General features: G+C 39.1%; 7 protein-coding genes across 11 annotated transcripts in view; 2 read left to right on the forward strand and 5 right to left on the reverse strand.

The window, feature by feature from the left end:
• LOC311080546 (tripartite motif-containing protein 16-like) overlaps positions 1-3,154 on the reverse strand; it is a 9,458-nt gene extending 6,304 nt beyond the window's left edge. The window contains exons 1-2 of the mRNA XM_084110537.1: positions 2,495-3,154; positions 1-68 (exon numbers count right to left, since the gene is read on the reverse strand). The exon at positions 1-68 is cut by the window's left edge and continues 28 nt beyond it. Of these exons, the coding sequence (XP_083966663.1) occupies positions 1-68; positions 2,495-3,073 (647 nt within the window). The 5' untranslated portion in view covers positions 3,074-3,154. The remainder of the gene's footprint in view (positions 69-2,494) is intronic.
• A 4,009-nt stretch (positions 3,155-7,163) lies between these two features.
• LOC311081102 (piggyBac transposable element-derived protein 3-like) lies at positions 7,164-33,837 on the forward strand. Of its 2 annotated transcripts, none has more exons than XM_084111511.1 (3): positions 7,164-7,232; positions 10,329-10,474; positions 19,745-21,735. In XM_084111511.1, exons 2-3 carry the CDS (start codon positions 10,390-10,392, stop codon positions 21,340-21,342), a joined length of 1,683 nt encoding a protein of 560 aa, XP_083967637.1. In that variant the 5' UTR covers positions 7,164-7,232; positions 10,329-10,389; the 3' UTR covers positions 21,343-21,735. The 2 variants fall into 2 exon arrangements, with proteins under 2 accessions (XP_083967637.1, XP_083967636.1); XM_084111510.1 differs by lacking the exon at positions 19,745-21,735 and adding an exon at positions 31,201-33,837 and having other exon boundaries at positions 7,169-7,232.
• On the forward strand, positions 11,261-16,233 carry LOC311081103 (zinc finger BED domain-containing protein 4-like). Its single transcript, XM_084111512.1, has 2 exons — positions 11,261-15,286; positions 15,384-16,233. Exons 1-2 carry the CDS (start codon positions 14,892-14,894, stop codon positions 15,889-15,891), a joined length of 903 nt encoding a protein of 300 aa, XP_083967638.1. The 5' UTR covers positions 11,261-14,891; the 3' UTR covers positions 15,892-16,233.
• Positions 33,838-37,609: 3,772 nt separating the features above from the next.
• Positions 37,610-47,730, reverse strand: LOC311081835 (uncharacterized protein). The gene is made up of 3 exons (XM_084112540.1): positions 47,674-47,730; positions 43,910-44,055; positions 37,610-38,762 (listed from the first exon to the last, which is right to left on the reverse strand). Exons 2-3 carry the CDS (start codon positions 43,992-43,994, stop codon positions 37,855-37,857), a joined length of 993 nt encoding a protein of 330 aa, XP_083968666.1. The 5' UTR covers positions 43,995-44,055; positions 47,674-47,730; the 3' UTR covers positions 37,610-37,854.
• A 26,760-nt stretch (positions 47,731-74,490) lies between these two features.
• Positions 74,491-78,050, reverse strand: LOC311082030 (putative nuclease HARBI1). Its single transcript, XM_084112776.1, has 5 exons — positions 77,581-78,050; positions 77,148-77,319; positions 75,724-75,783; positions 75,262-75,649; positions 74,491-75,142 (listed from the first exon to the last, which is right to left on the reverse strand). Exons 1-4 carry the CDS (start codon positions 77,599-77,601, stop codon positions 75,279-75,281), a joined length of 624 nt encoding a protein of 207 aa, XP_083968902.1. The 5' UTR covers positions 77,602-78,050; the 3' UTR covers positions 74,491-75,142; positions 75,262-75,278.
• Positions 78,051-90,282: 12,232 nt separating this feature from the next.
• Positions 90,283-117,549, reverse strand: LOC311080548 (uncharacterized protein). 3 transcript variants are annotated; one of them, XM_084110538.1, is made up of 3 exons: positions 117,493-117,549; positions 116,672-116,817; positions 90,283-91,813 (listed from the first exon to the last, which is right to left on the reverse strand). In XM_084110538.1, the coding sequence occupies exons 2-3, from the start codon at positions 116,754-116,756 to the stop codon at positions 90,492-90,494; spliced, it is 1,407 nt and encodes a 468-aa protein (XP_083966664.1). In that variant the 5' UTR covers positions 116,757-116,817; positions 117,493-117,549; the 3' UTR covers positions 90,283-90,491. The 3 variants fall into 3 exon arrangements, 2 of the variants coding, with proteins under 2 accessions (XP_083966664.1, XP_083966665.1); XM_084110539.1 differs by lacking the exon at positions 117,493-117,549 and adding an exon at positions 107,606-108,260 and having other exon boundaries at positions 116,672-116,769; XR_014605636.1 differs by lacking the exons at positions 90,283-91,813; positions 117,493-117,549 and adding an exon at positions 113,526-113,802 and having other exon boundaries at positions 116,672-116,790.
• Positions 117,550-135,858: 18,309 nt separating this feature from the next.
• On the reverse strand, positions 135,859-140,468 carry LOC311081458 (uncharacterized protein). Of its 2 annotated transcripts, XM_084111996.1 has the most exons (4): positions 140,428-140,468; positions 139,622-139,767; positions 136,517-137,434; positions 135,859-136,175 (listed from the first exon to the last, which is right to left on the reverse strand). In XM_084111996.1, exons 2-3 carry the CDS (start codon positions 139,704-139,706, stop codon positions 136,542-136,544), a joined length of 978 nt encoding a protein of 325 aa, XP_083968122.1. In that variant the 5' UTR covers positions 139,707-139,767; positions 140,428-140,468; the 3' UTR covers positions 135,859-136,175; positions 136,517-136,541. The 2 variants fall into 2 exon arrangements, with proteins under 2 accessions (XP_083968122.1, XP_083968121.1); XM_084111995.1 differs by lacking the exon at positions 135,859-136,175 and having other exon boundaries at positions 136,415-137,434; positions 140,428-140,466.
• Positions 140,469-144,179: the final 3,711 nt, after the last annotated feature.

Genomic DNA, 144,179 nt, shown 5'->3' on the forward strand with positions numbered 1-144,179 from the left:
TGCTGAAGATCTTTCTCTCTCTGCTGGATCCTCTGCTGGAACGACCTCTGCGTCTCCTTCAGCTGGTGCTAAAGGACAAACCAATGACAGGAGAAACATCACATTAATCATCAACTAAACAAATATGAATCCAGTATCAGTGAAGAGGTGAGAATTAAGGCGGGCATACACTGTGCGATGTCTGTGCGATTTCAGCAAGGAACCTACTCACACTGAACGAGTATAATCGCATGCGATGTAAAGCCAAAGCTCAGGATTTATGTGCTCACACTGTACGGTCCGAACGTCGAGCTGCGACTTGACTGCTCACACTATACGTGTGAAATATGCGCGAATCAGCGCGATAAATTCTCGTGCCGGGTTGCGCCTATGGACGATATCAGCCTATCCAGAGATATTGTCAAAACAAGCATCAGCTATCAATATCAAGAAGATTTAGCATTTCCAATTTATATATTAAATTATTAGTAGACTAGTATTATTGTATTATTATTATTATTATTATTATTATTATTATTAGGGAAGGCCTAGGCTACTTTTATTATTAAAGTGATAGGCTATTATAATTAAATTGCCACGCAACAATTTCATAGCGCATCACCGCATAACCAACGCGCTGTGAGGATAATAAAATATTACATAGAAGCTTACTTCTCCTCATTGAAAATTGTCTAAAACATTTAGGTCGATTACAATGAATTATATACATATAATTAATTATTAACAGTCTATGTCCGACCACTGCAATAATTCATCAATGAAAATTAAAAACAGCTTTATTTCAAAAACATTTTTTAACAATAAAAGAGGCAAAGTGTAGCCTACATCGCAGGTGGCTTGGAAGAAGTGGGTAATGGTTAATCCATTTTGCAACACGAACTGGAGGTAAGCAACAGTTATTTGTAGCTTTGAACTACAGAACTTAAATAGGCCTATCTCCCTTTTCTTTCTTTTTTTTTTTTGTTGCTGCAAATGAAACTGTTTTCGCGCAGGCGCAGTGAGGGAAAAAACACTGCGTTTAGGGCAATCGGTTCGTAGCTCTGCTTCAACTGTGCGATATAGTCACGAGGAGCGACCAAAATTTCTAACATGCCAGAAATTCATCCGACCATCCGATTGCCGGTCGTGAGAGGTTAATCGCCTCTCGTTTCCCCCTGTACACTGCACGAACACTGCACGACAAACGACGCACGACAAAGCTGAAAATCGGCCCGACCCGAAAAAGAGTCGCACGAGTCATAATTCGGCTCAAAATCGGACGAAAATCGCACAGTGTATGCCCGCCTTTAGGGGTTTAAAGGTTTTGCACGATAAGATTATAGGTTCAATAATAAGTGCCAACATTATTTCATCAAGTTTTATTGCCTAGCTTTATATAGATTCACCCAGAAATGTAAGTTCTTCATTGTTTACTCATCATCAGGTCTTTCCAAACATGTATGATGTCTCTTGCTGGACACAAAAGAAGATATTATGGAGAATGTCTTTGTTTTTAAAGCCCAAATCAAATATGGTGACATGTCAACAACCTCAAACCTAACTGGCTCATGCATGTCACATGACTTAACATGCCACCATATTTAATATATTTTTTAGAAGACTTCGGGTGCTTCTCAATATCCCTCCTCATTTCCTCGCTCCTCCGTCCTCCATCCTATGACCCGGAAACCTATCGAGCTCAGCCATCTTGAAGGACATCTCAATTCTCTAATTACACCACGAGGATCGAGGGGTGAGGAGGCTTCCTGAGGACTCATGAGCGAGGATACATGAGTGCATCTTTTGCGGAAGTGTTTTATCGACTAAACGTGACGCACTTATCAATTCTCCTCCCCCTTCACATCGGTCACAATCATTTTAATTTATACCCACATCAAGATGTTGGGTCTGGGAACTCACCATTGGCAGAGCTCAATCCAAGGGGCGGGATAAACGGTTGTCTTTCAAATTCCCTCTGCAAGCAATAGGATAGCTCTACAACCAACCAGAGCGTGAGCGTTTTCTCAAAGAAAAGCTTAACTCCAAGTCCTCCAGAGTCGCGGCCAAAGCCGATTCGAAAGACCGCTATTCACCAGCAGCAGCCACTCTTTGGAACCGTCGCAACTCTGCCGTCATTATGTTAAGCCCACCCGCTGACTCTATACACGATGTGATTGGCCTGACTAGAGTTTGTTTGTTTTTTTGGTATCTTGCTTTATTATTATTCATTATGAATTTCTTGAATAACCAAACTTCAAACATTTGAAACAGTCTCCATGTAAACAACAAAAACGCGAATCTCTGAAGATGATGACATCATGCACATGCGTATTACGTTCTCAAAGGAAAAAATCAAAGGAAAAACTTCTGTTTTCAGCATATCTTAGTCGTGTAAACGTACCCTAAAACTAATTTAGGGTAAAACCATTAAATGATATAAATGTAGTCTAGTAGACCCCATAAACAATATTATGAGCCTGTAAATGATCATAATGGGACCTCTGTAAGTTCATACCTGTTTCACTGTCCTCTGTGCTGCTGCTGATACAGTGTCGTGGTTTTTATGTTCATCCATCACACACAGCACACATATACACTTCTGATCAGTGCGGCAGAAAACCTCGAGGAGCTTGTCGTGTTTCTGGCAGATCATCTCCTGCAGTCGTCCAGTGGCATCAGTCAGATTGTGTCTCTTTCCTTTAAACCAACTCTCATGTTGTTCAAGGTGATTCTGACAGTAAGAGTTCAGACACACCAGACAGGACTTGACGGCTTTGTGTTTTCTTCCAGTACAGACGTCACACTGCACATCTCCAGCTCCAGCGTAACAGTCAGCAGCAAGTTTAGTCTTCTTCAGTTTCTCCACCATTTCAGCCAGAATGGTGTTTTTAGCTAAAGCAGGTCTTGGCCTGAAGGTCTGTCTGCACTGCGGACAGCTGTAGACTCTCTTCTCATCCTCCTGATCCCAGCAGTCTGTAATACAGATCTTACAGTAACTGTGTCCACAGGGAATGGCCACTGGATCCTTCAGGAGATCCAGACACACTGGACACATGAACTCATCCTGATCCACTGAAATTCTGGATTCTGCCATTTTACAGCATGAAGACAGAGACACAAACACACAACAGCTCAACTACACTTCAGTTTCACTTTCCCTGAACTCATGTGATTCCTGTTTCCTGGTTCTGTGTTTGAGTGCCGTGTGCAAAACAGGCGTATCTGTAAAGCAGCTTCCACATTCCTGATCCTGAAGAGCCTCATTCCTGCTAAGTTTTTAGTTTCCATGTGTTCACAAACACACATTTTGTTTAATAAGTCTCAGACACGCACTCAAAAATATAAGTTAGAGAGAAGCAAGACAACAACCTTAAAAGTTCAGTAATTCTGTATCCTAAATACTACACTGTTACTGGAGGACTGAAAACTGTCCAGAAGAGTCACCATGAAGTCAAAATGGCCAAATCTTTAATTTAATATTGCAGTATTTATTATACATTATTTACCTGTGCACATAGGACTGGGCAATACAACAATAATTATCAAAATATAATTTCTTAATAAAATTATAACAAAAGTTCGTAAAATATTCCATATAAGAGGAACATAAACAGCGTTAACGGCAACACGGTCCATTTATCAGCTCAGCTTAAATGACACTGCAGTGCTCTAGATGCGTTCACTTGCTGATTGGTTTTGAGGGATAAGGATTGTTCCCTTTCGAAAGGGAACTCGCACTGCTAGTAGTGACGTCATAGGCTGTCGCCGGTCAATATCGATTACCGTGTTTGGATAGCTTTTCAGACACCAGTTCATGTGGAGTACGGTTGCAGTCATAACCCGAGACGTTTTTGCTTGCATATTTTTATAATTCGCACACTCCACCAAAGACAAGAGAAGTCAAAAAGCCAGATAAAAAAAATTCCCCAAAGCAAAAAAAATTTTTTTATATATTTTTTCTTTCGATTTTGTGGTGTGAGTACCTAGACGTATTTTTGTGAGACATGTATTAAAAAAGAAAAAAGAGTTTGTTTTTGAAGGACAAGACAGTGGCAGAAATTCTTGACTGGTCTTTTTGAGCAAAATGTTGTTGCCTTACATCTTAAGAGACGTAACAGTAAATAAGGCACATATTGTGCAGATCTTACTCTCTACAACAAATTCTCGTAGCTCCCATATGTCCTCGTATGGTTGTGGGAAGTCTTTTTTCTGCATCTGGATCTTCTCCATAAGTGCTCTCTGCTGTGAGACTTTCAATGTCTTCATCTTGGTGTATAAATACACAATAAATAAATGTCTGAATAACATGCGCCTCAAAAAAAAAAGAAATGGCCTCCGCATGGACAATAAGGAAATAATATGAAAATAATAGGAGAACAATAAAAGTGCTAGTTATTAATAATAATACATCAATGTTTTTGCAAAAAAGTATCAAACATTTTTGATATTACAGTAATAGTTAACATCTTTAATAAATATATATATATATATATATATATATATAATTTCAAATAACTGAAACTGAAGAGCTGAATTAACACCCGTAAACTGAAGAGCTTTGCTAGAACGTTAATAACTCAACGGAACGCAGCCTATAAAAGATAAATCAGATATTTATACAAAATAAACATTATTACAACTTACATTTGCACAAAATCACGCACAGATGAACTTTAACTGTTACGTAGTCAGAATGTGTAACTCCTGTTGTGGATGCGCTCTTACCTTAACAACACACTGAAACGCCTATGGAAGTCGAGCTTTACGCTCACGCTCGAGCAAGGAGATCATCTATAATTTCATTTTTGACAAATGAAAATAGTATTTTTGTCAGAGTGAGTCGTGAGTTGTACATTAATTCGGGTACTGGTAAGGAACCTGGCTCACTACACAGTGGGACACTTATGACTTTTTCCAAAATGAAAACATTGTAAAACGTTACTACTGGTATTTATGAATAACAGCAGAATGTTGCATTTTGTTTAACGCTATTCAAAGTACATTACAATAAATACTTTGGTACAACATTTCAGCTATAAATGAATTTATAAATGGTTGATTGTGTTTACCTCGTGTTTATCAATGTATGTTAATGCTGAAATATAACTGATTAATGGTATTGTGTGTCATGATGTGTATTGAGTTTGCTTGCGTGATTTATGTTTCATGAATCTCTATTAAGGGAACATTCTGTATTTAAACAATAAGTAAAGTGGGACCTTGTTTTGTTATATAGTACTAAAACTATTGTATAAAACAGGACATTTGAAGTGTAATACAAAATATTACAATATACAAATATATGATGTTTGAGAGTGTAGAGAGTTTAGCTTCAACCCTTTTTTTAATCATCTATCAGTTTATGGCTTTAAAGGGATAGTTCACCCAAAAATGAAAATTCTATCATTGTTTACTCACCCTCAAGTTGTTCCAAACCTGTATGAGTTTCTTTGTTCTGCTGAACACAAAGGAAGATATTTGGAAGAATGTTTGTAATCAACAGATCTCGGTCCCCAAAAAATATACTATGGTAGTCAATGGGGACCGAGATCTGTTTGGTTACAAACATTCTTCCAAATATCTTCCTTTGTGTTCAGCAGAACAAAGAAACTCATACAGGTTTGGAACAACTTGAGGGTGAGTAAACAATGATAGAATTTTCATTTTTGGGTGAACTATCCCTTTAAAAAAAATGACCCAAATAATGTCAATAAATGTTGAAAGATTATGAAGGTATAATGAAAATAAATCTTGGATTTTTGAATTTTATACCTGATTTCAGGTATTTTTAGACTCAAATGAACTTTATTTGACTATGTGTTTTAAAATGAGAAAATACTTATTCAATACTTTTTTTATTTTTTTTTATTATACATAAGGTAAACACAGAACACAACAACAGAACACAAAAACAACAATAAAACAGCAGTAATAATAACAGCAATGAAACAAACAAACAAAAAAAACAGCAACGACAAATAATAATAGTAATATGTAGAAGTATTAAATAGTATTTAAATAGTAATAGCATGTATAATAATAATGATAATATTTTGTGGTGACGGTAACAGTAATATCAGTGATAATAATGACAGTAATAATACAATAATGATACTAAGGGTGATAAGTTGTGTTGACGGCAATAGTAATATCAATAATAATAATAATAATAATATATAACATTGATAATAGTGATAATAACAATAACAGTATTGGTACTCATACTAACACAAAAAAAGTGATGATATTGATATTGATAAAATCAATAATAACAATAATAATAATAATAATAACAACATTTATATCAATAATAATAGCAACAGTAATAATAGTAATACTAAATATGGCGATGATGATAATATTTTGTATTGAAAGTACAATTGCAATAGTTATATCAATAATAATATAATAACAACAACAATAGTAATAATAATAATAACAACAATAGTAATAAAAAAAAAAAAGTATAATGATAGTAATGCTAAAGATGGCGATGATGATAACACTTTGCGATGACGGCGACAGTGATATCAATAATAATTATAGTAGTAATAATGATGATAATAATAATAATAATAATAATAATAACAATACACACACGTGTGACACACACCCAACACATACCACACCTCTCCTAGTTTCTGTGTCAGTGTGCATGTTTTTTCCCCCTCTCTTCTTTCTTTTTTTCTTTTTTTTCTTTCCCTTTTTCTTTTCTCTTTCTTTTTTTCCCCTTTTCTTTCCCTTTCTTCTCATTCACTGTACAGTTACTATTTGTATGTATGCCTAAACTAAGGTGGTGCATTAAAAGAAGGTGAAGTGCATTAAAATCAGCATTTGGTGCATTAAAATCATGTGTGGTATGTGTTAGGTGTTGACTTGATTTGGTTATATTTTTATATTTTATTTATTTATATCACTATTATCATCATCATTTCATTTATTCATTTATTTATTCATTTATTTATTTTAATCATTTAATATATACATTATACCATTACCGTCCTTATATCAAGCAAATTATCATCACATCGCCATCATTCCATCACTGTTAAATGTTTCTATGATATTGAAAATATTAATAACCATAATGTCAATAATAATTATAATAATGAAAATACTCACAATATGACTAAAACCTTGTATAAATGTATAGAACAGGAGAACAGGAACAGGACTTTTATTTTGGTGTGGTGATGTGACATCATAAGGCTGCGCCGCGCTCCTGCATCTGTTGTGGATTCGACTGTAAAAAGGTTTGTGTTTAGTATGTGCATTTAGTATTTAAACCGATAGAAACCGTTCAATCGACTTTAAAGATTGACTAATGTTTATTATTAACTGAAACATAGTAATGCTTTATCTAACATTTATTTAATGCGCATTCACACACGAGTAACACAAAAGGTGCGTCTCATTTCTCTCCTTTTATCGTGAATCGGTTTATGATAAACACGAATTCGGTCCCTGGCGAGTAATGATGGAGAAACTGAGCTTTTAAAACTCCGAGTCAAATGATTGATTCGAATCGCTTGAATCACCGCAGCTGTTCAAAACAGTGTAGCAGCTAAATGCAACAGAAACACAAATGTGTAATGAAAATTTAAACAGACCAATAGAAGGGTCATTTCTGGGATTCGGTAATATTTCAACTTGGATTTTTGTTTCTTTAATCTACATATAATTCATTTTCTACCTAAGGCATTAAAGACCTTTTTATTTTATTTTTGTGTTAGTCCTTTACATGTCAGGTGGTAATAAGCAAGAAATGCTTTCGTTTTTATATATTTCGTATAAAATATGAACGTGACAAGGTTGAGAATAGTGTGACGGGGTTGAAGACTGTAACCGGTTTGAAGGGAGGCATTGCCTTTATTTTTATCATAATCAGCCTATTTGCATGCACAACACTGTCTTTCTGCTGCTGATGTGGCTGCCATTTCTGACAGAGGATGCTTGTCAATGTTTAAGTGGACACATTACATCAAGCATTCTATTTGTAACAAAATTATGAGTTTTCATGATTTTGGTAAGTATATCTTCATTGAAACCATGACTATAATAATTTTTTTTATTAAAATTATTCATAAATTAAGTGAAAAACTCAACCTTGTCACAAGTTTTCAACCCCAAAATAATGAGAAATATGAAGGTATGTGACAAAGTTCTTTCTTTTTTTTTTTTTTTTATATTTTAAGTACAAATTCAGTGAAGTGCCTCAGGGATATGACAAAATGCTTAGTGTACAATAGAAATAGGAAATTATGATAAAAATAATTTAAATAATTTTTGTTTATTTTTTTATTATAATTATTCATTATAATGGACATACCAAAGTATTGTGAAAAGCTTTTAATATTTAATTTGGTTTAACCATTACTTTAAAAAGTCTAGGGGAATAAAATATGACCGAATCCCAGGAACGACCCAGAACAGGTTTTCATGAAAGTGCAGGAAAACGAGCAAGAAGGTGGCTGGCCGCACACTATATTCAGTACAGACTACAGAAGCCTGAAAACAGAAGTCATTGAAAACATATCTGTTCTCCAAGAAACCCAAATATAAATTAGCATAATCAGGAGTACCATTTCAGTGATAAAATAAGTCGTAAGGCAATCATCCTCAACACGCAAATCAAGAAATGTTCTAGAGCCATGGTGTGGAATATTTGTATAGCGAGGTTACATCCATAGTTACCAGTATTACATCTTGCTGGACATTTTGTATCGTTGTTAAACATTGCAGCTTGGGAGGGATGTGACGAAAGGTCTCAGAACAAAATTCGAGAGTGGACTAAGACTATTGTTTCCTGCTACTAGTGTTGTCACGATACTAGAATTTCTAACTTCAATACGATACCTTGAAAAATATCGATATGCGATACCATTTTCGATACCACGGAGAAAAAAGCTGCCACAATATTAAGGGGGTATTTTTTTTTATTCAAAGCTGTCTAGAACGTGACAATGGGGTATATTTTACATGAACAAAAATGTCCTGAGGTAGTGCACTTGTTCAAAAGCATAAATTCTGGTTAATACATTAACATTATTTGATGAACAGATTTAAACGCAAACGTGCGTGCATCACACGCGAAAACAATGCTCACTGGATCGACATCAAGTCAAGTCACCTTTATTTATATAGTGCTTTTAACAATACAGATTGTGTCAAAGCACTTAACAGTATCAAATTGGAGGATAGAGTGTCAGTAATGAATAATAATACGATTACATTACATTTTCAGTTAAAGGGATTTCATTATTGAATTCAGAGATGTGATTGTCTAGCTCAGTTTAGTTTAATTAGTATCTGTGTAATCAAATTGATGATAATCGCTAATGAAGGCAAATTGCAATTTTTTTGAATAAAGTTAAATGAGCACAAGTTAATTTACATTTGACCACAGTTAAAATATTTACTTGTCTAAGATTCCTCAGTCAGATTATATTAACTTTAAGAATTACGGTGAAAAAAAACAGACAACACACACTCATATCAACAACAATACTAGGCCATCTTGGTTAATGTTTCAGAAATGTTAAAATGAGAAGAGTTACCAATCTCTCGATATTCTTTATATAGATCCGGGTGTCGGTCTTTCAGGTGCTTTGCTATATTAGAGGTGTTGGCGCCTTTTGTTAGCACTGCTCTGTAGCATCTCTTGCATATTGGCTTGCTTGTGTCCTTTCGGCTTTCCATGCTTCATATCCAAATATTTCCAGATAGCACTCCTGCTGTGTTCTTTATCAACCAAAGCCGGTCGCCGCACTCGCCATCTTTCCATTCACTTCACTTTTGCTATTTAACTAGAGCGAATGAGACGAGTGCGCGTGTGGTGTTTGTCAACCCGCCTTTGGAGAGAAGTGAAAGTGACAGCTCGGCTAGTATCGGTGTATCGATACTTCGGGAAATTAGTATTGGTACCGTTCAGATATTTCAGTTTTTTGTCAATACTACCTGCTACTATAGGCCGTCCTGGTGGATTTACCAAACTCTTATTTACCTTGAGTGGAATATAAAAGACTGGCCTACCTGGAGAACGATTAAACAGATATTGCATCTCTTTATCAGAAATCAGTAGATGAGCATATGTGCTTCCTGAAGAAACAACTCAATCTCTCTGGAACTGAGCAGTAGCATCTGCAGTCAATTAAATGTGATCTACAAATCATTAGATACCAAATATAAATACCTCATACCTAAATAGGAATTTTTAATACAAATTGTGCTTTTATTAATTTGAAGTGCTAGTTTTAGTTGAACTACTGAACTAGGCCTAGAGCTGATTGAGAGACACAGAGATTTAGTGTGGATTTATGTTTCATGTTAATTATTCTCATCTTAAACAGGACAAACACACAGAAAAACTCCTGGTGAAGCAACTGAGATCCACATGACACTATTATAAAGATGGCGTTTATTAAAGAGGAAAGTGAAGATGTGAAGATTGAAGAAACATTCAGAGTGAAACAAGAAGATACTGAGGAACAAACAGGTTGGTTTCATTCTCACGGCTGAACTCAGTCATTTAAATTGTGTTCTAGTAGATCTCACGTTCTGAGAAAATGTTTGCTTGAAAATTGATCGATGCGCAGATGGTTTTAGCAACATAAACGGTATAATGACAGACACTGAAGGACTTGCTCTGTGATCATAAGGTCTATTGGCGGTTTGAATAAGTCCGATGGCACAGTACTGTACAGCCTCTGCTGGTGCTGTTGGTGTGGTGTGCAAACAGACAGAAGCCTAATGAGAACCCTTTTCGTGGTCTTCACAATATCATGAAAAATACCATTGAATTTGAAGAATAGAATTAGAAGAAAATAGTCAGATATGCACGTTTTATTTCTAAAATGTTTTGTCAGTGATGCGTTGAGTCAGACAATTATTTAAAATGCAAAAAAAACAAGGCCTATCTGTTTCCATTAAAATACATAAACATCCTAAAATATGTTTACCTCAGCTGAAATTACATATAGTTGATGTTTAAAACAATTAAAAATACAATTTGAACGAGAATAACTGTTCTCTGAACAGTATTTTATACAATTTTGATTTATTCTAAAACAAAGGATACTCAATGTTTTTCTTTTTAGCAATGCAATGTGATGTCACAAATGACATTAATGGTCATATGTATAGTCATATTTTCCTAATGTCTTGTATCGTTAAACATGGCATCACATGGATATGAATATGCATATGGAAATAATATGCAGATGAAGTTATGCATAGTGAAACTAGGCGTTGTAAGCACCATATATGGTTATTTCAGGGAGGAGACGGGGTGGAGATGCATGTTGAGAAGTTTTATTTATATAGTGCCTTTCCGTAGCTCAAGGTCTATTTACATTGTACATTACAATACATTTACAACACCCACACACACATTGCAACACCCACACACATGACGCATATAGCCACATTATCCAAAGTACATGTTAAATAGATATGTTTTTAGCTGAGTCTTGAAGGTAGCCATAGATGAGGTATTACGAAGTGTAAGGGGTAGTGAACTCCATAATTTAGAAGCATTAACACCAAATGACCTTCCACCTACAGAGGACAACCAGGCAGGGCGGTAAGTAGATCGACAGATATGGAGGTGCAAGAACATTTAATGCCTTAAACGTTAGAAGTAATATCTTAAAGTGAATACGTGATGCCACGGGTAGCCAGTGAAGTAGAGGAGTAATGTGAATTGAACGCTTGGTGGAGGTGAGAACTCTTGCTGATGAGTTTTGAACATAATATAATCTTGCAATATGTTTTTTGGACAGAGACCAAGAAATAGAGCATTGCAATAATCTAGACGTGATGTGATTAGCTGATGCTGTAACCTTAATTCATGCATTAGAGCAGTGGTTCTCAACCTCTCCTGCAGGGACCCCCTGACAGGCCATGTTTCTGTTTTAACCCTGAAATGGCACACCTGATTCAATTAATGAGTAGTTATTAGAGTAGGAAGAGTAGGAATTAGTCAATTAATCAATTAGTCAACTACTCATTAAGCCTTTAATTAACTGAATCAGGTGTGCCATTTCAGGGTTAAAACAGAAACATGGCCTGTCAGGGGGTCCCTGCAGGAGAGGTTGAGAACCACTGCATTAGAGTGAGAAGATCGAAGACATGCAATATTACGAAGATGGAAAAACACACACATCTTAAGCAAAACAGTAGGTGTAGGATCAAGCTGGCAGGATGTGGAATTAGACTTCACAATTAGAACATTAATGGCAGTCAGACTGAAAGCAGAGCGAGAGAGTTTGATGAGTAAAGCCAGGTGCACACTCCGTTTTTGGCCACGATTTGGCCATTTTTTTTGACAAAGACAGCACTAAAAAGCACTTACAAGCATGTTATGTATGTTTCTGAATACTGAAAGCTGGAGTGGCGCCCTCGCGAAGTCCAAATATGTCTCTCAGAAGTAAAGTAACTCATGATGTTACAGGAAATCCCTGACACAGCTGAATAAAAAGATAGAAATGCTTTGACTTATTAAATCTGAAGACGATAAACACAAAACTGCGACAATATATGGTTTATCTGTGTCCTTCAAGCCATCTTGAGGATTTTCATAAGAATAAAGTATATACTAATCAACATAGCATTATTATATATAGAATACTTCAAAATAATATATTGTCTGCCTCATTCTGTGATAAGCCATTTCAGATCCCAAATAGAAGAAATTTCAAAATGCACATCGTAATTGACTCAAACTCACAGTGCTTGCAGAGACCACTTACTCTATGAAACATTGTTTTAGCACATTAGAAAACCCTATGTTTGAGCAGATATTCACGGACACGATATTTTACAGTAAACGCTGGTCTAAACATTCTAATATTCATCAAGTTACAGTGTAAACACTCATATCACTTTTTTTTTTGTTGCTTTTATTTGGTTCATCTTAGGACTGACAGAAAGTGACAACGTAAATGTTGTAATATAGTATAAATAATTAGAGATGCACCGATTGATCGGCTAGTGACCGGAATTGGCCGATTTTCACGTGATCGGCCATGACTGGCCGGTCAGTCTGACATATGCCGATTTTATGCCGGTGAAATCCACTCGGGCGCCGCATCATTAACATCGCGCAACATCAGCATCACACAAGCACACGGAACACACATGTAGGAAACCTCGTGAATCACGGCAGTTTCAAACCGCAAGCGTGAGTGGCGCGTATTTTTTTCGGTGTGCATGAATGGGTGCATTCAAACCGGCAGCAGGAGAAGCACGTGAGCGTCAAGCAGGAGCGACGCGTGAGTATCAGTGAAGCGCGGGTTTCGGCGCTTTTATTTTTCGGTTATAAAATAAAACAAGTAAACTAGCCTGAATATACAGTATAAGCTTTCTTTTAATTTATGTAATAGCCTACACAGACAGGTACATGCCCAAATCAAACCCGCGTGTACAGAGCTTCCAGTGTGAACACGCCCGTGCGTCTGCAGCTGCAGTGAGTGACAATGTAGTTACGCTCACGTGGTGTTCACACGCCGCTCACATTTGTAGTGTGAAACGGCAGTTAACCTGCAACATGTCAGCTCTTTGGAAATTCTTCAGCGTGTATGAAGAAGATAACAAGTTTGCAATATGCAACACCTGCAAGGAAAAAGTAGGGCGTGGAGGGACAACACCAAAAACCTTTGGCACAACGAATCTAATCAGACACTTGAGACAACATCACCCAGCTGAATTTGCGAATTTTGAAGCTAGCAAAGGCCAACACTCAGGGGCTAAAGGTAAACACCAAGCTCAAACTAGCACTGAGCCATCCACAAGTCAGCAACCTCTGTTAGCTTTTTTAAGCAACGAAAAGAGCAAAGGCATAACCAGAAAAATAATAACCAGAGTTCATTGCGCTGGATGACCAGCCATTTTCTGAGGTTGAAAATCTGGGTTTCAGAAATCTCATAAACTATCTGAGCCCAAAATATGTCATACCAAGTCGACGGTATTTCTCAGATGTTTCACTGTGTGGGAATGCACATGTATTAAAATGTTTAATTTAGGTTTGCATTGAATTTAGCATGTTAAGGTTAGGTATAAATTATGACTATCAGAGATTTCTAGCAAACGACTCTGGTCAGTCCTGTTTTACTGAAACTCTTGAAGTTTGTGTTTTAGCAAGAAAGTCCAGCCAGTCCTGTACTCGGGTCTCAGTGTTTGAATAGATATGCTGAGTGGATTAGGGTGGGCAATGCTCTCAGTCTAAAACCAGTTCCTAAACCTGTCTTTTTCGGTTCCTGCCCCTAAATGTATATAAACTGTAAGCGAACATTCACGTCAGGCTTGGTGACTGCAGCTACCGACGGCTCGTGTTCTCAATAAAGAAACCTGCTGAAGAAACAACCAAGTCTCCTGGTCTTTTCGATTCTAAGTTCACAACAACTGAAAGAAATGTTTGACAATGTGTCAAAACACACTCGCAGCATCTTACATGCCAATCCCAATGCAGCGATTAGTTTTACAACTGACATTTGGACATCAAATGTGAGCCTGATGTCCATGCTAAGCCTAACTGCACAGTGGGTGGATGATGACTTCCAACTGCACCAAGTCATGTTACAATGTCAAGAGATGGTCGGGTCCCACACTGCTGCCAATCTGGCCTTTACATTCGAGAGAATGTTACAACATTGGGGAATCGGCAGGAGTAGGGTGCATGTGGTGTTGCGAGACAATGCAAGGAACATGGTCAAAGCACTGAATGACATCAACTTGGCTAGTTTGCCCTGCATGGCGCACACATTACAGTTGGCAGTGAACGAGGGGCTGCTGTCCCAACGAAGCATCATTGACATGGTGAAAACTGGAAGGAAAATTGTTGGACATTTTAAACACTCACCACAGGCCTACTCGCAATTTCATGATATCCAGGAACAACTCGGCCAACCAAGGAAATGCCTGCAGCAAGATGTCATCACAAGATGGACATCTTTTATATGTTAGAATATATGCTAGAATCGCTGATTGAGCAGAGACGTGCGCTAGGGGCATTCGCTACGGAGCATGACCTACCGGCCACTCTCACTATGAACCAGTGGGGGTTAATTGAGAACGTGCTCACTCTCCTCGCTCCTTTCGAAGAACTTACAAAAGAAATAAGCTCATCGACAGCAACAGCTGCAGATGTCATTCCAGCAATCACCGTGCTGAAACGGCTTTTGGAGAAAAGAGCTGATACAGACTTCGGAGTGGGCACTACAAAAGCCACCTTGTTGGAGGCAGTTCAGAGAAGGTTTAGTGACGTCGAGAAGGAGCCTCTTTACATGTTGGCAACAGTTCTTGACCCGAGGTTGGTTGGTTATTTATTAATACATTTATTTATTAATGTATTTATTTAGCCTATTTTATTAATGAATGAATTTGAATGAATTTGGTTTGTGCCAAAGGTACAAGAATCGCTACTTCTCCAATGAAGTGAAAGAACAAGTGAAACAGGAGCTTCAGACTGCACTGCAGAGGGAGACCAGCAGTCCACCAGAGGAACCTGCTGCTGAAGTATCCATGGCTCGTGGACCTGACCCAGAGGAAGCATCTGCAGCCAAAAAGCCACGTAGCTTACTGTTTTCAGTTCATGACGAAATCCTTAAGGAAAATACTGAGGTGGAGCAACAACTGGCCAGCCCCTTGTCTGTGCAGGTACAGAGATACCTGTCAGAGGCGTCCATTGGCAGAAGTGAAAATGCATTGACCTACTGGAGGATCAACAAAGATAATTTCCCTGCACTTGCTCCACTTGCCCGAGCTTACCTCTCTGCTCCATGTACAAGCGTGGACAGTGAGCGCTTGTTTAGCCTGGCTGGACATGTGGCAGATGAGAGAAGAAACAGACTATCTGGTGACAAAGCAGAAATGCCTCTGTTTGTGAAGAAAAACTTGCCATTGATGTACAAATGATTGCAATAGGCCTGTGTGTGTTTTGAGAAATACCTTTATACTGCAAGGCTATATTTATTTTATTCTTATTTGTTATTTATATATTATTTTATTGCCATTAGCTGGTTTCCCTGTATTCATACAGAAGTTTAGTTTGCTGAATATATCATGTTTTTTTAGTTGGATAAGATATTGGATGCGAAAAGGAAATGGTTCTTCCATAACACTACACTTTAGATGTGTGTGAATTTCCCACACCAGGAGTAATTTATAGTTCTTTTTTATAGTCATTATTATCTATTCAAAAATCTATGCAAAAATTCTATGTTCTATGCAAAATGTTCTATTAAAGGAAAAAATTTATATTTGTGTGTGTTGTAAAGTGGTTAGAAAAAATGAAATCGGAATCGGCTAAAATCGGTATCGGCAGGTCAAACTCAATGAAAAATCGGAAATCGGAATCGGCCTAAAAAATTGTAATCGGTGCATCTCTATAAATAATATATATGCATATACATATATATGCATATAACATACAACCATACATTAATTCACATTAAGAAGAAAAGAAAACAGCAGGCAATAATAGTTATATACACATACACACACACAAAATAAACATAAAAAAATAAAATAGGAATTGAGAGGGAAAAAATGACAATGAAGTAAAACTATTATAGAACTAACCTACTATGTAATTGTCTCCTTAAAATATTCCAGAAAAGGGCTCCAGACTTTCAGGAAAAGTTTTGGCTTTTGTTTTATTGCGAAGCGAATCTTTGCCATCCTGAGAGCATACAAAAGGTCAAAAACCCATCAGTGCCTAAACCGATACTTTAAAAAAAAAAAGAGAGAGCCTCAAAACGATGGTGAATGACATAAAGAACGGCTTTTTTATTGAAAAAAAATAAATAAAAAATTAATTTAATATTAAAATTTGAGTAAATATATAAATATAAGTAGTCTAAATACAAAACGCAACAAATTTACATAACAAATGCACAATAAAACCGAAGCCACCGAACCCAAATACAATAATTTAACACTAAATAACACTATAGGCTACTAATAATAGCAAAGTAGTCTGTATTCTTGGTATGCTACAAACCAGCTTTAAATTTCAGCAATTCTTTTCACATTTTTGCCTTCTCTGCACAAATACGACACCTCTCCTGACTTATTAAATGTCCTGCACATGGTGAGCGTTATTTTAACATCACCTTAAATGCCGTGACGCGAAACCCCTCGTGGAAGAAGAACGCCATCATGTTTACAACTGTGACAATGAGGGCTCATCAGGATCAACTGAATGCTGGATTTTCAAAAGTACGTGAGGTTCGAGGCTCTATTGTTGCAGTAAACTTGCACAATGTTCTTGAATGAATTTATTAGATGTACGCCAATTTGTTATTGTATGGAAATCGACTTTACATTTTCACACAAAACATGACGTGAAACAAATAACGAACTGTGATTGGTTGCGTTATGTCAGTCCTTGGCTGATATTTTTATTTTTAAATGTAAGTGAATGTGTTTTGTCATTTAAGAAAACTTTATAATGATCATGATTCATGTTAGTTAATCTATAACGCACATTGGGCGCCATGTTAGTATGCACTGCAGTTCAGGTGTAATTCCAAAAAAAAAATTCAAAAAAAAAAAAAGTAAAATTGCACACAAAAACAATTTGTTGGCATATAAATGGCACGAAAAATAAAGAGATTGTGGTTCCCACCAGTCCTGAGATCTCTCTCGCACACTAACTGAAGCATGCGCAGGCTGCAATGATGGCCCTTTTCGTCTTCCTCCTTACATGTATATCGCAAAGCTAGCATCAAGCATATTTTCGCGTTCGTCCATCTGTGCAAGAACCCCCTTTAAGCATGCGCAACGTTTCAGATAGTATGTCAAGTGTAAACGCATGAATCGGATATGGGCAAGCGTGCCGCACAAGCCCTGAAAAGTGAAGACAAAACGTCTCGTCTCGGTCATAAACCCCGCCTCCCCGTGTTATTCAACGGGACTTGAGACCAACTAAACAATTTAATTACACTTCAGATATCTTTTTTCCTAAGGTAGTTTCTGTCATTTACTGTAGTTTTTATCACACTGATGTAAATTCAAGTGTTTGTTTTTAAAATGTTTGTTTTTAGTTAGTTATTTGATGCTATAAAAACAGTGGTGTGACGTCATGATTGACAGCTGTGATTGACAGGTTCTCTGAGCGAAGTAGTCACTGAAGCACCAACAGACTTTTTTTGGGGATCTTCGGAGGACTGAGGAGATTGGAGCTTTAAATTTAATATCTAAATTTCTATAATTAATTATTTCACACTGAGAGTGAGGGCGGGGCCTTGATTTCGTAGCTTTACTTCTTGCTCACTACTGCGCAGGTCTGGTCCCGAAATCGCTACTGCGCAGACTCAAACCCCAAGATGTCAGGGCCATATCGGGACACTGGCGGCTTCAGTTCTCACCAATGGAAGAGAGCGAAGGGGTGTCGTCCATATTTTTTTTACAGTCTATGGATATGGGTCACAATTGAAAGAACGTGTAAATGGACGATCAAAAAAATCGGATATATGCAACAAATCAGAATTGGGCATCAAGACCTGCAGTGTAAACGAGGCCTTAGAGCTTGTCAAGTCAGTCTTTTACTGTCGCGGAGCTTTCGACATGGAGGCGAGTAAATATAATTAGTTTTCAGAGCTCCCGATCTTGCGACTTCACATGGCAAACGCTTAACAGGAAGACCACACTCATATCACTTTTATATCGTACTGTTTTAAATTATAGAGGATAAAAACATCCTTATGTCATATTTATATTTATTTAGCATCGAAAGGTTGCCTACTTGCCTATATTTCAACATGTTTCCATCAATTTCATACATTTTAGTTTGGCAATAGTTCAACTAGTAAAATGTGTTCAAGTTTGTTTAACAATAACACGTTAACTAATGTAAGTGATCAAGCTGAGGCAAGTAGTTTATTCACAATGGTGTTCTTCTGGTGTGGCAAGTATTCGCTGAATTTCGGTTCATCTTTGAAATGCGTTTCAGAAAGAAGTTCACAAAGACTGAGACTTCTGCTTTCGCAGAAAGCACACCCTGATTGTTTTCTTTATTTTACAAAAACACAAAATTTTGTTATTTTGAGAGTACACAAATAAAAATTAGACTCTTTACAGTTTTGGAGTATTTATGATTTTTCTTTTTTGTATTTTAAGCTTTTTTTGCCATTTTCAGGAAAAAATGCAAGTGATCGTGCCGGCGCCTCCATTGACCCCGTGTAATAATAACACTAAATTATTATTGACAGTTACTTGATCGGCGATTAATTGTTAGCATCCCTAATTGAGATCAGTCTGTAATTAACTATATCTCCTGGGGCAAATTGCTTTTTTTTAAATAAAGCATTTAACTGCCAGCCTAAAGGTTTTTGGGACATGTCCTAAAGAAAGTTCAAAGTTAGCAGTTTTGTGAAGAGCAGCGGTTCTCAACTGTGGCCCTTGAGGTCTCCTTTTCTGCAGAGTTTAGCTCCAATCTTGATAAAACTCACCTGCCTTTAGCTTTCAATAATACACAAGGCCTTGATTAGCATGAACAGGTGTGTTTTATTAGGGTTGGAGCTAAACTCTGCAGGAAAGGGGGTTTCAAGGGCCAGAGTTGAGAACTTCAGAAACGTCTGGCAGGTGTATTGAGGGCAAGTAGGACACATGCCCTCCAGAGCAGTTTTGGACACCTTTGGTACAGGATCTAGCATACAGTATGTGTTGTTGGTTTTGATGCATTACATATCTAAATGTTTTTATGTCTGTTGTATTGTGCCATTAAACTGGGGTTAACTTTTATTTGTTTGTTTTTCCATCTCAGACCTAATGGCAATGAAAGAGGAGAAAGAAGTACTCAATGAAATTGAAGAGAAAGATCAATATGAGAATCTTCATGATCAATATGAGAATCTCGATGATTTCATAACTGGAGAAAAATCTTTTAGTTGTTCACAGACTGAAAAGACTTCCACACGAAGAAAAGCCCAAAAGACAGGAACTAGAAGATATTTCACTTGCTTTCGGTTTGGAAAGAATTTCAATCAACAAGGAAATCTTAAAGTCCACATGAGAATTCACAGTGGAGAGAAGCCTTTCACCTGCCAACAATGTGGAAAAAGTTTCACTCAAAAAGGGAACTTTAACAGGCACATGAGAATTCACACTGGAGAAAAACCTTACACATGCCAACAGTGTGGAGACAGTTTTGCTCAACATGGAAATCTTAAAGTTCACATGAGATTGCACACTGGAGAGAACCCTTACACATGTCATCAGTGTGGAAAGAGATTTGCTCAACATGGAAACCTTAAAGTCCACATGAGAATTCACACTGGGGAGACCCCTTTCACCTGCCAACAGTGTGGAAAAAGTTTCACTCGTAAAATAAGTCTTGACAGGCACATAAGAATTCACACTGGAGAAAAGCCTCACACATGTCCTCATTGTGGTGCAAGTTTCACTCTAAAAGGGAACTTTATCAGGCACATGAGAATTCACACAGGAGAAAAGCCTTTCACATGCCAACAGTGTGGAGACAGTTTTACTCAACATGGAAACCTTAACATTCACATGAGAATTCACACTGGAGAGAGCCCTTATATATGTCCTCAGTGTGGAAAGAGATTTGCTCAACATGGAAACCTTACTGTCCACATGAAAATTCATACTGGGGAGACCCCTTTTACGTGCCCACAGTGTGGAAAAAGTTTCACTCGTAAAATAAGTCTTGTCAGGCACATAAGAATTCACACGGGAGAAAAGCCTTACACATGCCCTCAGTGTGGAAAAAGTTTCCATCAACATGGAAACCTTACAGTCCACATGAGAGTTCACACTAGAAAGTGTCCCTTCACCTGCCAACAGTGTGGACAAAGTTTCAATCATAAAGGAAGCCTTAACAGGCACATGAGAATTCATACTGGAGAAAAGCCTTACACGTGCCAGCAGTGTGGAGAGAGTTTTTCTCAACGTGTACCCCTTAAAGTCCACATGAGAATTCACACTGGAGAGAACCCTTACAAATGCCGACAGTGTGGGGAGAGTTTTGCTCAACGAGGAAACCTTAAAGTCCATATGAGAGTACACAATGGAGAGAGTCCCTTCACCTGCCAACAGTGTGGAAGAAGTTTCAATAGAAAAGGACACCTTAATTACCACATGAGAATTCACACTGGGGAGAAGCCTTATACATGCCAACAGTGTGGAAAAAGTTTCACTCATAAAGGAAGCCTTAACTGGCACATGAAAATCCACACTGGAGAAAAGCCTTTCACCTGCCAACAAAGTGTGGAAGAAGTTGCATTTAAAAAGGAAACTTTAACTGGCACATTAGATTTCACACCAGATAATTTAAGCCTTACCCCTGCCAACAGTGTTGAGAGAGTTTTACTCAACGTGGAAACCTTAGAGACCACATGATAATTCACAAGAAATAGAACCATTACACATGCCCTCAGTGTGGAAAAAGTTTTTGTCAAATAAAATAAATAAATTACTTAACAGGCACATAAGAAAATGTTTTAACCGAAAAGGAAACTCTAAGTACCACATTATGATTCACTCAAGAGAGATCTATTTTAAATGTCATTAGTTTGGAATGAGTTTTCATTTTGCAACATCGATGCTGGTATTGAACTGAATTGGATCAACATTAAACCGATTCTAACTTAAAACATTGATGTCTTGTATAGAAATGAATTAATTTCCATAGTTGATTCTGCCCTTTTCCTTCTTTATCTCTGTGAACCTGCTTTGATGCAATCCATATTGTAGAAAGCTCTAAAGAAATAAAGGTGACTTGACATTAGAGTTCACACTGGAGAGAGTTATTTTACCAGTTGATATATTCAGTTCTTTTTTATTCTTCTCTTAGGGGTAAAAAAAAGTTGGAAATACCTGAGCAGCCCACTCATGCGACTGGGAGTTGCATTTAGATGAATATGTAAATATGTGCAACAAGTAGTCCCTTAATCCGCACTGTACCACTGAAGGGCATTTGTTTCTTTTATATCAATTATTCTATTAATCTTCAGAAATGATATACGAAAGATGATAACATTAAGATTCAATCTCAGAAGTTGGTTATTCAATCAATACCTTATTATGCAAGTAATTATTTGAAGCAGGTGTTTGGACAAGAGCCATTCCCCCAGTTTCACAGACAAGGCTTAAGTCTCATCCCAGACTAAAAATGCATGTTTAAGCTGTTTTAACTGAAAGCAACTTGAACTAACATATCTTAAAATATGTCAGTGCCATTGTTTTGTCTCAAGATGCACACCAGTAATGTTTATAAAACATACTTGAATTTCCTAATTGAACCAAGGCCTAATCCTGGCTTAATCTAAGCCCTGTCTGTAAAACTGGGCCATAATCTTTTAGCACGGGTGATTAATACTTTTCCTGGAGATCTGTCTACGGAGTTCAGATTAAGGGTATGTTTACATGACAATGATGTACTAAAAACAGATGACAACGTTGTCAAAGCAATCATCGTTCTCACAGATCTGCAAATACGACTAAAAATGCTGTATTATGCATGACACCACCATTTTTACAAATTTATGTCTTTGTTTTTTTTACATGGAGACTGTAAAGGTATAGTTTTTAGAACCTTGCACTTTTGAAATCCATTTTCAAAAGCTAAAAAGTTTTCCATTTTTAGTTGAAAATGTTGATGTGTAAACGGCCCCTAAACCCTGCTCCAACTCATCTTTCTGTAATTATCAAGTGCTCGTGAAGATCATAATGAGTTGTTTCAGCTGTGTTTCAGGGTTGGATCTGAACTTTGCAGGATGGTACGTCTCCAGGGACAGGATTTGGTGTCCCTGTTTTAGTGTCTCTGCAATCAGATTATTTTAAACCATGGCCTTCGAAGATTGTAGCCTTCGAATTGGGGCGCACCTATAGTTTTAGAGCTGAACCTTGACTAATCGGGGCCCAGGTCAGGAAGAAGACAGACTGGCTAAACTGACCATCTGCTAGCTGTCTTACGTCACAGAAGTCAGATAAACTAATGGATGAATGATCCTCCAATAAAATATGTGGCTGCAGATAACAGAAGGTTTCCGATGAGTGTACTTCTGACTATGGGCTGGCTTTGCCATTTCCTGTTGTAACTACACTTGGGGCAAAGCTGGTTGAATGCCACAAATCTACCCATCTGGTGTAGCTGCACATCAGACTTTGACTTGCAAATTGGACATGTGGCAAAAAGCTCACACAGGTAGGTTCCTCCAACTTAAACTCCAGGTGAGGTCTTTTGGGTTTCAGGTGTTGGAATGTTACTCTGAACTGTTCAATGTGAGTGTCTCAACTTGTGGTTTTGTTGTACACCCAGATATGTCCTACCTTGGTGCCAATCCTGATGACAAAGTTTATGACCTTAAGGTTTTCTGTCAATGCCTGTTTTCATTGCCCTAGTTTGCTTTACGTCCTTGAGCCTGTCCAGATGTCTTCCCTCGCACATGAGAAACCTCATAAAATATGCTAGCGGTCACTATAGGCTTGCACATTTCCTTCCACATTGGACACTCTGATTGCTCCTTTTTTATAGCTGCCAATTCCTGTGTGGCACTTGGGCTCTCAAACTACAGGTGGGATGAAGTGCAAGCTCTTTGGAAAATGTAGAACCATCAGTAGGGAGTTTTGGGAACACAGGAGCATCTGGGTGTTACATGTTGTTCTTTGGTCATAAGAGGAGGGCATAGTACCAAATCTGGAGTCCAAAGACAAGGGCATCATGTAATGAGCCCGGATTGCTAATGTACACATCTAAAAATGGGCTCTTGGCATCCCAGGCGCCCTGCAGTATGATAAAAAAGTTTCCTGTTTATGTAACATTTTAAGAAACGCCGTCCCCCACCTCCTCCATCTACTCTGGTTTTGGGAAATTAATAACTTTGTGGAGGATGGTCATCATTTCCTCCACAACATTGTGGACGGTCCTGCAAACAGTTACAAGTGGCATGTTGAAGGTGTCTGAAGTGACCCTGTAGGACGCTCCACAGGCAAGCCAGTAAACTGACCAGCACTTCAATTTCATGGCTCCATCCATGGGCTTTTGGACGGGGCAACATCTGGACCAGCATGTTGATGCTGTTTCTGGAGAGCCTGAAGGCTGGTTTTAAATTTTCTCCAGAAAAAAACTTGGAACAGGCACCTGGTCATTGATCTGGGAAAGGGACTTTAGGATGTTTTTAACATTGTTTATTCATTGTTGTTGTAGCATGTATTTATTTCATATTTTATTGCTTATGTAATAATTTTTACAGCAAATATTTATTTAACTGTATTCTAAATTTATTTTCTGAAATTGTAGAAGTCTGCCAGAATTACATTTTCCTCCAACTGTTAAAAGTGCATTATGTAAGAATGACATGGTTAAAATGGGTACTGCAGTCCAAATTCAAAATATCGGAGATTGTTGTTTCCCCTGCCGCCTCCTCTTTAGACGTGACGTGTGGGTTGCCAGTTTGAGGACATGCAACAGGATTGAGCGCAATTGACAAAAATTGTCAGATTATTAAAGACTACTTATCATATAATTGTTAATAAATTAGGTAAATAAATACATAAATGTATAACTTCACACTCATTTGATATTGATCTATGGCCTTTTAAATGGGTAGTCAATGAAAATGAAAAATCTGTCATTTACTCACCCTCGTGTCATACCAAACCTGTAAACCCTTTTGTTCATCTTCGGAACACAAATGAAGATATTTTTGATTAAATCTGGGGGATTTCTGTCTCTCCATTGGGAGCAACGCAATTCACACATTCATGGTCCAGAACGATAGGAAAGACATCAATAAAGTAATCCATGTGACTTTGGAATCACATGAGGGTAAGTAATTAATGACAGAATTTTCAATTTTGTGTGAACTAATCCTTTAACTCTCAATCTGACTGATTCCCTAACTAGTGCGCTGACTACTAAACTAGGAGCAACACTATTATAAAGATGGCGTTTATTAAAGAGGAGAGTGAAGACATGAAGATTGAAGAAGTCTTCAGTGTGAAACAAGAAGAAACTGAGGAACAAACAGGTTTGTTTCATTCTCAAAGCTAAACTCAGTCATTTGATCCTTATTAAAATGTCCAGCGCTACAGAAATGAATTAATTTTTTGAAGAATGTCAAATAAGTGTCCTAATTAAAGTGGTTTAATCTGACATGGAGCGGGTCGCCTCATGTGTACAGACACGTTTAGATCACATGACCAGACAAAAGGTATGTTCGACCTGAAGTGGCACTGTGCAGACTGATCTGTGTATGACATCAAAGTGAGAGGGATTGGAGTATGCGCATGCTTTTTAATTGCTTTTGCTGTACTTTGATGTCATTCACCGATTGGTCTGCACAGCACTTCAAGTAGAACACACCTAAATAATAATGCTCCCTTCAAGTGAACCTGAGAAGATCCTACTTACAAATGGGCATTCATTTTTATGACATTTAATAATCAGTCACATTAAGTAATAACTTTACACAAAGTTAAAACTGTGGTATTGCTTGTCCACAAATGCCAACATGCTTTTAGTTCTATGTTGCCCAAGAGGAGACATGGACCAATGTGGACCAAATATGCCCTGGAAATCAATTTAAGGGGGGCAAATATTACAAATATGTTTAAGTAAGAGCTGATAGAACACTGATGAAAACATTTCTTCAGAATAAATTACATTTCCCACAAGAATTACAAATAAAAATGATTTACAGACAAGTAACTTTTTTTACTTGGACAAGTGAATGACCCTGGTTGTAGCAATGATCAGATCTCAAAAACTTTATTAGGCACAGTCTCTGTACTACGATGGGGTTAAAATCTTAACTGAATTTGTACATTTGTTACTCCCAGTCAGTTTCTTTAATATACAGTCCTGGCTTTTGGGCTCCATAATGCTCCGGCAACTTTCCAACACCTTATGAACACTATTCTAACAGGAATTTCCCTCTGTGAACTATATCTAGATGGCATTGTGTATTCCTCAAGTTGATAAGAAAGCATTTGGCTTTTGTTGCATTCCAGTTCTGTTTGCACTTGTTTTCTTATTGCCCTTTTGATGCATTACATAGAAATCATTACATAGAAAGATCCATGAGATGAACTTTTGCTCAGGCGGTGGAATGGGGAAAGGGTTTTACCTCTTTAAATTTGTTGTGTTTTATTCCCTAGGAGACATAAAAAATGGTCATTTAGATCAGTCTATAATTAACTAGAACACCTGGAACTTAAAAAAAAAAGGGTTAACTGCCAGCTTTAAGTTTTTTAGGACATGTCCTAAAGAAAGTTCAGAGTTGGCAGGATTGTGAAGAGCAGCGGTTCTCAACTCTGGCCCTCAAGGTCCCCTTTCCTGCAGAGTTTAGCTCCAACATTGATCAAACTCACCTGCCTGTAGCTTTCTAGTAATTCTAAAGACCTTGATTAGCTTGTTCATATGGGTTTAATTAGGGTTGGAGGTAAACTCTGCTGAAAACTGGATCTCGAGGGCCAGATTTGAGAACCCCTGGTAATGAGGTTCCCAGATTACGTGTAACACCTCTTTCAGTAGCATAGTAGGTATAGAACAGGTATGTCTAATCCTGCTTCTGGAGGGCCACAGTCTTGCAAAGTCTAGCTCCAAATTTAATTAAACACACCTGAACCAGCTAATCAATGTCTTTAGGCAACTTCAGAAACATCTGGCAGGTGTATAGGGGCTAGTTGGAGCTAAACTCTGTAGGACAGGATCTAGCATATATGTTGTTGCATTATATATCTAAATGTTTTGTTGTCTGCTGCTTTGTGCGATAAACTGGGGTTGACTTATTTTGTGTGGTTTTTTTTTCACCTTAGATCTAATGGCGTTGAAAGGGAAGAGGGAAGAACTCAATGCAGAGAAAGATCAATATGAGAATCTTCATGATTTTATTCCTGGAGAAAAATCTTTTAAATGCTCACAGACTGAAAAGACTTTCATACGAAAAAAAGCTTAAAAGACAGGAACTAGAAGTTATTTTACTTGCATTCAGTGTGGAACGAATTTTAATCAACAAGGAAACCTTAAAGGACACATGAATATTCACACTGGAGAGAAACCTTTCACCTGCCAACAGTGTGGAAAAAGTTTCAACAGGCACATGAGAATTCACACTAGAGAGAGCCCTTTCACCTGCAAACAGTGTGGAATAAGTTTCGTTCATAAAGGAAGCCTTAACAGGCACATGAGAATTCACACTGGAGAAAAGTCTTACAAATGCCAACAGTGCAAAGGGAGTTTTGCTCGACATGGAAACCTTAAAGTCCACATGAGAATTCACACTGGAGAAAAGCCTTACACATGCAAACATTGTGGAAAGAGTTTTGATCATCATGGAAACCTTAAAGTCCATATGAGAGTTCAGACTGGAGAAAAGCCTTACACATGCTCTCAGTGTGGAAAGAGTTTCACTCAAAAAGGACACCTTGAAGTCCACACGAGGATTCACTCGAGAAAGAACAATTAAATGTCATTAGTGTGTAACGAGTTTTAGTTCCCAGGTCTAGGGTCCAGGAGAATAACATAAATAAAGTCTTTACACTTGACTTCTGGTATTCTTTCTTTTTATTATTGTTTTTAAAAAAAAAAAAAATTAAATTGTCATTGTCAGCACATGACATCAAAAAGGAAGTAAATTGACTTTGGTTGGGTCAAGGCCAAAAAACAAACAAAAACTGAATTTGTTACCCTATCAAAGAAGAAATGAGGTTTTGCTTCTCCCTAGTAACATAAGGGTTTGCTGAATTATACATATGAAGAACCAATCAAATTGTAGGAAAATTATGTAATGAATCATGTTACCTTTGCCATGCTCCTATTCTATAAAATCTCTTGTATTCTTTTTGCTGGTGGGATTCTCTCTGAAATTGGTCTGAGATCCTCCGGCCGTGATTAAAGCATATTCGAAGGCATTGTCTGGAGTCTGTTTAGTTAATGCTGTGCAGTAGGTTAGTGGAACACTAGAGACCTTATTCCCAAGTGATAAGGTGTATCCAAATTCGGAGGCTGCGTCCTCTGGAGGGCGCTTTTGATGGCCGATTGCGTCATAGCGGTGTGACAAGTTTGTCCCAATTCAAAGCTGCACCCTTCGAAGGCCGATTGCATCATTGCGGTGCGACAAAGGCTACCTCGATTCAAAAGCGACTTCAAATACGCCCTTTGTTTCCCCTTGAAATGAAGGATACATCAAAAGGATCCTTCGTGGCCTACCCTACCCCATAATTCATTGCGCGCTGGTGATGACAGGATTTTTATTTTAAAAAAATGGTGGGTGAGAGTTTTGTGGCAGCCGACAAATTCACATATAAATGTACAGTAAGTATTGTGTTTTAATTTACTCAAATAGCTAGCGAAACAAGAGTTAAAAGCCATGTTTTTCTTTCTTAAAAACTTTAACTTAACTCCTTCGTTACCACTGCATGGCTTCATTTGTCAGGTGGTTTGAGGCAAAACTTGTGTTAATATTTTGTTTTGTTTTAGGGAGCAAGGAGCAGCAGCTCAATTTATTAAAATGCGGTCGGAAAATGACCATATATTTACGGGGGCAAAAAACTCAGCCAGCGTGGTTTGGAGGTAAGACAACGACCTATTTGTTATACAGTGAGGAAAATAAGTATTTGAACACCCTGCTGTTTTGCAAGTTCTCCCACTTAGAAATCATGGAGTGGTCTGAAATTGTCATCGTAGGTGCGTGTCCACTGTGAGAGACATAATCTAAAAAAAAAATCCAGAAATCACAATGTATGATTTTTTAACTATTTATTTGTATGATACAGCTGCAAATAAGTATTTGAACACCTGAGAAAATCAATGTTAATATTTGGTACAGTAGCCTTTGTTTGCAATTACAGAAGTAATTTCCTGTAGTTTTTCACCAGGTTTGCACACTCTGCAGGAGGGATTTTGGCCCACTCCTCCACACAGATCTTCTCTAGATCAGTCAGGTTTCTGGGCTGTCGCTGAGAAACATGGAGTTTGAGCTCCCTCCAAAGATTCTCTATTGGGTTTAGGTCTGGAGACTGGCTAGGCCACGCCAGAACCTTGATATGCTTCTTACAGAGCCACTCCTTGGTTATCCTGGCTGTGTGCTTCGGGTCATTGTCATGTTGGAAGACCCAGCCTCAACCCATCTTCAATGCTCTAACTGAGGGAAGGAGGTTGTTCCCCAAAATCTCGCAATACATGGCCCCGGTCATCCTCTCCTTAATACAGTGCAGTCGCCCTGTCCCATGTGCAGAAAAACACCCCCAAAACATGATGCTACCACCCCCATGCTTCACAGTAGGGATGGTGTTCTTGGGATGGTACTCATCATTCTTCTTCCTCCAAACACGTTTAGTGGAATTATGACCAAAAAGTTCTATTTTGGTCTCATCTGACCACATGACTTTCTCCCATGACTCCTCTGGATCATCCAAATGGTCATTGGCAAACTTAAGACGGGCCTTGACATGTGCTGGTTTAAGCAGGGGAACCTTCCGTGCCATACATGATTTCAAACCATGACGTCTTAGTGTATTACCAACAGTAACCTTGGAAACGGTGGTCCCAGCTCTTTTCAGGTCATTGACCAGTTCCTCCCGTGTAGTTCTGGGCTGATTTCTCACCTTTCTTAGGATCATTGAGACCCCACGAGGTGAGATCTTGCATGGAGCCCCAGTCCGAGGGAGATTGACAGTCATGTTTAGCTTCTTCCATTTTCTAATGATTGCTCCAACAGTGGACCTTTTTTCACCAAGCTGCTTGGCAATTTCCCCGTAGCCCTTTCCAGCCTTGTGGAGGTGTACAATTTTGTCTCTAGTGTCTTTGGACAGCTCTTTGGTCTTGGCCATGTTAGTAGTTGGATTCTTACTGATTGTATGGGGTGGACAGGTGTCTTTATGCAGCTAACGACCTCAAACAGGTGCATCTAATTTAGGATAATAAATGGAGTGGAGGTGGACATTTTAAAGGCAGACTAACAGGTCTTTGAGGGTCAGAATTCTAGCTGATAGACAGGTGTTCAAATACTTATTTGCAGCTGTATCATACAAATAAATAGTTAAAAAATCATATATTGTGATTTATGGATTTTATTTTTTAGATTATGTCTCTCACAGTGGACATGCACCTACGATGACAATTTCAGACCCCTCCATGATTTCCAAGTGGGAGAACTTGCAAAATAGCAGGGTGTTCAAATACTTATTTTCCTCACTGTATTTGCACTAGTCTCACTTGTGTATTAGAACAAATACCCCTCACCCTACACAAAGCCCACAACAATAAACAACCCTGCTGTGTCATATTTTGCAGTGTTAACATTGTACTAATGTTAACCCCTTAACGCCTACTGTCATAAATATGCGACAAACCGTTTGACTCAATCAACCAGCCGAGATAGCGTCTGCATTCCCCCAATGCCGGTTAGTGCATATTCGCTACGGACCTAGGAACCTTCGACAAGCACTTGTTTCTAGTGGGACCGCAAAGTGACGGACTTATTTCCTGTTTACGCACGAGGATTACTCCGGTCGCGAAGTTATGGATATGAGTCGGAAAAGTTTGATCCTGAGGTGTATATAAGGTAAGTTGTGCTAAGATAAAAATACTCACCTGCTTATTGTGTGCTTATACACTCGACGTAATGAGGTGAAATATGTGTGACAAGTATTTTTGAAGTTATTGTAATATTTAGCTTTGTAGCATATTAGCGACAGTAGGCCATAAGCCTAATGCTGACCGCTAACCAGCGCTATATAGAAAAACGCGTTTCGTGACGGCTTATCTAGGTAATCCTTTGTATTTTGCTTAGTTATTTTCAATAGTCTGTATACAGACACCATGCTGGGATACACCTTGCTGGGATATGAATACAAAAGCTATTTATTTTTATGCAGATCCGAATGAAACCTTCCGTTTTTTACGGCAAGCGCGTAAATGCGCAACCTCACGTCAGAGCTCCCCCAGAGGAAAGTGAGGATAGTTGTCTCAGCGATAGTGCAGGCAGCGATGAGGAATATGTTCCCAAGCCAGGTGATGAAGAGAGCTGCAGTGAGAGCGACAGGAGCAGCAGTGATGAGGAAAATGTTGTCAAGCCAGGTGAATCAGGATTCAAAATTAGCACCAGCACCAGCCAAATGCTGGTTAATTTTTATGTTGGCTGGTACTAGATTTTAGACTGAAAATACTGATTTCCTATTGAATGGCTAGTGAATTTCGCCAGTTTATCCATAGATTTTCACATTTCTAAAAGTTAATTTTGACCCCTGCAGGTGTGAGGAGCAGCAGCAGTGAGGAGGAGGTTCAAGACCAAGATGCGGGCAGTGCGGGCAGCGATGGCGAATGTGTTCCCGAGCCAGGGGATGAAGAGAGCAACAGGAGCAGCAGTGATGAGGAGGTTGATAGCACCAGTGCCCAAGCTGCAAGAAAGACACAAAAGAGACAAAACAAAGACAAAGTGGTGTGGAAGACGGTGAAACAGACTCAGAGCTCTGCAAAAAAAGTGCCAGTGTGGCAAGGTGCTCTGCCAGACAGTGACACAATCAAACAGCCTGTTGATTATTTCAGACAGTTTTTTGACACTGAACTTTTGGATCTTATTGTCAATCAGAGCAATCTGTACAGCACACAAGAAAATCCAAACCATGCCTTGAAATTAGATCAGAAAGAATTGGAGCAGTTCATTGGAACTGTTCTGTACATGAGTGTTATCCGCTTACCTCGCTCTAGGATCTACTGGTCTAATGCATGTCGTGTAGAGCAGGTGGCTGATGTGATGCCCCGTGACAGGTGGGAAGAAATTAAACATTCCCTTCATTTGAATGACAACTCGGCACCCAACAACAGTGACAGGCTGTTCAAAATTAGGCCACTAATTGATTCCCTGCTCCCAAAATTCCAAGCTCTGCCTCAAGATCAGATGCTATCCATTGACGAACAAATGGTGCCATTCAAAGGCAGATCTGTTCTAAAACAGTACATCCCCAAAAAGCCGTACAAATGGGGATCCAAAATCTTTGTTTTGTGTGACACAAAAGGCCTGGTGCACTCATTTGATGTTTATGCAGGGAAATCTGATCCTCCACCAGGTTCACAAGACATAGGGGCAAGCGGGAACATCGTGCTAAAACTTGCACAAGTTATTGAAGGCTCTGTCAACCACCTACTGTACTTTGATAATTGGTTTTCCTCACTCGATTTGTTTGTAGCTCTTGCAAATAGGGGGATACCAGCCCTTGGCACTGTGCGGCAAAATCGCCTGCGATGCTGCAGTTTCAGCGAAGACAAAAAGCTCAAAAAGAAGGGAAGAGGGACATTTGAGGAGCAACAGGCTGTTGTTGACCGTGTGGAGGTTAGGGCTATCAAATGGTTTGACAACAGAGGGGTGGTTGTTGCCAGCACTTTTGCAAGTGCCCAGCCTGTTTCCTTCATAGAGAGGTGGGACAGAAAGCAAAGGAGGAAAGTGTCTGTGGAATGTCCTAGCATCATCACCCTCTATAATAAGTTCATGGGTGGTGTTGATGCACTTGATGCCCTAATCGCCTACTACCGCATCCACATCAGGTCTAAGAAGTATTACCACCGATTCTTCTTTCACTTCGTGGACATGGTGGTTGTCAACGGCTGGTTGCTCTATCGGCGTGATTGTGACAGTATGGATGTTCCACAGAAGAAGCAGAAGGACTTGCTGGCTTTCAAGCTTTCCATTGCACAGGCCCTCTGCATGCAAGGCAAAGATCTGTCAGCCAAAAAGAGGGGGCGGCCTTCTTCTGACGTGGAGCGAGAGTTCAAGAAGAAGCAGCGCAGGGGACCAACTAAGGCTATTCCCACACAAGATGTCCGTGCTGATGCTGTGGGTCACTGGCCGCAAATCGACAGTGTGCGGCAACGCTGCAAATTCCCTACGTGCACGGGCCACACTAGCTTCAAGTGTACAAAATGTGATGCTCACTTGTGCCTAAACAAGAACAAAAACTGCTTCTGTGCATTCCACGAGTGAGAAAAACATTGTTATGTTACATTGTTGTGCGTGCGTGCATGCCTGAATGTGTGTATGTATGCATGCATGTGTGTCCACGTGTGCGTGAATGCGTGCATGTGTGTGTTTGTATGTATGCATGTGTGTGTGTGCGTGCGTGAGTGTGTGTATGTATGTATGCATGCGTGTGTGTGTGTGTGTGTGTGTGTGTGTGGAGGTTAACCCTGGGGCTACCCAAGAGGTGTTTCACGGCCCCTGCTCCTTAAATAATTAAAGAGTGGAATAGCATTGTTATGTTACATTGTTGTGCGTGCATGCCTGAGTGTGTGTATGTATGCCTGAGTGTGTGTATGTATGCCTGAGTGTGTGTATGTATGCATGCATGTGTGTCCACGTGTGCGTGAATGCGTGCATGTGTGTGTTTGTATGTATGCATGTGTGTGTGTGCGTGCGTGAGTGTGTGTATGTATGTATGCATGCGTGTGTGTGTGTGTGTGTGTGCGCGTGTGTGTGTGTGTGTGTGCGTGTGCGCGCGTGTGTGTGTGTGTGTGTGCGTGTGTGTGTGTGTGTGGAGGTTAACCCTGGGGCTACCCAAGAGGTGTTTCACGGCCCCTGCTCCTTAAATAATTAAAGAGTGGAGTAGCATTGTTATGTTACATTGTTATAGTACAAAGAACTGTTTCTGTGCATTCCCTCTCATTCTTTCAGGTTCAGCAACATACATTTGAAAACTTAATTTACAATTCAAATCAATCTACAATTCAAATTAATGCAATGTTTCCTATAGCCTTAACAGTAACGTTTGTGTATATTGTGTTGGTGACATGAAATTGGTCATAATTCTTATTATTGAATACCTGCTGTTGCAGATTTATATAAATAAATAAGTAAAAAAAAGGGTGAATAAATAAAACATTGTTTTTTCACTGTTATTTTACTGTGTTTTTTGTTATCTTATTATTGACCATTATGCCTGCTGTTGCAAATTTGCAACATACCAAATTGACCCCAAATTGACCATTATGCCTGTTGTCGCAAATTTGCAACATACCAAAATTTCTATTTATTTGTTGAAATTTATTTTAAAAATTTAGTTTATTTGCAAAAGTGAAATTGATAATCTCAACATTATTTAACATCTACTTAAAGGCAAAAACACAAATAAAACATTTTTTTTATATACAGCTATATAAATTCAGGCGTTAAGGGGTTAAGATTGCACCCATGTCTTAATTTTTTTCATAAGTACCTTTTTCTGCTGTTTTTGGACAATTCTGGAGAAAATGGGTCTGTTGGGGAAGGCATCTCCCATACAACTTAAAAAAAAAAAGAAAAGTAAGAAAGTTAATAGACACATCTTTGCTGAAATTTATTGTGCTGTTGTTGTTTTTAACAATGTTACGCCTGCCTGGACCTCTGTGTTTCGAATGGAGGAAGGGTCTCCCATTCTCTATTCTGAAGCATTAGAAGGGTCCTTCTGGATCCAAACGTATATGTGGTGATCTAGCCAGAAACTGACCATATTTACATCAAAAAATAATTTAGAAATAAAAGGCATTTTCCTAGCCTGATTTTAGTCCTTTGATTTGAATGCTCTGTTTAAAGGGGTGTGTCTGCTGTGAGACTTCAGTGTAAACGCCCACTGCTGTGATTGGCTGACATCTTTGCTTATGAAATAGCTACTATTACATGTGGAACTCTCTCGAAATTTTTTACTACGATTTTACTATTACAGCTATTGAGAATAACGAATCATGTTGATTGCAGTGATGAGCATTGAACAGATGAAAGACACTCTGTTGATCACGTGAATTAAGTGATTGAACAGAAAACAGTATTGAACGATTTTGAGAGAAAGATAATCTATCTGAACAGGTCAGGCATTAGAATAAACATCCCAGCGGGCACCTTGACGTCAATTTAACATCAATATGACATCAACATTGATGTCAAAATGACGTCTCGAAATAGGTCAAAAATGAAAGTCATATTGACGTCAAAGTGTCGATGTCAATTTGATGTCGAGATTTTGACCTCTGCTGATGTCATTTTGCCAAACAAAAAGGTGAAATGCATGGCCGTACACTTATTACCAGCTTCACTTAAAACTAACCAGATTTACTTTATTTAATTTGCGGTTTAATGAAATCATATTTTGTATTTTAAAGTCACCATGATGGTGGTTAGCGTTTGCTTTAGTTGTCCTCTTGACCCCTGACTCTTTAATATAAAATTTTCTTTGGCTGCTATAATTCTGTGTTTATAAAGCACAATTGTTGTAGCTAAAAAAGCCATGAGAAAATGAGATCAGGTAATGTTGGCTGTTTATTGATGATGAAGATATCATCATGTAATTGCCTGAATCCCTGATCTTATTCAGAGTCTAATGCTTTGATTATATAGGACTTGTGGTTTTAATATTGTTTTATTCATAGTAGAAGTCATTTGAATCTACAGCATGTCTAGAAGTTTTATCAAATAATATACGTGGTTTCTAAAAACTATTTAGTGCACAAAAACCTTTGATCTATGGCAGTACTTAGACACACACAGACATCAAGAAACAGCATATGAATCTCAACAATGGTGACAATCAAACAAAAAATCCAGATAATCAGATCAACTCCAGCTGCATAATTTATTAAAGCCGCAATGCATGCTGGGAGATATGGGTGAGTTTTGATTGGTGGTACCCAGCATGCACTGCAGCTGAAGCATTTCATTGATTGTCACCATTGTTGAGAGTCATACACTGATTCTTGATGGCTAAGTAATAATGTAGAGGAAAAAGTTTAATGCACTAAATGTTTTTTAAATCCTTTATATAATTTGATAAACAACACTGCTCTCATGCTGTAAAATTAAACGGCTTCTATTAGAAAACAAGATTAAAATCACAAGTCCTATATAATCAAAGCATTAGACACTGAATAAGATCAGGGATTCAGGCAATTACATGATGATATCATCACCATCATCAATAAACAGCCAACATTACCTGATCTCATTTTCTCATGGCTTTTTTTGCTATAACACATGTGCTTTATAAACACAGAATTATAGCAGCCAGAGAAATTTTATATTAAAGAGTCAAGGGTCAAGAGCCCAACTAAAGCAAACGCTAACCGCCATCATGGTGACTTTAAAATGCAAAATATGATTTCTTTAAACCGGAAATTAAATAAAGTAAATCTGGTTAGTTTTAAGTGAAGCTGGTAATAAGTGTACGGCCATGCATTTCACCTTTTTGTTTGGCAAATGACATCAGCAGCTCTAGGTCAAAATCTTGACATCAAATTGACATTGAAACTTTGACGTCAATATGACTTTCATTTTTGACCTATTTCGTGACGTCATTTTGACATCAAGGTGCCCGCTGGGATGGTTACTTACATGTTTGTGGCTTTGCTGGCAGATCCATATCATAAAAGTCTGTTTGCAAAGCCTGCCTCGAAATTTACCAAATAATCCACAGTGAAATACACCGAATACAAACAAATAATGCACTGCTGAGACATTCACATTGTTGAAAAAAAAAACACTTTCCTGATTTAAATGATTTTCATTATGTATGTTTTTTAATGAATTTTGTTTTTAATGAATTGTATTTATTATAATAATGTATTTTAAGGAACTTATTTTAATGAATTGTATATTTTTTTAATTACTGATAGTGAATTATTATTATTGTTTGTATTCTTTATTTATGTATTACTTCATTAAATGTTTATAAAATGAGGGGGAAAATTAATGGAAAAGGTAATGCTCAGTTATATCATTTTAAACCTACACAAATAAGATGACCATTATCAGTTCTTCAGCACGTAATTAATTATAACCAATGAGACTGCTGGAACTTTGCGTAGCTAATGATCAGTCATCCATCTGATATCATCCGGTTCTCCCACCCATGAGCTCATTGCTTCCATCAGGTAAACATATTACATTTCTGAGAAATATCTAATTTATCTAATCTAATAAAAATATCTAAATTAGTGGTGAATTAATTAATTGGATTAAAAATACACCCATTTTAGCCTGATCATGAGTATTACTTGTTGTTGTTCAAACTACCCACCTTATTATGTTTCAAAAATGGCGGCGCCCGCTCTTAAGTGAATAATGTGCTAGATTTCTGGTAAGCCACTTCTGCTAATCCTAGTATTGTGAACACTAAAAATACCTGCAATATATTTGTTTTGACCATAATCCACACTCCAGAACTGAATATGGATGTGGGGCACCTTATGATCTGCACGCTGCAAGAAGCTCGCCGGCTTTGCTTAAAAGCATTATTGTAATGTGTGAACACGCTGGCAATGCGAGTTGCTTGTTATTTTTATGTTTTAGTCAAATAGTTAACAGTGCATCTGTTGCATTAACCGTTCAATTGCCATTTTGAGTTCTTTGCTCACACACATTCTTAATGTATGACACAATGCAGTAAAGGTGAAATGGTATATGTTAAATTACGTTATTAATGTTCTTAATGCAGCAGTAGTTTATGTATTTCTCATTTGTGTATTTGAGCGACACATTTGTGAGAAACCGCCAAAATTTCTGTACATTTGCTCTTTCCACTTCGTTAATGGCAGACCCATGGAAGATCATCCCTTTAATATTTGGCCACTTCTTTACGAAATGTTACAGCCACTGTAATTTCTTGAACAGTAACACGTGGACATCAAAACACGCAAACTCATGAGGGTTTACATTTTTATTTTGAAGATGCGATGAATGAACAGTTTGAATATTTAGAAAAATATTGATGTATTCTCCTGTATAGGTTTATAGATGATTAATGTTACTGTTAATGTTAAAAGCACATATTTTTATTAAATTTTTTACAAAATTAAATGTCATCATCCAGAGTGAATATGCAAGTGATTTCTGAAACTGCTGTATTTAGTAAACCTCTTACCACATACAGAACACAGTACAGTTGATTTCAGGAATGAGTTTGCAAATGACGGTTCAGGTCTCTTTGATATCTGAAACTCTTCTCACACTGAAGACATGTATAAGGCTTCTCTCCAGTGTGAAGTCTCATGTGAATCTTAAGGTTTCCTTTGCAAAATAAACTTTTTCCACAGTGAGGACAGGTGAAAGGCTTCTCTCCAGTATGAGTTCTTATGTGAACCTCAAGGATTGATTTGTTTATAAAACTCTTTCCACACTGAGAGCATATGAAAGGCTTCTCTCCAGTGTGAATTCTCATGTGATTCTTAAGATATTCTTTTTGTGAGTAGCTCTTCCCACACAGTTTGCAGGTGTGAGGCTTCTCTCCAGTGTGAGCTTTCATGTGTAAATCAAGGCCTTTTTTATTTATAAAACTCTTTCCACACTGAGAGCATATGAAAGGCTTCTCTCCAGTGTGAATTCTCATGTGTTTTTTAAGGTTTCCTTTTTGAGTGAAACTCTGTCCACACTGTTTGCAGGTGTATGGCTTCTCTCCAGTGTGAATGCTCATGTGGCCTTTAAGGTTTTCTTTGCGTGCAAAACTCTGTCCACACTGTTTGCAGGTGTAAGCCTTTACTCCAGTGTGAATTCTCATGTGTTTTTTAAGGTTTCCTTTTTGAGTGAAACTCTGTCCACACTGTTGGCATGTGAAAGGCTTCTCTCCAGTGTGAATTCTCATGTGTTTTTTAAGGCTTCCTTTTTTAGTTAAACTCTTTCCACACTGATGGCAGATGCAATAATTCTTAGATACGTTTTTCGGACCTTTTCTTTTTTGTGATGGAGTCTTTTCTGTCTCTGTGGATTTTTCTCCAGTCATGACATCATGATGTTCATCACACTGATCTTTCTCATAATTTTCATTAAATTCTTGACTTTCTTCTTTCAGTGTCATGAGGTCTAAAGCAAAAAAACAACAACATGCAAATTAACACCAGTTTAATAGCACAAAAGAACAAACATCAAAATACTGCATTAACACATCAAAGCCAACAACATATGTGCTAGATCCTATACCTAATAAGCTACTGAAATTGGAGTTACCTTATCTTAGAATCTCTTCTCAATAAAAAAATGTATTCTTCAGGACACATCCAAAAAAGCAAGACAGTCTAAGAGAGCTGGCAGTAATGAAACCCCTTACCACTTGACCCAAGAGAATTGGTTTATTATGGGCCAATCCCAAATCTGCCATTCATATCTACATTTTTCGAAAAATAATGTCCTCTCAACTATGTTGAGACACTGTTCTTCAGTCAGGATAGACCACAACATTCTCTTGCTTAGCTTGAGAATTATGTTGGCATTAGTGGACAAGCATTAGCATGGTTTAGGTCTTATCTGTCTGACTGCTACCACATTTGTCTGAATGAAGATGTCTGGATCAAACAAGTGTGGAGTGCCACAAGGCTCAGTACCAGAGGCGGACAGAGTACACAGCTTCATTACTTGAGTAAAAGTACAGATACCCCTTGCTAAATTTTACTCAAGTACAAGTAAAAGTACTACAGTCAGATGTCTACTTAAGTAAAAGTACTAAAGTACTTGTTTTTAAAAGTACTTGAGTATCAAGAGTACAAGAGTACATTTTCTAAATATTGCATTAGGCCTACTACTGCCACAGTGCTTACATTGGTAAACACAGCAAACACTTGAAGCGAAAACTATCATTAACTTGTTCAGAAAATTGAAATAGTCTGGCGAGGTGGGGCCACGGGTTCGGGATGCGATATTTTTTTCCCCAGGATGGTAGGGGAAGACTCATGAATATTCATTAGGGAAGTCATCCCTGATTGGTCTTCACTGGGGTTAAGACCAATCAGGGATGACTTCCCTAATGAATATTCATGAGTCTTCCCCTACCATCCTGGGAAAAAAAATACTCCTGCTGCGAGATATAAAGTCAGAATTGCGTGAAATAAAGTCGCAATTGCGTGTTATAAAGTCAGAATTGCGTGAAATAAAGTTGCGATTTCGTGTTATAAAGTCAGAATTGCGAGATATAAAGTCGCAATTGCGTCTTATAAAGTCAGAATTCTGACTTTATAATACGCAATTGCGAGATATAAAGTCAGAATTGCATGATATAAAGTCGCAATTGCGTGTTTAAACTATTCTGAGGTAAAAAAAAAAAAAAAAAAGTCTGTCTTTTTTCCCCCCTTAGAATTGGACTTTATATCTCACAATTCTGAGAAAATATGTCAGAATTGCGAGATATAAACTCGCAACTGCGTGTTATAAAGTCAGAATTGCGTGATATAAAGTCGCAATTGCGAGAAAAAAAGTCAGAATTCTGACTTTATAACACGCAATTGTGACTTTATATCTCGCAATTCTGACTTTATAACACACGATTGCGACTTTATTTCACGCAATTCTGACTTTTTATGACTTATTCTTCTCAGAATTGCGAGATGTAAACTCGCAATTGTGAGATAAAAAGTCGCAATTATCATTTAAATTTTTTTATTTTGTGGTGGAAACAAGCTTCCATACTTACTTAAATCTGACCATGGAGTTGACTTTGGATTGTGCAGGCGCCACTGATTGGGACAGCCTATCAGCAATCACCTTCAGCTTTCCGCCAATCACATTTGAGAGGGAAACAACAAATTGAGGGTTTCCGAGATGTTTCTTTTTTCCTTTTTTTTTTTTAGAAGTAGTATCGGGTACTCACAGTTATGGATAGAAATGTGGTGGAGTAAAGAGTACAATATTTGCCTCTTAAATGTACTTGAGTAAAGTCATGAGTACTCCCCAAAAATAATACTCGAGTAAAGTACAGATCCCTCAAAATTGTACTTAAGTACTGTACTCAAGTAAATGTACTCCATTACTGTCCGGCTCTGCTCAGTACTGGGTCCTCTGCTGGGTCCTCTCCTTATATACACTTTCCTTGAGGGACATTTTCATTAGTTTTTACTGTTATGGCAATGATCCTCAATTTGATATTTCCTTTCAACATATGACAGTCCACAAAAGTGGGTGGATGGATTGTTTGCCTGCCTGCCTGCCTGACATTAAACAGTGTAATGTAACTAACGATAGCTATTTACACTGAACAAAATCATAAACGTAACACTTTTGTTTTTGCCCCCATTTTTCATGAGCTGAACTCAAAGATCTAAGACTTTTTCTATGTACAGAAAAGGCCTATTTCTCTCAAATATTGTTCACAAATCTGTCTAAATATGTGTTAGTGAGCACTTCTCCTTTGCCGAGATGATCCATCCACCTCACAGGTGTGGCATATCAAGATGCTGGTTAGACAGCATAATTATTACACAGGTGTGCCTTAGGCTGGCCACAATAAAAGGCCACTCTAAAATGTGCATTTTGTGCATGTGCATAGTAATTTTGTAACTACCACACTAACTGTATTTTTTTGCACCATTTGTTCTTAGGGCACGGCAGATCGCGGCTAGTGGGTCACAAGCTCTCCGTAAAGTAATGCGTAGTTGCATAATATGACGTTTAACCTCAATGATCCAATAGCAGCCTTCAAACATGTGAGCAGAAGTTGTGTTGAAATGCTGTGACTTTCGGTTAGTTCAATTAGAACATTTAAGTAGCTTTTATAAATGTGCCATTTAATTTTTTTACTGGTGTGCATCTTGAGGCAAAACAATGGCACTGACATATTTTACAACGAGTCAGTGCAAGTTGCTTTCAGTTAAAACAGTTCAAACATGCATATTAGTCTGGGACTAGCTTAAGACTTTTAGGGTTAGTGTTTAATCTTTTAATTATCCTACAGAAATAAAGCTGAATTTAAGCTTTCAGAAAAGAAAATAGAGACAGCCGCAGGCGCTGACATTCACATTTACGCTGTTTGGTTTAATGTTAAGAATATCCATAGGTGTGATTAGCAAAGGACAAAAAAGCAGGAAAATATATGGCGCACCTACCAAGACCCACCCCACACCAACACAGTGACATAATTTATATACATTTAATGAAATACAGTGCAAACGTCCTATATATTATATTATATTATATTATATTATATTATATTATATTATATTATATTATATAACGTCCTATAATGGTAGCCTAATGCCATGTTGGTAGATTGGCACCTGTAGAATTTCCTTTTGTTGAAAGCCCAGATAAAAGTAAAAAGCTATTATTTTGTGTAGATCCATGTCTGAGGCAATTCAACTTAACAAGCGCATTTCTTTACACACGAGCGCGCAATGAATTGGAAACACTCGATCTGCGCCAGTGGACGCGCACCGTTATGAATGAATGAAACAACGGCAAGCACACACACAACTTCTACGGAAGACTGTATTCTCGTACTCTTTCGACTTTATTCTCGAAATGTTTCGGCTTTAATCTCGAAATGCTAGATTTTATTATTTTTTCTTTATTTTTTTGTTGCGGTTCAGGGCTTCCATAGGCTATATTCTGATCTTGCTATGGCATTTTCTCGATGTGCAGCTGGCTCTAAAGGCAGTATTTTCTAACCATGTCGGGGGAGTTTTATGTGTATGCGTTTTAGAATAATGTCACTTGACAGGTCATGTAAGGGGTAGACTACAGAATTTATTATACTTGGCAAAACGAAAATAGGAACTCCACTATGTCTCTCTTAACATTTATTTTGTTTGGCTTCAGCTAAGAAAATAAATAGTTTGCCCCACACGTCCAAAATTCTTAGCAGACTTTAGATAACCTTCCGCAACGAGTGCAGGCTCTTTGGTGGAGCTTTACTTTGAATGAAGTTTCATAGTAACAAATGAATGGACTACTTGCGGAGTGACATGAAGACATGAATCGGAGGCACAAAAAACGTTGACAGCGGTGAGCGGTCATATACCCGAACCGTGCTTTGCGCGCAACCCCAAAGAAAAAAAAGAGCGGATTTGCATGATTTACAAGAGCATCATTTTCAGGTCGGAAAAGCCGGATTTATCCGGAAGAATCACACCCCTGAATATCCCACGTGTTGCTGCCACATGGAGTTCAGGAGAAGAAACACTCATCTTAGATCAACTTAAAAAGGACCTATTATGCAAAATCCCCTTTTACATGGTGTTTGAACATAAATGTGTGTTGGCAGTGTGTACACAACCACCATAATGGTTAATATTACCCACCCACTCTCTTTTAAATCCCCTTAAATCAAGCAGTGTCTCAGAACAAGCCGTTTATGTGTTTTTGACAGTTTAAGCGCTATAGAAGAGAACTTAGTTTAATAATCACGGGATCCGCCATCTGACATCCAGCTTTCTGTGCGCGTGCTTCGCACACACGCTCAGAAAACCATATATCCGAAGTTTAGACTGATATGGTTTTAAAACGCATGCATATAACAAACTTTCATAATGATGAAGAGCTGCAATGCAACGTGAACGTGGTAGAGATGATAATTAAAACCAAACAGATGTTTTGTAGTTTTTGTCAGAGTATCTGAGGCACAAGCTGTAAAGGCACAGCCCTCTTCTGGAAAAGTGGGGTAGGGAGCAGCAGCTCATTTGCATTTGAAGATAAATGAGCGAAACCTCATGTTTTTCCTTCCACTCAAAAATAGGCAATTATAGCATGGTATAATAAATGATCTATGGGGTTTTTAGAGCTGAAACTTCACAGACACATTCTGGGAACACCTGAGACTTATATTGCATCTTGTAAAAGAGGTCCCCTTTAAGATGCTACATTTACATCTGGGCTCAATGGAAGATGTGAAAGTCACAACAGATGTTTATTTAGTGCACAATTTGTGTTTTTGATCGGAACTGTTTGTGTTGCTTTGAAATGTTCAGACAGTTTGATTTAAAACATCTACTATGTTGAAGTTTGTTATTATGTTTGTTGTAAAGTTAAAGTAACTCTACCAAGCTATGTCAGCTGGATTTTATTTTTTTATTATTTTGTTTATATGCTAATGGTTTTTTTTCTAAATTATAGCTTGATTCAATGAGTAACGAGTGCTCCAAGACTGGTTTGATAAAGATGAGAAGAAAAAAATCCCTTATAGAGAACAACTGAAAAGTTTATAACTAACATTTACTTTATTCAAAAATGTTCAAAAGAAAACCAACCTGTTTGTTCCTCATTTTCTTCTTGTTTCACACCGAATACTTCTTCAATCCTAATGTCTTCACTCTCCTCTTTAATAAACGCCATCTTTATAATAGTATCATGTGGATCTCAGTCGCTTCACCAGGAGTTTTTCTGTGTCTTTGTCCTGTTTAAGATGAGAATAATTAACAGAAAGAAAAATAAATCCACACTAAATCTCTGTGTCTCAATCAGCTCTAGTTCAGTAGTTCAGTTCACTGGTAAGAGAGTCAGTCAGAGAGAGAGTTAATGGACTTAAACCTGATTAGACCAAAAACTTACTAGCACTAAAATGTAATAAAATAATACATATAACACAGGCACTTACGGTAATATTTATTATTTATATTTGGAATTTTAATAAATACATTTAATATATTACACTACTTTAACTACAATTGTCGTTACACGTGCGTTTTTTCTCTTTTTCGCGTTTTTAAAGGGATTGTGTTACTTTTGTGTCTATTTTCAGAATAAAAGAATAATCATTTTTTTAAAATGCAAATAATACTGATATATCAGTGAAAATGGACTGTAAAAACAATACACAATGCACAAAGAAAATTTTCTGCACAATTCGTGGCGCTGTTTCTTGGCAGCCTCAGAGAGTGCATTAAAGTGGACATTATCCCATTATAGTAAGGCTACTACTCTAACAAAATCCAAATTTTAAGCAGTTTTTACTGTGAAATTATTTTTTTATGAAGCTTTGAACTTGACATTACACAATGCACAATGAGCCAACTGTTGAATTTCTGTCCATTTTGTGTTGCTGTTTCTCGTCAGCCTTAGAGGGTGCGTTAAATTGGACATAAGCCCATTATGGTAGAGCTACTTCTCTAACGAATTACTCATTTTGAGCAATTATTACTGTGGAATAATTTTTTTATGAAGCTTTGAACTTGACATTACACAATGCAAAAAGAAACGCCTAATGTACATTCAGCCCATTTTGCGGTGCTGTTTCTCAGACACCTCAGAGGGTGCGTTAAAGTGGACGTAAGCTCATTTTAATGAAGCTTTGAACATTACACAATGCACAATGAGCCGTATTGTGCCTTCAGCCCATTTTGTGGCGCTACTTCTACGCAATATGACTGGCCATATATCTATGTATATTTATATAAATCTTTGTATATATAAATATTATATATAAATATATAAATTTATATAAATATTTTTGACATTTACGGTTTCATATTGATAACATCGTAAAGTTTTCGTAAACAATTTCGTAAAGTTTTCATATAGGATAAGATAACCAAAAAAAGTTTAGTAAATGATGAAGATAAATGAATTACTTTGTTTAATGTTGGACAAAATGTATTTTCAGTTCTTCAAATCCAATTGTTATAGTTTTATTATAGTATTTTATTATTGTTATAGCGACAGGAAATTTATAATTGAAATTCATGGGTGTGTAACTTGAAATTGTGCATGTCTACAGTCAAGCACACTGGGTATAAGGCCCCAGTGCAACTTTTAACGCAGCCTCAAAGGCAGCTGAGGTATAGAGCCCCTAATTGAGCCAACAATGCAATGGCTCTTCTAACTGTACTATGTTTGTCAACTTCATGGGTCCATAATTTCAAAATTCTACAGTAAAAATATCTGAAATTGTGCAATTCAAGCACAGATGCATGGTATAAAGCATCAGTGAAACGCCCCCAAATGGGCCAACAATGTGATAACTCTGTGTTGTCAGATTGGGTCCATAACTTTAAAATGTACAGTAACCATGCAATGGCTCTTTCAAGTCAATTCAATTTAATTCATACATTCATTTGTATAATGCTTTTCACAATACATCATTTCAAAGCAGCTTTACAGAAAATGCAGGTTTCCATTACAAAACCACAATAGGATTTTATGAGATATCAGAAAGCACAGTTTTAAGATAGCACAAATTAGAAATATCATAGAACATTTAAGCAAAATTAGTGTGTAGTTTAAAGCAATGATAAAATGATCATTTTTGAATAATCATCCAAGTTTGATGTTCTGGAGTCCTTGCAGGGTAGGTTTAATTTATTCAAATGTGTCTGAAGTCTTCATAAGAGGCTGGATCCAAGCTGGAGCATAATCTCTGGTTACCTTGTGAATTTTTAATTTGTAATAATAATGAAAAATAAATTTAAAAAAAGTATTTAATATTTTTTAAATACATTCAAATTATTTTATTTGTAATAATACGGCAAGAATGGTGTAGGCCTAATTATATTTTTTACAGTCATTTTATGTTATTATTATTTGTATTTACCTTTCAAAATAGTTTATTATTCTTTTCTGAAAATAGTTTATTATTCTTTTCTGAAAATAGATAGGCCTACAATATAAACAGGGTCCCTAAAAAGTGTAAATGAGAGAAAAACCACATGGTCCCTAAATTGAGCTGATGACATGTAGGCTACAGTTATTAAAGAATACTGTAGCCTAGTTATATTTATATGCCTTTATATTTTTACAGTCCATTTTCGCTGATATATCAGTATTATTTGCATTTAAACATAGTTTATTATTATTTTAGTCTGAAAATAGACACAGTAACACAATACCCTTAAAAAACGCGAAAAAGAGAAAAACCGCAGGTCCCTAAGTTGAGCGTCAATAGGGCTTGGGCGTCGTGACGTCATACATGGCGTGGCGGCCATGTTGATGGCCTCGCGAATGTAAACATACAGCAAGTGAACGAGGAGAAGCAGAGTTGGGAGAAAGAAAAAAGATGTTAAAATCCCGAAAAGGTTGTGGAATTTACCGGGATACGTTAGGGAAACCAGGAACCAGTATGTGGACAAATTTCCCTGTAAAATATCCCGTATTTGAATACCTTACTCTCTTAACATTAATGTTAGCCCTTCCATCGGACCTGTCAGTCTCTGTACTGTTGCTACCCCCTTGCCCTTCCAGCGAAACAGATGTTTTCAAAGCATCGTTTTGCTTACTTGAAGGCAACCTTAGCGTGATATTGGCCTTTTTAAGATAACAGCGTGGTTGTTGTGAGAGCACGATTTCACGCCAATCTGTAAGCAAAGTCACGTTAGATCTAGCTTAACAAATCGCTTAGTTAATGCTGCAGTTTTGTAGCACGAATTTGTGCTGTCAGCAGAGGAATAGCAACAGAAAGATGAATGTTGAAATTTTATAGGAAAATACTAAAACGGGAAGACAGCGGAAAAAGAGCTCAAATGCGTGAGAAACCCGAAAAAAACGGGAGGGTTGACAGCTACTAACTACACTTTTTTGCCGATTTTGTCCACATAACGTTACTGGTCCCTGGCTTCTCTATTTAACGTATCCCCGTAAATTCCACATCCTTTTCGGGATTTTAACATGTTTTTTCTTTCTCCCAACTCTGCTTCTCCTCGTTCGACTTGCTGTATGTTTACATTCGCGAGGCCATCAACATGGCCGCCACGCCAAGTATGACGTCACGACGCCCAAGCCCTATAAGAAGCCAGCAAACGCGGAAGTTCGCGTCATTTAAGGTGGAACGGATAGCGTCAATAAGAAGCTGCGAATAAGAAGCTGGATTCAGCCTCATAAGTGGCATAGAGAGCTAAATGAGCCGCACATTTTCTGTTACTGATTTGTAGATTCACTTTACTCATAAATAATAACGTTCATACACCGTTACATTCAACAACTATTAAGCCATTTTACAAAAAAATAAAAATAAAAAAATAAATCTAAGATTGCCTGACCGGGTTGCATTGATTTTAAACACTAAATGTTTAAGAACACAAACCTTTCTTCAGCCATACCAACAGATACAGGAGCACGGCGCATACTTATGACGTCACCTAGCCAAAATAAAAGTCCCGTTCAGATGCTGCTGTCTAAAATCACAAAAGTGGATAGAAATTAACATACAATAAACAAATAATTAAAGAGCTGTCAGAATATTTCAGAGTTTAATTATTTGTGAAATACATAAATTAATGTTGTCCAATGGTGTGTTGAAAATATTTAGAACCTCTAATGAAAAGGAAAAAAAGTGTGAGATGTGTCTAAAAAGCAAAATGGTATAGTGTATAGGCATACTGTAGCTAATCAATTTTATGCTACTTAGGAACATTTAATTCGATACTGAGTAATATGACTATGGACTTAAAATATATGACTAATTGACTTTGAGTTAGTCTCTTTAAAGACATGTAGAGAAATCACCCTAAAATTAAAGCCAACCATATCTCCATATGACGTTAAACAAATCTTTGATACTATTTGCCCAGACTTAGTGAATATCATATACAGTTGTTTTTTGACTGAGACTGTTCCTGACTGTTTTAATTTCCGTTACACCCGGTGCTAAATTTGTAAATAAATAATTGCCGGATCAAAAACAGAAATTAAAAGGCACTGTGACCGACACCGACCATACGGAACATACAATGACGTCACTAAACAGTGAGTGAGTTTCCTGCTATCCTGATTGTTATTAGCAGTTCCATCTTCGGAATCTCTTTTAATCAGAAACACTACCAGCTTTACTCATGGATATGGTAAATGAAATACATGCTTGACTGTCTTTTGACATTTTCACGATATGAACTTATTTATATTAGAATAATTCATCAAGTACACTCTCCAAACTTGATGCTACTCTCCCAACGTTACGCTTTATTGCGTGCTAAACAATAAGCAGTAAGCACCAACCAATGATCGTGATATTAAACTTAAGAAAGCTGTTCAAAAATATATTTGCTGAGGGTCAATAGCAAAATAACCTCCAAATACATTTGTGTGAACCCGCGCTCGCTCTAAATGTCTTAACTGTCATTTTTGATCAATTTAATGCATCCTTGCTAAAATAGAAGTATTAATTTCTAATTTATTAATTAGAAGTAAAATCTTCCTGTCTCCAAACTTTTGAATGGTAGTGTATAATGTTACAAATGGATCATGTGACACTGAAGACTAGAGTAATGATGCTGAAAATTCAGCTTTGCCATCACAGGAATAAACCGAGTCTATTGTTATGCTGTAACAAAGAAAACTTTCACACACATCTGATTGACAGATTGATGCTTATGTTGTTAATGTTGTAGTTATTTCAGCAAATAGTTTGCTTTGTACATTCAGTTTAAGTTAAAGAGGGTCAGTATCATGCAGCTGAACTGGTCACATTAATTTTAGACACTAACATTATGTTCTTGCTCCGTCCATGTAATAAATCCAAACTTGTAACATTTTTACTGTACGCCTACTAATCTTTTTGGTTCTTTGAACTTGACATAAATCAGAATGAGCTGAAATATTGTCCATAGTTTGCCATTTCGGGTTGGGGTTTCTAGGCCATATTCAGGTGTTTGTTCAACACTGAAGATTTATAAACAGTCTAATTGTCTAACAAAATCCATTTTTGGCAACTGTATTTTGCCAATATTTTTATATGGACCTTTGAATTTAACAATAAATATTAATAATAACAAAAAATATGAGTAATCATAAGTTCTAGACCAGGTAAATGAAGGAGATTATGTGTAATGTATCATACAAAGGTTGACTTTTTTTTTTACTGCATGAATTTTTAAATCTATATTTTCACATGACATTTATAGGTTATAATAAAGAATTAGCCGTCATACTGCATGGCCAATTTTTGTCAGCATTTCTCTGTGATTTCCAAGGGTGTGTTAAATATAACACTGGTGCTTGATGCACAGTGTAATGCAATGTGAATACACATTTGATACTGAACATTTTGTACTGTAATATATATCTCTGCTCAATTCACATGGGCTTTTCTTGACCATTTGGGTATGACAGTAATACAATGACATAGTGACACAGTGTAATGTGTAACCTGTTAAAAAAATACTTTTTGTACAAAAGGGAACACATGGAAAGCATTTTTGTTACTCAGTATGTGATTGATAATTAAAAAATCTAACATAATAAGGAATGGATAGCAATAAGTCAAAACATGTTATATACAACAATTTATTGGCATTTAATTCAATAAATGGTAATAAAAGAGAGAGAAGAGAACAGCAATTATGAACTAAGATCAAACATCAAAAACTAACATAACAGCAAACACAATCATTATCAAACAGTAAGACTGAAAAATAGAAATAAAATGCAAATAACAACTATAGTTTTATAGTTTTAACTATAAATATCCAAACTGTAATTATTTTATGCATTGTTGCATGTGCAACATATATCAGGAACAGCAATTAGGCTAAAATAAGAGCAAACACAATAATTATCAAACAGTAAATTGAAGAAAAAGAGGAATACAATTGTTAATAACAATGAATATAATTTTAACTATTTACATATAAACATCCATTGGATGGCACATTTGGAACCTTTTTCTTTTCTTTTTTCTTTTTCTGAGTGACTGATCATAGAGGGATGGAGGCATCAGCTCTGGAGGAAACAGCCGTGGAGGAACCAGTTCTGGAAGAACCAGCCCACATGTATATGTTGCGATAATCTGGAATATTACACAAACACATGCACACAATTTTAGTAAATATTCTTTTCATCTATTGATATCCATTTAGCTTAGAATAGAAGTTATAAAATATTATTTCATTATTATTAGCAATGAACAAATACAAAGTATCACATACCTTGCATAGATTGTCCACTCCAATTATGGTGGTGTAGTCTAAAATCATCTTGGTTTTTCTGTCCTCACGATCACTGAATGCTGTATACTTGTGTGCGGTGCTCATAACAATCACATTCTTGTTCTTTATTTGGCAGTAGTCGTGTCGATGGTGTGTGTGTTTGTGCATGCATACAGAGATGAAAAATGAGCCCTGTTTCTTCTTGTGACCAATGCTCTTGGGAGCTCTGGCTTGATTTTTTTGCAAACTTTCTACCATTCTTAATTTTCTTTGTAAGTGCTCTTGTGCCAAGAGCATAAGAGGTGAAAAAATGGTCACATGTGATCACGTAGTATTTCAAGCACTACATGTTTGCTTGTGTTGTGCTTTTGCAGGTTTTCCGTTGTACACCTGCATGTTCCAGCTGTAGCGGCTTTTGGCATCACAAGTTACCCAGATTTTGAGACCATATTTAGCTAGTTTGCTCTGCATATTTTGCTTGAATGGGCACCGGCCCCTGAGCCCAAGCAAGCATTCATCTACAGTTATGTTCAAGCCAGGATTAAACATTTAACTGTAACCTAGGTTAAATTTAGAATTGTTAATTCTAATTATTAATATATTGACTGTTACAATATAATTGAGGCTGTCAAAGTTAGCATATTAACTACATATTTATGTTTTCTTTGCTTAATAGAGTAATATATGGATTAAAAGTGTAAACTACAAATTTATATGGAAACATTTATATGGTAAATTTCAGCTCATGTAAAATCAGTTGTCACGTGAAACATCATGAAATGAATTGTACTTACTTTTAGGCTCACACCCAATTCACCCCCTGCCCCTACCCCTTGTTTTCGAGTGTACCCCTTGGCCCTTAAAACAGTTACAATGGCCAAGGGGTTGAAATATTCCCCTACGAAATGGAACAACCCGATACGTTATCAGTCGTCTACGAAGGCTCTGACGTTACGGAAGCGACGAGTTTTTACAGGATTTCTCCATGACAACGACTGTCAACGATACCAATATGCCGTCCTCCGCTGTGGCAATCTCTGTCGTATGGGCTGTATGCATCTTTCTGCACTTGTCTGCCGCAACTCGGACAAGAAAACGGAGACGTCTTCAACGTCTGCGAATGCTGATGGATACCATCTGTGGTATGTAGGATGGACAGCAAACATATTAACATATTTTGTTGCAGTTAGCCTAACTAGATAATGTGATATGTGTGACTTCCTTTAGCCGTTTGTGAAGCCATCTCGCCGGTGATTCGCTATGCATTCTGGGAACTTTCTCGTAGCCCTCCGTTTGGAGTGTGCCTCTGAAAAATCTCCCGTTTTGAGGGCTATGTAGCCCTACCCCTTCGCCCTACCCCTCTATTGCAACAAGAATCGGGACACCCTACCCCTAAACGTGAACGCGCAAAGCGGAGGGGTAGGGGCAAGGGGTGAATTGGGATTGAGCCTTAATCTCAAGTCAGCTTTACTATACAACACAGCAAGACATAGAATAGCCTTATGTTTTACTCATAATGGCAGTGATGAATCAGAAGTCTTGCACATTCAAAGAAAATAGGTTACTGGGTGGATAGGCACTGAATGGATGTGTAACATTAGAGTATGTATTTGCAAATAATTTTATGCAGTGTTTTTTATTGTTTTTAAAGGGGTGGTTGATTATGATTTCACTTTTCTAACTTTAGTATATAATGTTGCTGTTTGAACAAACAACATCTGCAAAATTACAACAAAATTCAAAGCAAAGGAAGATGTTTGCTTTTAAAAGAAATCACTTTTCAAGGACTACAACAAACGGCTGATAGGGACTACACAAGCTTCCTCCCGGGTTAGTGACATCACTAACCCTAAAATTTACATAAACCCCACCCCCGGGAACACGCAACAAAGGGGGTGAGTCCATGAGAAGAGGAAGAGTTGTTGTAGATCACATTTGTGAGAGTCTGCTCAGTGGGTGGTCAGTCTGCTGAAGCTGTCGCATCCGTCTTCTCACATGCAATACAGTAACACAAATGCAACAGCATGTCACTCTGTAGGCATCTTACAACAGTTCCCACACGAGCGATTTTATAGAAGAATGAATATGCTAAATGTATGCTACATGACAGAATATGCTAATCAAAGACTTGAAGATAGTCAACTCCACATCAACTACATAAATTCATCAACAGCAGCTCATTTGCATTTAAAGTGACACAAAACGACACATTTTTGCTCACCCTAAAAAAGGGACCATTTTAACATGCTATAAAAATTATCTGTGGGGTATTTTGAGCAAAAACTTCACATACACACTCTGGGGACTCTGGGGATTGCATATGAAATAGCTAGTATTACACATGGAACTCTCTCGAAAACATTTTTTTACTATTTTTACGATTTTACTATTACAGCCAGGGCTGCATTAAGAGCTCACTGTGCCCCGGGGTGTTGATCAAAAAGCAATATAATACATCCATCAAGTTAATAATCAAACTAACTGAAAATTGGTGGGGTCAATGATGCCGTGTTTTTAGCTGCTCCATCATGGCCCACTTACTGTTCCACCACTCCGTGATCATCAGCTTTAGTAAAATAACCCGATAGCTTGGGGATTTTACTGAGTAGCTCATGTTTCTGAGGAAAATTCTTTTTTGAGCCCCACTCTCACACTTTTTTTTGAATCTCACATTTCGATTGAACCTATCGAAGATACCAAATTCAAACATGATTTTTTTTGCACCCTGCCCTGTTGCCCACAGGGGTTTGATTGACAGGCGATCTGACAAATCATAACGCCGAATCCGCAATTTTATCCGACAATAAAGCAGTCAGTAGATTAACGTCGGTGGACTTGAACTTGAAAAACGGTACTGTTGAGAATTTTCTGAAAATGACATACCCAAATACAAATGTCTGTAGCTCTTAAACCCTATGGTCCACATTCATAACTCTGATATTTTTTTAAATAGACACTTGAACAGGGCTCAAGTGTCACTAGCATAGCACTATTGTATTTGGGTAAAATTTAACAACAACCAATGAAAAAAAAAAGCATATCCTGGAATTGTTCACGTGTCTGCTACAACGTCTTCTAAAAGTTTTGTTCACCCATAGAGGAAACCACTCTGAGCATCACTTTGAGAACAGAGTAAGTCATGATCTCCTGTTTTAATGTTACAACAAATTCACAACTTGTTTGACACAAAAAGTGACAACTTGATTGCTGTTAGAGAATGTTTCCCAGATAATTAGCATCAGTTTTTCATGAGTGTCTGTAACTTAGCCAACAGTTTTACAGCCTGTTCACTGACAACTCCTGCTCAGAACAAGTAGTCTAGGCCTAGTCATATTTTCGTTATCACACGATGACTGACATACTGTCACATTATAAACATCTCTCTCTCCAAATAGGCTTTATAATTTTATTAGCACTAAATAAATTAAAGTGTATTGCATAGTCGATTTTATAGGTCACGTCATGTCATATTTTATAGTTATATCCTGGCCATGGATGCATTAATCATTGCATCTGTCTTTCAAAGATGTCAGGTAAAAAGCAATTAAGCATCCTCTCATTCGCCCTGAGAGGAAATCCCCCTAAAAAGGCCAGGTTAGAGGATGCTGGGCCAGAGAAGGTGGTGAAAAGGGTAGGCCCATTAGAGGAGGAGACAGAAGAAGAGACAGTGGAGGTGGAAGGCAACAAGTCCAAAAAGGCAACAAACACTTATAATAAACAACACCAGTCATAATCAATCAATCAATCAATCTCTCTCTCTCTCTCGGGTTGGGGGAATGTCACTCTTGCCTGTCTTCAAAACTTGAGAGCCCTGCTTGAAACTTTGTTACCCAAGAGTCATAATAACTCAAAGTAGTATAGGAACTGAGTAAAACAATGTAAAATTTACATGAAAGTGACTCACGCTTTTTTTGAATAAACTTCACTTAGGGAACAATGGATCAGACTTATGTTAAAGGCCTGAAAACACCATAAAGATAAAACTGAATGTCTGACCATGTTTTGATTGAAATTTGAGGATGATAATCCCAAAAATGTAGTTCCTAAGCATCCTTTCCAAAAGGCCATTTGGAGACTCCAAATGGACACCTGGTTACCAAATGACATAAGGAGTAAACACTACATACTACATACATGTATATCAATTCAGAACTATTCTGCCCATCAAACCACACAAGAAAAAAACGATTTTAGCACAACATTTTAACAAAATACTCTTTATTTTGAACAATTCTAATAGCAAAAACAGTGAAAAAAACAAAAAAAAACATGTATACATTCCAAAAGTGATTGTTTTACAACTAATGAATAAAATAAAATAAAAAAATAAAACATTTGTAATTGCAACAGTGTTTTTTACTCAAATAAATTACAATAAACTGATAATTATAATGAATATCCGATTACAAAAAAAAGCAACCGCTTACAGTATTTACAAAGTGTAGGAAGACATGTTGATCAAGACAGTCACTACCAAGGTTTGTTCTCTAACCACCTGGAAACCAAAGCCACTGAAAGACAGGAGAGATAAAGTGTGGAAGCAGAACAAATAAAATTTGCAACACTGTGTATGCATGTGTGTATGTGTGAGTACTTACCTAGTACTGCCTCACGCCAGCATGCCACATTTGCTCCAATTGCGCCGACTCAGACACTTTTTTTTCTCTCCCCCTCTTATTTGCAGCGGATGTCTTCTAAGCAGAGAGCAAACAAGCAGAACAAAACCAAGCACAACAAACACAAAGTCCAAATAGAATATGAAAACTTGGTCATGTAAGTGTGTGTGTACCCCTGACCGCTAATGTCTCACACCAGCAATGGCTTCTTTTGCTTCATCTCTCTCTTCGGAACTGCAAATCCACCTAAACTTGGAAACATTTCTGGAACAACTATTAGAATCAAATGCTTTGAACAATGTAACATGTACATTAAAAAAATTGTAACAGTCCCTTTTAGGCAGAAAGCACAGTGGCACCTCACACGTTGCACACATGACTGGTGTTTTCTGAAGACAGCTTGCACTTTCTCCATCCAGCAGTGCTGTCGTCTGTAATGTACGTCAGGTTGTGGCAAGCATCATTTGAAGCCCGAGAAGCAGCTGTCCTTGATTCTAAGCCTGCGAGTTCCAGAACAAGCGTTTCCCTGAATGCTTTCTGGGTCAGGGGTTTTTCATTCCTAGCTCTGGCCAGATGCTGATGCAAAATGAAGGCATTGACCACAGCAATATCCACAAAGTGGAAAAAGAAGGTTCGGTACCACTTCCTTGTCTTGTGGAGCACTTTGTAGTATCCATTGAGGGCATCCAACAGGCCCACTCCCCCCATTAACCTGTTGTAGTCCAGCACAGCACCGGGAATAGGCACATGCACTTGAGACCACTGCCCATCTTTGTTCTTCAACCTCCTTTGCACTGTGTCACCTTTATATGCTTTGTGGAATGTGGAGCACATCAGCACTTCCCGGGTGTCTTTCCATTCCACAAACAGCAGCTCATCCTCTCTGAGCCATCGCATGGACCCTCGTGGAGCATTCAGTGGTAGTCTGTTGGTTATCGACTTTGGGAAACCGATCCTGTTCGGACGAATGGTGCCACATGCCCAAATCTTCTTATAGAGGAGGTCTCTGAAAAGCATGGGACTAGTGTAAAAGTTGTCGACGTATAGCTTGTAACCAGTGCCCCACATCTTTTCATCTACAAGCGCCATGACAGACTCATAGCTCAGCCCCTTCTGAGATGGCATGGACTTACCCTCATACACAAAGAACTCACAGGTGTAGCCACACAGGGAGTCTGCCAAGACAAAAAGCTTGTAGCCCCATTTAGTGGGTTTGTTCTTCATGTACTGCTTGAGTCCAGACCTCGCCTTGGATTCCACCATCCTTTAATCTATGGAGATATTCTGATTTGGATGAAAACGTCCTGCAGGCATCCCTAATGTTGTCATAGAGAGGCTTGATCTTCCCCAAGCGGTCGTAGGCTGCTGTTCCCTTCTTATTTTCGTTTTCTTCATCATCCTGAGGATCGCTAAGATGAAGAGCGTTTGTGATGGTAAGAAACTTACTACAGGACATGATCTCAGCAGGAAGGGGAACACTGTAGATTCGGGACCTCCTCCAATAATCAGTCAGGGCAGAGGCCTTCACGAGACCCATGTAAACAACAAGTGCCAGGTAGAACATGAAGTCTTCAACCGAGATGTTGTTCCATGGCTTTTCTCTTCCTTGCTGATTTTTGCCCCCATAGACACTTCCACACTTCAAGCGTTCTGGTATGTTTTGCGTGTCAGAGTAGGAGAAAAAACATGGATGCCACCCGGAAAGCTGTTGCTATGGTAGCACTGGCCGAGTACCAGGCACTCCAAAAGTATGTGCTTCACCTCCACAACAACGAGGAAGAACTCCAGAAAGAGTACGCAGAAGGTATGCTCATATTTCAGTATGTTTGGTCATGAGCTAAAACCTAAAGGTAATGTTTCATGCATGTTTTTGACAACTTGTGCAAGATTGTGCAAGGGCGAACACAGCGAAAAGTAGTAGACACACTGTTACATTAGTTAAAAGACATGTATTAACGGCAGTTTTTTTTATCTCTTTTTCTTTTTCTCATTCACGTAGGGTTGTGGTATCAGCTGTGCTGCTGTCCAGACAGCAGATCATCCTCAAGTCTGGAACGGAGTGGGAGATCATACTAGATATGGATGACAATACATTTGCCCGTCATTTCCGGATCAGAAGAGCCAGGTTTGAGCAGCTCCTTTGACTGCTTCAGGAGGGGGGCCTGCACAGCGAACACAACCATGGACTTCCCCCCTTGCCTGTTCCCAAAAAGGTCCTCATGTTTCTCTGGTATATGCTGGGATCATTGCGCTGTGTGAAAGGGGCTTAAGATATGCCAACAGCTCATCCTCCCTCTGGCGCTTGCGTGGCCTCCTTGGGGTGTCAGGGAGCATGGTGGTAATAGTGGGATGAGGAACACAGGAGGACAGAGGAGGTGATGGAGGGCTGGATGGAGCTGGAGAGGGGGAATTGGTCAGACGCACAGGTGAGGGAGCGCTAGTGGACTGTGCAAGTGAGATGTCTGGTGCAGATACATTGACCTGTAGTGCATCTGGCCTGCACACATCCAGGCCCGTGGTTGTTCCCACAACAGGTAAGACAATATCATGGTGACTTCCCAAGAGGTCATCCATCTCAGCAAAAAACTGAAATTTACTAGAGCCCCTCCCTGTGGACGAATTGTTGTCCTTTACTTTTTTGTAGGCCTCCACCAACGTGTTCCATTTGCTAGCCACCTTGTCTTGCACAAAGGTCTGCTTGAAATGATGGCTCAGCTTGCCAGTAATATCCTCCCACAGCAGCTTCTTGGACTTCCTGGCCAGTTTCAGGCGCTGGTTCAGGTCATGGTGGGACATGGGAGGGCCCTTACCCTCTGCCTCTATTTGCAGCCGCATGAGGTCAATTAGGAATAATGTTTGGTCCTTCAAGAAAGTCTCGTTGGCGACAAGTGAAGCGGTGGCAGGCAGTGGGGCGTTTGAAGGCAGTGGCTCCCCACCTGGCTGATATCTGAATCAGAAAAGAAAAAGAAAGAAAGATGTTAGCCTTAACCCCCTGAGGTCGGCTATCGCGCCGGCGCGATAGGCTCGTTTTTTTCCGTATGAGTGAAAAAAAAAAATATATATATATATTAATTTTTATCTTATATGCTTGTGTTATACATCAATCGATCCTGTTTAGTGTGTATTATTTTTGTGTATACTCACAATAAAAACAAAGTGTTGTGCTTTTCGCCAAATAAAGAAAAATAAACGTGATGCGAGTTCTGCCTTCTCTCTGTCAGTGTAGTCCATTCTGAAACGCGTCCGAAAATGAACCATAACTCAGTGAATACTCAGTCAATCAGGCATACAGACACACAGGCATGAAGCTTGAATTCTCTCCTTTTAAATGAAGTAATATATATAAAGAACAAATATTCTCAGCTTGTGAAATCTGTATTAAAAGAGAGCGATTCCAGTCGAGCTAATTAGAGCTCATTCAAATGTAATGTGACTCCGCCCCGGAGAGCGCGCGCTATTCAAACACAAATGACTGAGGCAATCCTGCAAACTGTGAACGTCCCCATATCAGCTCGAGAAAACACATCAGATCATTGTACTTTTTTACACAGTCTCGCAGCGCTGTGAGGAATAATACTATAATGGAACATTTACCTCAGAAGTACGAGGAGCAACAGATCCGAGGCTATGGAATAATGTAGTAAGTTTTTTTTTTTCATTCTCAAGTGCGACGCGTTTCTGTGCATGAATGAATGAATGAACGGCAGAGATGCGCGCTGTTTACCACAACTAAAGACGGTTTAAATTTGAATCGTTTCTGTCTGTGAATGTTTCGCTTTTAGCAAACTGTATTGCTATAGGCTACTGAGTAAAAATCGAGTGAAATATGTTGAAATTTAATGTATTTGTATAAGCAAGGTATTAAACTGCAAATTAACATTTATATTTCTTATAATAAAAACGAAAGTTACTATGTTACAGACATATGAAAGACAACATTTCGTTGACTAGTTTTGGATAGATTATACATTTTTACTGTAAAATATCTGCCACCTCAAATAAGCTTTTGTTTGCCAATTTTTGCTCATATGTTAAATATAGTATGTTTTGTCAAAAATAAAGTAATCAAATAATATGTTGTTTATTCCAATGTAGCCTAGGCTATATTCAAGTAATGAATCCTTAACTTTGAAATATGTATGATAAAATGTATACTTTAGTTTTTACAAAGAAAGATTACACTTGAATTGTTGTTGTAATTGTAAATTTTTAATTAATAAAAAATACAAGGTAGATGTAAACAAACTAATAAAAGGTAAATATAAGCCTTTTCTTTAAAATCATTTTTTATTGTGTTTTATTAGTGACAAATTTGGGGAGAGGATAAATATTCCAAAACTGAAAATACAGTATGAGATTTAACTGCACAATTACTAGACATGTTTTACTTTTCATATTATAGCCCAATTTGCAAGCACAATTTGTGTAAAAAAAAAAACATGAGATGCTTCCAACTGTTTCTCTTGCATTCTTTCTTATGACACACCTGAATGAATGCCTCATTAAGTATGCGGGCCCCATTGTCTCCAGGTGCGAACCACTAAATATGCATGATCGTTGACGCCCACTCCGCATATTGCCTTTCCAGACAGAAAGTGTTTTGCAAAATATAAATCAATGTATTGTGTTATGTAAATGATTAGGCAGGATGATTTTCACATCATTTTGAAGAAAAAACACTAGGCAATGACATCCATAAGTCAAAAGTCTTATTGAAACATATTTAGTATGTGTTTTGTGGCCTTATTTCAGAAACTTTAATTTTTAGTTTTTTCAATAACCATGCATAAACATTATTCTCTCAAAAATGAAAACATGTACATACATGTGGCTCACATATTATGGTAGTCCTGTTTGTGCTATATAGAGTGTAATTTTTTTTTGCCATTGATATGTTTATAAGCAAATAAAAAAAGCACAAATGTCAGGGCATGTCAGAACATCTCAAGGACCCCAAAAACACCTCAGACCCCAGAGGGTTAAGGGTTTAATAACAGTGCATGTGCATTAGTATCTCACCTGTGCTTTCAATGCACACCAAGTTAACCAAGGTCATGAGCCCCTGGTCCAAGTAATAACCAGCCGCTGGGTTGGCTTGTTGTTGAAACAAGGGCCCATGAAAGGGCCGGGTCCTCTCCTGGGGCCTGATGTATAAACGTTGCGTACGCACAAAATGGGCATAGAAATATGCGTGCGCATTTTTCCACGCACATATCGGGATTTATAAAAAATAAACTTGGCGTAAATAAGTGCGCACCGTAAGGATGCTCTTGACCGTGCGTACGCACTCTTTTAGAAGAGTATGTGTTTTGGCGACACCAACTGGCCCAAATAGCAATAACTATTTAAAATGAAAAACTTCTAAATTATCCTATTACATCACCCAATAAATCAAATTGCATCAACCTGAATTATCATTATCAGCATTCTTAACCAGGTGCAAATACTTTGAATTTACTATTTTTTTTTAATGAATGGGCTATAAAAAGGTATGTGCGTATATAACATATCATCATAATGGATGCTCTAGCGCTGTTAGAAGACCTTGCTAATGACGATCTACGGAGGGAGCGTGTTTTCAGAGACCGTGAAGATTTCCTTGCTCATGATGATGATTGGCTCATGAGCCGATTTCGATTCCCAAGAGCCATCCTCTTGGAATTGTGTTCTGAATTACGGCCAGTATTGGAAAGACCCTCGCGGAGAAACCACGCGCTGTGTGTTCCTGTACAAGTATTGACCACATTAGGCCACTTGGCCACTGGTACTTTCCAACGAGAGTTGGCAGACCGATCAGGTATGTCGCAGTCATCCCTGAGCCGTGTCATGCCATATGTATGGGATGCCATAGTGGGGATGGCACCCCGATACATCCGTTTTCCTTACACGCAAGCTGAACAGGCCAACATCAAAATGCAATTTGCAGCAATCGCCGGTTTTCCCAATGTAATCGGTGCTATTGACTGCACTCATGTTGCAATAAAGGCACCATCTGAGAATGAATTTGCTTTTGTTAACCGAAAACATTTTCATTCTTTGAACGTGCAGATCATATGTGATGCGCATATGTCTCTGACAAATGTAGTTGCGAGACGGCCTGGGTCAACTCATGATTCCTACATTTTGTCCAACAGCAGTGTAGGGAACAGACTGCAAACAGGAGCTGTGCGTGATGGATGGCTTCTTGGTAAGTCGGCAGGAATGCGCATGTAATTGTAATTGAGTAATGATGCAAATGTGTTTAAAGCATACCCTTTAAAATGTTTTTTCTTTTAGGTATAATTATAATCTCCAATGATAAACAAACCCACACTTATTTTAATATTTTTTTAAAGCAAAATTTCACATTAATCAATGCAAATTTTCAGGAAACAAAACATGTTATATTGAATCAATATTGCCCTGGAAAAAACAAAAAGCTATCTGTAGGCTATTTTACAAGCATGTACTTTCTTTAAAGTACTTTCGGACGCGTTCAGTGGTCGAACGCACTATTGGTCTGCTAAAAGGACGCTGGAGGTGCTTGGATAGGTCTGGTGGCACAGTATTGTACAGCCCTACAAAGGTTTGCCGCATTGTGGTGGCTTGTGCAGTGTTGCACAACATTGCTCAAAAGAATGGTATACCTGTTCCATCGAACGCCCATACTGAAGATAATGAACCCTACCCTGGCCCTCCTAATGCAGTGCATAATGCTATGGCAATACAGCGGCGTATAAATGTAATAAATGGAATGTAAAAAGGCAAGTGAATTCAAACTTTTTATTTTTTCACAAGTTCTTTAAGTGAACCACTTATTTCTGACAAAATTGTTTTTATTTCTTTCAGTTCGGAACACACCGCATTAACAGCATGAACCATGTGACGTTGGGTCTGCATGACTTCTTCCGTCAGTACACGCCTTGAGTTACCAGCGCTCGGTGGTGGCACAAAGGATGATGATGATGCACTGGATTGCGCACAGGATGGGGTTGCTTGGGCATTTGATGATGGCGGCACACTGGACGTTGGTGGTGGTACACAGGATGGTGGTGGAGGCACACAAGATGCCGGTGGTGGCACACAGGATGGTGGTGGAGGCACACAGGATGGCGGCGGCGGTGGCACGTAGGATCTAAGCCTACATCCCTTGTCTACCCCACTTGGACCACTCACCGGGCTTGAAGGCATTCCAGGATTAACTGTTCCTTTAATCATTAAAAAACGTTTAATTAAATAAAGGTTGTATTGCATATCTGTAAATGTGTGAAATAAAATGTGCACTTGATGACTTGCTTTTGTCTTTTTAAGTTACATTTTTAGCATATGAATAAACAGGAAAATCGACTATTTTAATAAACGTATATCTTAAGGGCAGCTGCATCTATTGCTAGATTTGTCACTTGGATATTTTAGGACTTTCCACTTCCACGGAATTTGAATTGGTTGATTTAAATTATACACAATAAAAAAGCAGAATTTTAAACAGACAAAAACTTATATAATGTGTAGATAAATCAATTACTTACCATCGTCACCGCAAATCACATCCGTATCACCTTGGAATTCTGGAAGAACTCCACTTAATCCTGTTTCCCCTATAATCGCACCCACCCTTGCATCAAAAGCTGAGAGGTCAGTGATTCCTTGACCACCACCAGTTGTTACGACACTGCGCCTGTGTGCACATATTCTTTTTTTTACGACTACTTTTAAGTCAGACCATTTTTTTTTTGTCTCTTGGACTGTGCGAGGCACCGAGGTAACAGCATTGACTGCTTCTGTTACTTGCTCCTATTCTAATATCTTTCTTTTATTTGAAATGCCCGCAGAGAGCCCACCAAATAAAACTTTTTTTCGGCCCTCCACCTCAGACAGCAGTACCTCCATCTCGCAGTCGGTGAAGTTTCTTTTTTTTGCTTTTCGTTTCTGTTCTTCCATTTTTAGCCAAACAGATCAATGACAATTATCGGTCGTATTAATATGCAGGGAGATCATACATATTCAAAATAGTCTTAACCTCCAAATATGGTTATTTCAGGAGGAGATTGGGGTAAGCTATAAGCACGTGCACCTGCGCACAATATTCAGATAATTGTGATTTATAAAGTTACCTTGCGCAGGTTCTGGCGTACGTACGGTTTTATAAATCTGAAAACTTTTGTGCGTACGCAAATTCTGCCTTATGTGCGTACGCACACTTTAAGGATGAAATCTACGTAAAGTTTTATACATGAGGCCCCTGGTCCCAGTACAGATCCATCTTCCCATCAATAAACACTATCAAAGCGCAAACACCATCGGCACACCTGCAGGTGATAGGTGCGTGGGAAAAGGTCAAGTAATAAACAAAAAAAGGAACTCCCGCACACTAACCGTACTTGAAAAAAAATATCAAAAAATCTTTATTAGCAACGTTTCGGTCTCACGACCTTCATCAAGGCATATACAAACATTACAAACTCAATCACATTTAAAATAATCACATGACCAATCAATGTAAAGATCCATTTGCACCCAATTAGGCTCAGTTATTAAATACATAATTAGCGCCACATCATCATCATAGACAGGTACGGACAATTGTAAATAATATATCTGCACTTCATAACATCACATTAAATAATGCTTCATCATTCATACGGGGGTGATATTGAATTGCTTTTACAGAGACGTGAACTGTTTTGTATTTGGATGTGATGTTATGAAGTGCAGATATATTATTTACAATTGTCTGTACCTGTCTATGATGATGATGTGGCGCTAATTATGTATTTAATCACTGAGCCTAATTGGGTGCAAATGGATCTTTACATTGATTGGTCATGTGAATATTTTAAATGTGATTGAGTTTGTAATGTTTGTATATGCCTTGAAGGTCATAAGGGCGAAACGTTGCTAATAAAGATTTTTTTTATACTTTTTTGCAAGTACGTATAGTGTGCGGGAGTTCCTTTTTTTGTTCATCAATAAACACTAAAAATGAAAAACTGTATATAACACTCTGTATCTTTTGGGCAGTATGCTATAATGTACAGTTATCATTCTATCACACTGCAAATTGAAATACCAGTTTAACACGCAACATTGAGATTTAATCCACATAAAGCACTTTTCTAGTAAAACCATAGTTTGTTTATGTAGGCTACATCGGTTATATGTAGCCTAGTAAATTAGGTGCAAGCCAATCTGTAATAAGACTACACCTTATCAAAACGCAGCCATTTGAACTTCTAAAATTTTCACTTTATTTCATGTTTTAGTTTATCTTCTGTTAGCAACGCTAGCCACGTTAGTAACACCTGTTTGAAACAAGGCTTCATTCAATATTGCACTCACAACACAACCGATTCCCATACCCACAGGCAGTGATACGGACTTTGAAATTGGTCGTGAAGCAACCGTTACCCTCGGCTATTCACAATGGTAAAATTAATGATTTTAATGAATGTAATGCATGCATGAATATATCCACACAAAACAAATGACCCTCAATACATCTAAAATAAAAACATAGTCGATTTTATAGAGCTAATCAATATAAATATTGATTTCATAATTATAAAATATATTTTTCTGCCATAATTATTAATAACAGCCATTTTGCAGAAAATAAAAATATTGATAATTCTAGCCTCGCGCTCATAGTTTTGATTAGAATACATCGCATCCGGTCGACCGGTCACATACGGTCTAGCTCTACGGTCTAAGTTTCATTGCATCCGAAGCTCAAATCGGATCCGTAATTTCCGCATACGCATATGATCGGAACTCCACGCAGCTCCCGTATTACTCTCCATTGGAAATTAATGACTTCCGGTCCGACGGCTGTCGTTTGTCGCGTGTAGTGGAAAGGCGGCTTAACCTGAGCGCTCTGTGCGTAAAATGGCGAAAGCGCACGAGCGAACGACAACTTCGCGCACTTCTATTTGACAAATCTGCTTGCGTAAACTAAGCAATTGCTGAATTCGTGTTTTAGTTGGTTAATACTCCCATCCATCAAAACTTTGCTGATTAGACATTGGCTGGCTTTATCCAGCTGAAAACCGAGGTGCGAGATTGACAGTTCGCCAAGCCTGTAAGGCGCTCCCTTGGTATTTTGACCGATTACAAAGCCTGTGATTGAAGGAGAGAGAAGGGGAATGGCTCATTTTATCCGGACGAGTCTAAACTACGGGGGAGAGATGGATTTAGAACGTTGGAATACAGATTAGAATCGATATTTCATTGAAAATGAATATGATGGAGTACTCTAACTCCAAACGCTCATGAAAACAAAGGAGGATATTTCATTTTTTTCCCTATTTTTTCGTTGTTTTGGATTAAAAAGTTGGATGCATTTTGAAGAGTAGACCCCTTACAATGAAATGTATGCTGGTGTTTCTTGGATTCGTCCGAACTGTAGTAATGATAATGCAGTAAATAATGTAACAAAACATGCATTATTTTTGGTTTTGTATTGCAATGCTTAAAAGGTCACAGACTGCTGCAGCTTAGTTGGTGTGTGAACAGAGGTTCTTTGAAACAGAGAGGCTGTGCTGTTTAATTCAATTCACATGGCAATTTTCTGTGGTTTTAGCAAGCATGTCATGCTTATTTGACACAGGGAAAGACAACATGGACAGTATTTTGTCTGCTGTTCGTCAGTATTCAAAAATGGAGGACTTTTTATGTGATGAAGACCTGATAATCCCCATTCACGGCACAAGTGCAGACCCTGATAGTGTGCGTTTTACACACGACATCGATGGTGTTGGTTATTGAGGTGAAAGAGCTTTGTGGAGTGGTTGGCCGTGTACATTATTTGTTCCTCACTGAATTCCAGTCCCACATGATTGGCAATCACTACGCCATTCTCAAAAAACACACAAAACTGAGCCGGTACACAGAGAAATCTGTGTATTTGCGCAATTGTGGTTGGACGCTTGGACATGTGGATGGTGGCTACTTTTTCAATGTCTCAGTTGTGCCAACAAACAACTGTGAAATGAATGACATGTTCATTAATCAAATATGTGCACAGGTGAAGACAGCAGAAATCAGTTGTCACAGAGTTCAAGCGTTTGCTGCGTGACCAGGCACCCAGAAATATGGAGAGGCCTTCTATCCAGAAGGCAAATTTTATGATTTGTCAAGACTAAATGTTGTTGATGGTGACCAGGTCTTTTTATTTATGTTGCTTCAGAAGAACTTTTGATGAGGTCAGGCAAGGTCTCAGCATTAAAATTGTCCTAACACTGACCCAGTATGGACAAAAGTTAAGACAAATTTTAAGACAAAAAACTAATGATGACAATTCTTAAATTAAAAAAAGGATTCTCTTGTTTAGTAGCTCTGGTTTTAAGATCTTTTCACACAAATGAAGAAAGAAGATAACGGTTAAAAAATAATTAGCAAGCTATTTTTAAGTTAATTTCACTACATGCACTGCTTGGAATAAGTATTTTACTACATCTTTCAAGAGATTTCACACTTTTATTAAGCCTAGATATGTTTTCTTGTGCCTTGATATGTTTTCTTATCTCAAGAAATCTTACTAGGTGTAAATATCTTACTGTACTGGCAGATGATTTGACTTGTTTCTAGTCTGTATCTTAAATTATGTTTTTATTTAGACAGTTAATATTTGCAGTGTGAGCTGGAGCTTTTCTGTTAAAGTGTGTAGGCCTATGTCAGGTTAATTTTTTTTTTTATAGATATATTAAATAAGGTTTAGATGTCTGAGTGAAAATGTAATTATCATTAAAATTATTACTGTAATTGCCCTACCGTAAGCTTTATAGCCATTTCTGTCAAGATCATATTTTTAAAACACAGCTGAGCTGTGACGTCAGAAGAGGGAGACATGCCAAAAAAGTTCTATTCAAGTATGGAGAGTTTTGAGTCTGAGGAGATCCAAAATCCCCCTCAAACCTACGATGGCCCACAGCCATACAATTTTGAGCCTCCCAGGCGTGAGACAGATGAGGAGCCAAACAGAAATTTAAATCATTCCTATCGAAGAAACATAAATATATGGTGTGAAGAGAACCAGTGGAGAGTTGGTCAGGTGTCTTGGTAAGTATAGGCATAACTTAAAGGTGGAACGGTACATGTATTCGTATTGAACCGAAACGGTACGGGCGTCACGGTTCGGTGCATGAATATTAGGGATGAGCGAGTACAGCATTATCTGTATCTGTACTCGGACTGGGCGGGGCCTAACCCGGAAGTGGACGGGATTTAACCCGGAAGTGGGTCGGGTTGTCTTGAAATGGGCGGGGCTTTAACCGGTATGTTATTTTAAGCATGCAATTGATATGGGTTGATCAGAAATTGTTATATTTATTGCTGATTAGAAAACTATTTACATGACAGCTTCAGATCAATGGTTTTGATCACGATAACAAATATACAGAACAAGTTTTGCAACAATGAATACAACACATGCGGTTGCAATTATGAAAATGTAATGAACAAGAGTTTTCATCTCAACATAACTTTCTTTTTTTATTTATTTTATTTATTTCGGGTTATTTAGGGACACCTAATCTGTAGCTCCGCCTTAGCTCTGAAGCTCCATGGCTATAATGAACAGGCTGCGATGTCAAGATTGCAATGCTGGAATATGTTGGTTGGTTGGTGTGTGTGTGTGTGTGTGTGTGTGTGTGTGTGTGTGTGTGTGTGTGTGTGTGTGTGTGTGTGTGTGTGTGTGTGTGTGTGTGTGAGAGAGAGAGAGAGAGAGAGAGAGAGAGAGAGAGAGAGAGAGAGATGCGCGGGCGCGATCGAACAGTGGAAACAAAAACATACCTTATCGTTTTGATTCATAGGTTTCTATTTGGGCATTGCCAGCCCATGGCCTCAGCTGTAGAGAGCATGTGCTGCAGAGAGATGGGTGCATTCTGGGCCCTGGTTGAACAGCTTACCCCTCTGCCAGATCATATAACATGCCTCACACAACACCCTGGTTTTGAGGCATGCTGTCTGAACCCCTTTGTTCTAGACTTGTAGTCAAGACCGCCTTAACCGAGACCAAGACACTACCAAGACCAGAGGGTATCGAGACCAAGACCAAGACCAAGACCAGGTCGAGACCAAGACCGAGACCAAGTCGAGACCGGAGGGGGAAAAAAACAGACTAGTGTTGAAGCTAAGCTTTAACTTGTATGAATTCAAGAACAGCAGCATACTAGGGTTCAGCCGCAGTTTACATTCAATACATATTAGACGTTATTACTTCAACTACACAGGTAGAACAGACCATGTCATGTGTGTGACTGTGAGCTCACTGTAAATGTTTTTGCAGACTGGGTGAGATCAACTATGTGTAGCAATTGCATGACGGCTGTTACTGCACTATTAGAGGATTGAGACTCCCTTAACTTTTGTGTACTGTTGAGGACTGACATGACTGGTACTGACTGGTTCATCTGACAAAACATCAAACACCTCCAACACCATCTTGCTCCTCCAACAACTGTCTAAAGAATGAGAAATATGTAACCAATTGAAATTATACTTAATGTGTAGATGAAATCATAACATCAAATTAAAGATACACAATCATAAACTTGGATTAGGCCTAATGTTTAGTCAACATAACGGAGATATGCAGATAATATTTAAAAGACCATTTATTTAGTCTAACACCATCTTAAATACAATACTGTAATCAAACAACACAAACACAAACACACCCACACACACAGATATCAAAGACACAAATTCATCTAAGCAAATGCCTGCCTATCTCTGCTGATTTCGGAGTCTCCAAATGAATCCATTCTGCAACTTTTAAATACATAATTCAATTTTTAAAAACGAAATTATAGGCTTAAGTGCAGGATCTGAAAGTTGGTCGTTTTGTCGCTATGGTTACACACACACACACCCCGTTGGCGGTGCGCTCAAAGTCATCTGTCAGTTGTGCAGTTACCCAAAATCTCCTGAATGAAGTTAAAACCCATCATGTCACTGAAATGTGTTTTTTAAATCAAGTGATCAAAGTGCTCGTTGCCGCTGCGATCAGTGGCGCAGATAAAGTGTTTTCTCGTGTGGCTCGCGCACACGCCGCACACGTCTTCACTCGGACGCGCGCTTCAATCCGTTCCGTTGCGAATAATAATGTTGCATTATCAAACGTTGTGTCGTCGTGGATATTGTAGTATTGTATTGCCAAATTCCCCTACCACTATGTCGGTCTGAGACAGCGAGATCTAGACAAGACCAAGAGGTCCGAGACCAAGACAAGACCAAGACCAAAGACCGTCAAGGCCGTGACAAGACCGAGACCACTTTTACGTGGTCTCGGTCTTGTCACGGCCTTGACGGTCTTTGGTCTTGGTCTTGGTCTTGTCTTGGTCTCGGGACCAAGACCGGTCTCGAGACATACATCACTACTTTGTTCTCAAGATTGCCTACTTGAACTTCAGGCAGGAACATGGTCCTCTAGAGGCTAGCAGTCATGAGTATGTTTACACATTTACTTTTTTTTTTAAGTTATTATTTTCATTTTCATCAGAAAATTTGTCTAGTGAACCACAATAATAAGTGGTTCTGTAACTGCATTATAATACAATAATTCAGTTATCCATATCCAGTTTAACTGTTACATCCCTATCCTTAGGCAATACCGCTACACAGCATACAGACAGGTGGTACGTTGGGCCTATGGCATTCTGGGGAGGCACATCCGGAGGCCCTTGCCTTCTTGTGTTGTTTCAGACATCAGAAGACAGTTTCAAGAAGGTGGAACATACAAAGGTTTTGATTGGCCTCCTTTGGGTGAATATTAATAAAAAAGAATTCTGATCACAAGCTGTCATATAGTATGACTCATACTGTATATAGCAAGGCTTACTTACTACTCGTCCTAACTTTGACAAGCATAAAATAAACCATACTGGCAGTCAGGAGACAAAAAAATTTCTACAGAAGTTTAAATACACTACACAGAAGACAATTCTATCTACAGAAAATGTGTTTATTGACAGAAGGTTATGAAATAAACAAAAGTAGACAAAACCAAAACATGCAGCATGCAAACAGGATTAGTACCCACAGACAAACTTTACCACACCACAGTGCATAAACAGAAATCAGATAAAATATGTGAAACACAGAAAGGTAATAAGGCACTACCCACAGTTACCCACAATTAGGCACCAACAATTACGTGCAAACAAAAGTAGACAAAACCAAAACATGCAGCATGCAGACAGGATTAGTGCACACACAGACAAACTCAGTTGAGTTACACAGAACCCAGGGTTAAGAACAGCACACCAAAAAAGTTAGAAAGTCTAAAAAAGAATCCACAATACATACCCACTCTTGACGTTGTCATGGATCATAACTATAAACACATGTTATTCAAACAGCAAGATTTTTAAAAGTGGTCAACTTTGCAAAATTACAGTGATGTATTAGAGATGGTGGAAATAGGGAGATTACCCAGAAGAATGCAGTAAGCAAGATTGTGTAACAATAAAAACAAATACAATCAAAATAATAATTAGTAAATTAATTATAAAATCGAATGGCTTTTGCTAAAGCGTGATTGTTGAGCTAGGTGAAGACTAACTGCCTCCTCCTTTGAAATTATGTGGCCAGATCTGGAGAGGGGAGCAGGTGCATCAGAACCCAAGGCAGCACTGCACTCTTGTAGAGCCTTTGGTGATCTAGAGTACCTGTCTTGGAGAGATTCCATGAGTGCTGATGCATAACCTGGGTTATAGAAAAACATGTATATTCAGTGACATTACCAATGACTCATGCACTAAAACAAGTACATCTCAAAATATGACAGAACTGATTGAAACTGCTAACCATATGAAGGCTGCTGCTTGATGGGGCACACAACCCAGCCACCTTTACGGAACCTTGGGTAGCTCACAGCATAGCACTCCTCACCGTCAGCCATTCGTGCAACCTCTCGACTACTATTGTAATGTAGAGCTGCCAAAAAAAGCCTGAAGAAAAGCAAAAAAACAGAGTATGAGACTGACATGTCTAGAATGATGAAATAACGACACATAGGTTATTCCATTGCATAGCAGTGACCTACTGTACATTCAAAGATATGAAAACCCAGTGTGTTTGGGTGCAAAGTGGAGGATGAGGGAGTGAAATGCCTCCAACGAGTATATCTGGTACTGTGGGGATAGCTGCCGTATATCCTTCAGTAGTGCTGCCCTAGTAGTTACACTCTCCAATTTCGTTGCTACTGTTGAGCCTGCATGGACATGTTTTACTGATATTACTACATGTTCTTTGACTGTACACACAGATGAGGAATAGAAGTATAATTTCTTTCTTCACATTTACCAAAACCATACAAATATGTTATAGCTGGAGTACACCTGTAGCAAAATATACCAAGCATAAACCACGACCTTGAATATCAGAGCATTATTGCATTCTTTAACATACTGATGGTGTACCTGGTTCTAGCCACTGCTTGTTTCGCTGTTCCCCCTCCAGAGGTTAGTGTGAACAGCAGGGAAATGCAGGGGTGTCATGTTCATGAATGTCCTGAACATGGTTCACCAGGCTTTGCCATTTGGCCTGCATCACATCTGGATCTCCATCAGGAGTTGAAGCAGCAGTCCAGTACAGGTGGTTGACAATGGCTGGCTTCCACAGCTTCAGGTCCTCACAGTGCCTTTCTTTAGCGGCAGCATCAAAAGCCTTCCCTAGAGCTGTTTCAGAACCAAAACAAAGTATTGATGGAAATGTATTTACAAGACTCAACTTTATAAAATGCTACCAACAACAGGATACATACTTTTTCCAACATGCCAGACATCAAAGAAATGTTTTGTTCCTTCAGAACACAGCTCCTCTCGCACCCACTTGGCAATCTGTGTAGAAAGACACAACCCCTCAAATACAGAAATAAAAACTAATGATTCACTCAAAAAGTGAGGCTCTACCAAGGCTCGAATAACTATTTGTGGTTTTGTCAGTCTGTCAGGAGTTTGTCCAAATGTGAAAATACTACAGACATTGTATTACTATAAATATACAACTTTACCTGCCGATGTCTGTCTGTGGTGAGGGTCGACACGTAGGTTCTGGTTCTTTAAAAAAACCATGCTGCGCTTCAGACCCTCAAGCTCACACCAGGTGCTGTTTGGGACCTCAGAGCTCTGTAACGTCACAGACAGTGTAACACTTGAAATCTGGTAGTGGAACTGAAAAAAAAAAGGTTTGTTTGATAGCATCATACTCACCTGGACAAGCTGAAGATCTATGATCTTGTTTGTTCTCTCCTCTATCAAGGAGTAAGTGCCATACTTTGCACAATGCCCAGGGGAATCTGACCTAAGAATGTTAAAAATTGAATTAATGAGTTGCAATGTAAACATTTTCCATCTTAGATGAGGCCAACAGCCCATCTCCTTTAGTTCCCTAATGATCCCTGTCTGGTCATTCTGCCAGGCCTGCATAATGACTGGAATTGTGTAGAGGTGCTGGTGGCGGAAGAAAGTCCTCGCACTGATGCACTGAAGACCAAACAGTGTCAGCATCCTCAGCGTTTGTGTGGCCATACAACATGGGCTGGTTCTGCCAATAACGCTCATAGCCACATGTTGCACAGACCTAGATGTATAGAATGCAAAAAAAAACCAAAAAAAACCTATGTTAGGAGTCACAATTACACCTTGAAATATATAACTCAATTTCACTAAAAACTACCATATACGGTTTATTTAAATTGTATAAACAGTGCAATTTACAAACATCATCTTACTTGCTTTATTTTGATAAAAGTTCCCTCCTTCTGGTTCATGCTACCCTTGCTTTCCCCACAACATGCAGGGCAAATTGTGAATAGGGACATCAACTGGCTTTCACAGACAATAAACTTATCAGCCATGCTGAAAAACAAACCCATTCCTGTTATTCTCTAACTGTCCTATCACAATAAAGGCAAAAATGCCCAAAAAATATACTTAAACAAAGCACACATTCACAGAACCTTTGAACCACAACAGAATTTCTTGACAGTCAAAATCTAAAACCACACATTCACAGAACCTTTGAACCACAACAGAATTTCTTGACAGTCAAAATCTAAAACCAAAGTAGTCTAATTGCCTTACTTGAGTTCTGGGTTTAGACTCCTGTGGCAGTGATGAGTCACTCATCATCTCCTCCTCCTCCTCCTCTGGCATCCATGACATATCATTGTCGCTGTCTATGAAAGAGCTGGTCTCATCATCACTTTGAACAGGACTGGGCAGAGGGGTTGAAGTGGTCTTGACTTTTGGTGTTAAGGCCATTGCACACTGAGTCCGAAATTCGCATCCGAAATTTGCGCACGTTAAAAAAAAAATTCGACCTCACGTTATGTCAATCACGCTTGCACACTGTCTACGAAACTTTCGTCCGTAATAAAAAAATTCGGATTGGGTTCGATTTTCTGCGTTTTTCGCATCCACAGCCAGTATTTTGAGAGGTTTTTTGACAATTCAGAGCCACCGTACAAGCCAACGACAAAATCCAGAACGGCGTCTGACAAGTTGATACACTTCGTCTCGCAGCACAAAGTACTGTATGAAAAACAAAATGTGGATTACAAAGACACTGAATAAAATATAACCTGATACAGCTGTTCTGTCTGCCCAGCGCTTCCGCCGGCCGTGTGTGTGTGTCTGAACAGTCTCTGTTCAGGATCGATTGGTTCGCGGAAATTGGTGGTCTTCTTTTTAATATGTGGCTCCAGTATCGCTAGCAAAGCATCAAACTGTTCCACTGACATTCTGAGGTAAATTTTGAATCGCTCGGGATAATTTCGCAACTCCTTGATAAGGAGGTGAAACTCTCCTTCCTCTCGGCGCAATCTCAGGATTGGATGGACCCAATATTTCCTCTTTCTTTTTCTCTTTTTAAGAAGAAAGAGGGCAACAAAATCATCCTCACTGCTTGACGAATCCATTTAGTATTTTTTGCGTTTTTTTCCGCAAAGGTTTAATAAATACGCATCGGACTCAGTGTGCAAGGTTTCTGTGCGTGACGAATTTTAAGGCTGACGAACACGAAAAAACGCATACGAAAATTTCGGACTCAGTGTGCAATGGCCTTTACTGTCTGTGTCCCCACACTGACCATCTTTGGCCTTACCTGGGGCCTCATTTATAAAACTGTGCGTAGGATCCTTACTAAAAATCTACGTATGCACAAAAGCCAAAAATAGCGTACGCAAAAAAATATTCAGATTTATAAAACCATGCGTACGCACACCTGCACGCAATTTTCACTTTATAAATCACAGCCTACCTGATATTTTGCGCACACAAAAAAAAATCATTTACCGCCCTTTATCCGCCCACATTCAACCATATATAGACAATGCAAATTACCTCATTGGCCATGCATATTAAAAGGAGCAAGGAAATTTGTGTTTTTTAAAAACAAAATCATGGCAGCAATGGAGAGCAAGGGCAAGAAGCGAAATTTCTCTGAGGCAGAAATAGAGGTTCTTGTGAGTGAGGTGGATGAAAGGAAGGCTATTTTGTTTGGTGGCCACAGCAGTGGAATTACCAATAAAAAAAAAATATTTAGAGTGGCAACACATCACTGCTGCGGTAAACGCAGTTGCTTCGGCAAACAGGACGGTTCCAGATGTAAAAAAGAAGTGGTCCGATCTTAAGGTGGGAGCAAAGAAACGGCTTGCCTCTCACCGACAGAGTGTGTGTGTGCGACTGGTGGGGGCAAAGGCGCCCCCGATTTGTCCCCAATGGAGACCCGAATGGCCTCGATTCTCGGCCAAACCAGTGTGTGTGGCATTGTGTCTGAGAGGGAGGGAGACACAGATGTGCTGGATACAGGGGAACCAGGTAAAGAACTTTATTGCTTGTGTGCTCAATTAAACAAAATAAATTACACAATTGGTTTAGTCCTTATTCTTGCAGAGTCTGCGGGAGCCCAGTGTGACGAAACTCCCAGCGCAGAGTCTGCAGGGGCTATGGAGTTTCCCGAGGTCCCCAGCACAAGTGCGTCCCGACCGTATGGCACGGCTGGAAGTGGCCGGGTGCTGACTGAGGCTGTTCTGCAGACACAGAGAGACACCATTAATGCAATTACTGTAATCGCAGATGAGCTTAAGCAAATAAGGGTTGTGCTGGGTGACATTGCATCTACATTAAAAGATCTTGTTAAAAAATGAACCTTTGCACTGTTGTTCTTCACAAATGGCGCATTACTTCCTGACGGAGCCTTGCTCCCTGATGATGTCCTTCTTGTTGGGGAGGGGGGTGTGGGTCAGGCTCTTCATGCTGGTGTTGTGGTAGGTCGGGAGGAACAGGGATACCATTCATCAGTGCAATGTTGTGTAAAATAGCGCACACCATGATGATCTGGCATACTTTTTTTGGTTGATATAAAAGTCTACCACCCGAAGCATCAAGGCAACGCCATCTACACTTGAGGAGGCCAATGGCTCTCTCAACTACTGAGCGCGCACGAGCGTGGGCATCATTAAAGTGCACTTCTTCTGCGCTCTGAGGGTTTGAGAATGGGGTGAGTAGCCAGCGCCTGAGCGGGTAACCACTGTCACCTGTAAAGTATAACAGATTATTTGTACAATAGGCTTTAACTGTTATGTAAAAACAATTATATGCATTTACCTACCCAGAAGCCAGCCATCGCGAACGGCACCTGCCCTAAGTCGATTCCCTACACTGCTGTGCGCTAGAATAAAAGAGTCATGTGTAGAACCAGGCCATCGTGCCACAACATTCATTAGAGTCAAGTTGGCGTCACATATAATTTGCACATTTATTGAATGCACATGTTTGCGATTCACATAAATGAATTAATCTACATATGGAGCCCTTATAGCAATATGAGTGCAGTCGATTGCGCCGATTACATTTGGGAAACCGGACATTGCTGCAAATTGCCTTTTGATATTGGCCTGTTCTCCAACAGTGTAAGGAAACTTTATGTATCGATTGGTCATTTGAATAATCCCTTTCAAAACTGCAGGCATTAATGAGCTTAGGGATGGCTGTGAAATCCCAGACCTATGACAAATTAATAGGAATGTTAAAATCAATAAGGTTTTGCTTTAAAAAAAAGTACACTTAGTTACCTGTCGCCTATTTCCCGCTGATATGTCCCGGTTGCCAAAAATCCTAAAACTGAAAGTACTTGGGTTGGTACCGGGATGGCGCGGTTCCATGTTGTTGGTCTTTGTAATGCTGGGCCAAGTTCAGCACACAGATCCAAGAGCATGGCTCTAGGAAATCTAAAGCGGCTTATTAGCCACTCATCATCATGGGCTAGGAAATCCTGCCATTGGCATAGTCTTCCAGCAGTGCCAGCGCATCCATCATACAATATGCACTTAAGTGTTGCTGCAGTAGGCTATTTATGTTTTCAGCGATCAGATTTAATCATTTACACCTTATCACATTAATCACATATTGAGTGATAGGCCTACATCCATTTAAGAATGGAAGTGAAAGAAATAAAATTTACGTACTTTTGGCATATAGTTCCTTTTATGTCTAAACTAAACATGCATGTATGTATCTTTAGGACTCATAATGGTGATTTAATGTTATTTGTATTTTTTGTTGTAACCGGGACATATGAGCAACTTGTAAATATTGTAAATATTTAAATATGTCAAAGTAAATTTTGGCATTTTGCAAAGGGTTAATTCCCTTTATCCGCAGTCAGTTCCTCAACTCACCATCAGTGTCGCCAAACTGCTTTGTCTTCAAAATGTGCATACGCATGGGTCAGAGTTTGCGTGTAGGTGCGCATATTTTCACGTCAAGTTTTCTTTATAAATCCCACCTTTTGCGCAGGAACTGGCGTACGCATGTTTTCAGCCCCGTTTTGTGCGTATGCAAGCTTTATAAATGAGGCCCCAGAACAGCTGTGATTGAATGAAGGCCTTGCATTATAAAAAGACACAACCAAACCAATATGACAGCCCGGGTTACACCCTCTAGAGTGGGTTTGCCAACTAGCAACTCCCCACTCTGCGTTAAATAGCGCCACAGTGACAAGTCAACCTCAGATATAAGACCATTATATCCTACCTGCTGAACGTCGCAAAGGTCTAATGTTGCACTGTGAGCCACTGTGATGGACAGATGCTGGTGGGTAATAGGCCTCTGGTTCTGGGTCTACCTCTGGTTCTAGGTCAACATGCACTGCATGGCTGACTGTGGGTGCATCCCTCCGTGACGGTCCCGCTGCATCTTCCAAAAGCTGAAGCAAATACAGCAGTCAACAATACATCCTTGAACAAACGGACTAAAGCTATTTTACTGTATTTTTAAAACAGGAAGAGAATAATGCGAAACTCTAAAATTACAACATAATGACAAGGTTGCTGACTATGATCACAACGCTAACGTTAGCTAGGTAATTGCTAGAATCAAATGAGTATTTATAAGAGTAAGGCCATACGTATGTTTGGCATCAAATCGTGTTTTCACATAAACCACGCAATTATCTTATTAGACTTACAGTGAGCACTTCCCGCTTCATCAGGGCATCGTCCGGCTCGTTGTTGACCGGCTCGCGGGTGACCAGCTCGCTGTCCTCCGTCGACTGCTTCTACTACAGTAGCATACACCGTAGGCAACGCATCAGCTACCAGTCTCATTCGGGTTTTAAATCCCATTTTAAAACTCATGAGATCTCCAACAGCGTAGTCCTTCTCAGTGAAATGGGCGCTGCAAATGACCGAAGTCTTGGATACCGAAGCAGCACTGAAGTCAGCTCGTTTGGTCCGAACAAAGTTGACCCAGGCACGGAACAGAGACCTGCTTTTTGGGAAAAAGTGGACTCTGTGACCGGTTTTAACAGTGTTTTTGCACCCAGCACAAACGCAGTAATTCACCATTGTGAAAATACGCCTGCGTATACCTAACTAACTACCTAACTTAACTAACTAACTAAATAAATAAATGTCCTAATCACTAATTCTCTCGCTCTATCACTCGTACAATTATCAACACAGCTCACAAACTTCTCCTCAACTCTTCAACTTTACTGAAGGTCTTGGAATCCCCTTCATTGACCTAGGGAGACGTCTCCCTCTTATGATGTCAAGCGATTCGTTTTGGGGGGAGGAGCAGTTTTAAGTGAGTACTGAAAATAACAAACTTTTTCATCTTATATTCTGCCTTTAGGTATCGAAAAACATACAAAACAATACATCAACTTGTCAAATGTGTATTTCCCCTAACTATTTTGTGTTAATCATAATTACAAATTTAACCTGACATACACTTTAAAGGGCACCTATTATGCAAAATTCACTTTTACATGGTGTTTGAACATAAATGTGTGTTGGCAGTGTGTGTACACAACCACCCTATAATGATAAAAATCCACCCAGTGCTTTTTTATAATCCCCATAAATCATAAGCACTGTCTCAGAACAAGCTGTTCTCAGATTCGGGGCAATGTGACATCACTTTGCATAGGCCCCTCCCACGACACAGAGTCTGCCATTGTTTCGACGCTTGAGCAGCTGTAGACAAGAATGTCTCCTAAGCGATTGAGGTGTTGTTGTTGGATGTAAGAATGAACATAGCAGTCTTCATTTACTCTCATTGTTACTCGAGGATGGATCAGTACTGTTAGTGATCCAGCTTACGGTCTCCGGAGCGACAGGCCTAGCAGTTCCGCATCACAATCCGTACAGCGGCGCTTCCGTAACATGAATCCGTACAGTGACGCTTTGAATCAAATGTACAATGAATCACTTCCAGGTCAAATAAAGTTATATACTTTTGGAAACTGTGTTTTGTCCTCTTTGATCTTCTTCATGCATTGTCGAAGTCCACGCCCTTTGAAGACGACATTTCACAGGTAAGTACAATGACACCCGAGTGGCATTTAAAAATGGAGGTGGGTGGGGATCTCGTGTTGACTCCGGTGAAGGAGGGAAGAGAGTCAGCGAATGAAATGAATGAAGTTTTGGTCATGTGGTCTATAGTATTGAAGTTAAACGTAATGGTTATTGGTGTTGAACATTTTTAACCTAAAATGTGTGTTATAAGGTTAATAAAACCCCATTTTAAACGGCGGTTTAAAAACTATGTTCACAAGGTCTTGGAAAAGACCTGCGGTGACTGAACGTGCCATTTTTCGTAATGAACAATATTTTGCAGATCAGCGATAAAAGGTCTTTAAAGTCAACCAAAGAGTCAAATGTGAAGTAAATTGTGTCGTAATGAAATCTAACTACTATAAGACACCCTGCACGATGAGGCAGGGTGTCCATAAACGAAGTAAGTAAGGTAGCAGCTAGCAGCTTAAGCAGAAGAAACTGCACTTTGATGGACACTTTGACGTGCGCTAGAAACAGCTTTTGAACACTTGAATGAACAGCGCTAAACGCTTTTTACTAGCCGCCCCCTACATTAATGTAAGTCCCCCAGGACAAATGTAAACATTTTGCTTCAACCCAGTGATCTCAAAGAACTAGCTAATGAATACATGAATGAACAGTGTTATACCCATTTTATTAAGTTTATATTTTTTAAAATCAAACAAAACAGAAAACTCAAAGTCTTTTGTGTGTGTGTTTTCAGAAAATGTCAAAACAAAACAAAACCTATAAAAAATGGTCCGAAGAGGACATGAAGGCGGCCCTGGAGGAGCTGGAGGCAGGGGGAAGACATATGGGTCTCGTGTTGGTCACAATGCCCTTCAGCCCCTCGATGTGTCCCTCTTCGGGCCACTGAAAGAGGCCTTCACCAAGCTGGCTACAAATATGGGCCTGGTCAGGGGGGACCTTGTCCTGGGGAAAAAGCATTTTTCATCCATCCTAAAATTTTCTTACCCAAAGGCGGCCACCGTGGAGAACATAATGAAGGAGTTCCGGCTAACAGGCTTGTTCCCCCTGAACAGGCACGCACTGGAGGACAGTGATCAGGTACAAACAAAACAACAAAACAATAGACACTGCATAGATACAATAGAAACAATGCAAACAAAAATTTACTAATATCTTTATCTCCTCTAACTTAGATTTCAGATGATGATCATCCCTCCAGTGGCAGTCCACCCAGCCCCTCCTGGCACCACCATCGCCACGGCCCAGATCCACCCAGGTCCAGCCAGCCCCTCCCGGCACCACCATCGCCACAGCCCAGATCCACCCAGCCCCTCCTGGCACCACAATCGCCACAACCCAGATCCACCCAGCCCCTCCTGGCACCACCATCGCCACCACCATCGCCACTGCCCAGATCCACCCAGCCCCTCCTGGCACCACCATCGCCACGGCTCCTCCCGACATCATCTCAGTGCCAGTTGTTGCTGGCTGTGTAGAGTGCCCCACCTGCCATCGGCCGGCAAATCCTTTGGTCGCGGCTGGAATTATCCCAGCGGGGCTCGCCCACATCCTGGTCCCGCCACGTTTTGACCAGTCGGCCCGGAGGAGGCGGCGGCAGCAGGTTCCTGCCAGAGCACGCTGCATTACCAGTGACGAGTTTGCAACTCACCAAGCTGAGAAGGAGAGGGCTGAGAAGGAGAGGGAAGAGGCGAAGAGGAGGATGGAGGATGACAGGCTTGTTCCCCCTGAACAGGCACGTACTGGAGGACAGTGATCAGGTACAAACAAAACAACAAAACAATAGACACTGCATAGATACAATAGAAACAATGCAAACAATAATTTACTAATATCTTTATCTCCTCTAACTTAGATTTCAGATGATGATCATCCCTCCGGTGGCAGTCCACCCAGCCCCTCCTGGCACCACCATCGCCATGGCCCAGATCCACCCAGCCCAGGTCCAGCCAGCCCCTCCCGGCACCACCATCGCCACGGCCCAGATCCACCCAGTCCCTCCTGGCACCACAATCGCCACGGCAAACGAAGATGACACCCTCCTCCAGTAAATGACACATCAAAAGTTCATTGGTCTAATCTGTTAAGGGTCGCTCTGACGTTTTTATGTGCCCGGAAGCGAGTTTTTGTGTACGGAAGCTGATGCGGAACTTCTAACGTTACTGACACGGCAGAAATGAAAGTGAGAGCTCATCGAGTCATTTTACGGATATAAGGTTTACCAGTTTATTAAGCACTCACTGAAAAGGTGTGTATATATTTGTTTACTGTTAGTTGTAACAAGTGTTTTGTGTACTTCGCTGTGTATGTAGAGAAAGAGAGTTTATGTATAAGACTTTAATGCACACTTCTTATACTGTGTTTATTCAGCTCTTACAGTGATTCTCTGGAGTAAAACTAACGCTCATCTTTTGTGTGATGTACAGTAAACTTCACTGAACTCGTCAGTATATTTTGGTCATCATTCGGACGGGGTTTGCTACAGCAGGCTTGTATTAATAGTGGATAAAAGCAGATGACAAATAAGTTATAACCATAATTAAACTAAACTATACCTGTTCTATCTCCATACAGCATATATTCTCTGGCTCTGTGGGCATTATTGTCTGACTCCGAGTCGAAATGAACACTGCAACTGAGAGTTTCTGTTCTGATATTATCAGATGAGATTGTCCTGGCTCTGTGCGCAGCTTGTGAGGCTCCGCCCCCTGGGCCGGCAGCAGCAGTTCATTTGAATTTATTTAAAGGGATACACACTACAACAGCATGTTTAAATTGTCATTTTTTGGAGCTCAGAAAAACATGCTGTTGTAGTGTGTATCCCTTTAAATAAATTCACGTGCACTTTGAGTTTGAGTTTCCATTGTTGTGTAAATGAACGGCCGAAACGCATAAAAAGTTTTACTTTTTTAATTGAAAATGGTGTCGTGTAAACGGCCCCTCAAAAACACGGTTTGAAATCGCTGGTGTTTTTGACATCACAAACTACCATGTAATTAATCAGTCAACGTGTGATTGCAACGAGTGGATCTCTGAGCTGCTGTGAGTGAGCGGAGGTGGGACTAATTTGCATATTCATAGAACCACATATACAAAATGAGGCAAGATTGTAGAGTAACATTCAAGCTGTTCTCTTACGAGAGGTTCTCTCGTATTGCGTAAGTAGCTTACGCTGTGGGAAAGTCTTCTTTCTCGAGATACTGAAGCCAAAAAATGATCCTTAATTTTTAATAATCTTGTCAACGCAGTGCGGCAGCATACAGACCTAGGGCAGGCTTACTAGCGTGCCCATTGGCTGCCCTGCGGCAACTGCAGCAGCCTATCGCTGAGCCCTTGGCGTGACGTCACGACCAATGAGCGCGCTAGGCACGCTTCGTGCGTCACAGCCCGCCAAAAGGGGCGTGGCTTAGCGTATATAAGCAGGGCTCAGAGGCTGCTTCACTGATTTCTGTCGCTTCAGCGAAGCTCTCCACATCGCTGGACTCTGAGGAAGCCACCGTTGAATCAAGCGACCAGCACGCCGAGGATCTCAGACTGAGGAAGCCGGCCGCCTTCGCCGCCTTCAGCTTTCCCTGCCTGCTTCGCTATCCGGCGAATATATCCTTTACCTGCTCTGTGTGTGTGTTTGTGTGTTGCGACACACTTTGCATCTAAAAGAGCGCGAGGCGTTACTTCAAATGCCTCGCTCATCCTGTGGCTCGTGCAGAGCTGCGCTCAGCGACGGAGACCGCCATGTGATCTGCGCTCTCTGCCTGGGCTTCGACCACGCAGCCCTCGCCCTTTCTGCGGGCGGCTGCGAACAGTGCGAGGATATGCCGATGTCGACCCTGCGGGGCTCGACTCGCCATGTTTGAGGATCCTCCCCCTTCTACGGCTGCCTCTTCCGGGCCGCGTAAAAAGAAACGCTGCTCTCAAAGGCCTCCCGAGCCAGGTATGACAGCTGAGCGCTCGCCGGAACCCCTCAAGCGAGCCTCGCTCTCTCCTTCTCCCCCGCCCTTCACCGACACGCAGCGGCCGGCCACTGCCCGCACTGCCGTCGCCTCAGAGGATGAAGCAGATGACGCCGCTGACAGCTGCTCTCTGCTGGCTTCAGACAGCGAGGAGTGGTCGGGCTCTCACCGCTCCGCCTCCTCGACTCAAGAGTCTAGCCGGTCCCGCGCCAGTGTCGACGCGGAGCTTCTCCGCCTCCTCACCAAAGCGGTCGACCGACTGGGTCTGGACTGGTCCCCACCGAAGGAGCCTGCACCTAATCGGCTCGACGGGTGCTTTCTGCCTAGCCGCCGCCAAGCGCCAGCCTCTAGGCCAGCACCCTTCCTGCCTGAGCTCCACACGGAGCTATCAAAGTCTTGGAATGCACCCTTCTCCACTAGACTCCGCTCTTCAGTCTCCTCGGCTCTCTCCCAGGTGGACGGGGCCGCCGAGAAGGGGTATGCTGGCATCCCAACCGTGGAGGAAGCTGTGGCAACGCACCTTTGCCCGCCATCTGCCAGATGGCGCTCAAAGTCTGCCCTGCCGTCTAAAGCCTGCAGGACCACCTCAGCTCTCGCCGGCCGCGCTTTCGCCGCCTCCGGCCAAGCTGCTTCTGACCTGCACTCCATGGCTGTGCTTCAGATCCTACAAGCCGACCTCCTCCGTGAACTGGATGAGAAGGGCCCGGATCACGCAGCACTAACGGATCTGCGCAGCGCTACGGACCTTTCGCTCCGTGCCACCAAGACCGCTGCACAAGCCATCGGCAGATCTATGGCCGCGCTCACCGTCATCGACAGACATCTATTGCTGACGCTGGCGGATATGATTGAGACAGAGCGCGCTGTGTTCCTCAATGCCCCGCTCTCGCCCACTGGCCTCTTCGGCCCTGCGGTCAGTGGGATTGTGGATCGCTTCTCCGAAGTGCAGAAGGCGTCGCAGGCGATGAACCTCTTCCTGCCCCGCAGGCCGCTCTCAAGCTCAGCCTCCTGCGCGCAGCTCCACACAGCGCTCGTCTCGGCCACCTACTGCTTCGCAGCGACGACAGGGCAGCCGCCCTAGGTCGCGCTCGACCAGCCGTCACAGATCGCCCCCCCCCCCGGGGACCGCGGCCCAAGATAACGCTGAAGTCTGAGCCCGCGAAGTCCTCCTAGCAACCGTGAGGAGGAAAAGATGGCTGAGTCCCGCTGCGGCCGGACCGCCATCAAAGCGCCCAGCTCTGTCAGTCCCCTCAAGTCAGGCTACTGCAGCAGCTTACACCGCAGCCAACGAGCCAGTAATACCACTCGCTCGCCTGCACACAAACACCGTTTTTACGGCGGCCCAGATAAATCTCAGAAAGAGTATAAATTCGGGTTTTCCGGCTCCGGCCGAAGGTGTTATAAGTGTAGAAAATGTGCCCACTCCCATGTGCTCACTGCTACACACAAACACGGTCCTCATGGTAACGCGCTCAGAGCGCTCTCTCATAAAGCGGACACACGCCGCTCGAGTTCTAAGTGTAGTAAACGTGCCCACAACTCTGTGCTCACACCTACCCGCTGCCCGCTCTGCCATTCAGTTACCTCGGGTTACAGACCCTCTAAAGCTCCCAAACACCGGCCGTGTCATAAGTGCAAACTCTGCGCCCGCTCACGAGCACGCGCACTCACTTTCAGACACGAAAAACCCCACGCCGCTCTCACGCCAGGGGTGTTTGACAGCAAAACGCGCTCCATCCTTAGGGATTGAGCCACCGTACGCTGTACAGCCGGCCAGCACTGTTTACCAGCGTGCGCGCCGCCCCATCCTCTCTGATACAGGTTCCCCATCCCGCGCAGCGCGGCAATCTGAACCCAGAGACCATTCGACCCCTAGCTATGCGTGCAAAAGCATGGGAAGCTATTCAGGGCGCGTCAGAATGGGTGCTGAATACTATAAAACACGGCTATTCGCTTCAATTCGCTCGTCTCCCCCCGCGCTTTCTAGCGCAGACGGAGACGAAAGTGAGTTTAGAAGCAGCGCACATGCTTCAAGCAGAAATAGCGAAGCTGCTGCGCAAAGGGGCTATAGAACAGGTTCATCCTTCTCTGAGCGAGTCGGGCTTTTACAGCCGTTACTTCCTCGTACCCAAGAAGGACGGAGCGTTAAGACCTATTTTAGATCTGAGACATCTGAACAAAGCCCTCATGAGACGGCCGTTCAAAATGATCACAACCAGACAAATCCTCGCGCAGATTCGCCCAGGAGACTGGTTTATTTCTCTCGATCTAAAGGACGCGTACTTTCAGATCCAGATAACTCCCCGTCACAGGCCATTCTTGAGATTCGCCTTCGACGGTCGAGTATATCAATACACAGTCCTGCCGTTCGGCCTGTCTTTAGCACCCCGTACATTTACGAAATGCATGGACACAGCTCTCGCTCCCCTGAGAAGACAGGGAATGCGGATACTGAACTATCTGGACGATTGGCTTATTCTAGCGCAGTCAGAGACGGAACTTGTGTCTCACAGAACAGCGCTTCTCAGCCATCTGGAAGGTCTGGGTCTCTCAGTCAACTGGACCAAGAGCTCATTATCACCCCGTCAGTCAATTTCCTTTCTTGGAATAGAACTAGACTCGGTGGCTATGACGGCCAGATTGTCGGAGCAGCGCGCGCGCCGCATCCGTCACCTCGCCGCATCCTTCCAAATAGGCAGCCAGGTTCCGCTGAGGACATTCCAGCGTATCCTGGGGCATATGGCCTCAGCTGCAGCAGTGCTTCAGCTGGGCTTATTGCGCATGCGCCCGCTTCAACGCTGGCTGAAAGCGTGCGTGCCCCACCGAGCCTGGGTCGCCGGCGGCTCGCGAGTCAGAGTGAATCAGGGCTGCATTTCAGCCCTGCAGCCCTGGCTGGCAGCCGAATGGTATCACACAGGAGTGACTATGGGGGTGATTTCACACTGGAAAGTTGTCTCGACAGACGCTTCCAACCTAGGTTGGGGAGCGCTCTTCGAAGGCAGACCGGTCTATGGCCGCTGGTCAGACCAGGAGAATCTCCTACACATAAACTGTCTAGAGATGCTCGCGGTCGAGAAAGCGCTCAAACACTTCCTCCCATTCCTCCTAGGTCACCATGTTCTAGTCCGTACGGACAATACATCGGTAGTGGCCTATGTGAATCGCCAGGGCGGTGTCAGATCAAAGACGCTCTGCACCCTGGCGGAACGCCTCCTCGTGTGGGCTCAGCACTCTCTGCGCTCGCTGAGAGCCGCGCATGTGCCTGGCCACCTGAACGAGGGCCCCGACAGACTGTCCAGGGACAACGTTCCCCCTGGGGAGTGGTCTCTACACCCCCAAACAGTCCAGTCACTGTGGCGCCGTTTCGGCAAAGCGAAAGTCGACCTTTTTGCGTCAAAAGACAACGCTCACTGCCCAGAGTTCTTTACGAAGAACGAGGACGCGCTGGCCCAGACCTGGCCCAGCGGCCTGCTATATGCTTTTCCCCCGGTCTCTCTGCTGCCTCAGGTCATCAGGAGAGTCAGGGAAGCGTGCCACACAGTGCTCCTCACAGCCCCATACTGGGAGAACCAAGCTTGGTTCCCGGAACTAATACAGCTGGCAGACACAGTCCCCTGGCCGATACCGGTGAGGAGAGACCTTCTCTCTCAAGCCCGCGGCTCGATCTGGCATCCCCATCCAGAGTGCTGGTCTCTGCATGCGTGGAGCCTCAACGGTTACCCAATGATCTGCCAAGAGGGGTTATGAACACGATCATACAATCTAGAGCCCCCTCTACGAGGCGGCTCTACACGTCAAAATGGTCTGTGTTTAGCAAATGGTGCACTGCCAAGGGGCTCGATCCACAGACATGTGGGGTATCGCAAGTATTGTGTTTCCTTCAAGAGCTGCTGGACGCGGGCAGGTCCCCCTCCACGCTCAAAGTTTATGTTGCGGCCATTTCAGCTTTCACTGTCTCAGAGCTGGGCCGCGCATTAGGAAGGAACGAGTTTGTCACCCGCTTCCTTAGAGGAGCCAGGAGGATGAACCCCCCGCGACCCCCCTCGGTTCCTATGTGGGATCTTTCACTGGTCTTGGGGGCCCTGAAAGCGCATCCCTTTGAACCCTTGGAAACTGTGGATGTGAAATACCTCACGCTCAAAACCGTTTTTCTGATAGCTCTGTCTTCAGTTAAATGAGTGGGAGACCTTCACGCGTTATCTATTAACGCCGCGTGCCTCGAGTTCGGACCTAATGACTCTAAAGTTATTCTCAGACCGAGGCATGGTTACGTTCCCAAAATTTTGGGCACTCCCTTCAGAGCGCAGGTCATTTCCCTCTCAGCCCTGCCAACCCCTGGCAGCGAGGCCGATAGTAATCTCCTCTGCCCGGTCAGGGCACTGAGAAATTACATCACACGCTCCGCCGCTTTCAGGCGCTCGGAGCAGCTTTTTGTTTCGTTTGGAGGGCGCACCAAGGGTCTCGCCGCCTCGAAACACAGCCTGTCCAGATGGATAGTGGACGCTATCGCAACTGCTTATGCGTCTAAAGACCTGCAGTGCCCACTGGGCATTCAAGCTCACTCCACCAGAGGCATGGCCTCATCGTGGGCGTGGTCCAGCGGGATTTCCATTCATGACATTTGTGCAGCGGCAGACTGGGCCTCCCCCTCCACATTTGTTAGGTTTTACAACCTGGAAGTTCCCGCCTTGCAGGCGAAAGTTTTATCAGTCTAAGTCTCGTGTAGACCGGCCCACTATCAGTGCGCGGGCTACATTGCTTGATTTAGCTCTACTGGTTGAGCTGCACTGTGCAGGGAATTGTCAGTTCGGACCGGCTGTGCCGCTCCGTGCTCCCTAATATGTGCTGTGTACTGCGCTAGCCTTCATTTGGCCGCTCGGCTCCCTGTTATCACGTTCCCGGGGCTCTCGCTGGGACTCATTCAGTGGATGCTGGGCGCGCGTTGACAAGGGAGTTCCCGCAGCGTAAGCTACTTACGCAATACGAGAGAACCTCTCGTAAGCAGGGTTCGAAATGACTTAGGACTCTTGGGGGGTCCCCTAAAATTTAATTATTAAATTATTAAAAATTCTGAAGACTACCTTGCTACACTATATACTGTAGGCAAAATTATATGGACCAATGTTGAAGGTGGGATAATGGTCTTGGGATGTTTTTCATGGTTTGGGCTAGGCCCAGTATTGTAGTGGTGTCTGGAGAAGGGGCTATAATCTAACAGGTAAACCTCTAACTCTGGAGCAACAAAGTTACAAGTTCTTTTTCTCTCCATGATGCAGGATTCTAAATTAAGAAAAATAATATTAGCTTCCTAGATAGCTTACCAAGCTCTCATGTATACTCATTCATGCTCAAATCACATTCACTTTATTCAACTCACAGACCTGGTTATCTTTCGTAATCACTGACTGTACAAGTATAGGTTGTTAAGCTAGCTTTGAATAACTAGTCTAGCTGCTAGGTCTGCTATGGAAGCTTGTTTCCGCCACAGAATAAAACATTTTAAAAGAAAATTGTGACTTTTTATCTCACAATTGCAAGTTTACATCTCGCAATTCTGACTTTATTTCTCAGAATTGCGAGATATAAAGTAAGAATTGCGTGAAATAAAGTCGCAATTGCGTGTTATAAAGTCAGAATTGCGTGAAATAAAGTCGCAATTGCGTCTTATAAAGTCAGAATTCGGACTTTTTTTCTCGCAATTGCGACTTTAGGCTATATCATGCAATTCTGACTTTATAACACATAATTGCGAGTTTATATCTCGCAATTCTGACATCTTTTCTCAGAATTGTGAGATATAAACTAACAATTGTGAGATATATACTCCAATTCTAAGGAAAAAAAGACAGACTTTTTTTTTTTTTTTTACCTCAGAATAGTTTATCTCACAATTGCGACTTTATATCATGCAATTCTGACTTTATATCTCCCAACTGCGTATTATAAAGTCAGAATTGCGAGATATAAACATGCAATTCTGAGGAAAAAAAGTCAGAATTTCAAGTATATTTCTCGCAATTGCGAGTTTATATCTCATAATTCTGACTTTATAACACGCAATTGCGACTTTATATCTCATAATTCTGACTTTATAACACGCAATTGCGACTTTATATCACGCAATTTTGACTTAATAACACACAATTGCAACTTTATATCACGCAATTCTGAGATAAAAAGTCAGAATTGTGAGATGTAAACTCGCAATTGTGAGAAAAAAAGTCAGAATTGTGAGATTAAAAAGTCGCAAATAACTTTTTCATTTTTCACTCTGTGGCGGAAACAAGCTTCCATAGTCTGCTGTTAGCTGGCAGATCATTTGGCTTCATACACACAACGTTACAGATAGCAAGAAACGTTGACAAACGTACTTATTACACTGGGTATAGTTAATGCAACTTTTGATATAGGAACTCGAACTCCTAATATTTTACTATAAGCAATTATGGAGATATAAATATAATCGAAGCACTTACAGGATTTTCATTCAGGATTTCACTCTTTGTTTCGTTTTGCCGCGTTCAGCTACAGCACGTATCTGCGGGAGCACCACAACAACAATCTGTGACGCTGTATAGGAACTCACTCGGCTAATAGCTGCCCTGATTGCTGCCTCGCGCTAGGAAATAAATTAATTTCTGTTATAAATATAAAACGTCACTAAAGACCTATAATTTTCACAATAATTTTTAATGTTAAAATATATTTGTTGGGGACCCCCCAAAATCCAAAAATAAATTCTTATGGGGGGTCCCTAATGACTTATGGAGGGTCCGGGACCCCCCCAGACCCCCCTCATTTCGAACCCTGCTCGTAAGAGAACGTAATCGGTTACTAAACGTAACCTCTGTTCTCTCTAGAAGAGGGAACGAGTATTGCGTAACCCACCGTGCTCGCGCCACGAGCTCACTCGCTTCAGCGACAGAAACCAGTGAAGCAGCCTCTGAGCCCTGCTTATATACGCTAAGCCACGCCCCCTTTTGGCAGGCTGTGACGCACGAAGCGCACCTAGCGCGCTCATTGGTCGTGACGTCACGCCAAGGGCTCAGCGATAGGCTGCTGCAGTTGCCGCAGGGCAGCCAATGGGCACGCTAGTAAGCCTGCCCTAGGTCTGTATGCTGCCGCACTGCGTTGACAAGATTATTAAAAATTAAGGATAATTTTTTGGCTTCAGTATCTCTAGAAAGAAGACTTTCCCACAGCGTAAGCTACTTACGCAATACGAGAGAACCTCTTCTAGAGAGAACAGAGGTTACGTTTAGTAACCGATTACGTTTTAAGGCATGAATAATTTTTCTCAAGGAATTGTTTAAATATGTAATTTTGGTGATAAAAATGAGTTTTAAGGGATAAAATTCACAACAGGGGAACTTTAACAAAATGCCTATAAAGTTAAACTTGTTACGGGATTCTATCAGCATAAAAATTTTAGTAAATTAAAGGGTTTCACATCTGCATAACTTTTCATTTAAGTGAGATGACAAAATCTGTAAGTTTGATGATTTTTATTACACTTTTTACTAAATTAAATGTCATCATCCAGAGTGAATATGCAAGTGATTTCTGAAACCGATGTATTTAGTAATCCTCTTACCACATACAGAACACTACAGTTGATTTCAGGAATGAGTTTGCAAATGCTGTATCAGGTCTCTTTGATTTGTCAAACTCTTCTCACACTGAAGACATGTATAAGGCTTCTCTCCAGTGTGAAGCCTCATGTGAATCTTAAGGTTTCCTTTATGTATGAAACTTTTTCCACACTGAGGACAGGTGAAAGGCTTCTCTCCAGTGTGAACTCTTATGTGAACCTCAAGGATTGATTTGGTTATAAAAGTCTTTCCACAGTGATTGCACATGTGAGGCTTCTTTCTAGTGTGAGTTATTACATGATTCTTAAGGCGATTGCTGTCTGTGAAATTCCTACCACACTGATGGCATGTAAAACTGTTTACTCGCAAGTGAATCTTCATGTGCTGATTAAGGTTTACTTTACATCTGAAACTCTTTCCACACTGAGAGCATATAAAAGGCTTCTCTCCAGTGTGAATTCTCATGTGGGCTGTAAGGTTTTCTTTGCGTACAAAACCCTGTCCACACTGTTGGCAGGTGTAAGCCTTTACTCCACTGTGAATTCTCATGTGTTTTTTAAGGTTTCCTCTTTGAGTGAAACTCTTTCCACACTGTTCGCAGGTGTAAGGCTTCTCTCCAGTGTGAATTCTCACGTGGGCTTTAAGGTCTTCTTTGCGTCCAAAACTCTGTCCACATTGTTGGCAGGTGTAAGGCTTCTCACCAGTGTGAATTCTCATGTGGGCTGTAAGGTTTTCTTTGCGTACAAAACCCTGTCCACACTGTTGGCAGGTGTAAGCCTTTACTCCAGTGTGAATTCTCATGTGTTTTTTAAGGCTTCCTCTTTGAGTGAAACTCTTTCCACACTGTTGGCAGGTGTAAGGCTTCTCTCCAGTGTGAATTCTCATGTGGGCTTTAAGGTCTTCTTTGCGTCCAAAACTCTGTCCACACTGTTGGCAGGTGTAAGCCTTTACTCCAGTGTGAATTCTCATGTGTTTTTTAAGATTTGCTTTTTGAGTGAAACTCTTTCCACACTGTTGGCAGGTGTAAGGCTTCTCTCCAGTGTGAATTCTCATGTGGGCTGTAAGGTTTTCTTTGCGGGCAAAACTCTGTCCACACTGTTGGCAGGTGAAAGGCTTCTCTCCGCTGTGAGTTCTCATGTGGACAGTAAGGTTTTTTTTGTGAGTAAAACTCTTTCCACACTGATGGCAGATGAAATTGTTAGATATGTTTTTCTGAGCTTTTCTTTTTTGTGATGAAGTCTTTTCAGTCTCTGTGGATTTTTCTCCAGTCATGACACAATGTTCATCACACCGATCTTTCTCATCATTTTCATTCAATTCTTGACTTTCTTCTTTCAGTGCCATTAGGTCTAAAGCAAAAAAACAACAACAAAAAACACGCAAATTAACACCAGTTTAATAGCACAAAAGAACAGACATCAAAATACTGCATAAAAGCCAACAACATGTATGCTAGATCCTATACCTAATAAGCTACTGAAAGTGGAGTTACCTTATCTCAGAATCTCTTCTCAATTTGTTAACTGTTTGCTTTCTTTAGGACACATCCTAAAAAGCAAGACAGTCTAAGAAAGCTGGCGGTTATCAAACCCTTTACCACTTGACCCAAGAGAACTGGTTTATTATGGGCCAATCTGCCATTCATGTCTAAAATATGTAAGGGTTAATGCCCGACGAGGTGTCCATTATCAGGTATTAATGGAAGACGGCGAGGCGTGAACCGTCCAACGCGCAGCGGAGGAAGTCCTCCGCCGCCGCCTTGCCTCCGCCGAAGTCCATTAATACCTGACAATCAGTGGTGTAGTCTACGTGATACGCAGGTATACGCCGTATACCCACTAGAAAAGGCCAAGGATTTCCGTATACCCACTTAAAAAATCGTGAGGATACGTAACAACTTCGTTTTGTGTCAGAACTTTCACTTTCATTCATAAATTCACCCCGTCTGTGTTTGCGAAGCGACACCGAATCGCGGAATCCAGTCACAAATGGAGCTTTCTAAGCGAACGTCACCGAATTTGGCTATTTTTGAATGAATAAATCAAAAGTAGGGCTGTACAATGAATCAAATCTCGATATGGACTAGTGTCTGTGAATATTAAAGTTAAAAGAGACTGCAATTGTTCTCCGCGTCTCTGGGATGAATGAGCGCTCAGTGTGTGCTCCACTACACACACACACACACACACACACACTGAAGCACGCGTGATCACGCTCGTGGTGTTTTCAACGTTTCACTGTATTGAGACATGAGCTACTACATGTGCACTTCATCGCAGAGCTGCTATGAGAGTCACTTCACGAGAATTTCACCATTTCATTTGATAAAAGTCATTCATTCGTTTCATATACAAACACATAGAAACTGTTATGTCTTTACGACAACCTGTCAAAATAAAAGTTCGGTATAACTTGAAGAAATTATAACAGAAATATATTACTATTGCACAGTAGAGTATACTTCAAGTAGGCCTAATAATAATAATAATAATAATAATAGTTTATTTAAACACACAGAAACTCAAATGTCTACAACACACCAAAATAAAAGTTTGGTCTAACTCAAAGAAATTAGAAAGAAATTGCACAGTAAAATGAATAATAATAATAATAATAATAATAATAATAAAATCTATTAAAACGTTATTTTAAGGGAATATCACAGAAGTTTTCATACATGTTTTAATTTAAAGAGTAAACTTGCCAAAACAATAACACCATTTTTTTTCTCAAAAACACCATTTCTAAAAGTAAATTTGTATTTGTGCCTATAATGTTTATTTATTTATTTATTTATTTATTTTTTTAATTGTCAGCTGATAAAACCTGTGCTTCAGGGGCCATATTCATATAACATCTAAGGCTAAATGTAGCTCTTAACTGGCTGAGTTAGATGGTGATTAACACTAAACAGTAGAAAATCAGTCCAGTCTCCCCAGCTGTAAATGTCATTGGCTGTTAAAGTCTTATGTTGCTTATAATAAATTGACATGTTGATAACACCTAATATTTCATAATGCTCTCAATTACATGTCGATGCATACTGTATGCATTAGTGAGTGTGGTGGGGTGACGGTCTGGGATGGGTGAGTATGAGGCGGGGAGGCGGGGGGGCGGGGGGGGGGGGGGGGGTATATTACAGTATACTCACTACAAAAAACTAGACTACACCACTGCTGACAATGGACACCTCGAAGGGCATTAACCCGCTTATACCATGGTCACTTACAAAAGAAAGAAATATTTAATCAATTAATAATACTTTATTGTGTTTTAGAGTAAAAATCGTGAGGGTTTTTATTTATTAAGTCGAGCGCACTATTTAATATCTCCCGTATACAGGCGTTGCCAAGCAACGTGGCCACAGCGACCCGACCGCAGCAGTTGATCAGTGAGTTTGAGCCAGCGCAATCATTTAGAACTGTCATCAGGCAAATTGACAGGACGCCTTTCCTAGTAGGCAGTGGGCCAAGTCCGTCTATCTCGTTTAGTTTTTGATTTGACAGTTACCCAGCAGCTGTCTGGCTCATTTTTTTTATTTGTCTGTATGAATAATTCACAAAAAGATTACCGATTGTTTCCAACGCCAATTGTTGCACATTAAAGTATAAAAATAGATTTAATTTCGCTAGCTGATCACAAACGTTGGCCGGAGTGAGATCCAATCAACGCTCGTGTTGTTACCTTGTTGAATTGATTTGGCCAATCACGTTATTCGTTGAACCGGCGTCACGTCAGTCTGAAGCCAAATCAACCCACCCTGGAGAGACCGGTGTGTCTCGGCAAGACAACGTCAAGGTAAGATTTGTTTTGCAATGATTATACACCCCTATATCTTAATGCTTTTCATATAAGTTGTATTTAAGACTGCAAGCTATAAAATGATTTTTTGATGAAAACAGTAACGTTAGCCACGAAAGAATGTGGGTAGTGGAGCAGTAAAGCTGACGTTAGGTCTAACGGTATGTTGCTTAGGCTAATCCAAAATAATCATTCGGTACATACACAATGAACTAAGCAAAGAGTATTCAAATACGGGATAATTACGGGAAAAATATTTAAACGGGAAGACAGCAGGAAATAAGTCCACTAGTAAGGGAGAATCACGGGGTAAACGGTAAACGGTATGGTTGGTAACAGCAAGCTACCTAGGCTACAAGTAAGCTAGACTAATTATCAGCTAAAAAGAGTGCAAACCAAAACAAAGAAATGATTTCAAATCAACTTTATAGTGGTAGTCATGGAGTTATTTAAGACAATTATGGTTGATTGTCACGATTGATAGTGGTTGGGCTTCACCTACATAACAGAACAGGTATACTGTATGGTGGAAAAATATTTTAGTTAAAGATGGCTGTTTTTGAGTTATTTAACAAAATTATTTGTGGTCAGAACTGCAGTAGTCTTGGCAAGCTTGTTTAAGATGGTTAGCATCTTAATACAAATGTCAAGATGAAAAGTGTGATTTAAAATGAGTAATGTGCGCTTTCTGTGTTTATTTATCTGAATATAATTCAGTTGTTTATCTAACTCACAGACACGGACAGGACAACATCATATCTCTCCACACCCAAATGACTACAGAGGTGATCGTTGACAATCATCACATCAACAGCAGCATGATGGAGCAGGTCAAGATCACGGAGTTGCTTAGTATCCACATCACAGATGACCCATCTTGATCTATCGACACCAACAACTGAACCTGGCCAAGAAAGTCCAAAAACCTCTGCACTTCCTCCCACAGTTGAGGAAGGCTCATCTCCCAAAAATCCATCCTCTTAACTTTCTATAGGGGAATCATAGAGAGCCTCTTCCTTCCACCCCCACCCTCCAATAACCTAAGGGCAGCTGATTGACTCTTGCACAAATACACTGGTAGTTTACACTATGATGCTGCTACATTGGTTTATTTTGAAATTTGCTATGAACATTTGACCCCACTTACACACAAATTGCACTGCCTTTTGCTGCTTGTCATGTCATCCACTTACACAATAACACTATATTAATTAGGGATGAGTCACGATTTTCGAATATTCGATTAGCTGATTTTATTATAGAATAGGATGTGCGGGATGATTGTCTTTAAAAAATCCCCATGTTTTAGTTGTGGTTATAAGTTGCAATCCTAAATTCACATAAAATTTTTATACATTTAATAAATATATTCTTAATATTTGTTGTTTTCGTTTCTATGTTTGAGCTTATTTATCTCAATATTAATAACAGTCTGGTTAATTTTGAGTCTTGAATTGTAAACTCTCAAGGGTTGGATTTTTAAATATATATTGGTTGTGTCAATTCAGAATGACTTCTGAGCAGCAACCTTTTTATTTTGGGTATGTCATGTATGCATCACTTGCCAAAATTGGGGCTGACTAGTAAGGGGTTAAACTTATATAAATTAAACGTATGTTTAAGTTTTTTAACTTATATTTAAGAGTCACACTGCTCCGCTTTATTCATATGCTCTCATTTTATTAATACAAATAATTTAGTAGCCTATCCTTGCCTTGTTTTTGAATGAATAAATCAAATAGTGTAAAATACATTTCAGAGAATTTTTTTCTCAATCTTTTCCACTGGCCAAATAGTATTTTTAATTGATTTCTATTTTTAATGGAAACAGATAGACCTTGTTGTGCATTATTTGCACGAAGCCATTTTCTCAGACAATCTGCTATTATCATGATAAGCAATTAGTTCAAACATTAAAACACAGCATGCCAGAGGAGAAGTGTTCAAAAGCATTGCATCTACAACAAATATTTATATTTATTGAATATAAAAATGTTGTAACTTCTCAGTAATTATTTCATGTAGTTAAAGTGTTTAACACCATTAATGAGAATGGCATATTTAATCTAAATGTTTATATCAGAGGTAAAACATGTATTATTTTATTTATTTAAACCGTTATTGTGAACATGCACTGTATTTATGATTAGGACTTTACAGAGATATTAGGTTTTACTTCATCTGCCGTTAGACAAGCTATGCGTCAGTTTCACTATATGGCCCAGCTTTCTGGTCACTGACAAAGATTATATGCCTCCGCTGTAGAATCTGTGTTCATTATTTACATTGGTTGTCAAGGAAACGGGAGGTTTTCTAACGTTATGATTAGTACTCCTGCTTCTTTGCCGGTTTAAAAAAGTAAGAGTTTGTAAGGACATTTTGCGTCAAATGTGCATACAACAAAGTTGGAAACAATGTCTATAGTACTTATACGATTTTATTACATGACCTCAGCAAAAAAAAACGTAGACAGCTGTGAGGTAAGTATTAAATTCGTAATTTCGAGGTCCAGCCCACCGCCTATAGGTGTACATTATCACTTTTTAACGGACACCCTGCAGCCAATCAGAATCGAGTATTCACCCAGACCATGGTATAATCGCAAAATAGTGTCCTCTCAACTACGTTCAGTTTTAAAGAGAAACTGTTCTTCAGTCAGGATAGACCACAACATTCTCTTGCTTACCTTGATAATTATGTTGGCATTAGTGGACAAGCATTAGCATGGTTTAGGTCTTATCTGTCTGACTGCTATCACATTTGTCTGAATGAAGATGTCTCATCAAACAAGTGTGGAGTGCCACAAGGCTCAGTATTGGGTCCTCTGCTTTTCTCCTTACATACACTTTTTCATTAGTTTTTACTGTTATGGCAATGATACTCAGTTTGATATTTCCTTACAACATATGACAGATGACAGTCCACAAAAGTGGGTGAATTGTTTTCCTGCCTGACTCCTAAATTTTTAAAGGGGACATTAAACAGCATAACTTAAAGGGATAGTTCAGGATTTTAGACATGAATCTCAATAGCTTCCCCATAAGCAGTGTGGTGCATTGACCATGACTTACCCCCGACAGCGTCCTGTGAGCCGAGCTCCGGTCCAGTTTTGGTCAAGATGAAATTAGTCCGGCAAGATTGCTGGGGTCACGGCAATAAAGCTTTTTTCTTCTCAAATCAATATGTGTTCAAAAGAGTGATATATTTGCGTCACTAAAACGTTGTCTATGGAGAGGTCAGACCTCGTAATGGCTTGGCAATATTTTCTCCCCTGTCATATCACTGCGCGCTGCCGCTACCTACAGCCAGCTGCGAGCTGCGCAGGCGCACACCACTTTTTCAGTTGTTCGGCAGTGTTTACAGCAGTGTTTACGTGCTCAGAACAGCTACACGAACGAGCTAACATAGCTACTCACCAAGAGCGATCAGTTTGTACAAGCTTTGTAGAAAATGGTGCGGACTTGTGACTATCCGGACTGTACAAACAAAGATGTGGCGCTTTCTCCTCACACATTTCGTAAAGATATCCTTTTGGCTGTGTGTCGAAGTCAATGTTGTCATCGTCGCTGCTGTAGTCAGACATGTTATCGTTCTCTTTACGAGCTGTAAACAAAGTGACACGTGCGCGGCTCCCAGCTGGCTGTAGGTAGCGGCAGCGCGCAGTGATATGACGGGGAAGAAAATAGTGCCAAGCCATTACGAGGTCTGACCTCTCCATAGACAGCGGTTTTGTGCTGCAAATATATCACTCTTTTGAACACATTGATTTGAGAAGAAAAAAGCTTTATTGCCGTGACCCCAGCAAACTTGCCGGACTAATTTCATCTTGACCAAAACTGGACCGGAGCTCGGCTCACAGGACGCTGTCGGGGGTAAGTCATGGTCAATGCACCACACTGCTTATGGGGAAGCTATAGAGATTCATGTCTAAAATCCTGAACTATCCCTTTAACTAACGATAGCTATTTAGCATGTATAACGGGACAGAGTAATTTTTGAAACGGCTTTATGAATTAAACCTTCTGCATTTCACCAAGTCAATAATTAAAGTTGACTTTAATATCCACTGTCACCCACTGGCTGATAAAAACAGTTAATTTTGTAAGCTAGTAGTCCTTACAAGCTTGTTCTAGCTAGCAGTAGTAGGCATATAAGACATACCGGACTAATACAAATATAACGTGGACCACGTCTTTGAGATAGATTATAAAATATGACACTGGAAAGCTTTAGTTTAAGGTGTTATTCAAAATATTTTGTTCCAGGGTTCTCAAGTCTCACGCATTGGCCGTGAGACACACGCAATTCAACCAGTTCACACGCCACACTGTGTATTTCTCACGCTGAAAAGGCAATGCCAACCAAGTTGTCCTGCAAGCTTTATATATAACGTTGTATACGAGGCGCAGGCACACAAAGTGAAGTTTCCTGCCGCCAGCATGTATCTCCAATCTCGGCCAGATTGCGTTTGTTACTAGGCAACATAGATGCGCGAACACAAGGAAGTTGACAGAACATTCTCGGCCACTGTACGTTTGTTACTAGGTAACCAACAACATCGCGCAAACACACGTCGTGATGGAGAAGGTAAGTTGGAAGAAAGCTCGTCTAACATTTTTAGGCTAGAACATTTAATATATAGCCCATCGTATACATTATTATTGATGCAGTCAAAAACTCTACAACTACTTTGCAACCAGACCAGAAGCTTTGGCTCAGTTTGGCTAGCTTACGTTATCTGAAACTAAGGGAAATGTTAGTGGGTTTGGGAAGGAATGAAGATGTATTTCTTCATTTTATTTTAAATTATATATTATACTGTATTAATAGTCTTTCTAGTTACATTAAGGCTACATGTATTAAAACAGAGTGCTCTGGGTAATATTTTATATCCTGTCAATACCTACATTAATCATTGCCATTGCATTTGTATTTTTCAAAGATGTCAGGGAAAAAGCAAAAAGATATTTTATCATTTTTTTTCCAAACTGTTTGGAGCAATTTGTTATATTTTTGTAATTTTTGTATATTTGTAATTTTTAAATATAACATTAAAGAGTATATTTGATGTGATGAATTGCTCTGTCATTTATCAGATTTACCAATTGTTAAAATTTCAATTTGTGCTGGTTAATTATGAACAATGGGTAAAATTGGGGGGTGGGGCTCCATTAGGGCTCCTCCCCTAACCGCATGTGATCTCACTCCAAGCTTTTGATAAAACTTGAGAACCCTGTTGTTCTACAAAAAGTGTCTGCAAGTTTACCCTGTTTATGGAGTGTATATTTTGACAACAATGATAAACTGCATGGCTATGTTTTTTTTAATTAGTTATCTTTTACAGTGAGTTTCCAGTGGCAGTGAAGGTGGAAATCTGCTCAGATGCCTGAGTGAGCTTTGTCAGGCTTTTGGACACCTTTGTACTGGGCAAGCGTGACTGTTGTCTCCGTTTTTAGTGGTTGCAATGCCACAAGGATGGCCACAGACTTGCACCTGCAGATCAGACCAGACACAATGTCTTTTTCTTAAAGTAAAAGCCCTTGTCCACCTTTCTTGGTCAGCCATTTGTAAGTTCTTACTTAAATTGGAAAGCCTTACATTATGTGAGCAGAAGTTGTGTTGAAATGCTGTGACTTTCGGTTTAGCCTTCATTCTTTTGCCTTACATAACTAAGTTTCCATTAAATACTGACAAGGGTGGATTTTGTAATAAACTGCTGCTTCAATTTATATTAATGAGTGATTATAATCAAGGTATTAATCAATATTTTTCCTTCTAAATATCACAAGTTGAATGACTTCTCTAGGCTTGTGAGATTTTACTTTGTTATAGAAGTTACCAGTGTGATTACTGAAATGTTCTTTTCATGTATTCTCTAATGACTGTATTTGATATGAATGCAGTAACAGCGCTTGGTCATTTAGCCCGGCTTCCAGAAATGAAATATGGAAAGATGTTTTGTTTGAGAAAGATCTTCAACATGTGTCAATACATACACATCTGTTTTTCTAGGGTACTCTGACATCTATGGTCACAGGGGTCAATGAAGTCTATAGTTTAAGGGACCATCTCTTTGTTTTGTTTTTGTTTGTTTTTTTAATTTATTTTTTTATTTGCACAAATTAAAAGAAAATACAACACCAAGGACATACTGATGCATATACAGTGCCGGAGAAGGCAAAAAGCCAGTATGGCTTATCTAAAGCCTCCACCAAAGAAAGATAAAAATATCCAAAGAATGCAAACACAATATTATACAACTCGTACAAACATTTATATAAAAAAAAAAAAAATAATAAAAAAAAAAAAAATAATGTCATGATAATACTGGTGATAAAACAACAAGCATTTCTCAGTAAAATGAAAATACAATGAAAAATATAGAATCAACCAAATACACAAACTAGTTCATCAGCAGACCTCTTAAAACTCTTTTAAACCTCTCTATTGAGAGGTGCATTGTCTCGCCACATGAGAAAATCTATTCCATATCTGTGTACCTCTAAATCTTATTGAAAATTGGCCTCTACATGTGGTAAAGTTTGGAGGATGGAGATCCATTACCTGCCTGGTATTATGGGCATGAACAGCTGAGTTAGCTTTAAAATATAATATAACTGACCAGGAATCTTTCCTTCCGATGAAAATAATTTATACATGAAAACACATATTTGGAAGGTGTTAATGTCAAAAATTGAAAAAATCTGCAGTTTCTTAAATAACATAGCTGAGGATGTGTGGGAACCTGAACGAGCCGCTATCCTGACAAACCGTTTCTGGAGAATTAAAATTTCCCCCACACCCATGTTAGAATATGACAAATATGGATAAATTAAACTGTAATATAGGGTACGGAGACATTTTGGAGTAACAAGATGGCTAATCCTCCTTATTATACCAATTGACTTGTTAATTTTGCCACAAACATAGTCTATGTGTCCTCTCCAACTCAAACCTTCATCAATAATAACTCCTAAAAATGTTGTTGTTGTTAACTGAAGCATCTCAGCAGGCCCAATTCTAATTTGCGCTAGTTCTTTGTTGTATGTTTTTTTGCCGCTGAAAATAACAAAATTACATTTCTTAATATTTAAAGATAATTTATTTAACGTGAACCAAGCAGTGTAAGCAACTAAGCCAACATTTGCATTGCTCATTAACGTACTAAAATGTGAATGTGAAAGAACAAGGGGTTGTATCATCCGCAAACATGATGGGGGAAGCACATCCGAAACACTATACATATCATTTATATAAATGAGGAACAACAGTAGCCCAAGAATAGACTCCTGTGGGTTTTGTTAAAGGGATAGTTCACCCAAAAATGAAAATTCTGTCATCATTTACTCTCCCTCAAGTTGTTCCAAACCTGTATGACTTTCTTTCTTCTGCTGAACACAAAAGAAGATATTTTGAAGTAAGTCGGTAACCAAACGACTGATGGACCCCATTGACTTCCATAGTAGGAAAAAAAAATACTATGGATGTCAATGGGGACCAGCAACTGTTTAATTACCAACCTTCTTTAAAATATCTTCTTTTGTGTTTAGCAGAAGAAAGGAAATCATACAAATTTGGAACAACTTGAGGGAGAGTAAATTATGACAGAATTTTCATTTTTGGGTGAACTATCCCTTTAAAGCCTTACTTTCCAGTTAAACTAAAGTGTAGCTCTCCTTGAGAGAAAGAACGTATTATCTTGATGTTTTGAGTAAACTCTCCTGTTTATAGTTAGAGCCTGGCCATATCCAACCTTGGAAGAAGCTGTGTGTCGGTGTGTGTGTATGTTAGTCCTTTTGGTTGCAGGTTAGAGATTGACTGAGTTGTTGTTCTGGACAGGTTGGCACTGGATCTGCGATCTGGAAGGTCATGACGTGCCTAACTTCAGGGTCCGAGTGTCAGCTGCATAATCAATAGAGATATGATTCAGTCTATCTGTTTATGTGTGGAAATTACTATGTTTATCTATTTCTTAGCCAATGAGAATCATTCAACCTGAAGCAAGGACGTAGCTTAAGCCTTGGAACCTTTAGACTTCCTGCTCAGCTACTGTTCGGACATTCTTGCTTACTGCTCCGCGCTATGCTCTATCGCTTTTATATTTTTATATTTTATCCTATGCCTAATTTTAACTTCAGCAAATCAGCACAGTGCTCAAACGACAAAGCTTGGATTACTACAAAAAAGCGGAATTCTTTTATCCGACCAGCCTCCCACTGAAAGCACACTGAAAGGGAAAACACAACTGCCTACATTCAAAAGGATAAGAGAGAAAATCCCTCTTCTGCCACAGACTTTTACAAAGGATTCCAGATCTAGAAACAAAGTTACTTGTGGGACCACCAAACCAGATGGAACACACAACAGAGCTTCATCATGGACGCCCTCAGCATACAGCCGGTGAGTCTCATGAATCTAATGCTCCTCGACAGCCCATACTTAGTGTAGAGAGACAAGCAGTAACTGATCGACATACAAATCGATGGAACAAACGGAGCGAGACCCAAAGGCACTCGAGACATCAGATTGTCACGAGCGTCACATATTGCCGCAGTAGCATCCTCTACCCCAGATACGGCTCTGACAAGGATTGCAAACAATGGTTTCCTACCACCGCCTATACATCTTGAGAACAGATTTGAAGTATTAATGAATATAGATGAGGAATCCCCAAACGTGATGTATGTGATCAAAAAAAGATCGAATCAGCCAGTAGCAAACACTGATGCTAACTGCAAGGTCGAGCTGACAGCGGCACTCAGCTCAGAGCGCAGCCGAGCACAGGACTCTGATAGTGGGGGACTTGTAGCAACAATGACATCTGCTTTTCCCATTAAGTGGATCATGTGATGGCAAAACACATCGTCTTTGTCCTTGCTGGTTAATAATTGCCCCACGAGGACCAATTTGCCAGCGCCAGTTCGGCTGGTACCCCCATGACCTTCCCCCCAAACTTTACAACCTCAGAAACCCACCACAGGAAAAGTCTTTTCACCAATAAAGTCTTAAATGTACTAAATATATCCCTTTTTGTGTTAAGAGGTGTGTGTAAACCATAGGAAAGCATACATGTCCTATTGTAACATTAATAGAACTAAAATGCCTATACTAATGCATAATAATGTATCTGTGCATTGCTACAACGTCTATATTCTATTTTTGATATCTCTGTAATCCTCTCCATCTAACGGAGTCAAATCTTGACTGCAAAGTACAATAATATACATTTGTTCCAGGAAATATCATATTTCTAAATATGATCCTTTCCCTCATAAAACACATGGTCAAAGGAGGCGTGTTTTTCTTCACACAAAGAGAATTTTTCCCGCTTCAGAAAAGACAATCTGATTCGCTGGGCCTCGGGAAGAGGGTGTAAACAGATGTCTGATAAAAGGAAGAAACCCCCTCATCCTCCCTCTCTTCTTCTCTCATCGATCGCTCTGACCTCATCCTCTCCTCCCCAGCAACGCTTCTCCAGGAACCTCTGGAAAGGCTCTCCGGCCTTCTCCTCGGACGAACACATGTTCGAGTCATAGCTGCCGTTTTCTGCAACTAAGATATCTTTGCCTCTTCCCTCCCGGAAGACGAATCTGAACTTTCTCGGTAACGTTACATTCAGTGAGCCTTTTTAAACTTCCCGCGACACCGGAAGACGCAGCAGAAACAGGACACCGTCCGCGCTTTCCTGCCTCTCAGCATCACCCGAACAGTAGACAAAATCGCAAGTATATCTGATATGCTGTTCCAGGTGTCTCGTGAACTTTTTCTTTTTTCTGTATGTAATAATTACTAGCTTTTCCCTTCTCTCTATTTCTTTCTTTCTTTCATTTCATTTTTATTCTGATCACGTATTTTCTTGTTTGGTTAAATGTGTGTTTGTTTTATTGTTTGTATTTTTACGTACGTTTGTATTTGTAGCTCATATAATCTCTAGTGTTACATTTATTGAAATCCATATATCCTTTTAACTGTCTCTGTATTTGAAAGCCCGCTTTTATAAAGTCAATGAAACAAAAGATCTAGCTACAAGCTCAATATATATATAGACTACATTGAGTAGTTTTAATTAATAAACTCAGAAAGTTTGATGTTCGTGGCCAGAAGATAAAACATTCTCGGAGTTTGTAAATACCCCTTCTTAACTGTGATGATCTTATTTATTCGCTGGACGAATAACTGATGATCAGACCAGTTACAGAACAAGGTAATCTCGATAATTGATAAAATAAATGTACATGCGACTTATGAATTATGACCCTGAGTCATAATTATTAATATTTCCAAAATTCCCTATATTCTTGAGCTAATTCACATTAACCCAAAGTCGTATTCGTTACAGACTCCATAATCAGGGAGCGGCAGGGATACAACTACATGCTGCCTTCCACATGCAACAGTGCAGTGTGTGCCAATCCTGAATTTGCAAGTGGAAAGACTGAAAGCTTCACCAGAGAGGAAACGGATCTGCTCATGCACAAGGTTAAAGCGCGCAAGCAGACCATCTACAGCACAAGCCGGATTCCACCATATCTTTATGTACACAATAATAATGTTTAATAAACAACTTCTGATGTAAACAGGGAACTTCAGAACATTCTGTTGAAACATAAGACTGCAAATCGACTTATTCATGTGGGTAAGAATGATATTCATAAAGAGCAGTCAGAACTCCTTATGAAGAATTTCAATTAACTTTTTGAAACACTTAAAAAACTGAAAGTTCAGACATTCATCAGTGGACCACTCCCAGCAAGAGGAACAAACAGGTTTTCACGGTTACTTGGGCTTAATACATGGCTGCAAAAAACCTGCAATGTAAAAGGAGTGAACTTCAATGACAACTTCAATCTTTTCTGGAGTCAGAGACAACCGTTTCAACAGGATGGCCATCACCCAAACAAACTTGGTTCAAGAGTGTTAAAGGACAATATCTACTTCTCCCTCAATCATCCTTCTGCAGTGTGTGCCAATCTGAATGGCACACACACACCTGGATACAGTATGAACGACCACGGGACTTCACTTCAGCAGCAAAATGGACATGCGGTTGACATATCACACAAGGACAATGATAACACCACTCAGCCAGTCAACGACTTAACCACAAACAACCTGGATTTTATGTTTCTAAATGAAACCTGGCTAGAAGACAGCTGCAGTGCAACAGTCCTCAATGAAACATCCCTTCCTAACTTTACTTTTAAAGTCTAGCTGCTCTATTTAAAGACAATGTAAGCAAATATCATTTGGGAATGTTAAAAGGTGCTCCACCCATTTTACTTATTATTATTAACAGGTCCCCAAAATACTCTCCAGTCTTTGCTGAGGACTTTACAGAACTGTTATCAACAATTACCTCAGAGTTTGACTGTTTTGCCATTGCTGGAGATTTCAATATTCACATAGATAATGCAGAAACCAATATGGAAAAAGAAATTAAAACGGTTTTAAAAACTTTTTATTAGACTCAGCATGTACATGGACCTGAACACACTCTAGATTTACTTATCAGTAACGGTCTAAACATTTCATTGATTGTTATTAAGGATGTAGCACTGTCTGATCATTTCTGTATTTTCTTTGATATATTGATCTCTCCTGCCACTGAAGCTAGATCTGTGTCTATCAAAAAGAAATTCTTAAATGAGAACACTAGTGTACTATTTATGAGGGCTATATTCTTAAAGGGATAGTTCACTTTGAAATTAAATTTTGGTATGTTTTAGCTTACCTCAAGGGCATCCAAGATGTAGGTGTCTTTGTTTCCGCAGTAGTTTAAATTTTGATATTTTTAGGTCAAACCGTTCTTGTCTGTCAGTCATATAATGCAGGTCTATGGTAGGGGTTGCACGACTACTGATTTCTGCTAGTCGATTTCTTATCAAAACAATACTCGAGTTACTCGACTACTCGTCGTTCATGCTACTGTAAATGAAAAGACATGAAATAGTATATCTTATCAATAAACATTTATTAATCCATAGCCTAATGCAACAATTACATAAGTAAACTCTCAAAACATTATAATTATGACATTTCATTTTTAAATTTTCATGTAGCAGTCTAAGGCCAAATAAATAGCCGTTCTTGCCTTTCATTTCAGACGTCTGCTTCTAGGGGCCGTCACATATCGCGTCTTTTCCGCGCTCAAGGTCGTTATTTCAAATGTAGGCGCGCGGCGAGTGCGCTCATAATGAAAGCAACATGGTGCGCTAGTTTTTCCAGGCGGGTTTTTCCTTCTCATCTCCAGAAATATATCTAGTAGTAAAGCTAATGCAAGGGCTAGAAATAAATTAATCCTTTGCTGAATGATACTTCTTCGTCGTCATCATGGAAAGCGCAGTTTGGTTGCATAGCAACGACAGACGCCACGGGAGCGCAAGCACTTGTAGGAGACAGCGGCACGGCCGCGCGCGCTTTCCACAAATTTTTAGACACAATATGTGAACGGCCTCGTGCAGAGTTGGCCAATTACAATATTTTTGCCATCCTTGATGAAATACTTCCACACATCTGACGTGTGGTGTCTGTTGGTGACGTTCGCCATTTTTAATTAATTTATGGTTAATGGACGCTCGAGTAGTCGATTGTTTCCGACAGTGTCGATTAGTGGTTGAAGTAGTCGATCTATCGACTACTCGACTAGTCTATGCAAGCCCTAGTCTATGGTCACCATCTCAAAGAGCATGCATAGATAAGTCCAAATTAAACAATTCCCCATCGTAAGTACACATTGATGGCCTAAGACACGAAACGAGTGGTTTGTGTGAGAAAACTAACAGTATTTATATCGTTTTTACCTCTTGTACACAACCACGTCCAAGTGATCTGAGGGCTGCTTTCATTTTAATACACAGATCTAATATACACATGCAATATCTCTCCCTGCGGTTTATGTTCACAGACATAACCGACTGTGATAAAACTTTGTGTTTTTGACAGTTTAAGCAAAGGGTAGTTGACGTGACGTGGCTTTTTCACTGTCACAGAAGATAAAAAATAACGACGACAACGACACATATGCATTATATTGCATTGCATATAATGTGTGCTGGTCAACTAGTCTAAAATTAAGAAACTGCGAAGTCTTGTTTTACTGTTGTGAACTCTACTGAGCGTTTATTCCTGTGACTGACAATTTGGCCAAAATAACATATCGCATTAAAAACAAGCAAATCACTATATAAGTTGAGCGTTTATTTTGTGATAACTCTGATAACCAAAGCAGATCATGGGCCTACACACTATCAACGCCAGGTAAAAGTAAAGAAATATACAAAAATACTATTATTTTTCTTATTATTTGGTTTTACATTCCAACAAAATATTTCATAACTTACCCAAGGGAATACCAGCATCATCCCAGTTCACATGTCTCATTTCGGGTGAATCACATTCAATGTCTTCCAACTCTGTGTCATGGTTTGTAGCAGCTTTGATCCAAGCTCCATTGGAAAAAAAAACTTTTTTTGTGATGATAAAAATGTGCGTGTGAAAAACTTGTTGCAGTGGTCGCAAAACCGCCGAGCTCTCTTTCTCTTATTGTCAGCAGCAGGTTGTCCTTCCATGTTGAAAGGTAATAACGTATACCCAGCTGCATCATATTTATTCACAAAATTAGATACACTTGTAGCGCGTCAAACCGAGGGCGTGGTTTGATTGAAAACAAGCTGCAAAAGTGGGCGGTTTGAGGTTTGAAATCCACCACTCACAACAGAGGTGGTGACGTTGTGGAGGTGCAACCAATAACATTAGTGTATTGCTTAAAGCGCGCAAAAAATAAGTTAAAATGCCAGCCTTCTTTCCGGAAGCACAGAGAACGAATTTTATTGTTTTTTTCCGGTCGAGGTTTGGTGAACATGGCGTGTAGAAGGAATCTAAGCTTTTCTACTCCGTTAAATAGAGGCGAGCAAGCAGGTCCAAGCCCAGTCAGCGTTAATGAAATGATGAGGCAGATGATCTCCGGCCAGAATGCCATGGTTCGTCAGCTTACTTCTTTGATGGCAGAACAGCAGGCACAGACCGATCTTCTAAGAGAGGCTGTACAGCGTCTTGATACTCTTGAGCAAAAGTATGAGCAGCAACACAGAATTCATGAAGAACCATTCAATCCTTCGAAAAGAGTAAAAAGGGCACACAACGTGAGCATTGCGGTAAGTCCAGTTATTGTTATATAACGTGACTGTAACTTAAACCATAGTAGTTTGCTTACAACTAGCCTGATATGTTTTGTTTTTTTTGTCTCTTGCGGTTAAGTTACTGTGATGATCAAGCTTATTCAAACTGAAAATTAGTTTTGTGGTTCTTAGATTGTGAATCCATTTAGCAGCTAAACGCTTTATAATTTCAAATTTTACAGGAATCTGTAAGGCGCCTCCACAATTCAGAGAACAACCCACACAGATATGAGCCACAAACCGGGTACGACTGCTTGTAATGTATACTGTAAATCTTAGTTTAATCTAATTAATAATCTATTTTAATAATCTAATATAGTTAACAACTATATGGAATGGAAATGCCAAAACTGTATTTCATTATTGATACCTGGAACTTTTTCCCTCAGAATAAATTCATCACACAACCTGGCTGTGACCACATACCTCTTTGAAGAGTTAAGGACAACTTTTACAGACCCTGAATGTGTAAAAGGTAATCTTAAAGATGTTGTAGTAATTTTAATGACCTCCATTTTACTTTTATTGCCATTACATTTAGTCATGATTTATTTAGCAGGTTGCAAGACATATTTTGAAACTCTGAGGAGGAAGTATTCTTTGGCTCAGCCTGAAAAGGCAGAGAAAAGACACACTATGAAGAACATCACAAAGAACTGTAAAGAAAGAGACGGGTTAGTTAAGAAACTGCTTAAGCATTTTTTTTTCTATCTTCAAAATATAACTATCCTCTGTGTTTTAGTGGTTAAATTACTGTCACATTTTGCAGTTGCTGGAGACCAGGTCCAGGTTTGTACAAACCAACACTGAAAGGGACCTGTGGAAGACAGCAACAATAGAGTTGATGTCGGATGAAGATGATGCTATCGTTGCTGGAAGGCCAGTGTGGATGGTGAGGTCTCCACCCAACAGAAATGCAGATTTATCTGCTCTTTGCCAGGTACTGCAAACAAGACTAGAGGCTGACCCACGCTACGTGGCACACCACCAGCGCATCATTGGAGATTGAAAAATGTTCAAAATTCTAAAAGTGTGAATCTCCAAATCCTCGATTTGATCCTAAGGTCACGGTTCGGTTGTATTTTTCTTTTTTTTATCTTTTTAATTTTTTCTTCTTCTTTTTTTTACTTTTTACTTTTTTTTTTTTTTAAGCACAGGTTGCTATGCCATTTTTAGACTAGACTTTTATGCATAGGGGTAATTTGCGGGTGGGACGTGTCCCCACTCTCCTAAGGTTGATATTGCCCCCACCGCTTTGAAACATCTTGCAACACAAATGTACCAGAATAAATTCATCACATAACCTGGCTCTGACCACTTACCTCTTAGAAGAATTAAGAACAACTTTTACAGACGTTGACACTGAATGTGTAAAAGGTAATCTTAAAGATTTTGCAATCATTTTAATGTCCTCTGTTTTACTTTTTATTGGCATTACATTTATTCATGATTTATTGAGCAGGTTGCAAGATGTATTTTAAGACTTTGCTTTGTGGAGGAAATATTATTTGGCTCAGCCTGAAAAGGCCCAGAAAAGAAACCCTGAAGAACACGACACAGAACTATCAAAGAAAGAGGCGGGTAAGTAAAAAAAACTGGCTAAGCGTTGTTGTTTTATAAATGTAACTATACTCTGTGTTTTAGTGGATAAATTACTGTCATGTTTTGCAGTTGCTGGAGATCAGGTCCCAGGTTTTACAAAACAACACGGAAAGGGACCTGTGGAAGACCGCAACAATAGAACTGATGTGACTGACCACAGAGTTATCTGCTCTGCCAGGTACTACAAACCAGAATAGAGGCTAAACCAACGCTATGTGGCACACCACCAGCGCATCATTGAAGACTGAAAATGTTCGAAACTCAAAAAGTGTGTGTGTATATGTATGTCTACTTTAATTTTCATATATATATATATATATATATATATATATATATATATATATATATATATATATATATATATATATACAGTGGGGAAAATAAGTATTTGAACACCCTGCTATTTTGCAAGTTCTCCCACTTGGAAATCATGGAGGGGTCTGAAATTGTCATCGTAGGTGCATGTCCACTGTGAGAGACATAATCTAAAAAAAAAAAATCCAGAAATCACAATATATGATTTTTTAACTATTTATTTGTATGATACAGCTGCAAATAAGTATTTGAACACCTGTATATCAGCTAGAATTCTGACCCTCAAAGACCTGTTAGTCTGCCTTTAAAATGTCCACCTCTACTCCATTTATTATCCTAAATTAGATGCACCTGTTTGAGGTCGTTAGCTGCATAAAGACACCTGTCCACCCCATACAATCAGTAAGAATCCAACTACTAACATGGCCAAGACCAAAGAGCTGTCCAAAGACACCAGAGATAAAATTGTACACCTCCACAAGGCTGGAAAGGGCTACGGGGAAATTGCCAAGCAGCTTGGTGAAAAAAGGTCCACTGTTGGAGCAATCATTAGAAAATGGAAGAAGCTAAACATGACTGTCAATCTCCCTCGGACTGGGGCTCCATGCAAGATCTCACCTCGTGGGGTCTCAATGATCCTAAGAAAGGTGAGAAATCAGCCCAGAACTACACGGGAGGAGCTGGTCAATGACCTGAAAAGAGCTGGGACCACCGTTTCCAAGGTTACTGTTGGTAATACACTAAGACGTCATGGTTTGAAATCATGCATGGCACGGAAGGTTCCCCTGCTTAAACCAGCACATGTCAAGGCCCGTCTTAAGTTTGCCAATGACCATTTGGATGATCCAGAGGAGTCATGGGAGAAAGTCATGTGGTCAGATGAGACCAAAATAGAACTTTTTGGTCATAATTCCACTAAACGTGTTTGGAGGAAGAAGAATGATGAGTACCATCCCAATAACACCATCCCTACTGTGAAGCATGGGGGTGGTAGCATCATGCTTTGGGGGGGGTTTTCTGCACATGGGACAGGGCGACTGCACTGTATTAAGGAGAGGATGACCGGGGCCATGTATTGCGAGATTTTGGGGAACAACCTCCTTCCCTCAGTTAGAGCATTGAAGATGGGTCGAGGCTGGGTCTTCCAACATGACAATGACCCGAGGCACACAGCCAGGATAACCAAGGAGTGGCTCTGTAAGAAGCATATCAAGGTTCTGGCGTGGCCTAGCCAGTCTCCAGACCTAAACCCAATAGAGAATACCTAAACTCCCTCTTTGGAGGGAGCTCAAACTCCGTGTTTCTCAGAGACAGCCCAGAAACCTGACTGATCTAGAGAAGATCTGTGTGGAGGAGTGGGCCAAAATCCCTCCTGCAGTGTGTGCAAACCTTGTGAAAAACTACAGGAAACGTTTAAACTCTGTAATTGCAAACAAAGGCTACTGTACCAAATATTAACATTGATTTTCTCAGGTGTTCAAATACTTATTTGCAGCTGTATCATACAAATAAATAGTTAAAAAATCATACATTGTGATTTCTGGATTTTTTTTTTTTAGATTATGTCTCTCACAGTGGACATGCACCTATGATGACAATTTCAGACCCCTCCATGATTTCTAAGTGGGAGAACTTGCAAAATAGCAGGGTGCTCAAATACTTATTTTCCTCACTATATATATATATATATAAAATTTGTTCGCGTTTTATATTGTATACTTTGTATTGTTCCTATTTTGATGTCCATGTTGCTTATCTCCATGTTTTGTATTGTATTCATTTACATCTCCTTACTTTAGAGGCATTTTGTTTACTTATTTCTTTTTCCCATGCATTTTAATGTGTTTATAATGCTCTTTGGAATGTTCTTTTATTTATATTGTTTACTTGGAATATTTACGTATATTTTATAAACTTTTTTTTTTCTATAGATTTATTGTACTAATTTTATATTGTTTACTTTGTATATCTTTTTTAGACACTGTGCACTTTATTCCTTTACATCTTTGTCCTTTAAATACATTTTAACTTTTCTTAAATTTCTTTTTACCCAATCATATTATAATGTTCTTTGGAATGTTCATTTTATATTGGTTTTCTTTCTTTGAAATGCCCTTGTTACTTCATACACTTTTTTATTTTTTATTTTTTTTTATACCTTAATAAACATTTCTCAGACTCTCATTGTTCTTTGTGTGCATTTTTAAAATGATATTTGAATGTATTAAAATTGGGGGAAGGGGGGTTTAGTGTATACGGAGCAATATCTGCATAGCTGGCCTATAACCAATCAAATCACTGTGCGATAAGGCCTAGGGTGGGCTATGTTCTAAAAGTAACCAATCAAATCACTTTCCTGGGTTTTCAATGTGTCCTGTCCTCCAATAGTGGTCTGGGTAAAGGGAGTGGTTTTAAAAGAAAAGGACCAATAGGGGGGAAGGCCAAAAGGTGCACAAAGGTGTGAAAATGTTCTCTTGAAAAAACCTTTGATGCGATTACTTGCCATGGCAACAAATGGCTGTAGCACGGAAGTATACGTCCACAACATACATCCGATTTGGTATCATTTCGGATGTATACGGATATATACAGACCCATGGAATTTGAGCTATCCGGCCAGTATACTCCTGGATTCGTCCGAATTTCAGCAGTGTATACAGGAGTATACTGGTCCGGATACACCTCTTTTCATGCAGTGCCATAGCGATTTCAAATTTATTACGATTTATTGTTCAGCATTACTTGAGCATTTTGTTATTTGCATGGCTGAATGATGTCTTCCTCTTTTCTGAGTGACTATGAATAACGGAGTATTTTAAGATAATCCATGCGATCCGTGTGATCATCGAATCCATAGGATTAAGTTAACTCAATACAATATTTCAACTTTCCACATTGATCACACATCAGGAGTCAGAAGTACTGTGACTACTGTACTGTCCTCGCTTAAGAAATCAGTCAGACGGCGGCCGCAGGAGTGGAAGAGGGATCGAGTGGGATTGTTTATTGGTGTCAATTTTTAGTCTCTTTTTAATGATAGGCCTTACTGTTGCTGTTGCTTGATTTGAGGACAGCGCGTACACAGTGGCGTCACCAGGTTTTTGCGTAGAGTAACAAATCGTACCAGCGTACTTTGAAGTCAAAATGCATATCCGCTACGCAAAATGCGTACAGGTTGGCAGGTCTGCTACTCCAAGACGGAGTTAAGTCTTGTCATCATCACCAGGAGTGATCCTGCACAGAGACTTAAGTTGTTTCTGTTCATATCCTGAAGTGTGTTCTTGCCACAAATCAAAGAAGGTGGATTTTGGGCTTTGGAGACTGAATCAATGACTCATTTGAGGAAGGAGATAGATGCAAGGAAAATCTGTCATGGTGGAGTATGATGGCAGACCATATGTTGGGCAGATCATGGAGGTTCATGGAGATGAACTAAAAATAAACTGCATGAAGCAAAATAGTGATAATTAATTTGTGTGGCCGGAGAAACTTGACTGCATTTATGACTCTTTTTATGCAATGACTATCTTTGTCCTTTGGTGTGACGTTTTGTCCTATGGTGTGTCAAACATAAAACAACAGAAGAATATACTTATTTAAAAATATCTTTTTAAAAGAAGAGTCAAGTTTGGCATTAGGGGAGTTACAATAATATCTCCTCTTAAATAGGTACAATTTCAAACAGTTTTGTAAGGTTGGCGAAAAAGTTTTATTGACATTCGTAGGGAAAAGTTTATCAAGTTCATCTATTCATGGTGAAAATAATTCTAATTAGTAGTTTCATGTAAAATAAATATCACTTTAAGAAAATAATGTTTTAATAATGTGAACAATTCTGTCTCAAGTATTTTTTTAATGTTATTTAATATAAATTCTTAGTACTTTTTAAATGTCACACCGTAGGACACATTTACAATACTGTTGAGTGAAAACGTGAAAAAAATATGTGAAGTCAATGACAAAATGAGTGACCACTACTATTTTCTGAAACTGCAGTTTTCATACTCCACAAATATATGTATTTTTTCTTAAAAAGTTATGTTTTCCAAAAAAAGGTATTCTTTTTTTTCTTGGCCATTTGTCAACTACCCAAGAGCTATAGAAGAGAACTTAGTTTAATAATCACGGGATCTACCATCTGACATCCAGCTTTCTGTGCGCGTGCTTCGGATGTGTGCACTCAGAAAACCATATATCCGAAGTTTAGACTGATATGGTTTTAAAACACATGCATATAATAATCTTTCATGATGATGAAGACCTGCAATGCAACGTGAACGTAGTAGAGGTGATAATTAAAGCCAAACTGATTTTTTTTAACGTTTTTTGTCAGAGTATCTGAGGCACAAGCTGTAAAGGCACATCCCTCTTCTGGAGCAGCAGCTCATTTGCATTTAAAGATACATGAGCGAAAACCTCATGTTTTTCCTTACACTCAAAAATAGGCAATTACAGCATGGTATAATAAATGATCTATGGGGTATTTAGAGCTGAGACTTCACAGACACATTCTGGTAACACCTGAGACTTATGGCTCGTTTCCACTGAGCAGTACAGTACGGTACGGTACAGTACGGTACGGTTCGGGTCTGTTAACCATGATCTGGCTAGCGTTTCCACTGCCAACAGTACCCTTACTTGATAGGCGTGGTGTTTCGATCGACGTAATTTTCGCGCGAAGAAGAACATAGTAAACTACAATGGATGACATACAGCAGATCTTGTTCTTGCTCCTCGACATGTTTGTCACAAGAAGACAAGCGCCGACATTAGGCTTTTCTCAATATTAAGTACGCAAAGTTTGTACTTGCCATGTGCGACTCACTCCTACATGCACATGGTACAGCGCGTTCTTAAAAGCGTCACTCAGCTCGCTCTGCTACTCCGGTTATCTCTGTTACTCTGTATGTACAAATTTAAGCAACAATAAAACGAAATATGTTATAAAACACTACTCTGCCTCTTTTCGTTTTCATTTAAATAAATTAAACATTATAGGGACACAAATGTGGTTCATGCGCAACGCATATTGATTATTCACTGCACGTTATACGTTATTCTATTTATAACAAAACGATTTAAAACACAACCCTAACGTTACCTCTTTTCGTTTAAATAATAAAAAAAATTACACATTACAGGCAATATATGCATTTGTACAAATGTTGCAATAAACATCAGTGATAATCTTGTAATAAGAAAATGACAAGAAACCATATTTCTTTTTGTAAAATTTCAGTTTTATCAATAATAGCCAATATAAAAGTTTAAGTAAAAGGTACAAGAAGCTATACAATAAGAAATAAAGCAAACAATTCAGTCAAATGTCCAAATGCTGCGCTAGTCTAACATTACAACAGTAAAGTTAAATACAAATAGCCTATAATATGAAACTAAACTTAGCCCTCAGTCAAAACGATTGACAGGGAACGAATTATATATTCACGAGACCAAAGATCGCCCGTTAGGTCTGCACAAGATGAATTATATCTCATGTTTAACCACTACCGTCGGAGTCATCGGCGAACGTCAGAAGAACTAACTTAGCCGAGGAAAGGCTCATCCAGCCGGGAAACATGAGCTCCGAGCGCCCGCTGATCGCATGGATCTCACAACCGGGGAAAAACAAATCATCTTTATAAATAAACCACAGATTAGAGCTTTAAACAACTACATTCTCGCCTGAAAAACTCTTAAAATTACATTTCGTGATACAGTAACAGTATATTATATTAAACTGTATATAAAAAAATGGCGCTTCTTATGTTGTCATTCCCCTCGTAGCACGCGCAAGTGACGATTCTCTGTCAACCAATCAACGTCCTGCAGTGAGTCTAGCTCCACCTTTTAGTACCGTACCACTGTGCTAGGTACCCCAACGGAAGGGTACCCAAAAAGTGGTACGGTACGGTTCGGCTTTTTGGTACCATTCTCAACTTTTGGCAGTGGAAACGCAAATAAAAGGGTACCGACCCGTACCGTACCGTACCGTACCGCTCGGTGGAAACGCGCCATTATATTACATCTTGTAAAAGAGAGCATAACAGGCCCCCTTTAAGATGCTACATTTACATCTGGGCTCAATGGAAGATGTGAAAGTCATATTTTAATATAGGAAAAATATTTTATTATTTTGTTTGTGTGCAAATGTTTTTGACATATGACTAAATTATAGCTTGATTCAATGAACAACGAGTGCTCCAAGACTGGTTTGATAAAAATGAGAAGAAAAAACATCCTTATAGATAACAATTGAAAAGTTGATCATTAACATTTACTTTATTCAAAATAAATGTTCAAAAGAAAACCAACCTGTTTGTTCCTCATTTTCTTCTTGTTTCACACTGAATACTTCTTCAATCCTAATGTCTTCACTCTCCTCTTTAATAAATGCCATCTTTATAATAGTGTCATGTGGATCTCAGTCGCTTCACCAGGAGTTTTTCTGTGTCTTTGTCCTGTTTAGGATGAGAATAATTAACAGAAAGAAAAATAAATCCACACTAAATCTCTGTATGCGTCTCAATCAGATCTAGTTCAGTAGTTCAGTTCACTGGTAAGAGAGTCAGTCAGAGTGAGAGTTAATGGATTTAAACCTAATTAGATTAAAACCTTACTAGCCCTAAAATGTAATAAAATAATACATATAACACAGGGACTTAATATTTATTATTTATATTTGGTATTTTAATAAATACATTTAATATATTACACTATTTTAATAATCACAGTTGTCATTATGCTTTGTTTCTCGTTGCATTTACACTGTTTTGACCAGCATCACGTGACGTCAGACGGCGCTTTGAATCAATGAATCATTTTGAAGTGTTTGGTTCAATTGACTCGGAGTTTCAAAAGGCTCAGTTTCTCCATCACTACTTGCCATTGAGAGAATTCGTGTTTACCATAAACTGACATAGAGAGCTAAATGAGCCGCACATTTTCTGTTCACTCATGTGTAGATACACTTTACTCATAAATAATAACGTTCATTAATGGTAAATAATGTATTACTATATTTTACAAAAAATAAATCTAAAATCTAAATAATCTAAATAAATAAATCGACATATCTAAGATTGTCTGAACGGGTTGAACTGATTTAAACACTTGGAATGTTTAAGAACACAAACCTTTCTTCAGCCGAATCCCAACAGATACTGGAGCGCGGCGCATACTTATGACGTCACATCGCCAAAATAAAAGTCCCGTTCAGACGCTGCTGTCTAAAATCACAAAAGTGGATAGAAATTAACATACAATAAACAAATAATTAAAGAGATGTCAGAATGTTTTAGTTAAATGATTTGTGAAATACATAAATTAATGTTATCCAATGATGTGTTGAAAATATTAAGAACCTCTAATGAAAAATAAAAAGTGTTAGATGTGTCTAAAAAGCAAAACAGTATTTTTTAACAGTATCAGTAACAGTACTTTATTGAACAAAACAAACAACCAGAAATGTCCTTGTACAAAATATGAAATGTCTTAATTAGACAACAGAAAAGCATCAAAGCACAAGAATAAAGAAAATATAAAGAAATACAATTAAATACATTTGGGTCAATATCACCATTGAGTGCCTTTCAACCCTCACAATACTCACACATTTTGATTTTAATTTACCATTCGCTTTATGTCATGTCATAAATAGTAGACACTCAAGCACTATAATAAATATATTATCTGATCTCCCATGCATTTTTTTAGATAATAATGGGCCATTTTTCGGAGCATAAACCATAAGATATGGCCACCCTGTCATGGACATATACATTACTGTTAAATACGTTTTCATTGCAATATTAAGATGCAAATTAAACTTTCTGAAAGGTATGATGTCCCTTTCCTAAACAGGGTTATTTGTTTGTTTTTAAATTATAAATGCATAAAATATTTTATGTAAACCTTGTGTTTTTAAAGAAACTCATATAATTCAGACATGTATTTTTTCTTATTTGGAGAAAAATTTGATATTTGGACGCAGTTTTTTGTTTGCATGTTATTCCCCCCACACCTAGCTATTGAACACATTGGATTATATAGGTATGATTGAATTATTATTTTAAATATCATTTTAAAATACCAAGATGACAGGGTGGATGTGCACACAAAGGAGTGGACACATAAAGTAGAACACAAAAAGCATGACAAAATATGACAATGAAACATTTATTTCTTCATAACTTTAATTTTTTTTTTATTTATAACTTCAAAAATATATAATTACATTCTCAATCACATTGATATGACCAAGAATTTAGAACGGCCTCTCTGGTTGAGATGAAAAAGGCAGGAAGTTAAAAAAAATCCTTTTAATCCATTAAAGGTAACAATTTGTTTTTTTTATTTGTGGCCAATAATTTTGAAGTAAATACATTTTGTCAATTTGTAACATTTACAACACATGTAACAACATGCCCCAAACTGACATTTAGAGAGAAAAAAATACATTTGTTTACAGAACACGATTCGATCTTTCAGTTGACCCTTGCCTGAATGTATTCCAGTGTGGTTCTATTGGGTTTTATATTAACTAAAAACCTAATGTAAACACCACATAACAGAGAAACACACTTCTGAAAATAAATCTGGATATACATTCACAAACAATAACACGAGCAATAAGTATTTTTAAAGAACAAATTCCTGTTCATCTAAACTGCTCTTCGATATACCTCCATGAAGCCTTGTCTATCTGTACAGAGCGTTTATTGAGAGCTTGTGAATATCTTCTCTGGGACTAGGCCAGAATAATTAATTTATCCCATTCCGGTGCATGCACTTAACCATAATGGTATTCTGACTTTCTGTCCAAGGGCGCCCTCCGGCTTCCAGTATGAATTAAACATGAATTGTGTTTTTTTTCCTATAAAATGAAAGTTTTCTGTAAAGTAAAATGATCTTAATCACTATATTGTTGTATTCTTAAAGGGATATTCCACCTAAAAATTTATATTGTCATTTAATCACCCTCAAGTTGTTTTGTTTTAATTCTCTGTTCTGCTAAACACATATTTTGAAGAATGTTTGCAACCAAACTGTTCTGGGGCATCATTGACTTTCCATAAATTGGAAGTCAACAGTGCCATAGAACTGTTTAGTTACAAACATTCTTCAAAATATCATCCTTTGTGTTCAGTAAAGAAATTCATACAGTAACGATGATAGAATTAATCATAATTATGCATAAAGTATTGGGTGGGACTGTCATTTAAATCACAGTCAGTCAGCATCTAGCCTTGTTTGAGGTTACAAGGGATTCACCTTCTTGTTGTGCTTTATATAAAAGGATGTACCTGATTCCTGTTTTTGAAATTGTTTGCCTTTTGAACAAGACCAAACTCACCAAACTCAAGGGAAACATTGTTAATTTATTGGAAAATGTTAGTAAATTTCACAATTACAAAGATACACATACCTTATGTTTTGTTTTCCTTGTATTTTAAATCAGGAGGAAACTGACACAAGTGGAGATTCTGATGAAGAACAAGATCCAGAATGTATTCCAGACTCCGAATCAGATACAGATTCAGATAACCCTACGCATATATCACTATCTGTTGACACTATAACACCAGTCAACACTATTGGAAGATCAAACGATAAAACTTCAACTGATAAAACTTCAGAAGACAAAACTTCATGCACAACAATGAGGTTCTATAGATCTGGTTCACTCAAAGTGAAGCGAAAGGCTAAAGGTGACTACAAAAAAAAGAAAAAAAAAAGAAGTACTGTGTCCACTGCAAGGGGATGTTTTTATGGCCCGAGTTGTGGAGACACATGAAGAGGTGTTCCTCCAAACCAGGAGACAATGAACATCATGGGAGAAAGCGAGTTCTTGGCCTTGCAGCAGTGGTAAAATCTGTGTGCTCTAGCACTGAAGATGGCGTGGTTAAAATGTTAAGTTGTATGCATGATGACAGGATTTCAGGAATTGTTCGCAACGACATTTGCCTGCTATGGTTTGCAGAGTCTCTTTACAGCAAACATGGTCATGATGCATCAAAGCATGACTATATACGTCAAAAAACCCGCCAACTTGGACATTTCTTACAGACTTTGAGCAGAAAGTCCTCAATCCATTCTCTAGAGCAGTGGTTCCCAAACCTGTCCTGAAGGACCCCCAACACTGCACGTTTTCTTTGTCTCCCTAATCAAACACACCTGATTCAACTCATCAGCTCATTATCACATGGGTTAATGAGCTGATGAGTTGAATCAGGTGTGTTTGATTAGGGAGACAAAGAAAACGTGCAGTGTTGGGGGTCCTTCAGGACAGGTTTGGGAACCACTGCTCTAGAGGATGCAATAAAACCAAGAAACTTTATGAAGGTCATTGAGGCGGTAAAGGAGATGGCTGGATTTGACAAACATAACAACAGTTACAAAATTCTGTATTTTAGAATCCTGCTTTGAAGAGGAACTGTTTCAGGAATTACACAAAGGTACAGTATTCCTCAAATTGGGCAGATCATTTAAAAACTCTCTGTGTTGTGTTTGGTTGTCTAAGGGTGCTTTCACACTGGGCTCGTTTGTTGTGGTCCGAGCCTGAGCGAGATTGTTCTGAGTGTTGGTCTGGTTTCACACTCAACTTGATTCTGTCGAACCCTGGTGCGTTTGCGTGCATCTTACGTCATCGCAAACATGCATGCTGTAATAAACATGTATCCAAATTAGTCAATATTGAATCAAAATCGGAATCAAATCACAAGAATGGAATTGAAATCTTGAAACTTTTGTCAAGCAATAATAAAAACTGTATCCTACCAGTCACTGTACAATGTAAACATTGTAACATGTTGTCACTAAACTTCATAAAATTCTATTTAGTTACCAAATGTTTTGACAATCACAATTACACTTATTGTGATGCAATATTTGTTTTGCCAAAATCAAATCTAAACAGGCCCAGTGCGGGCTTGCCCAGGCGAGCGGGCTGCCCACATTAAGCCCATGATGGCCCATTGTGGGCCAGCCCATATAGCCTACAGAACTGTGCAAAAGTAAAAAAAAAAAAAAGTCAGTTATTTGTATTTTTTGCTGTAGAGTGTCAATGGGAAATATCAGTTTACATTTCCAAACATTCTTTTTGCCATTAATTGTAATAATCCCGTGAGATTTCTGTATGCACAAGGAGTCTGACAACAGCAGGGATGATCTGATCTGTGGTTAAACAGAAAAAACTGAGATAAACTAAATCCAGAACAACTGCGGAACGTCTCCGAGATGCTTGAAGAAACCTTCCTGCATTGAATAATTAATAATAATTAATATAATTTGTCTAATGAAATATCTATTTAAGTATCTATTTTTCTATCTTTAACTCGGCATTACAGATTAAATTACATTAAATAAGTAATTCCGCGCATGCGTCGAACACCAACTACGTAATTTGATTATTCAACGTCATCGCGCTACAGGCTGCAGTCGTCACTTGCCGCCCTGCCGCCTTCCTAACGGTTGTTTCTGCCTTTACAGTGGAATTCTCCTGACTCTGAGGTGAGTTTTAATTGTAAATTGAGTATTATCGTTAACAGTAAATATTTGTCATAGTGTGTGTGTTCTGCTAGGATTGTATTTCGGTACCTATTGTTGTTTTTTTTAATCCAGACCATATGTTTTTGTCGAACGACAACGGAGTAATGTTAGGTTGTCAATTAACTAACGTTAGTTAGCTTATATAGGCTAAATATTGTCCTTTTTACCCCGTTTACCATATTCTGTATGTTACTGCGTCAGATTGTCACAGTAAACTGCTAAAGTCTAAGGAAAAAAGTTCTTAAGTTATAACTACGTTCGTCTAACGGCTGTGCTCTGAGCACACAATGTTTGATTGTGGACGATTAAAATGGCTCCACGATCTGCTTTTGAAAAAAATATCGTGCTACAGTGCATTCAGTTGGTTATTTGATATGTCTAAAGTGAAAGTAAACATTTGAGAGAAATCTACTCGGTTACTATCGTAGCCTCAGTTCCCTGAGAGTAGGGAACGAGTATTGCAGCGGGGAAACTCCTTTTCCTCGATTTACTGAAGCCTATAATGTAAAACGCATTTTTGCAGCTGCACAGCACAGCTAGCACAGTGAGTGTCTGGCTCACTCATTGGCCGTGCTGCAGCACTGCGGCAACTGTACATCCAATGGCGCGGGCGCCTCTGACGTGTGCGCCAATGAGCTAGCATCACGCCATTACACGTCAGAGCCCGCCAAGGGGGCGCGGCCTTAACCTATATTAGTCCCCGAAAAACGCCATTTTAGCAGAAAACATTTGAGAGAAAACTGGATGAGTGGCTGTTTATAGAGCTGTGAGGGACCATGCAGTCAAGGAAGGAGGATCATAGAAATATGTTCCAAAAATATATTTTACTGAATTCCAAAAAAAATCATATACAAAGGTTTCAAAAAGGAAACAAAGTCCAAATCATCAAAACAAATGTTTAGGCCTATAAAAGAGATCAACAGAACAAACTAAACTCAAACAACTGAGTACATGTAAAGACAAACTAAACTGATCTCCAAGTTAAACAATCAGGGACACATTTATACAAATGGACTAGTCCACATTAACACATAAGGGAAGACAAAAACAACAACTTCACGAATACAACAACAAAATCAATACCAAGGTCAGTTAAATAATTACACTATAATTAAGTACATAATTTTAACACAAATAATAAATCTAAGGAAAGAACAAGCAATTAGGAAAGAAAATACAAACACAAACATTCGAGAACCCCCCCCCCCACAGTTAATCTGCTGGTTGGTAGCGGCAAGCGGAACAAAAATAGCGGTCGAGGCGGCATGCCGTGCCCTTAATTCACGCGGACCACAACCGGAACTAGCCGAACCTTTTTTTTTTTTAGTTTGTTCTTTAAATTTTTTTTTTTTTTTTTTTATTAGACAGAATGCACAAAATTTACAACAATAACTGGCTTAGTCAGAATGCACAAAAATACAATTTCTAACAGGAAACGGAGCACGTAAAATAATATACAACTTAGGAAGAGGAAATTAAACAAAAGTAAAAAATAAAAAAAATAAAAAATAAAATGACAAAGGAAAATAAAATAAAAACAACAGTTTAAGGGGTTTCAATTAATTTTAAGGCATCGATAAGATTAAGAAGTTTTTTTGCTGTTTTCTTCTTCATGAACAACAAGGACTTGTAGTACAATGCAAATTCTCTTTTGAAGACAGAAAAAAGAGGCTGTGTTTTTATCCATTTACATTTGTGGATGAAAAATTTACCTGAGATAATTAAAGTGTTTAGAAGCAGTTCACAGTTTTTGTCCTTCAATATAATTCCAAATGTGATATTATCTCTGGTGAAACTGGAGAGATCCTGGAGATAAGGCTCCAGCCAATCATACATGTCACACCAAAATGTGTTACTATAAGGGCAAAAGAAAAACAAATGATCCGTGGTCTCTATTTCCTCATCACAGAATATACAGTTGGTTAGATCAAAGTTAAATCTACGTGAGAGGAGCTCTCTTGAAGGATAAATGTCATTCATGACTTTGAAGTGAAGCTCTTTAACTTTTGGTGATAAAGGTAACTTTAAAAAATATGTGCGCAGTTTCTTCAGAGAAGAATGATTGAAGATAAGAGAAGCTGCATTTCGGCTACATTGCATTGGGTATAATGTCAGAGTAAAGAGATGATGGAACACTTTGTTTTGCAAAGTCCTACTACAGAACTGATGACCAGCAATCATCAATGATGGGAGAAGAGGAGGGTTGAGCAAATTAGGTAGTGCATTTTTTGCCATCAAAAGGAAGGCAGAAGGGATGCTTTGTATAACCATATCAAAATGTTTACGATTGCACTGAAAATTAAATTTTGTACCAAAATCTTCAAAAGATAAAGAGGATGAATCTGCAATTCCAGATGGGAACACCATGGGGAGTAAAAATTGTGCTTGTACAATAGTTTCCAAAATAACAAAACTTGTGAATGGAATGCAGACAGCTTTAAAGGAAGTTTTGGAATATCAAAATCACAGCGCAAAAGTAAATCAATACCTCCGATTTTTTTAAACAATTCCCTGGGGACACAATACCAGAAGCTATTACTGTTTGCTAGAAAGCATCTTAACCATTTAATTTCTAAGGTTCCGTTTATACAATCAAAGTCTATGGCTTGTAGCCCACCATCTTCATAGTCTTTTCGGAACTAGCCGAACCATCCGAAGCTCCAGTCATCCACTCCTCAGCAACACAATGGTAAGTTAAACTCAAAGAAAGTAATATTAATAGATGCGTGTACTGCACAACACCAACTAAATTGTGTGCACTTCAATCAGTCAGTGATGTACTACAACGCAAATAAATATCTTAATGAGAAATAAACCGTGTTTGAGTCTTATTGCCAAATAAATATATAAACAGAAACTATTGAGAGAATAAAACGAAATACTAAAGAATGTGCATAATAAATTACAAGAACATATGAATAATAAGTGTATGCATGTGCGTGCGCAACATTACCGCTCCCTGATGTGTGGCTGCATCGGGGCCATCACAAGAGCATACAAGTCAGAATGACAGCATCCTAATATTAAACATGCTGCCGCTTGTCCTTAAAGGGATAGTTCACCCAAAAATGTCAAATGTCATTATTTACTCACTGAAATGTTGTTTCAAACCTGTATTAATTTCTTTATTGTGCAGAACACAAAATAACTTGATTTAATTTGTATAATGTGTAACCAGGGTTTTATAATTATAGAGGTCCCAAATTTGAGGTAGTTGGAGGGTTTTTAAGACATTTGAAGGCCAAAAAATGTCAGTTGGAAGTAGAGTTTTGTCAAAAAATGTTTCTTCTTTTTTTTTTTGTATATGTAAATGTCTTCCACCAGCGAGCCACCCTCCACCAGCGAGATGGCCCTGTACAACATTGTGGAGTTCCCAGATTACTCAGTGGTTATTGTGAGCCAGGGTGGGAATTATGCCGCGGCCATGGCCGCCGTTGCCCTACACTTTGGCCTTCATGCCCCGTGAAAAAAAAATCATCGTACGGCCACAGTGGCCTGTGTGCCCTGGCCCTGTCCAAGTTCCACCCAAGTAGTCTCTGAACTTCAATTAGTTTGTGGATTCGCGCAGGTGCAGTGTCATAATCACATCGATGATCTCACGCATCAAAACAGCAGTGCAAGAAGCATGTAACGTCAGCACCAACAGAAGAACGACACTCTGTTGTCGACACTGGTGCATAGATATATACACTAGATTTCGCCTTGGCTACGGCATTAGTTCATGAACTGCCGTAGCCAAGGCGAAATCTATATGTTTATCTATGCACCAGTCTGCGCACATGTCACACAGCAGGAAGCGCGGGCGCCCTCAGATCACTTGGACGTCGCTGTGTTATAAGAGGTAAAAACGATATAAATATCGCTCGTTTCGTGTCTTAGGCCATCAATGTGTACTTACGATGGGGAATTGTTTTAATTTGGACTCTGTGGATGGCTGCTCTTTGAGACCGTGACCATAGACCTGCATTATATGACTGACAGGCAAGAACGGTTTGACCTAAAAATATCAAAATCTATTTGCTAGTAACTTGTTTTTTTTTAAATAGTTCAAAGTTACTATAAGATTTAATGTTATTACCTTGACAAACTATAACTTACATCATTAAAAATATATAAGACTCACGTTTCAGTATTTGACCACTATTGTATTCTGAGAAATTTATATTGACAGGTATGTCTTAATTTGTGTCAGGAGTTATGAAATGCAAAAATGAGTCGATACCTTTAATATGAATTATGAGCGTCAGACGCTCCCATTCATAAAAAACTCCTGTGCTGTCGTCATGAAAGCGATTCACAAAACAACGTCTCTCACGGCTTTTAGCTCAAAAGTGTGCAGATTTGGAGAAATATTGATATATTCTCAGTTTACATCAGATTTCTATTGACAGGAATAATATTTTATTGAATTTATAGCCAAATGCGTCGATGTAATCATTATGAGCGCTGTATACTGATGTGCTGTGTTTTCAATTCATACCAGCAGCCTGAGGGCGCTCAACTGAACATTATAGTCCATATTTGAAACGCATGAAGAAGAGCGTTCGACAATGCAGGAAATTATTAATTTATTGGCATTTGTGTTGTTTCTGAATGCTTTTATTGGCATTTGTGTTGTTTCTGAATGCTTTTATTGGCATTTATGTTGTTTCTATAGTTGTGTGAGGGTGTATACCTTCTGGATGTAATGGCGCTCTCTCTCTCTCTCATTAAAAAATGTTTTTTTTTTATTAAAAAAGTCATAATCCATGTCTTATTCCAAATTAGGATGTTATGGTATCAATCTGAATGGGAAAACCATCGAATTGTACGATGGCCTTTGTGCCCTGTCATATGGCCTTGGTGCCCCTAAAAAAAAAAAAAAAAGGTTAAGGCCAAATGGCCTTGCCCCTAAAATTACATAATTCCCACCCTGTTGTGAGCAGCAAATGGCTTAATGATGACTCTTCCATAACTCTATGGCCACCTTATACTGACCCTGGTAAACACAAGGCAGCTTTGTTGATGCATGAAGTTCCTGGAGAGACTTGGAAAGCGTATGAAATCTGTGTTTTGGGCACAGCAGGTAGATTTTTTTTTTTTTTCTCCCAGAATTGAAAATAATTTAAACTGAGCATTGCATGAAAGGTGTCAAGGAAAATGTGAATAGATGAAATACCTATTGACATTTATTTTGTTTCTTACAGTGGATTATGAAAAGGCAAGATATAAAGCCAAAATGGCAGAAACAAGTTTAATTGTAGCCAGTGAACCTGAAGAACTAGATCGCAGTCAGCGGTCAAGACAGTAAGTGTTGTTCTATTGCTTTACTGTCTACTACATTTATGCAAATTAGGTTAAATATTAAACATAAATTATAGTACTGGTGCATTCTTAGTTATAAATGTTGTGAACAAGATCCTGAAAGCAAACTATTACTATATCTAAAATAGTATGAGTCAGTTATTTGAGCCAGTTATTTAGTATTAGCCAGCTGTTTATGCGTGTTAAAATGCATTCTTGGATTGTTTCTCCTCATTTTGTGCAGACCTACCAAACGCTACATTGATTTTGAGCCTGACCCTGCTCCACTGAAACGGCAGAGACAGTCACAAACGGTCACAGCTGCAGTCGTACACCAGCCACCAGTTCCACCACCACCCATGGGTTTGCCACCTTCTGGTCATAACTCTCTGGTTACTCTGTCTCCAAGCCACCTTCCACCAGCGAGTCCCCTTCCACCAGCAAGTCACCTTCCACCAGCGAGCCACCTTCCACCAGCGAGCCACCTTCAACCAGTGAGTCAACTTTCACCTGAGAGCCACCTTCAACCAGTGAGTCAACTTTCACCTGAGAGCCACCTTCAACCAGTGAGTCAACTTCCACCAGCGAGCCGCCTTCCACCAGCGAGTCACTTTCAACCAGCGAGCCGCCTTCCACCAGCGAGCCACCTTCAACCAGTGAGTCAACTTCCACCAGCGAGCCGCCTTCCACCAGCGAGTCACTTTCAACCAGCGAGCCGCCTTCCACCAGCGAGCCACCTTCAACCAGTGAGTCACCTTCCACCTGCAAGCCGTCCATCACTTGCAGCTTCCTCCTTCCTGTGAGGCACTCTCTATCAGCAGGTATGTTTAGTAGACTGTAAAAAGGCTTACTCCTCTCTAGCCTTGGAAGCAAAAGTATTTTTTTTACTCTTGCATTTACTCTTACATCTTGTAATGATGGTTATTCATTGAGAATTGGTTCTTGAAAGAAGAACCCAATATTAGTATCCATTTCTTTCTTATTAGGCTAGACCTTACATTACCTAATAATATTAGGATTTTGTCTGTAATGTATTGTCTGTGGATTTTATTGTTTCATTAGTAGAGATGCACAGATTACAACTTTCTAGGCCGATTTTGATTTCCGGTTTTTCATTCAGTTTGACCTGCCGATACCGATTTTAGCCGATTCTGATTTCATTTTTTCTAACCAATTTCTAACCTGCTTGACGCTCACGTGCTGCTCCTGCTGCCGGTGTGAAACTGCTGTGATGCTGATGTTGCACGATGGTAGTCATGAGTGCATTTGACCGGCATAAAATTGGCATATGGACTGACCGGCCGGTCGCCGGTCATGGCCGATCACGGGAAAATCGTCCAATTCCGGTCAATCTGTGCATCTCTATTCATTAGCCTATTTCATTATTTTTACCTATTACAGATACAGTAGTATTTTAACAACATTCGATATCATGTATATGTGTATATTTAGCATTATAGTACAGAGAAAGTGACAAAGAAAGCCACAAAGGCTACGTTCAGACTGCAGGCCTTAATGCTCAATTCTGAATTATTGCCAGATCCGATTTTATTATTTATTTTTTTGACTGACTGACTGACTGACTGTTCACATTATTTTTAAAATGTGGTCCACATGCGCAAAAGAGTAATATGATGTAAATCGTGCGGAAGTAAACATGGAGGCCACAGAGGTTAGCGCTAGCATCTACGGTTTTGTTTTTAGATTGATTTCAGGTGGAAGAAAGAATTTAAGCAAATAATAACGAGGGGGAGGAGAAAGACAGTTAAATTTGCTCTTACCCGCTGTTCTCATTCCCGCTAGCGCAAAATTGTGACTATGATCAATCTAGAATGACGTCAGAGTCGCATGAATTCCAATTTGACTGTCCAGACTGAGGTCGCTTCTTTTTTTTTTTTAAATCCGACCTGTAACGGAATTGGACCACATATGAAAGTGGCCCAAATCCGACCTGGAAATGAGCGGATTCCATGTGACTAGTGCTGTTCGGATTTGGGTCACTTTGGCCTGCAGTCTGAACGTAGCCAAAATGCTGTACAATACTGGACTCTAGGGGTACACTGTTTTTAGACCCCTATTGTGAGTTTATAGTTGGCCTATTATTCTGCTAAAACTCTGTGCTCAGTTTTAATTGTTTTCTTCCTTTTCAGGTATTGATAGATATTTAGTCAGTACACTAGAGGAGATTAAGGACAGGCTGACTATGCTGGAGAGAAAAGTAGCAAATATCTCTCGATCGAGCACAAAAGAGGTCACGTTGCCTGATGACGTCATATTATCCCTCCAAAGCTACCAGGACATGGATATCTTGGAGCAAAAAATGGAAGATCATCAATGTCGGAAAGATTTGGTATGTCAACAGTAGCTCTTCTCAAGACAGAAATTACATACACTATATGGACAAAAGTATGCTATTACACCCTCAAGAACTTCAATGGCATGCCATTAAAATCCATATGCATTAACATGGACATGGTCCCCCCCTTTGCAGTTGCAACAACTTTCACTCTTCTGGGAAGGATTTTCACAAGATTGTGGGGTGTCAGTGGAATTTTATGCTCAAACATCCACAAGAGTATTTGTGAAAGTTGTTGCAACTGCAAAGGGGGAACCAAGTCAATGGGTCCACATACTTTGTTCATATAGTGTATCTACAGTCCCTTGCCTGGGAATTGACCCATTGTGATCCATGATCAACTAGTGGCGCTGTTCTAACAACTGTAGCTTCTCAACAAAGTGTCGCAGAGAAATTTCAAAGAAATTGCTTTTGAGAAATAGTCACCAGGGGGGGTCCGAAGTAAGAGAACCTACTGTCCCCAAACTGGCAACAGTGCAATTGCACCTGACTATCTGCCATAACTAGAACTGTACTTTTCACTGACTGAAAGCTCTGAAAAATATTTTGTCCTGAACCTAATTTTTTACCAGTGCAAATCACTTTTTAATTTGTGTATTTTCCTTCCTGTTAGACTGCCTATCTAGGAACCATCGGTGGGTGTAATGTCCAAGTTGCAGCTAGGAGAATACTAGCAGAATTCAAGAGACAGAGCGGGTGGACGAAAGGAGCGCTACCACCGTCTGCTGACTGGTCAAGAGACCTCGGGGGAAGAGTGACCTTTGCTGAAAATGTTTAATGTGCTAATTATTCATTGGCAAAGCTCAAAGTAATAATTTGGTATTTTTTATTTTTGTTTATTTGAATTAATTGATTTGTATAGAGAATTTTTAGTCCCTTTCAGAGTGTTAAATTAGCTTTATTTAAGGATTAGTTCACCTCAAAATGAACATTTCCTTTAATTCTCTCACCCCAATGCCATCCAAGATGTTCATGTCTTTCTTTCTTCAGTGGAAAATAAATTAAGTTTAATTTTGAGGAAAACATTTCAGGATTTTTCTCCACACAATTGGCTTCAACGGCAACCAGAAAGTTTAAATAAATGCCGTTTCAAAGGGCTCTGAAGTGCTTCAAAGGGCTCTGCACGATCCCAGCTGAGAAATGGGGTCTTATCTGGCGAAACGGTCAGTCATTTAAAAAAAAAAAAAAAAAAAAAAATATATATATATATATATATATATATATATATATATATATATATATATATACTTTTTCACCACAGTTGTTCGTCTTGTGCTGGTCTGCGATGTGCCACGTATTACGTCATCACGTTGAAAAGGTCACGAAAAAAAGAGAAGAAAATAATAATAAATAAAAACAAAGATATTGGACGATTTTGAAGTTGGAAGAGAAAATGAGATGGAATTTTTCGCCCTTCCCTACCTTTTTGAACCAGAGTACACAGACAAATAACTTAGAAAGATGACGTGACTTGTGACCTTTCCAACGTGATGACGTAATACGTGGCACACCAGCACAAGACGAACAATTGTGGTTAAAAAGTATATAATTTTTTATTTATTTTTTGAAAATGACTGACTGTTTCGCCAGATAAGACCCCATTTCTTAACTGGGATCGTGCAGAGACCTTTGAAGCACTTCAGAGCCCTTTGAAACGGCATTGATTTAAACTTCAACATTCTGGTTGGCGTTGAAGCCAATTGTGTGGAGAAAAATCCTGAAATGTTTTCCTCAAAATTAAACTTAATTTCTTTTCCACTGAAGAAAGAAAGACAAGAACATCTTGGATGGCATTGGGGTGAGTGAATAGTCAGGAAATGTTCATTTTGAGGTGAACTAATCCTTTAACCTGTATTAACCTGAATTGAATGTTTTATATTTTGTAATTAATAAATACATTATTTTGAAATCCCTTTGACTACTGTACATTTTTGACAATAAAGATATTAGTTAAGTGGTTAACTGCATCCATTTCAGATGTATAGAATAATTGTTTTTCCCAAAGACTTAAGACAGATTTATTGTTGTAGATTAATAGTGTGGGCCCGGTGTGGGCTTAGTGAGGGCTTCCTGGGTGCTAAGTGAGGGCTGCCCGTGCAGGGCCAGCGCTAAGGGGCCAACGTTTTGCCAATGAGCAAATTCTCATGGGCCCTGCGCTGGCAGCCCGCTGGGGGCCCTTAGGCTAGACCTAAGTGAAGGGCCAGTGCAGGCTTGTTTGCAGGGTTAGCTCTTGTGTAGCACTCTAGTTCTATTTGCACTTGTTTTCTCATTGCCCTTTAAAGGGCATTTTTTTACATTTTTTTGTAAATTTGGAGTGCTGTCAGTACAGAGAACAACGACAAAAATCGGTGTTGCCTACACTGTGTTATCCTCTTTTTAAAATTTGCACCCTGTTGACTTAAATGGGGCAAGTTTTAAACCTGCTTTTAGCCTCTTAACATCCTTGATGTGTCATTACAAGTGCCCAGCCATGTTGAGTGATTCCTTCAGAGTGAACACGGTAAATCTGACTGCAGTAGATGTGAAAGATATGAATAAAAATGATGTTATTTCAGCCAGCGCAAATACCTGTATTTACATCCTGTTTTTGGTCGAAGTCCATAGTAATCGATTGTCGAGTTCACGCGCATGATCATAGGTAACTAAACCTATGCGCGTGAACTCAACATAATCCTCAATGGTGAGGTTGTCTTGATGAAGACAAAGGAGGGCAACTGCTGGGTTCAAGTGATCCACCAGAGGCAAGTTGTAAAGAACCCAAGTGCAGTTTATTACAAATAAAAAACATGAAACAAAAACATGCCGTGGCATGAAAACAAAAAATAAAGACATGAACTTACACAACAGCAGATTACAGAAAACAGTACTTGACAAAGACACATGGCAAACATGAGGGCTTAAATGCACAGACTAATGACAAGACAAGGGACACCTGTGAACAATGAAACAATGACAACATGACACATCAGACAAGGGAACACATGGCAGGATCACATGACTAACAGGGAATCACATGACAGACATGGAAACATGACATGACTTCAGTAACACTGCACTAGAGAAAAATATGGCCTATGGATTATCATATGTTACTTCAAAATTTTCCATTCGTTATGACTAGGGATGCACCGATGTGAAAATTGTGGCAGATACCGATAACCGATATTAATATTGCTGTTATGGCCGATACCGATATTTGCCGATGTCGATATCTCTGTATAGAAAACAAATTTTAATGATTATCAAATAAAGAGCTATTTTCCAAAGCTATTTTTTTTTTTTTTTTTACTTTAGAAATGACTGATATTGGGCACCTTTACCTGTATGCAAAATATGTCACACATGCATTATATTGCATTGCATATAATGTGTGCTGATTAACTTGTCTAAAATTAAGAAACCCTTAGAAAAAAAAAAAAAAAAACAGGAACATTGTGTACAATTAAGATAGGCTACTTCATTTATTATTCCAATATCCAAATATGATACTAAATACCACAGGGAAAAGGGATTCTATTTGTGACTCTTTGCATTTGAACATTGCACATTTTAAACAGGACATGCATTGGCTGAATAAATGTTAGCCAATACAAACATATTTATAGAAAACAGTTGACAATGAATAGACAGGAGTCCAATAATAGCATAACGAATCACTTATTCTAAAAATAATAACAAGTAGGCTATAAGACGAATCCGGCATATGGGCTGTGTTAACAGTAAAACGTCCGTCATTTAACGAATTTTAAAAACACGGATGGATAATACAAAATGCTTTCTGACATTTTGATAGAAAAAAAACAAGCAAGAACAAAATTTAAACTTAGCCCGTCAATTTTTCATTTTACAATTATCTTCTCTCTCTGTGTGCGCACGTCCGTGTTTGTGAGAGAGAGCTCGCGCAGCACTGATACAACGGTAGCCTACTTTTTAATCCATAAGTAATGAACGCGCTAGTTTTCATACAAAATAAATATGTAACATAATTAGGTAGGCTACTTTAGTTATTATTAACACAATAACGTAACACATGAAGGCTACGTTTCTCAACACTGAGAATGAATAAATAAAACGCCTGTTTCTCCACTCGCGCTTATCAGTAATCCACAAATCACACGTGCTGTCTAGGGGTGCAACGGTACAGATAGCCCACGGTACGGTCCGTACCTCGGTTTTTGGGCCACGGTCTCGGTTCGGTTTCGGTACGTGTTTTGTGCAGAAAGAGACTGCTATTTCATCCCAAAAATATGTTTTATTTTTCTTATGAGCATAAACAGAATGTCACAGTAGGAAGAACATCAATGTATGGAATAAATTAACACTCTAGTCTGTACTGAACAACACTAAGTAATACAAGCTCTTCAGCTATCACTTATATGAAATACAAAATGTAAACAAACACACTTCAAAATATTCAAGTGGATCCCAATTCCAAACCTTGATAACTGGTATATGAAGTGATCAATGTGAAAGAAAAAGTGCACTTTTACCTTTAACAAACATAAATTAGCTTGTGCTTTGAATAAAATAAAAAAACCAGAGCAAAATAATATAATAAAAAAAATACTGCATTCAGGATACAAAGTGCAATGTTATTTACTCATCCACTATTGAGAGATTCTTGTGCAAAAATATGAGTCTATCAACAATGTCGGGTGCAAGGCGAGACCGGTTGGCACTAACGATGTCCCAGCAGTGGAGAAAATTCTCAACCTTTCAGAATGCCGCAAGCGCACCGTAGGTCACGTGACAAGAACCAACCAGAGCGCAGCTGATGGTTGCTTTAGCAACGACAGACGCATCCGGAGCGCAACCGCCCTAGCGCTTTGGAAAAAGGAGAACGCGGCGCGCTTAGCGTTTTCTACGCGTTTTTAGGCGCGATATGTGAACGGCGCCTAAAGCAAAAACTAAAAGGATCAGCGCGAACTCAATGGCAAAACCGAAGTACCGCGGGACACGAGGGTAGATTGTCCCGTGCAGGGCTGACCGAACGGTCCGGTATTTTACCGTGTACCGTTGCATCCCTAGTGCTGTCACTTATGAGAAAAATCAAATTCGAACGGGTATCAAATATGCAATACGAGTCAAAAAACGATCAATCAAAATGTGTCATGAAGAGGGAAAAAACATACGTCGCACTGGACTGCGTTAACAACTGCTGGGACAGTTCTCTGTTACGCACGTCTGAAAGCAGCACTAAAAGCCGCTTTAAAACTTTCACAGAGACCTCAAACAGAAAGCACAAAGCCTGTCTTTAAATTTAATTTCGTTTTGTATTAATTGTATCTTAATTTTGATCAATGTTTCATCAAAAATAAATAAGAAGTAAATATTAGAAAATATTTAATCAGGACATGGAGGCGACGGCGCGTGAACTGAAGCGCGTCTCAAATGAACCGAAACCTACCTGCCTCACAGACCTAAGACATATATAGAAAGCTTGAAACATCTATTTTTAAACAGAGCAATTCAAAACGAAAGAAAACAGACTGTTCTCTGCTTATGTCATCTGTATGAAATGTGTATTTCTCTTAGGCACATTCACTACTGCTAAGATCGCGAGTCAGCATCGTCAACTTCATCTTTAACTTCACACGTCAAATATCGGCCTGTTCACATCGGCCCTATTTTGACATCGGAACGATACCGATGTGTAAAAAATATGACCATATCGGCCGATATTTTATCGGCGGCCGATATATCATGCACCCCTAGTTATGACGTTATGAAATGAGATTGGAGCAAGTAAAAACATGAAGCCTAATGTTTGGCGCGTTTTGCTTTTCAAACGCACAGCGCAAGTGACTCAAACTCACAGCACATGCAGAGAATATGTACTTTAGTGATTGAGCCGCTCCAAACTATGAAACATTATTGTTACCACATTATACATATCTACGTTTGAGCAGATATCCACAAACACCGTATTTAACAGTAAACACGGGTCTAAACATTATAATATTCACCATATTAGAGTAAACACTCACACTAGCCTACTTTTATATCATGCTGTTTTTTATTATCGAAGATAAAAACATCCTCATGTCGTACATGTATAAATTTACCATTAGGCTTCATGTTTTTACTCCAATCTCATTTCATAACATACATTTTAGTCTGGCACCAGTTTGACTAGTTGCTACAATGTAAAGTTTATGCAACAATAACATGCTTACTATTATGAGTGGACATGTCTTATCTTAAAAATCGTTCTCATCTTCAAATTGCATTCTTCTAATTCTTGCAACATCAACACTGGTATCTGAACTGAATTGAATCAACAATGAACTGAATAACTACATTGCTGTCTTTTGTAAAACTGTTTATTGTTTATTGAATTGACCTTGTTTCAAATTGATGACAGTCAGTCACAATGTTATTGATCTGAACTGACCTGAGTCTTTTAGGGCTGTTTTACAGCAGAATCTTAATTGTCTCCACAGCTGCCTCTCTTATCCACTTCACTAGAACGCTATTTCCCAAAATTCTGTTGCCAACCCCATCCTGTTTGACTACGAACTGATTGTTGGGTTTGCCCATCCTGGTTTGACTATTGCCTGCTGTTTTTTGATGATGGCTTTGAATCTACTGACCCAGCTTTGTCACAGTAGACTTCACCAACCACCGAACCTGCAGCAATGAGAATTAAATGAGGCAAGGTTGTAGAGTTACTGTTACTGTTGTAGAGAGCTGTTTTAAGGCAGGAATAATTTTTTTCAAGGAAAAAACATTTAAATATGTAATTTTGGTGATCAAAGATGAGTTTTGAGGATACTTGTTTCAGGATTCTATCAGCATCAAAAATGTAGTAAATTAAAGGGTCTCACATCTGCATGACTTTTCATGTAAGTGAGATGACAAAATCTGTAAGTTTTATGATTTTTATTACACTTTTTACTAAATTAAATGTCATCATCCAGAGTGAATATGCAAGTGATTTCTGAAACCGATGTATTTAGTAAACCTCTTACCACATACAGAACACTACAGTTGATTTCAGGAATGAGTTTGCAAATGCTGTTTCAGGTCTCTTTGATATCTGAAACTCTCCTCACATTTAAGACATGTATAAGGCTTCTCTCCAGTGTGAAGTCTCACGTGAATGTTAAGGTTTCCTTTATGTATGAAACTTTTTCCACAGTGAGGACAGGTGAAAGGCTTCTCTCCAGTGTGAACTCTTATGTGAACCTCAAGGATTGATTCAGTTATAAAAGTCTTTCCACAGTGATTGCACATGTGAGGCTTCTTTCTAGTGTGAGTTATTACATGATTCTTAAGGCGATTGCTGTCTGTGAAATTCCTACCACACTGATGGCATGTAAAACTGTTTACTCTCAAGTGAATCTTCATGTGCTGATTAAGGTTTACTTTACATCTGAAACTCTTTCCACACTGAGAGCATATGAAAGGCTTCTCTCCAGTGTGAATTCTCATGTGATTCTTAAGATATTTTTGTGAGTAGCTCTTCCCACACAGTTTGCAGGTGTGAGGCTTCTCTCCACTGTGAAGCCTCATATGGGAATTAAGGTTTCCTTTATATGCAAAACTCTGTCCACACTGTTGGCAGGTGTAAGGCTTCTCTCCAGTGTGGATTCTCATATGGGCTGTAAGGTTTTCTTTGCGGGCAAATCTCTGTCCACACTGTTGGCAGGTGAAAGGCTTCTCTCCGCTGTGAGTTCTCATGTGGACAGTAAGGTTTTTTTTTTTAGTAATACTCTTTCCACACTGATGGCAGATGCAATAATTGTTAGATATGTCTTTCTGAACTTTTCTTTTTAGTGATGAAGTCTTTTCAGTCTCTGTGGATTTTTCTCCAGTCATGAGATCACACCAATCTTTCTCTTCATTTTCATTCAATTCTTGACTTTCTTCTTTCAGTGCCATTAGGTCTAAAGCAAAAAAAAAAAACGCAAATTAACACCATTTTAATAGCGCCAAAGAACAGACATCAAAATACTGCATAAAAGCCAACATGTATGCTAGATCCTATACCTAATAAGCTACTGAAAGTGGAGTTACCTCATCTCAGAATCTCTTAATTTTGTTAACTGTTTGCTTTCTTTAGGACACATCCTAAAAAGCAAGACAGTCTAAGAAAGCTGGAGGTTATCAAACCCTTTACCACTTGACCCAAGAGAACTGGTTTATTATGGGCCAATTCCAAATCAGCCAGTCATGTCTAAAATATTTGAAAAATAGTGTCCTCTCAACTATGTTCAGTTTTAAAGAGAAACTGTTCTTCAGTCAGGATAGACCACAACATTCTCTTGCTTACCTTGATAATTATGTTGGCATTAGTGGACAAGCATTAGCATGGTTTAGGTCTTATCTGCCTGACTGCTACCACATTTGTCTGAATGAAGATGTCTCATCAAACAAGTGTGGAGTGCCACAAGGCTCAGTATTGGGTCCTCTGCTTTTCTCCTTACATACACTTTTTCATTAGTTTTTACTGTTATGGCAATGATACTCAGTTTGATATTTCCTTACAACCTGAAAAAAAAGCTGCACAACTCTTCAAGTTAGTTGTATTTTGAACATGACAATCCACCAAAGTGGGCGGATTATTTTCCTTCCTGACTCCTAAACTTTTTAAAGGGGACATTTAAACATGCTAAATAGTTATCATTACTTAAATTAGGCTGTAAAACTGGACAGAATCATTTTTTAAACGTCTTTATGAATTAAACCTTCTGCATTTCGCCAAGTCAATAATTAAAGTTGACTTTAATATCAGCTGTCACCGTCTGACTGATAAAATCACTTCAATTTCTAAGCTAGTAGTCCTTACAAACTTGTTCTAGCTAGCAGTGGTAGGCATATAAGACATACCAGACTAATAAAAATATAACATGAAAATATAAGTCTTTTTGAATTCTATCACAAAAATTGAGCACCTTTGGAGTACTAGGTTGCACCAGCCATTTTTAAGTTCTTACTTCAATTAGTAAGTATAATCCACACAAAGGTTAGTAACTGCTACTTAGTTTGTAACTAACTCTGTACTTTATGTTGTTGCACCATTTGTTCTTAAATCAGATTGTAGCAAGTACGTCACAAGCTCTCCATTAGATTAAGCCAGGATTAAGCCTTAGTTCAACTAGGACATTTAAGTAGCTTTTATAAACATGCCTTAGAAAAAAACATTACTGGTGTGAATCTTGAGACAGTGTTTCTGAACTCTTGTGTTTTTTACAGTTTAAGCGCTATAGAAAAGAACTTCATTTAATAATCACAGGATCTGCCGTCTGACATCCAGCTTTCTGTGCGCGTGCTTCGGATGTGTGCACTCAGAAAACCATATATCCGAAGTTTAGACTGATATGGTTTTAAAACGCATGCATATAATAATCTTTCATGATGATGAAGACCTGCAATGCAACGTGAACGTAGTAGAGGTGATAATTAAAACCAAACTGATTTTTTTTTTTACGTTTTTTGTCACAGTATCTGAGGCACGAGCTGTAAAGGCACATCCCTCTTCTGGAAAAGTGGGGTAGGGAGCAGCAGCTCATTTGCATTTAAAGATACATGAGCGACAACCTCATGTTTTAACTTCCACTCAAAGGCAATTACAGCATGCTATAATAAATGATCTATGGGGTTTTTAGAGCTGAAACTTCACAGACACATTCTGGGAACACCTGAGACTTATATAACATCTTGTAAAAGAGAGCATAACAGGCCCCCTTTAAGATGCTACATTTACATCTGGACTCAATGGAAGATGTGAAAGTCACAACAGATGTTTATTTAGTGCACAATTTGTGTTTTTGATCGGAACTGTTTGTGTTGCTTTGAAATATTCAGACAGTTTGATTCAAAACATCTACTATGTTGAAGTTTGTTATAAAGTTATTGTAACTTTACCAAGCTGTGTCAGCGGGATAAATGTTTTATTATCTTGTTGTCTTTGCTAATGTTTTTTTTTCTTAATTATAGCTTGATTCAATGAATAATGAGTGCTCCAAGACTGGTTTGATAAAGATGAGAAGAAAAAAATCCCTTATAGACAACAACTGAAAAGTTTACAACTAACATTTACTTTATTCAAAAATGTTCAAAAGAAAACCAACCTGTTTGTTCCTCATTTTCTTCTTGTTTCACACTGAATACTTCTTCAATCCTAATGTCTTCACTCTCCTCTTTAATAAACGCCATCTTTATAATAGTGTCATGTGGATCTCAGTCGCTTCACCAGGAGTTTTTCCGCGTGTTTGTCCTGTTTAGGATGAGAATAATTAACAGAAAGAAAAATATATCCAAACTAAATCTCTGTGTGCATCTCAATCAGCTCTAGTTCAGTAGTTCAGTTCACTGGTAAGACAATTAGACTAAAAACTTAATAGCCCTAAAATGTAATAAAATAATACATATAACACATATAACACAGGCACTTAATATTTATTATTTATATTTGGTATTGTAATAAAAACATTTAATATATTACACTATTTTAATAATCACAGTTGTCATTATGCTTTGTTTCTCGTTGCATTTACACTGTTTTGACCAGCAGCACGTGACGTCAGACGGCGGTAGTTCGAACGCTTTGAATCAATGAATCATTTTGAAGTGTTTGGTTCAATTGACTCGGAGTTTCAAAAGGCTCAGTTTCTCCATCACTACTTGCCATTGAGAGAATTCGTGTTTACCATAAACTGACAAAGAGAGCTAAATGAGCCACACATTTTCTGTTACTCATGTGTAGATTCGCTTTACTCATAAATAATAATGTTCATTAATGGTAAATTAAGTATTACACTGTTACATTTAACAAATATTGAGCCATAATACATAATAAAAAATAAATAAATAAAAAATCTAAGATTGCCTGAACGGGTTGCATTGATTTAAACACTAAATGTTTAAGAACACAAACCTTTCTTCAGCCGAATCCCAACAGATGCATGAGAGCAGCGCATACTTATGACGTCATATCGCCAAAATAAAAGTCCCATTTAGAAGTCCCATGCTGTCTAAAATCACAAAAGTGGATAGAAATTAACATACAATAAACAAATAATTAAAATGATGTCAGAATAATTCAGACTTTAATTATTTGTGAAATACATAATGTTGTCCAATGATGTGTTGAAAATATTAAGAATCTCTAATGAAAAAGTAAAAAATAAAGTGTGAGATTATGCCTATACAGTATAACGTTTTGCTTTTTAGACAACTGTAGCTAATCAATTTTAGGCTACTTAAGACCATTTAATTCAATACTGAGTAATATGAATATTGGCTTATTGAATATATGACTAATTTAGTTTGTTATTACAGACATGTAGAGAAATCCCCCTAAAATGAAAACCAACCTTTTCTCCATATGATGTTTTTGCCTTCAAGATTTGTTAAACAACATTTTTGACACTAATTGCCCAGACTTAGTGAATATCATAAACAATTGTCTTTTGACTGAGACTGTTCCTGACTGTTTTAAATTAACTTCCGTTACACCCTAAACCAGTGGTTCTCAATTCCAGTCCTCGTGACCCACTGCTCTGCACATTTTGTATGTCTCTCTTATCTGACACACTCAGTTCAGTTCATGGAGTCTCTCCTAATGAGCTGATGATCTGGTTCAGGTGTGTTAAATAAGGGAGACATACAAAATGTGCAGAGCAGTGGGTCACGAGGACTGGAATTGAGAACCACTGCCCTAAACACTTGCTAAATTTTAAAATAAATAATTGCCGGATCAAAAACAGAAATTAAAAGACACTGTGACCGACACAGACCATACAATTTAATTTTTCCCGGAACATACAATGATGGCACATAACCTCCAAATACATTTGCATTAACCGGCGCTAGCATGATGCGTGCACCATGGTGTGAAGCGAGCATTTTCAATTAATTCCTATGGACACTGAGCTTTACGTTCATGCATGAGAACTGAACTGAACACGCTCACTTTATGCCAGTGTGCACGCACCGTCACCATGTAGGCTAATGCACTTGTTTATGCTGGATCATTTTAAAAAAAATTACATCTAAGAGCAGAGCTTTCTGCATGGCCTCCAGACTCTCCTCAGTTTCTGCTGATGGCTATTCTGGGCACATATTCACCTCAGCTCTTTTTGCTTTTTTGACTCCAAAGGCTGCAGGTTTCAATTCAGCATCATCCGAGAACTTAAGACAGCAGGCCAAGCAGACAGTGAGCTTGTAGACCCAGCAAACACAGAACGTTGGCTACGTTTACGTTTTCATTTTTACTGCGTGATAAATATAAGCAGAACGGCACAACGGTTCATATGTTCATTGTCTCCACCGTTCGCAAAGACCCGCCCCCTTTAGTTACTGTTGCTTTATCCGACAAGCTACGCCACTCTCACGCCACACATGTTCTCACGCAGTTAAATATACCTCGCAGAGCAGAGAGGACACTGACAGTGTGCTGACAGACAAGGTTACTTTTAATATGAAACAAAGTCTCAACTTTCAAATTTGGCAATTTGAAACGGATAAATATTAAGTCTGCTGTTTAAAACAAATAAAGAATTAATGTAGGAGAATAGTTATTATGTGCACACAGCTGGAAACTCAAAAAATCAATTCCGATTTGAAGCTTAATTGTGACATAAACGCGCACATCAACCCGATCACTTGTTTAGCGTTCATCTAAACACTACATTCAGATACATCAATCAAAATGAATTTCAGGGTGTCATCAACACTCAAAATGTCACTCAGCAACATGTGTTTTTGTTGTTGCTCACTTCTTCCTTTTTTTTTTCAGCAACTCTCAACTTTTTCCTGGCTGAAGCACTTTTTTCGATCTATAAGAATAATATAATCAACCTATGTTAGCCTATAGTTTAAAGTTAAATATATTAATATTAATAAGTTGAGTCTTATGTTTATTTGACGGTGATTTCACATTTCTTGTTTGTATGAAGGCTAAATACAAATAAAATATTAACAATAGGCCTAATTTATTTGTACCATTTTTATTTCTATTTATTTATTTTTATTTCTAAAATATTATATAGTTTTATAGGAGGAGGTTTCAGAGACTTGGTAAATAAATTTTTCAGAAGTTTGTAGGTATAAACATTCATTGTGGACGTTCTTGGCAGTTTTTCCTGAGGCTTTTATATTGTTCATATCGATATCGGAATTATATTGTATCGACCGAAACTAAAAAATATATTGTGATATAAATTTTGGCCAAATCGTCCAGCCCTAGTTCTGTCACAAACTTTTATCACAAGTCGACTGCACTTTTAATAGCAGAGATTGAATACAATTTTACAAATCAAGAGATATAACACAGATCTAGAGATATAACACAATTTGAGCAATTTTGTTCTCCACAGATGAACTGTGCACAACCTGAGCAGAGTTCCACAGCATTATATATGGGCGACTCGGGTCGTGACGTCACAAGTAGTGATGCTCGGTCGCGTTGGCTGGTTGCCAAGGGATTTTTTCTAATGTTTTTGTCATGAGACTATACAGCGCAGATACATGCAAACAATAGCCGCTTTCCGACCAAGTAGTTACAGGAACTTAGTTATAGGAACTGTCCACTTCTAAACAGTTGTAAGAACTACTCTCCCCCAAACTCGGTTTTGCTGGCCAAGTGGCCGTAGGAACTGGTAGGAGGGGTAAGGGAGTGACGCAATCACGGTGACTTTTATTTTGAAAGCGCTGAGAACGCCAGAGCAAACAATGCTCGCATTCTCTGTGTTTATTAGTTAGCGATCTGTCTAACAGTACTGTTTAATATGTTGTTAGATAGAACTGTTATAGAAAGTAGACAGTATATGAAAAAAAGGTTATTAGCCTATGCCGTGTGGTTGATGTCCAGTGTTGCTAGCTGGGCAGATAAACATAATCATGTTTGGCTTGGTCCCTTCAAAGTTGCGTTGGATTTTCTCTTCAGCATAAAGGTTTAGAGACCCATCTATCACTGTTTTCCATGTTTGTACAGTTTCTGGAGTAAATATATAGGCTATAATCTGTGTGTTTACATTCTAGCTGTTTTAAAAATGGCGGGTGCTGGTGTTTCGCGTGCGTTCGGTCAATCAGCGTACACTAACGTCACGGATAGTTCCTATAGTGCTGGTTTAGACCCTTCTTCTTCTTCTTTGTTGATGTTTAACGGCGGTTGGCATCCAACATTAATGGTGCATTTCCGCCACCTACTGTACTGGAGTGTGGGCTGGAGATAAATAACTAACCCCCCCCCGTTCTGATTATTTCTTCTGATTATTCTTTTCACTCCTCTATCAGAAATCTTGCGAGGAGCACTGGTCGAGGCAAATTTATGGTGAAATTATTGTCTTTCCACTTCCGTATTATGGCCCCAAAAGTGCTCACTGGACCATTCAGAAGCTTAGAATGGCGCCTATAACCAATGCCATCATTATGTTTTGCAACAATTAGGTTGCGAAGGTCTTGAGACAGCTCTTTGCTTTTACCCATCATGAGATGTGTCTTGTGTGACACCTTGGCAATGAGACCTTTTTGTAGGCCATCATTTGGGACTGAACCAGCTGTTATTAATTTCCACTGACAGGGGGCTGGATTGCTTTTTAATTACTGTAAGTTTTCAGCAGTTGTCTTGGCTTTCCATGCCTTTTTGCGCCTCCCTTTCTTCATGTGTTCAATACTTTTTCCCTG

The sequence above is a fragment of the Abramis brama genome, assembly GCF_963993115.1.
Source record: "Abramis brama genome assembly, chromosome: 4".
NCBI classification, from domain to species: domain Eukaryota; kingdom Metazoa; phylum Chordata; class Actinopteri; order Cypriniformes; family Leuciscidae; genus Abramis; species Abramis brama.

Excerpts from the sequence above, each read along its gene's own strand:
- LOC311080548 (XM_084110538.1), bottom strand. The coding sequence starts at position 116,756 with ATGGCATTTATTAAAGAGGAGAGTGAAGACATTAGGATTGAAGAAGTA. Across the intron at positions 91,814-116,671 it reads AGAAAATGAGGAACAAACAG|ACCTAATGGCACTGAAAGAA; the intron begins GTTGGTTTTCTT and ends TTTTTGCTTTAG.
- LOC311081835 (XM_084112540.1), bottom strand. The coding sequence starts at position 43,994 with ATGGCGTTTATTAAAGAGGAGAGTGAAGACATTAGGATTGAAGAAGTA. Across the intron at positions 38,763-43,909 it reads AGAAAATGAGGAACAAACAG|ACCTCATGACACTGAAAGAA; the intron begins GTTGGTTTTCTT and ends TTTTTGCTTTAG.
- LOC311081102 (XM_084111510.1), top strand. The coding sequence starts at position 10,390 with ATGGCGTTTATTAAAGAGGAAAGTGAAGATGTGAAGATTGAAGAAACA. Across the intron at positions 10,475-31,200 it reads AGATACTGAGGAACAAACAG|GTGTGAGGAGCAGCAGCAGT; the intron begins GTTGGTTTCATT and ends TGACCCCTGCAG.
- LOC311081458 (XM_084111996.1), bottom strand. The coding sequence starts at position 139,706 with ATGGCGTTTATTAAAGAGGAGAGTGAAGACATTAGGATTGAAGAAGTA. Across the intron at positions 137,435-139,621 it reads AGAAAATGAGGAACAAACAG|ACCTAATGGCACTGAAAGAA; the intron begins GTTGGTTTTCTT and ends TTTTTGCTTTAG.
- LOC311081103 (XM_084111512.1), top strand. The coding sequence starts at position 14,892 with ATGCCTGCAGCAAGATGTCATCACAAGATGGACATCTTTTATATGTTA. Across the intron at positions 15,287-15,383 it reads GCAACAGTTCTTGACCCGAG|GTACAAGAATCGCTACTTCT; the intron begins GTTGGTTGGTTA and ends TTTGTGCCAAAG.
- LOC311082030 (XM_084112776.1), bottom strand. The coding sequence starts at position 77,601 with ATGAAGCGGGAAGTGCTCACT. Across the intron at positions 75,784-77,147 it reads ACCTTTGCGACGTTCAGCAG|CGCACAGCAGTGTAGGGAAT; the intron begins GTAGGATATAAT and ends CTTTTATTCTAG. Across the intron at positions 75,650-75,723 it reads TCGCGATGGCTGGCTTCTGG|GTGACAGTGGTTACCCGCTC; the intron begins GTAGGTAAATGC and ends TATACTTTACAG.